The 118,940-nt window shown below is 42.6% G+C and overlaps 5 protein-coding genes and 3 long non-coding RNA genes across 18 annotated transcripts; 3 read left to right on the top strand and 5 right to left on the bottom strand.

The window, feature by feature from the left end:
- The first annotated feature begins 268 nt into the window (after positions 1 to 268).
- On the top strand, positions 269 to 4,566 carry LOC143181744 (uncharacterized). 2 transcript variants are annotated; one of them, XM_076382320.1, is made up of 3 exons: positions 269 to 386; positions 456 to 4,069; positions 4,356 to 4,566. In XM_076382320.1, the coding sequence occupies exons 2-3, from the start codon at positions 490 to 492 to the stop codon at positions 4,379 to 4,381; spliced, it is 3,606 nt and encodes a 1,201-aa protein (XP_076238435.1). In that variant the 5' UTR covers positions 269 to 386; positions 456 to 489; the 3' UTR covers positions 4,382 to 4,566. The 2 variants fall into 2 exon arrangements, with proteins under 2 accessions (XP_076238435.1, XP_076238434.1); XM_076382319.1 differs by having other exon boundaries at positions 456 to 4,566.
- Positions 4,567 to 6,421: 1,855 nt separating this feature from the next.
- Positions 6,422 to 20,827, top strand: Acsl (Acyl-CoA synthetase long-chain). 3 transcript variants are annotated; one of them, XM_076382054.1, is made up of 9 exons: positions 6,422 to 6,562; positions 13,069 to 13,167; positions 17,734 to 18,088; positions 18,172 to 18,540; positions 18,750 to 19,145; positions 19,292 to 19,604; positions 19,674 to 19,937; positions 20,013 to 20,288; positions 20,537 to 20,827. In XM_076382054.1, exons 2-9 carry the CDS (start codon positions 13,148 to 13,150, stop codon positions 20,689 to 20,691), a joined length of 2,148 nt encoding a protein of 715 aa, XP_076238169.1. In that variant the 5' UTR covers positions 6,422 to 6,562; positions 13,069 to 13,147; the 3' UTR covers positions 20,692 to 20,827. The 3 variants fall into 3 exon arrangements, with proteins under 3 accessions (XP_076238169.1, XP_076238170.1, XP_076238171.1); XM_076382055.1 differs by lacking the exon at positions 6,422 to 6,562 and adding an exon at positions 7,155 to 7,291; XM_076382056.1 differs by lacking the exon at positions 6,422 to 6,562 and having other exon boundaries at positions 13,011 to 13,167.
- On the bottom strand, positions 8,924 to 9,668 carry LOC143181810 (uncharacterized). Its single transcript, XR_013002344.1, has 2 exons — positions 9,438 to 9,668; positions 8,924 to 9,321 (listed from the first exon to the last, which is right to left on the bottom strand). It is a non-coding gene; the product is annotated as an uncharacterized LOC143181810 (long non-coding RNA).
- LOC143181560 (uncharacterized) lies at positions 14,675 to 15,758 on the bottom strand. The gene is made up of 2 exons (XR_013002297.1): positions 15,384 to 15,758; positions 14,675 to 14,784 (listed from the first exon to the last, which is right to left on the bottom strand). It is a non-coding gene; the product is annotated as an uncharacterized LOC143181560 (long non-coding RNA).
- Positions 20,828 to 36,547: 15,720 nt separating the features above from the next.
- LOC143181482 (uncharacterized) lies at positions 36,548 to 51,240 on the bottom strand. 8 transcript variants are annotated; one of them, XR_013002283.1, is made up of 4 exons: positions 42,523 to 42,636; positions 42,212 to 42,457; positions 39,819 to 39,905; positions 36,815 to 36,941 (listed from the first exon to the last, which is right to left on the bottom strand). XR_013002283.1 is itself a non-coding variant. In XM_076381887.1 (3 exons), the coding sequence occupies exons 2-3, from the start codon at positions 39,874 to 39,876 to the stop codon at positions 36,802 to 36,804; spliced, it is 204 nt and encodes a 67-aa protein (XP_076238002.1). In that variant the 5' UTR covers positions 39,877 to 39,905; positions 51,116 to 51,240; the 3' UTR covers positions 36,667 to 36,801. The 8 variants fall into 8 exon arrangements, 6 of the variants coding, with proteins under 6 accessions (XP_076237998.1, XP_076237999.1, XP_076238002.1 ...); XR_013002282.1 differs by having other exon boundaries at positions 36,817 to 36,947; XM_076381887.1 differs by lacking the exons at positions 42,212 to 42,457; positions 42,523 to 42,636 and adding an exon at positions 51,116 to 51,240 and having other exon boundaries at positions 36,667 to 36,947.
- A 16,795-nt stretch (positions 51,241 to 68,035) lies between these two features.
- On the bottom strand, positions 68,036 to 68,376 carry LOC143181423 (uncharacterized). The gene is made up of 2 exons (XR_013002277.1): positions 68,271 to 68,376; positions 68,036 to 68,146 (listed from the first exon to the last, which is right to left on the bottom strand). It is a non-coding gene; the product is annotated as an uncharacterized LOC143181423 (long non-coding RNA).
- Positions 68,377 to 72,417: 4,041 nt separating this feature from the next.
- Positions 72,418 to 118,462, top strand: LOC143181685 (uncharacterized). The gene is made up of 4 exons (XM_076382221.1): positions 72,418 to 72,551; positions 113,417 to 113,572; positions 116,020 to 116,373; positions 118,203 to 118,462. The coding sequence occupies exons 2-4, from the start codon at positions 113,527 to 113,529 to the stop codon at positions 118,331 to 118,333; spliced, it is 531 nt and encodes a 176-aa protein (XP_076238336.1). The 5' UTR covers positions 72,418 to 72,551; positions 113,417 to 113,526; the 3' UTR covers positions 118,334 to 118,462.
- LOC143181422 (uncharacterized) lies at positions 103,191 to 112,826 on the bottom strand. The gene is made up of 7 exons (XM_076381805.1): positions 112,612 to 112,826; positions 111,366 to 111,580; positions 106,019 to 109,674; positions 105,601 to 105,665; positions 104,586 to 105,264; positions 104,003 to 104,120; positions 103,191 to 103,606 (listed from the first exon to the last, which is right to left on the bottom strand). Exons 1-7 carry the CDS (start codon positions 112,689 to 112,691, stop codon positions 103,404 to 103,406), a joined length of 5,016 nt encoding a protein of 1,671 aa, XP_076237920.1. The 5' UTR covers positions 112,692 to 112,826; the 3' UTR covers positions 103,191 to 103,403.
- Positions 118,463 to 118,940: the final 478 nt, after the last annotated feature.

Below are 118,940 nucleotides of genomic sequence, written 5' to 3'. Positions count from 1 at the left end.
CACACTGCGCTCGTTATACTGACCTCAGCTCATCGCCTCGCACCTCTGAATCGCCGCCTGCGTGAATGATCGTGGCTGACGTGCGTGAGTCATGTAGAATTTTTGGCAAATGGACAGAGAATTCGCCCTTCGAGGATTACATCTTTCTGAACCACACAGCTGAACGTCTGTTATGGAGGTTAGTGTACAGTAGCATTCTATTTATATACATGTGTGCATCTAATAACATGAGATTGTAACGAAGGGTCTTTTTTCAAGGTGTTTGCTGTGTAAACATACCAGTTGATATGGAATCTCTGAATGCGTTTTGAGTTAGCTATAATCTAGAGCGTACTTCTGCGATACACTTTTATATATTTTCTGCATTTATTCGTAGCCACATCTTTGTAAGTAACGCTGCATACCTGTGTAACATGAGATGTGATACAGTGAATAATGACTTTGGGTGTTTCTAGGTATTTTAATATTTATATAGATAAATTATTCGTAATGGAGAAGCGAAGTATCACTGGGAAAGATATCCTGAGGATGGATGGTCTGCTACCACCTACACGGCGTCTGCCTGTCTGTGATGCTGTTACTTCATCGGATAAGAAGAAGGATAAGAAGTGGTCCCTTGGTGGAATTTTGAAACGAATATCTGCCATACGGGATTATGACAGCTCTTCTAATGATGAGGAAATGGTATACTGCACGAGGCAGCCAGGAGGTCGTACAGTGTTCAACAAAAAATCTCATGTTGTTCTTCGTCCTGTGGAGAAAGATTCAAATCAACACTTGAATAGAAATAGCTTGAGCACTGATATTACTACAAACTCCGTAGATACACCAAGTTTGCAGAGAGATTCTGCTCATTCACGTAGCAGTGATGGATCCCTGGATGGATTAAGTAAGAAGACACGGAAAAGTAAATTGAAAGCTCAAGTAGAGGCAAAAAGAGACCAAATTTGTGGGGATAGTAGCTCAGATGAAGAGTCTCGTAAATCCTGTAATTCACTGGCGAGATATCAGACTGAAAACGCCATGCAGAAAAATAGTTCCTGTAATAGAAAAAGTCGTGCTGCGCGTACAGAGCGTTACATAAAACGTTTGTCAGACAGTCACAGATTCCCAGAAGATCTGAACAGTATATCCAACAAACGCAACAGTCTCGATTTCATGCGCGGGAATCATTCAATGGATGCAAATGAATTATTTCGGCCTGCATCGCAGTCACAGTCTAATAGCAACACTTTTCCAGTGCAGAGGTCTGCCGAAAATTTACGACAGATTCCAGCGCAAGCACAATCATCTACTGATCTTACAAAGCATTCTACGAAGCGATATATCACAGATTTAAATCAGAATAACACGTATGCAAAGCCGCATATTCCGAGAGGGAAGAACTATAAGAATGAAGAAGATAATTACTTTTCAAATTCATCTCTCATAAATAGTGATTATGCAAAGCCTTATGATCACGTAAGGAATGGACAGTCGGTACATCAAAGTTCCTCTCCACCAAAGCCGCCGCCTAGAGATCCACGCTGCAAAGTGTACGCTTACAATTATAATTCGTTCCCATTTAATGGGAAGCATCGAGCGACAAAATACGACGACCAGGCGCGTAGGCAAGTGGATAACATTTACGATGCATCGAACAATCGTTCGAGTAGCCTGAAGTCCTACGATTCTAATAATGAAATCAGCTGGTGTGGATTTTCTAAGCGCTATCCACAACGTCCTCTGTCCTTAACAACGCCTCCTCAGTCGTGCAGCTTATCAGAATGCACGAACAATAGACATAACTCGACTGGTAAGCACGTGGACGAACCTGTATTCCATGAAACAGAAGCAATGAGATGCCAGAGAAGAAACAATCGCAATGACCAATTGAACTCGTGTTTCAACAATTATGATGTCAAAATACGGGAGAAGAAGCCATCGAGTTCCATGCAGAATATATACAAGTCGTCTATTTGTAACAGAACATTAGACCCTCCTTGGGAAAAATCAGCTGCTAGACAGACCACTCAGTCTCCAAAGAACATAAGAGCAGAGAAGGAGGAAAGGGAAACAAAAACACCTGAGCAGGAGGCACTGGAGAGGAGAAGGAGCTCGAAGAACCTTGAAGAAGCTTTGTCAGAGTTAGAAGCTATATACAATAGCTTACGTCTAGGAGACGAAGATCTCCTGGACCGAGCAGAACGACGCAGCATGGAGGAGTTCAGCCTACGTCGAGCCAAGACTGACGAGGCTGTTCCTCCACCAGTAGATTCTCCAGACAGGTCCAAAGACGACATGGCCTACAGAAGAATGCACCCCAAGGAAAGACCCACATCTTTCTCAGAGGTGACAGGACAATCAGCTCTCTCTAACATCAGCTACCTGATGGCTTCACCTATCTTGTCTCGCAAAGACGCGACTGAGGATTATTTCTTTACCTCGAATTACCCAGTGCGTCGCGACGAACCCGACGTCACGAGGGATGACGTCGTTTATAGGAGCATCCATCACGCCAACAACACGTTAAAAGTGGCCGACCCTCAGCCACCATTCGGAATACCTCTGGGGCCAGTGGCTACCGCCACAGAAAGTGACTATCTGCACACAACGCCGAACAAGCCAGAGCATCCTCGCTCGCCGTACATACCGCAGTGCGAGCCCGACATTGTTACAGATGACTTGGCCTACAGAACCCTTCGGAAGGATGCCAACACGGGGCGGAATTCCGCTGAGAGCAAAGACGTTGCGACAGATCAGGAAACAGGGTTTGGGAAGAAGAAACGAGCGGTCAGGTCTCTGTCTGCCAACCTGTATGGGTTAATAAACCATGATAGGATCCATCTTCGAAGGGAGCCTAGCCTTCAGAACATCAAGGACGAGATCAACGAAGCTGTGGTCGATGTTAAGTCCCTGCCTGTGCGGGCAGACTGCTTCAGACGCGTCGTCAGCGATGGCGAGCTGTCTGACTATGACACTCGATGGCGCGGCGAGGGCTCGAAGAACGGGAAAACGGATATCAATGGCAACCATCAGGTGTCCAACGTTCACAGGAAGAAGCTCCGCGTGTATATTTCACCGTCGACGAAGGTGCAGAGAGTTGAGAAGGAAACGCAGGACTCCACGCCACAGAATGATATCCTGTCCCAAGCTCTGAGCAACGAGTTCTGGCAGGACTGTCTGCAGCCGAAGCCCAGCCAGTCGAATAAGGACACAGAATCGGATTTCATGGCTTATAGCCGTTTGTGCCAAGATTTAGTTAATTTGATAGAAGGGCAAAACGATGCGGAAGCGAAGCCGATCGAGGAGGCGAGCGATGTTAATTTAGAGGCAACTGTAAAAATAGACAGGCAGGAGGACAATAACGCTGAGGATCCATCGGTTTTGCGGATACAGACGCTGGGGAGCCAGTATTCGAGGCATTATAAAGAGGATGAGCGCAAGGAGGATAAGGACGCGAGACTGACAGAGCCTAAGGAGGATCCCCAGACTGACGACAGCGCGTTCGACTTCTATCTGCGTGTGGCTGACGAAAATGTGAAACTAATTGCGGAGGCGTTCAGCAGCGTGGCGGATCGCTTACGCGATAGTCGTTTAAGCCAGAAGAATTCGCTGACGTCGCGGTCTGAAATAGAAACCGATAGCACGGCGCCCAACACCAGCACTCGCAGCTCCCTCGCTTACAGTCAAGACGACCTGAACGATGATCTGTCCAGCTCGTCGAAGACCACTGACATATTAGACCCAGTTCCTAAGGAAGACGCAGCCCCAGCAGGGGAACTGGAGGCGATCGAACTGGAAGAGGTGCAGAACACCGATCCAGAGCTCGATCTCTCCAAGGCTGTGCATGATTTACAGTTAGCTGCGGCTAGGTTATGCGAACATGAAAAAGAAATCGAGGAGTTGGAGGCGCTGCTAAGGAGAGACGCGAGCGATGCTCCTTGCGCTACTAACGTCCCAGAGGCTGTAATCGCTGATGAAAGTTCCATACTGAAGCTTGAAACGGAAGAGGCTGAAATAGAGAAGGAAACTGTAATATCGACTGATGTTAAGCTGCGGTCGGATGAAGATGACCCAGATCGCGAAGGTGAGAGTACAGAATGCAAGAGTATTTGCAAGCCGAGAATCGAGAGCATCGCTCATTCGACTGGAATGCGTTTTTCGTATGTCACTAACCTCATTACCGTAATGATAACTACATATTCCATGGTTTTGCTGGCTTGTTTCATTGCACTGCTTCTAGCGACCGTAGCAGCATTATGATCGGCCCATTAACGGCAGATTACCATGCATTTTGTGACTAGGTTTGACACGATGAACACGTTACCACGAGGCTATTATTATTATTTGAATCATTATTACTAATGTCCTAGGTCCCCCGGCTCTCGATCATTCGTGATGCTCGCCATTCTATACGAGTGCATAATTAACCAATATGCAGCGTCGTTGAGCGACATGTACAGGGCAGGACAGTTGAGTTTCTGTAAGACCGAGTTTCTATGGACTGTTTAAGAAGGAATGATTTGTTCTTGTTGTTCTTGTTAATGTTGTTGGTTTTAATAAAGTTTAAATATTGAATAGGCACACGTATTCTTTCCTTGCGATTCGATCACCGTCAGATGAAGTATGGTTATTGGATTATTTGCAATAGTGGAGCTTTTTTCAAAATTTGAAATTAAGTTGTACTTTATAAAACACCAGTGGCGGATTATAAATAAGGCGCGAGTGCGGCCTCTTTGACAAAAGATGTATTTCTTGCTGACACAGCTGACTATTTGGATTATAAAAGGTTATTCATTTTGCAAATAAAATTTTGTGATTGTAACAGCTTTTTTGTTTTAAAATAAAACCTTTTTAATAATATCTCTCTTTCTTTTTGTAGGCCTTGGGGCCCCAGTATATCTTAATCCGCCACTGTATACCGTATATTCAGAATAAACATTAACCTCAACTTTGATCATTATATGAATATTCAAAACTAGATTCATTAAAAGTTCATACCTGCGAATAATGTAAACTGCTTAATTATGAAACCAATTAGCTGTTCTGATAATGAAGTGCATCGCGGTAAATTCGATTCATAATTTGTCTTACAATCAATCCAAATTAACTGAATGAAAAACTGATCGATTATAAATCATTCAATTAAGCTCGTTGGTACCACTGGAAACATTTGATTGATTTCAATTCAATATTCCAAGAGGTTAAAAAAATAAGTTTCGAGGATTATGAAGTTTTCGAAACCTAGGTACTTGGCAAAAAAGTATCAAAATGTAAAGAAATTACCAAAGAAATCCTCAAATCTTCGAAGACCTTGAATTTTTTTCTTGACACAGAATTCTAGAAACGTAGATCCAGAAAATAAAAAATTCAATAATTATATACAGTTGGTATCAGCCACTCTATAGTCCCAAAAACCAAACTCTTACAAAAACCATTCAGTCGATAAAATAGTTCTCGTCTCCCATCGGTAATAAGACAGCTTCTATTTACGTCTCATAAAAAACCCAATGACATTCTTCTCAAGACAATAGCATTATTCTTCCACCTTGACATTTTTATTAACTCATCGGATTAATTCCTCAGACCCTGGTAATGCTTCCCTATATTGTGACATCTGTCGCATTAAACCAAGCATCGATCCTGCACCACAATAACGGGTTAGGGGTTTAGTAAACGTCGAGTACTTATCGATTGCGGGCCACCGTGACGTCATCACGGATCACGCCACATCCCCGCCCATTGAAACTCGCCCTCCCATTGGCTCACGTGCAGGCCGGCTGTCTATATCTAGAAGCATGACCGTTGCGCTTTGCAGGTCATATCCTCGAGTCCTTACATGCGCATCCAAATCGATTTATCTAATTATCTCTCCTTATTTGCGTACCCATAATCTGAAAACAACAATATTCGCTAAATTTAAGCGGAATCAACCAAAACTACAAGCCCACGAAGGGCAAAACTATGACTTATTCGATGTCAACAAGGTCGACCCAATGGCGGGAAGTTTAAAATGAAAGTTGAGGTGGGAGGGAAATTGTCTGGATTTTGAGGTTGGGCTGAGAAGCAATTGGATTGATATTGAAGAGAAAGGAATTGTGAGGTTATGAGGATAATATTCTACTGTTTTAGAGGTTTAGTTTGAGGTTATTTTGGAGTTGAAGGGGTTTTTAGATTGTCGCCCATGAGCAAGATGGCCGCCCCTAGATCGAGCATGTATAGAGCAGTCGGTGTTGAGCGCTGGCGTTAGTGCGTGTTCGAGCACGGCACGTTCAGTTTCGCTGAAGTATACGCGGTGTCTGTCAGCGGTTTTGCGTGTCCTAGGTTAACCCTGTTTGACATGTGTACCAGTACGAGTGTTCCTTTCGAGAAAGTTACGCTGTTCTCGGCTCATCCGCGGGAATATTGAGCCCTCGAGTGCGCATCGAGGAGCCCAAAGCATCTTCAGTTCTAAGTTCGGAATACAAAAGCACGTGGTGTCGTTAAGCCCTTTCTGGTTGATCTTATCAGCTGACGAACCGTCGGAGCAGCTACGAGGGATCCAACTCGCGGCTCGATCCTCGCGATCGATAACCACGACGTAAGGAAAGTCGACGATGCATGCCGAACACATTCGCTGCCCATCTGAGTCGATGTTCCATGTCCAAACTGCCAGCCTCCCGGAACATCTCAGGTATCTCACGCGAAGGCGCGTGAGCGGCTGTTTACGAATACTCCTCATCAATGCTACAGCGCGTGGCTGCAGCGAACGCGTTGAGTCTTCTGTGTTCACACGTTCGCTGCTCCCCTGAAACGATGCATCTTTAAACTGCTGGCTATATAGAGTACTATAGAAGTCTAACGCGATGTTGTGTGAGCAGCAGCCTGAGGAAAGCAGCCTCGTCACGCGTCGTCGCGTGATCGGCAGCGAGCGTGTTGTTCAGACCTGTCAGGGTCGGAAGATCTCCGATCTCGTTCTCGGCGTAGATAGCAGAGATAACAGCTGTCTTACTATCCCCGCGGATCTCGTCTTGGATCAAAGGTCAAAGATCGCGGAGGAATCTCGTGGCGCGTTACCCGCGACACGGATTCAGTCGTTCGACGACCGCTAACAGAGCACGTCACGCTCTGGTCGGCTGTCCCTAGCGTCCTTCCCTCGTCCTCGTGCATGTGCTCGTGTACACACACGAGTCCTACACGCGTGGAACACACTCACACTATTCTTGACCCTTGGATCACGCGGTTATAATTTCCTCTGCTGTTCGCGGTGGGAAAAGCTACCGAGAGACAAGAGAATCATCGAGTTTCGGTTTTGGAACAGGAAAAGAAGGTAAGCGCAATGGCCTTGGCTTAATTCCTGTTGATGATACTGTAGGGGCGATATTGGGTCACCTGGAAAGCGGGAAATTTGAACGTCAGTTGGAATTCTGTGGACATGGCGAATGTGAGAGAGAGTTAATAGATTGTGGATGTCTCTGTAGGTTTCTGCTTTTTGATAGAGACAAATAGAGAAATGGAAGCTTACTGAATTGTTCAGACACCAGTGATTAACTCTACTTTATGAATTTCCATTTTTACACACTTCAGTTTTCTGTAAAGGCAGAAAAGTCTATTAATTCCTATCTATTAATATATTAATGATATTAAAGAAGGTCTACTACTTCTTAATTATTATCCACAGTCTATTAATCCTCATTGGAAGCTAATGCTGTCTGAAAACTGGGCCTCCGTAGCATTTTTAAAATTTTTGGATACTAAAAAATCCTCAAAAAATTCTTGAATACTCTTCCAAGTTCCTAGAACATCATCCACTAATTTTCATTGCTACATTTTACCTCAATTTTTAAGAATAAGGCAGAAAAGAAAGGTTATGGGTCTCAAATGACCCAGGTTGCAGACAGAGGGTTAATGACAATTGTAGCTGTGCAGCTGATTCGCAGAACGACTGTGAATCGAGAGCGATTCGAACTTCCGGGACTCGCTAGGTGCAGCTCTGATGTTCTCTTCCTTCGCTTTGTTTCAAGAGCGTGGGCCTTATTGTTCATGCATACATTTTTCCCACTGTTGGATTCACGGCCAATTTATGCGTTGATTGAGCCTGTTATCGATGAATGAAGCGATTATGCAAGCGCTACCTATGCGCGTACGCACCTCGGCTCGTTTTAAATATTTGAAACAGAATTACTTATTTGTATTTGTCGCGTATAAACAGATGCCAAGCGCCACCGAGTATCAGGATTAAGAATAGGAGAAGAAATCTAGTCTTCGAGCTGCAAGTGCATCCTTGCGCATGACTTTTTTTAAGCTACATTCAGTGTCACCGTATTTTTAGTTGAGAGTCTCTCGGTGTTATGTAAGAAAGTGGAATGCAGAGCATAAAAACTGACGATTGAGGCAGGAAGTTTTTCATGTGCATCTCTTGAAAAGATATTTGTAGCTAGACTGCAGATTTGTATGCATTTATGAGAGACTTCAGTATGCAAATACGAACAGAATCCATGTACACAGTTTGCAGAAATACACGGAGAATTTAATACACTTTAGAGTATTCTAATTAGTCTCTGTTTCATGAGAACAAGATTTTTGCATAAATTACCACAGTCTACTCAGTAATTCGCTCTACTCATTAATTATTCCATCTCTTTTTCTGATTGACAAGACGTGTGTCATGTTGTAGAAGTATGTTTAGGTGCCAGAGAGTTTTTATGCTCGTCATGCTGGCATCGCGTGTAGCTATCAATGACAACGAAATCGCCGCAGTTCCTACTGGGTATTTAACCTAAAGTCTCCTCCACACTAGCCAACTCGGATCACTTGGAATCGAGAGATGTAAAACCACTTTGCTAAAGAAGACCCTTTATTTACTTTACTTGGAAGAGATCCAGTGAAGCGAACAGAGGGATCTCATTGACAAAATAGTTTCAAGTTACACACTCGAATGAAAGCGACTCGAGTGGTTTGACTAGCGTGAATCAGGCTTAAAGCCACAAACCTGTGTACACAGTACTTTGCTGAGACAATAGTAACGCGATACGATGGTAGTAGAGCAGACGAAAAGAATCGGTGCACGCTGGTTCCACGCTGGCTGATGCAGTCGATTAATAATGAGAACGTAGCACGAAATCTCTCACCCCTCTTCTCTCCTCTGGATCGATGCTTCCTTCTGGTCGCGCTCTTTCATTTACAGGCCTTCCGCCTGTGCAAATTCACGCGTCCCACGGAGCTTCCGTGATCGCTTCTGCTGCTCTCCAATTAATGTGCCAGGAATTCGACAATTCCAGCCTGTGATTTCCTGGATTCTTGATAGCACTTTTCCTTGGTTTCCAAGTCTTCTCAGAAATTGCCTCCACATCTCTTTTCCTATGAAATTAGCGTCTCTCTTGAGTCACAGAATGTAGACAACTTTCCTTTCCTCACTCCTGAGAGCATGAGTCGCAGAAAATAAAGAGCAACCACATAGCGTTGCATAACATTACCTTTCGAAATTTTTGGCACTGCCAAAACTGACCACGCTTTCCTCTTCATCAGGCTGAGTGGATTCTGTTGCCTTAAACAATCAAATAATTTTCTTTCGCAATTCCATTGAGCTAGCCTTCCCAAGCTACAAGACTATCCACAGATTTCCTTTCCACAAATCTCAGAGTTCCCATTACAACATAAGCTTGGACTTCAGAAGCGCAGAATTTTCTTGGTTATCTAATATTTAACAAGTTCCACGAACTCTGAATGTTTTCCTATTTGTTTCGACAGGCTGTGCAGCAGGTAAACAGAGCAGCGACGGTGGTTTGCATATATAGGTTGAACGTACACGCAGAGCTCGCGTTCACCTTGGCACAACTTAAGCGTAACGCGAGTTGTGCCGGGGTCCGATGTTCAATGTCGTAAAACTCGTTATCTCCGTGCTCCTCGGAGCCGTGCACGCGCTCTGCTTTTTACGCACACCCACGCCAGCGTGGTTGCATCCATGGGATTGATTCTTGGCGTCGCGTGACCCTAGACAGCAATTTTTCTTAACCTATCTTTCAGAGTCCTCCAGTTCTAAGCTCGAGGACGTCTAAACAGTCCTCTAAACAGGAAGATTCAAGCAAATTAGAAATTAGAGTTCCATAAGATGGGAATAATTGAGTTCTAGCTAGCAAGTGCTTGTCTCCCACGCCAAGTATTCACTGTAATTGATTTATATTACCATTATGGTTGGTTTTGAACGCTCGGGAGGCTCTTTCGCGGGAAATTCGATGTTGCTGCGAGGCTAATTGAGTCGATGTCGCATCCCTATTCTCCTTCTTCCGCTGGCCAATAAAAGGAACTCGGTTACGTGGCAGAAAGCGGAAGTGGTGCATCAGTGGAGCTGGAAAGTTTCTTTGAATTAGGAGACGCCAAATTTTTAGCGCGCTTAGAGTCCATGTTTTAATATTTTAAATTATTAAAAATAATTCACTGATATTCTATGCAAGAAATATTATAGTATAGATCTTGCGATTCTATTGTATCAATCAAAGGTTAATGATTTCCCATTTTTGGCTCTCTAATATGCCTAGAGAACCTCTACAGGAATTAGTTCAGGGTCAGCAGGCAAAATCCGCAGGTGATGAGTGCTGTAAATGGGGTTGTGACCCGTTGCACAGTATCACACTTCAGTGGTCAGACCATAGCCTTGACGTAAACGGCTCAGAAGCCTTGCAGTATCATGCAGCACAGAAAACAGAAACTTAAACGCGCTGAGAGACCAGTAGATACACTCTAATGCTATTATTATGCTAATTTTCGTGTACCTCGGACTGCGAAATATATTTCCCTCTCCCTCCCTTCGTGTCCACCTGCGTCAAAGTTGTGCGTCACTTAGGAGAAAAAAAGGGGTCTTCTAGAAATTACTTTCCTGTGAATCGAAAGTGTCTACACCTTCCTAGAGGCACAAGAGAATACTTTTACTTGACACGCTGAATCATGGCTTCCTAGTATCTCTTATCGAGTGTTTTTGGAATTATGAATAATTTTTAGTGATAGAACATTTACGTGGCATTTACGAGAAATCTTTAAAGTTGCAATCTATAAATACCTCTTTTTTTTGCAGTTTGATACGAGTTCTACAACGTTTACAGAAAAAATGTGGAACAATTATCGTCCGATAGATATCTCCTCGCATGAAGTTCCAAGATAGGATAAGAAATCTCGGTTATTTTTGCTTTTTATCTCTGCCACGGATTCACCGTTGCTTACAACACTAAAAGAGAGTAAAACAGTGATCACGTGGTGTCAGCGTGATCTGCTCTGTTAAGAGACCTTGATCCACTAAGGTCACACACAATCTCTGAAGTATCTAAAAACCGAAATGATGCATGACTCAACATTTCTGAAACGATTGCTCAATATTGAGATAAAAAGTGTTTTGGTCTCAAAGGCAAGGTGGCTTTCAAATTTTCAGCGATTCAAAATTCGTCTTTGTTTTTTGTGTTGGACTGTTCGGTTATAATTTGCACACCCTGTATATGCTTGTGTGTACATACATCGCTCACTGACCCCGTTGTCTATTTTCAAAGAGGACAGGGTTTCGCGAGTGGCCCTCTCAATGCTTGCTGATTCTTTTCGCCTTTGGTATCGCTGTAGGTGTGCTGACATAAGCAATTCTTTGTTAAGTATCGATTTGATTTTGGTATGGCTTTCACCCAATTACTGTTCCAGTTCTTCATTCCACGACTTCATCCTCTATCCTCCACACGGCCTGTGGCATTAATGAAGTGATCGTACTTCGCGTTTCGCGTTTGTTTTCAAGCGTTGAATCACCTCATGTCTGAGGATCATCGATTACAGTATCTGTCACTGATTCATTTCGTAATTGATGCTTGAGAGAAACGAGGAAGTGATTGTTTATTCCCAAGGTCAACTTTAATGCGACTAATTAAGTCCCGTAGTTTCCTCCAATTGATCGTAAAAACAGGTTATTATCCGTGCAATAGTATGCACAGGGTATATGCGTAAGGTCATGAAAAACTTGTCAATCTGTAATTTATCATGCTTTTGACTATCGTGTTATTCATAGACTTTTTTATGCATCTATGGAAATTTGAAAGGTATAAAAACTGGCAGAATGTGTAAAATGTTCAGGAACATAGAAAATATAAAAAATAGAGTGCAAATTATAGTATGTAAAAGATAAAGCATACTTTTATTTAAGCTCTACTTCTTTAACTGTGTTTATGAAAATGTGAAACTGCATACAAATCCACAGTATACACACTGTGGACTCTTATGTATTTTTGGAGAATGTAGATGAATGGTAAAATAGATAACGGAGTTCATCATGTAAAGATATGTGAAAGTACAGATTATAATATTAAAAATATGAAACAGGTTCTTATCTAGCTTCCAATTCTTTAACTGGGTTCACGAAAATATCAATTTGCATGAACTTTAGCAGCTCAAGGATCAGTAGATTGGGTGTTCAAGTATTTATAGAAGTGCTAAATGGATAAAAAAGTAGATACTGCACTTTACACATAAAAATATGTTAAAGTACGTGTCATCATTTTAAAAGCGATAAAACAAGTTACTACTTAGGTTTCATTCCTTTAGTTGAGTTCTTGAAAATGATTCCACAGAAATACAAAGTCGAAAGGATAAACTGGAAGTACACAAAAAGTGGGTTCACTGAAGACTGGACTATAGACAGTCCAAAAGCCAGTGGCCACTTAAGAGAACTTTCGCTGCTGCACCTCCTCCTCCTCTGTGACAATGACTCAGCTCGAAGTGATCCACAATTCCAAGTTCTGTTGACCTTTACCCCTGGATGAGCCGATAATCACAAACAGACTCAATGAAATCTGCAATTAACATTTTTCCTGAAGATAAGGCAGTCAAAGTGCTGCACAGGCGATAACACTGTGCCTGACAAGCCAGCGTTTATTCTCCAATGTTTGACACCCGATCACTTATATATAGAATCCGATACCACGGTCTGACGATCCAAGGTCGCGGCAAAATTACTCTCGCGATCGAAGCCTGGAGGATTTGGCGTCCACGTCGAGAACGATTTCAGTTTCGATGACAGGAAGCATGCACCTGAAACAGCGTTGACTCACATCGATTTTCTGGCAATGATTTTTCTTGCAGCGTCATAAACCTGCGTGACAGCAGTTAGAGTACAGGACGTACTATAAGTCTTGGATAAGGGCTACCAGATATTGCCATCATGATCGTGGAGGAGAAACAGTGAGTCGTGATAAAGAAAAGACGCTAACTTTTCCTTTCTATGCTCCACCCACGCTCTGTGCACGTAGTGAGTTGTGTATGCTTACACTCAAGCCTTTCGCATGTGTTACAGTAGTTGTAAGTCATAACTGCCTGAGAATTATTTTCCAGATAACAGTCGAGCAACATTAAACGGATTAGTTATCATAGATGAGGTATAAGATAGATTTACGGTGTTAATGAGCGATTCCGAAGTTCACGAGCTTTGTTTTTTTATTGGCACAAAGTGGAGTGCGATCATGAGGAGGATTAAAGTTCAGTAGTTGCGTCTACAGAGATCTTTTCATTACACTCTGTGTCTTGTACCTCATCAGAGCTAGCTTCTATAATATTTGCTAATATTTTTCTACTAATATAGTTCTAGTTACCTCAAGCTTTTCTTCACTTTTTTACATAGGTTATTTTTTACATGAATTTTCTATTCTTTTGTGAGTTTGAGAACCTAAACCCTACAGAAAATTTGAATTTGATCCTTCGCGAGGATCTCAAATATTTGTACTTCAACAATAATCAGAGAGAAAGTAATTGATTTGGCTTAGATCTTGCGTGAAGTTTCCATTGTCTTGAAGAAGGAAAGAAGCTCATGAATTTCCTCCTTCAGGCTGCCATCTTAGGACTTCTTCCCTTAAAACCAATGACTCAGCCAACAAAGACTAAAGAATTTCCCCATTAACTTCTCAGTTACGACTCTGCTAGGTGAATTCGCGGCAAAGAGTCAATCTCTACCAAACGAACCGTGTAATTGAACGTCTTTCAATAGTTCAAAGGCTATCGCGTTTTATAATGTTCCCCTTGGTCTTGAGTCTAGCCTTGGTCTTGAGATAGTCGTATTCTGTGCGTTTACTTCCTTCCTTTCAGACTGTTCCACACAGGAAGAACGCCCTTCACAGGCGCAGATGTCGGGGAGACCACGCACTAGTCTCGTCTCGTGCGCTGCTAGCTCGATTATCGCGTCTGTTAGGAGTTAATCATGTTCAAAGTCCACAAAGATACTCAAATCCCATGCGCTTGTTGCGCCAGACAGATACCACGACACGTTTCCCATTCGTTTGCGTGTATTCGTCGGTATTGTACACTGGTGCTCCGAAGAAAGGTTAAATTTGATATTTTCACACAGGTGTATAAATAGCCTGGTATTTGTATACACAAGTAGTCGTGGTAATAGCGTAGGATTGGCTCGGGAATCCCCTCACGCCATGCCATGTATAATAAATAAGGATGTGCTTTCCTATAGTCAAACTTCTCATTTCCTTTCGAGTTTCGCACGCAGCTTGTTTATGCATCTAATTAATTTTGATTTTGATTGAAGAGCTTATAACAAAAACGATCATTGTTCATTTTAAGATTTTTTGTAGAATGGAGACAAAAAATATTGTAGAATGTGTTTTAATTTAAAAAAGAAAAATGGAAAGTTTTATGAAGGGTATTTTTGTTATAATCTCTTCAATTTTATTTAGTTTTTCTTAGGCTCCTATGTGCATTGTACCATGAGAAGGAATGAAGAGAAGCTCTGTCCTGTCCTTGGGAGTTGCTATAAAGTGGTCCTTGATGAATTTTGATCTCCTTCAGAACAGAATCCTGAAAAACAGAAGAATTCATTGACTCTAACCTCGAAATGCAATAGGAAACATGAGGGTACACAAAAGATCCATCATCCATTGACAGAACAAGTACACGTCTCCAATAATGCTAGAGATAAAAACCGAGCATTGCGCAAGACCATCCATCTAGCTGACGAAATTGAAAAATAATACAAATATAGACACATGTTCAATCAGAGAGTATCATAGTTTCATTGAAAACCGACCTTCGAACATCTAGAATTAATGCCTCAAGGAAGATGTACTCTTTCTATTTGCGCAATTGATACTTAACCCCGAGACCGACTTCCAAGGAAAAATGCCTAGAATTCATGAACTCGTGTTAAGAAGAAGACCTAAAAATCTTAGAACATAATCTGTTTGCTAATACAGAGCAGAAGAAAAGTTTCTAAAAATCTAGCCTTCTTCTTAAAAACAGAAATTTCTTATACAGTTGAAGGAACTTGAGGTCTGGTCTCAAGATCTCAAAAAATAAAATTGCAAACTTTTCCTAGAAGCTTTTACAAGATCACTCTTTAGTTCAGAGCAGCGTTTCTCAATCAGATCTGCTTCAAAAGCGCTAGTTTATAGAGTCACCAAAGTGTTCTCAGTTTTCTGTCCCACCCAGTATATCCAGGCTCCTCAGTGCAGCTGTAATTCAGGTTCCTCTTCACGCCTGTTGATGTATGTAACAGATTGAGACGCGCAAGATACACTTCTTTCTCTTTCTCTTTTTCACGCCTTCTCTTTGCACGTTCGCCCGCACGTGGTCCCCATTCGATCGGCGCTCGCATGCGATTCATTCAGCGTCAAAGTGGGCAGCGACAACGCGCGCGCATCGAGAGGATGTGCCTGCTAATGCACGCTATTACTTGGCACTATCGAATCTGACGATTACGAAATCGCGTGATCGTGGAACCATCCCACACTATTTTTGCACGATGCATGCCTGAAGTCTTTAGCCTTAGTCGATCTTCGAGGCTGATTCGGCCATTGCAAGGATAAGCGAGCCTGCAATGGAGGGAAGAAGCTGGAATTTATGAAAGAAACGGTGAATTTTATCCCCTTCTGAAACAGTTTTCTAGAAGGCTGAAGGTCCTTATATAGAATTAGTTGGGAAGAAAATTATGGTTTCATTTGAGATAAATCTGAAGAAAAGTGGGATAAATAGTTCTTGGATAGAGTAGAGAGGAGTTCTAAGGCTCCTTAACTTTCTATAGAAATGCATATATGGATTGCATCTTGGAACCAGGGTCGTCTGTGAACCCTGGAAGTATGGGGAAGAAAGTTTTCTAATCTCTCAAAATTTGATGGCGTTGAAGGCTTGTGATTATGAGCTGTATTCTCTTGGAAACAGTGTTAGGAACTCAGCAATTTAATTCGACCTCTATGTTAATATTATATACTATTGGCACTGCTACTGCTGTCTAATGCTGATACTAACAATATACAATACTTATACTAATGCATTAGTAATACACTTCAGAGCAAAATTAAAGGATCACTACCTTTGGGTTGAAAAATTGTCGATCTTTGAACTGCTGTAACTTCGTAAAGAAAAATCGCAGGGAGGTGAGCCTGGTCTCATTTTAAAGGGCAAAGCCTCTACTTTAACACCCCTGCATTGAATTTGTCCGAAAAAAATTCTCCAGTCCACGACCCGCCGAGAAAGAGGAGGTGGTTTCTCCCAGAATCTTTTTCCGACACAGACGGCTCTCAGGAACTTGATAAATTTTTTTAGTGATCTTTTTGCAGGTGATATTAAAGCTGAAAGCCTTTCCTTTACTATAGGCCCTTAAAAATTGACCTACGATTTTTTCTTGCCGATTTATCGCATTTTGAATGAAGTGGACTGCTGGCGCTAGAATAACTAAAGACACACATTTCATTCAAAGTACTATAATTCGGCGAAAAAAAATCGTAGATCAATTTTTAAGGTCTCGTTGGAAAGGAGAGACTTCATACTTAAAACCTACTGCAAAATTAGTCGTTAAAAAAATTTATCGAGTTCCTGAGAGCTATCTGTGTCGGAAAAAGATTCTGGGAAAAACCATCTCCTCATTCTCGGCGTGTCAGGGAGTGGAGAATTTTTTTTGGAAAAATTCAACTCAGGGGTGAGAAAGTAGAGGCTTTACCCTTTAAAATGAGACCAGGCTCACCTCGCCGCGATTTTTTTTCGCAAAGTTACAGTAACTCAAAAATTGGCAACTTTTTGCTTCTCTGGATCACTGGGTGATTCTGAGGTCGATGGCTCACTTTTCGTTCAGAGCGCGATAACTCAGCGAAAAAAAATCGTAGAGCACTTGGGAAGGTCTCATTCGACGGGGAAGGGTTCAATCTTCAATCTCCCGCCAAAAAATATCCCCAAAAAAATTCATCAAGTTCTTGTCAGTTGTAGAAAATTGAGGAACATTCGGGGAAAAACCACCCTCTCTTTCTCGGCGGATCATGGACTGGAGAATTTTTTTCGGACAAATTCAGTGCAGGGGTGTTGAAGTAGAGGCTTTGCCCTTTAAAATGAGACCAGGCTCACTTTCCTGCGATTTTTTTTCGCAATGTCACAGCAGCTCAAAGATCGACAATTTCTCGCCCCGAAATTAGAGATCCTTTAATTTTGCTGCGCAGTGTATTATTCTCAATAGATAATTCGCTGCTTAAACATTGGTACTGTGTACTGTTCTCATAGTGCACACAATAGACAATAGTTTGCCTACACTAGTGTACCCAGTTTGCCCACATTTCTTACTCCATTAACAAAGAAACTGTACCAGTATCAATGTCACTAGCACGCCCTCACAGAGCGGCGGAAACCTTTTCCAAGAGGACAAGCGCTTAGCCTCGGAAGCCTTGAATGCTATTAACGCCAAGAATCTTCAACCGTGGAAAAGAACCAAGGATCCAGACCTCAGAAAGGTCAGGTTCTCTCAACCTTGTTTCTTCTTCCCAGGGAAATGGAAGGCTTCTGGATTACCGGGGCGATCCACGCGATCAAGGCGCTGTCCTACGTGTACGACCTGCTGACGTTCCCTGTATACCTCATCCTCCAGCGGCCCTGGGAGAAGAGGAAGGCGTCGAGGAGGATCAAGGCTCGGCCTGTCGCGAAGGATGAGCATAGCATCACCTACAGGAGCGTCGACCCGCCGAGGGCGATGCACATCACTCTGGAGCGTGAAAAGATCGACACGATGGAGAAGATGTTGTCTTGGGTCGCCGCGGTTCACAGAGACAAGCGCTGCTTGGGTACCAGAGAGATTCTTGCTGAGGAAGACGAGGTCCAGCCTAATGGTAGAGTATTTAAAAAGGTAATTAATCCTCTGTTGTATCCTCTTGTGCTATAACTGCGCAGTCAGCCTGGAATTAAGTGACTAATTAAACACCTTTGCAGTACAAAATGGGGGACTATAAATGGAAAACTTACTTGGACGTGGACAGGCTCACGACCTCCTTCAGTCGTGGCATGAGGGAACTGGGTCTCACGGCGCACAAGAACATTGTGATATTCGCTGAGACCAGGGCTGAGTGGATGATAGCAGCCTATGGATGCTTTAAACAAAATCTAACTGTGGTGACTATTTATGCAACCCTTGGCGATGACGCTGTTGTTCATGGTATTAATGAAACAGAGGTGGAGACTGTTATCACTAGCCATGACTTGCTGCCAAAGTTCAAGAGAATGCTGGAAGAAATGAGCACCGTCAAGACCATCATTTACATGGAGGATCAGCTGAACAGTACTGACACAACTGGTTATAAGGTAAGTCAGTGTTAGAGTGACTTAATTAATGGGTTTCACACTTGTGAATGATGTAAGATAGGTTATGAATATGTAGATATGCTACTGCAATGAATATTAAGAGGGTACATATTTTTTATTGCGTTCATGTTAATTGAATGCTTGTGTTTCATTAGAGATCAGTTGTAAACTGCAGGAATATTGATATGTGCTAATGTTTTTGTTTCTAGGATGGAGTGAGACTGATACCATTTTCTGAAGTGATCCAAAAAGGCAACACTTCAACTGCGCCCATGTCACCACCACAGGCCAGCGATACTGCGATCATTATGTACACTTCTGGCTCCACTGGCGTACCAAAAGGCGTGCTGCTGTCCCATTCAAACATGATCTCCACACTGAAGGCTTTCTGTGACGCTGTGGAGATCAAGTCAGACGATGTTTTCCTTGGATTTCTACCCTTGGCCCATGTGTTTGAGCTTCTCGCTGAGAGTGTCTGCCTTCTGACTGGCGTCCCCATTGGCTACAGCTCACCACTGACGATGATCGACTCCAGCAGCAAGATCCAGAGAGGCTCCAAGGGCGATGCGTCTGTTTTACATCCGACCTGCTTGACTGCTGTGCCCGTGAGTCTTCTGAGTCCACAAGAATCCTCAGATTCAATTACCAATCTCTATTTCTGCTCCAGCTTAACCTGGATCTCCACAAAGTCCATGTATTAACTAAAGAAACCTTCAGAAGATCCAAAGACCAATGTCTGTTTCTGTTCCAGCTTATCCTGGATCGTATATCCAAAGGCATCAACGAGAAGGTAAAGAAATCAGGCGCCTTCAGCCAAGCGATCTTCAAATTTGCTTATGAGTACAAACTGAAGTGGACAAAACGTGGTTATGACACTCCATTCTTCGACAAACTGATCTTTGGAGCTGCGAGACAAGTTCTGGGTGGAAAAGTCAGGCTCATACTCTGTGGAGGGGCTCCTCTGTCCCCAGACACACATACACAGGTCAAAATTTGCCTCTGTGTCACCGTGACCCAGGGATATGGACTCACAGAGACGACCTCCTGCGCCACTGTCATGGATCGTACGTATCTGCTATCAGAGTCTCCCTTTTTCAGTGGATCTTCAATCACAAGGAACATTTCTCTTCCAGAATATGACAGAAGCACTGGAAGAGTAGGTGCACCGACCACAGTCTGTGACATTCGACTGGAAAATTGGGAAGAGGGTGGCTACAGGGTCACCGACGTCCCACACCCCAGGGGAGAGATCCTCATTGGCGGTGGAAATGTTTCAGCTGGTTACTACAAGCTGCCTGATAAGACGCAAGAAGATTTCTTCCAGGAAGATGGAAGACAGTGGTTCAGGACAGGAGACATTGGCGAGTGTCATCCTGATGGCTGCATAAAGATCATTGGTAGGACATTTTCATTCACTTAACCTCTTAAGTTCTCAGGGAGATATTACAAGGAGGATCTTGTTATTTCTGCAGACCGAAAGAAGGACTTGGTGAAACTGCAGCTGGGTGAATACGTGTCTCTGGGCAAAGTGGAGGCAGAGTTGAAGACATGTCCTGTTGTAGAGAATATCTGTGTCTATGGGGACGCACACAGGTCTTACACGGTAGCGTTAGTGGTGCCTAATCACTATTACCTAGAGGAGATTGCCAAGAATATAGGAATATCTGGGAAGAGTTTCGAAGAACTTTGCAACGACCCACGAGTTGAGAGGGCAGTATTGCAGGAGTTGGTCGAACAAGCAAAGAAATGTGAGTATCTAAAGATTATTCAGATGTTGCTCTAAATTTGATTCTTTATTTCCCTTTTATTGGCTATGGAGCTGTCCATATTTTTGGATAACTTCTTTCTCATCTAAGTCTTGAAAGTCTCGAATCCTGAAGAAAGTGCAAAGTTTCGAGTCCTCGAAGCTCGAAACTGTTTGGATTTCAAGAGGTTTCGAGGTTTCTAGGTCCTGGAAAGTTCAAGTAATAAGTTTTCTTTTTTCTGCGCCGTCTAGGCAAGCTCCAAAGATTCGAGATACCAGGTGCTGTGAAACTCTGTACGGAACAGTGGACGCCTGACATGGGACTAGTGACAGCTGCCTTCAAGTTGAAAAGGAAAGCCGTGCAAGAGCGATACCAACACGAAATCAACAGGATGTACGCTTCGTGATGTCGCGAAAACTCGTTCCAGAAGTGTGACAGTTGAAGTGACCCAGAAATTAGAACGAAATGAGCACCTCGACGACCATTATCTACCAGTTCGTGAACCGAGGTCGTATATGTCAAACTCGTCTTGTTTCCGCGATCACCAGCGCCTAGTGTCGCACCAAAAGACCAAAAAGTCCCATTCGGCAATGCAAACCGCTAGACACGGTCTAAACACGATGTATCAATCATTAAAAAGACTCTATTAGGGGATATCTTGTTACTCAATTCGGCTTCTCGTTCGACACGAAAGCAGCTCGATTCTGAGCGTGTTGTAACATAGTTGTCGCGGTACGATGCGAGGTGTGAGCAAGAGCAAAGCCAAAATGACGCAAGGCGACTGTCCCTCGCGGAAGTTGTCTTCGAAATTGATGTACACGTCTTAACAATGCACTCATTCCTTCAGCGATTTCCCGACGCAACACCGACCTGGGAAAATCGATTAGTTAGTTCTCAACCTTATTAATTTCGTAAGTTCACAACTCGTACGGTGTACTTACTTCAAATGTTATTCGAAATCGTCGAGTTCCATTTTCGTGGCGAGAGCTCTGTGTATGTACATACAGGAAATCGATTGAGTCAGCTTTTACTTATTACTGTAAAGGCGTCATGCCTCTAGATTTACTCGACTACGTATAATTATGCTTTCGTACCGAAATTATCCTTTATAGAATGTTGGGTAGCGATTGTATAAATACTTGTCAATACGTCCGTGCCTACTTTTATCGAAGCATCACAGAAATCTTCTCTCTTCTGCTTCCGCAGCAGAAACGGTATTTTTACCTTGCGCGTGATGCGAGTGTGTTCATGTTCGTATGAGTGTCCGTTTTTTCATTGTGCGTATGCTTGCATGCATATACAGTGCTCGAAAAGAATGATGGCATGGACAAATTTTGAGCGAAAATTGTCTAACTTTGACTGACGATAACTCAGCGAAAAATCATCGTAGGATCACGATCTTTTTTTTATATTATAGCCTGAGGTCTCTACTTTAAGACCTTGTATCTCAATTTTAAGTTTAATTTACTCCTACTACTGTAGCCTCTTAAATCTGAAGGCATGTTTGTCATACTAAAAATTGCAAAGTTTGACGAGATGCACAGACTCCATAAAATTTTTTTTAGGAATATCGTTTGCAGTGGCATAAAGTATGAATCTTCTTCTTTAATTTAAAAAAAAGATCAAGTCCCTGCGATTTTTTTTCACGGAGTTACAGCCCTTTAAAGTAGACCTTGCATTTTACAGCTTATTGGATAGTGCCAATAGGTGACAAAAATGCAGGGTTTGCTTTAAAGTGCTGTAACTGTGCGAAAAAAAATCGCAGAGACTTGATCTTTTTTTTAAATTAAAGGGGAAGGTTCGTACTTTACGCCACTGCAAACTGCATCCTTGAAAAAAATTTTCTCAAGTCACTATGTCTCGTCAAACTTTGCAATTTTTAATACATCAAACATACCCTTAGACTTAAGGGGCTACAGTAGTACCAATCCATTAAACTTAAATTTATGATACAGTGTCTTAAAATTAAGACTTCAAGCTTCAATTTGAAGAAAAGATCATGATCCTATCACGATTTTTCTTGCAGCTATGATCAATCAAAGTTGACCAATTTTTACTTAAAATTTCCCTGTGCCATAATTTTTTTTAAGCAGTATATTAATATATATACCCGTTAATAAAGAGGACTAGTAAAGTATGCGTGGTGTGAATACGATGAAAATGTTCTTGTTCAGTTTTTTAGTCTTCCCGTAATTCATCTATGCGTGATTGATTTCTTAGCGTTCCAATTTCTTGAGCATCACAGTGAATTCAACACAGCGAAAACCGTGTAGCATAATTTAAGGAATATTTACTGAATTTCTTTCCCGAATATCACGTTCTTTCGCACGTAATTATAATTCGTAAAGTAGTCTTCCTCGATGTTAAAGACCGATGTTACGTTCAATAGTATCAATGATATACAGTCTGCAAATGCTTTTGGTCAGGATGCATTGTCCTGACGAGACCTGAACGAAATTTAAGTTCTGTGATGGTCGAAAGAGGGTTTAAAAGGCGAAAAGTGGAGAAAAGAATAGCTTTACAGGAGTTAATGAGAAGTTGTATCTGTATCTGCGAGTGGTAAAAGTCAGGGGAAACCCTGGCAGGCCAGTGTTACCAATCTGATCATCAAAAGTGTAATATTTAAGTATAGAAAGTTTTTAAATTTTCTTTCGATCGCCACTGTAAATATCTTATTTATTATATTATTAAAGTTCATGGAGAAATGGTACAATGGACTTGGGATTGATGTATCATACGGTACCCATTGTGCATTATGATGCTTAGTATCTAAGTATTGATATTCGATGCGCAAGTAAAACGATTGAATTGTTTAATATTATCCTTCTATATTTCATGGCTTGTTGAATAGTGATCGAGGGGAGAGCAAACGAGGAAGAGGCAGGAAACGAGGGGACGTCGTTTTCTCCTTTTCCCATCGCGTTGAGAGTTCCTGCGCTAATTATTGAATCATGTGTTACGAGTTGTTGCGGGTCCGTTATTGATTTCAAATAAATTATTAGCAACTGTATCATATTAGATAGGAAATTGCCAATTGTCATTCGTATGTAATCATATCATCGATACCTATTGTTATTATTATAATTATCATTTTGAAATTATGGCAGACAAAAATAAATGTACAGATATATAATACATGCAGTTAGTATCATTATTAGTATTCTTGTTGTCTCAGTTCTTATTAGGTTGCTATAGTTTCTTGGATACTTTGTTGACTATATTATTTATAAATGGTGTATATTGACTTTATAATTTCTATGAGAATGAATAGAACCTATCTAGAGGGAATAAACTTGATAAGAACTCCTACTTTAGCATTTCAGTTCTTCAATTATTCTACCTATAATGTGATACAAGTCACTTGAATTTTAATAACTGAAGAAGAGTTATGACAAAGCTTGTTTTTACTTTATCAACATTGCTTTCTATTTTAGTGCATTTTAAAGAACATTAAATATAAAATATTCTTTTAAAGTTAAAAAAGAGACTTGCAATTTCCATGTAAATTAAATATACAATAAAGAAACAAATAGTGATAAGTTTCTTGTACAAGAAAACTAAATAAATGATGTTTCTTGTACAAGAAAACTAAACAAATAATAAACTTCTTGTACAAAAAATAATGAAATACAATATAGTTTTGTTCATTTAATTAATGAAATATTTTAAATATGGTATAAAAAATATGGAAATAGGTTAGTTAAAAGTATGACAAGATTTATGTAAAAAACATATGAAGAGAGCAGAGATTTACGAATTAGTGATGAAAATTGAATAGAATATTTCTATTTTGACATAAATTTTACTTACCTCTGGATGAATTTTCACTGCTAATTAATTTTGCCGCGCTTCACACATCCTCATTTTATTTGTGTGTGTAGAATTCAGCATGCATGTATATCCAGTAAGTCCAACACAATCACAAAATAATCAGTCTCATTTGTTTTCATTGTTTCAGCGAACTTAGAGGATGTGTCTTCGAAAATTGCAACTCGAGGTTTCTATTTATACATAAAAGTCAGAAATTAGAATCCACGCGATATAGTAATAAGGTTTAGCTGTGAAAAAGTGAAGTGAAAATTCGAAGAACAGCTACGATGGAAATAATTTACTATCGCGTTGTCTCTTAACTTACTTTCTCGAAAGACAAAATCACACGTGCTATTTTAAGTAATTAACGCTACAATTTTCAATATTACCGATTAAAATTGAAGATATTTTACCTGGTTTGACGAGGAATCCAAATTCCTGCAAGAAACCGTGTGGCGTGCTTCAACACGTGACCCTGCTTCCCAAGCGAACAGATGCCACGTTCAAATTTCGTGCGCGAATTCGATTCGTGGACTGCTCGTGCTTACAATAAAACTTGTGAGTGATTTGTCGATTTTAAACTGTGGATTTTTATGCAATTTCATATTTTTATAAATACAGTGCAAAAGATTGAACCAAAATCCGTAATTCAGTGATTCATAAATTTTATCGAAAGTAATTGTGGCGCTCCTTATGGTGAGAATTGGAACTTACGCATAGCAACTGCGCAGCCATATTGAAAATTCGAATTGCGCGCGGTGTCACTCCGCTTATGGACGCCTTGGAGGTCGGACGCGTGCCCCTTCGTCCTATTAAAAACATTTAATCCTGTTCCTGGCGATTCCTGATCACTTTAAATGGTATAATTCTTTAATACTAACACATTTTCATTCATCTCTTGTGAAATTGATCATAATCTCAATAGTTTTCATGCTTAATTCTTGCTTGAAAATTTCGAACCTCTCAGGCTTCGCTTTTGCGAGTATACGAGATACATTTTGTACAATATCTCTTCTTATTTAATTAATTCTACTTTAGACATCGCGAATTTCGAATGCTTTTTTAATTTTTACGTGTGTATGTAGTAAAATCTTGTTGAGGATCTGATCATTTTCTTAAATTTCGCGTTTTTTATATTTCTTAAAAATGGGGGGGAGGTACGCTAATAGAAGACCCTAAGGGAGAGTAAGCATAATGGCGATACCTTCAAATAACGGTTTTAACATTTTTTTTAGACATTAGTAGGACTTATCAACTGTGAGAAACATTTTATACAGTAAAATCTGATTTTTGTGGCTTTTGTAGTGATGTATAAGTAGTGTTTGATATGTTTTATTAACTTTTATTGTATTTTTGTGTTCTATATAATAGTTTGGCGAAAATTCAAACGGCATTCTTTCGATTCTTGAAAATTCATTCGCCATTCTATCGAGTCTCGAAGTTGCGCGCGCAATCCTCTTTGAACGGAATGGCGTCGGAGTGCAAAGCTCATCGAAAGGTGAGTTTATTAAAACTTTCTTTATTAATGTCTCATATTTTATGTGTTTTGGGAATAAAAACGACACTTTAGTGACTTTAGTCAGCAAGAACATAGATATTTCTCGGTGAAGGTTATAATTAAAAGCGCCTTCTATGAAAAATAATTTTTATTTGAGAAATTTACTAAAATTTTGACTATAGTCACGTGACAAATTCTGCGCATGTACGCAGTGACGTGTTGCTTCTGCGCACGCTCATAGCCACATAATTGCTACTGCGCAGTCACTACCGCGCTTTTCGCCATTTTCTTCCCGTCTAATTCAGTCATCGAAATCGTCTCTCAATTTTTATTCAAATTTCCTTGGGGAAAAACAATAAATTTTTTGTACTCAACTGAGTTTCGATTTCAATGGAATCAGTATTTTAATTATATGTTTTTTTGTGTGAATATTTCCCTTGCTGTACGATCATGAAGCTGTAAAAGTAGGTGAGTGGTGATTATAGTTCTTTTGCATTGAGAATTTCTCAAACATATTTTCGTATTTTATATATGTTTCTGTATTCAAGTTCATTATTATCGTCAAATATAGTTTTATATATTAATATATAGCTATATTATTCTAATATTTCGTTTTGTGTGGAATAATTCGAAAATAATATGACTAACATATATACTGTGTAATATAGTTATTAGAATTTTCATAAGAATACTATTTACAGCTCGAGCTGACGTTCTACCACTCAAAGACACTTTCCTGAGTCATCTAACAAAGATAATGGATTGTTATATATTTACTTTTGTGGATGGTGAGGAGATAATACATGCTTACATCTCTACAAGGTTAATGTAAGTCTTTTAATTACTACTAGAACTTTTATATTTGCTCTTTATTATGTATTGTGTATTTCTATTTAATGTTGTTATGTTTATTATTACGAATTTATGTGATGTTTTAAGAATGTTTTCATATGCTTTTATGCCTTGTATAAAACAAGTTTTAAGATGCACTGGTTCTTAGCTTTTCCTGCACAGGTACTTTCTGAGAAAGTACCATGTACTTTATTCCACATTTACACAGCAATTAAAAATTAATTGTTTTGCAAATGTGTTTGAACAGCGCACTTGAAACATATTTTTAATATAGAAAGAGCGATTTATCGATTAATAATTTAGTACTAAACTGAGTAAGCAATACTTTTCCCTTTCGCGTTTTAGGGGTTTAAAAACCCCATTACCATTTCTGTGTCACACTCGACGTTAGCTGCAAAATTTATTTCCATTTATAACTATCTTATATCTAGTGACAATTCGCAGCCATTAGCTCGGTCAAAACCGATTGCCCGGGTCTCACCACGTGGAGGTTGCTGCGAGTAGAGACCCACAGAGAGATCGATGAAATCAAAGTTCCATCGATCTCCCTTTACAAAAATTTTAAACTAACAAGCCAAAAGCATAAATGGAAGTCAAGTTCCATCTATACCTTTAGCTTGGACCTTAAAGTAGAGAAGTGCCAAGTAATCATTGAGAAAAGATTGGGAATAGTTAAAGTCTACCGCGTAAGGCAACCATGAAATAGACAATCGGTGGTGCGAGTCCTTCCACCTTGAAGGCGGGTACTAGGAGAAGGCGACTGGCACCTCACAGCACAATCAGTTGCCTGATTGAACTGTGGGGTTTCCACCTGCAAGTGTGTCATACCACACACCATTCGGTGTCCACATCGTCTCTCGCTAGTACAAACCCCCAAGGGAAGAAGAACAAGCTCCATCGACCGCCGATTCCACAGTTGAACATTTGCTTCTACTAAGAGAAGCAGATGAGCTCCTCACAGAAGGTGAGGAGCTAATGATCGAGCAAAAATGGCTAAGTAGTGACTACTCGGCAGTGTTACAAATATTTTACAATAGAATCTTAAAAGTAGAATCTTAAAAATATTCTAAGCGATTGCGACTTATATACTAGAAGTGGTGCATCCCTCGGCGGATGCGACGTCTTCATTCACACGAATAATAAAGAGTAAAGACAGAACTTTACGAACCAAAAGTGCTGAATCCCTCGGCGGATGAGATGTCTTCCGTATTCTTAAGGATACGATCTTAAGTTAAAATCTTATAGTCTATGGTTTGCACTAGTAAGCCAAAGACATGGATGGAAATCAAGTTCCATCCATATCTTTAGCTTGGACCTTAAACTAGAGAAGTGCCAAGTAATCATTGAGAAAAGATTGGGAATAGTTAAAGTCTACCGCGAAAGGCAACCATGAAATAGACAATCGGTGGTGCAAGTCCTTCCACCTTGAAGGCGGGTACTAGGAGAAGGCGACTGGCACCTCACAGCCCAATCAGTTGCCTGATTGAACTGTGGGGTTTCCACCTGCAAGTGTGTCATACCACACACCATTCGGTGTCCACATCGTCTCTCGCTAGTACAAACCCCCAAGGGAAGAAGAACAAGCTCCATCGACCGCCGATTCCACAGTTGAACATTTGCTTCTACCAAGAGAAGCAGATGAGCTCCTCACAGAAGGTGAGGAGCTAATGATCGAGCAAAAATGGCTAAGTAGTGACTACTCGGCAGTGTTACAAATATTTTACAATAGAATCTTAAAGTAGGATCTTAAAAATATTCTAAGTGATTAAGACTTATACACTAAGAACGATGAATCCCTCGGCGGATGCGACGTCTTCGTTCTTCAATCTTCAACTAAAAAGTAAGAAGGGAACCAGTGATGAAAGGAGAGAGTATGAAGTGAAATGTATAAAAGACTGGGGCAGCCGCCCCAACAACAGGAGCAAAACGAGAGATATGGAAAAATACATGAATAGATGGAGAAGCCTCCCCAAGAGCAAGAGGAAAACCATAGACGTTCGAGAAAATGAAGCTCAAGATAAATCCTAGAAAATGTTATAATTAAGGAATTGAAAAGGAGTTAAATATTAGGAATAGCAACGAATGTTAGAGGACCTTCTATAGAATGATAGAGGATCGCTAGAACGATTCGCAGCCTTGGAAGAGAATGAAACATTCCTCAGTCAGTAGAAATAGGAGCAAATGTAATAAAATGATCGACAGAATCTCTCGTAGAAGGTCACAGAAATGAAAAAGGATTGATGCGACAATCCATACCTCGAATCAAGACGGAACATAATTAAACAAAGGAAGAAATTGAATGAGATCTACATATGATTGAATTCTTCTCTAAATACTTTCACTCGATGGTTACCTAAATCCTGCAAGCGTAGAAATAAAAAATGTTAATAACATCCCTCGAGGGATTGACGTCTTCATTAAATGAGTGATATTCGCGCAAAGAGTAAAGAGACAACCAGCGAAGGAAGAGTATAAAGAGGATTGTATCAATAATTGGGGGAGTCTCCCCAAGAATACCCCAACGATGGCACAGCCATTGGCACGGACAGAGCCGCCCCAGGTCTCACCACGAGGAGGTTGCTGTGCAGGAGACCCACAGGGAAATAGATGGAATCAAAGTTCCATCGATCTCCCTTTACAAAAATGTTAAACTAACAAGCCAAAGACATGAATGGAAGCCAAGTTCCATGCATGCCTTTAACTTGGACCTTAAAATAGGAAATTGTCGAGTTATCATCAGGAAGGATTTGATTAAATTAGACTCTACCGCTAATGCAACCGTGAAATAGACGAGCGATGGTGCGAGCTCTACAACTTGAAGGCCGGTAGGTCGGAGAGGCGTATGGCACTACACGATTCAGTCAATTGACCATTGCTCCCTGCTGCCACATAGGAGCTACCGAAGTAGACCTAATTCCGACAGGCTGGTAAAGAGAATGTGCAAAAGGCGGAAACGTGTAGTTTCCACAGTCGAGTGTGTCTTTCCACACACCCTACTGTGTCTATGGCGTCACTCCTAGTACAGACCCCCAAGAGGAGAACACGCTCCACCGACCGACGATTCCACGGTTGGTCACATGCTTCTACCAAGAGAAGCAGAGGTGACTTCCTCACCAAAGATGAGGAACAAGTATCAAAAAAAGAAGTTAAGAAATGACAACTCGACAATTGTACAGTGCATATAAACTAGAAAGGCAAAGACATGGATGGAAGCCACGTTCCATCCACGCCTTTTCCTTGGACCTCAAAGTAGAGAAGTGCCAAGTAATCATTGAGTGGAGATTGAGAATATTTAGAGTCTACCGCGTAAGGCAACCATGAAATAGACAATCGGTGGTGCGAGTCCTTCCACCTTGAAGGCGGGTACTAGGAGAAGGCGACTGGCACCTCACAGCCCAATCAGTTGCCTGATTGAACTGTGGGGTTTCCACCTGCAAGTGTGTCATACCACACACCATTCGGTGTCCACATCGTCTCTCGTTAGTACAAACCCCCAAGGGAAGAAGAAAAAGCTCCATCGACCACCGATTCCACAGTTGAACATTTGCTTCTACTAAGAGAAGCAGATGAGCTCCTCACAGAAGGTGAGGAGCTAATGATCGAGCAAAAATGGCTAAGTAGTGACTACTCGGCAGTGTTACAAATATTTTACAATAGAATCTTAAAAGTAGGGTCTTAAAAATATTCTAAGCGATTAAGACTTATACACTAATAACGATGAATCCCTCGGCGGATGAGTCGTCTTCTTTCTTCAGTCTTCTAGTTAAGAGAAAAGAGCGAACCAGCAAAGGAAGAGTATGACGAGGAGTGTATCAATGATTGGGGGAGCCTCCCCAAAAATACCCCAACGATGGCACAGCCATTGGCCCGGACAGAACCGGCCCGGGTCTCACCACGAGGAGGTTGCTGTGCAGGAGACCCATAGGGAGATAGATGTAATCAATGTTACATCGATCTCCCTTTACAAAAATCTTAAATTCTAAATCTTAAATTCTAAATCTTAAAGTCTAAATCTTAAAAGAGACTTTAAAAAAAGGAGCGATGGAATCCCTCGGTGGATGCTATGTCTTCGTTTGATGTATATATGATGTTCACTTAAATCGTAGAAAATACTAAAATTGAAACAATGGATGCTGAAGAGCGCTTTACAGAATGATAGAGAATCGATCAAAAGATTCATAACCATCGAAGAGAATGAAAAATCTTTTTACAAGAAATAGGAGGAAATACAACTGAATGACCGACTGAATCTTCTTAGGAATATCATAGAAATGAGAAAGCATGGACAGAACAATCCGATATCCGAATCAAGAGAGAACATATTTAAATACAAAACAGAATTGAACAACGTTGGCATTTGATTGAATTCTTCTTTTAATACTTACATTTGATGTCTATGTATTGAAGAATTAAAAATTAGAAATCGAGTTGAAATCCCTCGGGGGATATGATATGTCTGAAATCCCTCGGGGGATATGATATGTCTGAAATCCCTCGGGGGATATAGTGTCTGAAATCCCACGGGGGATATGATGTCTTCGTTCGATGAATGTTCTTCCTGCGAATGAAATAGGAATGATAATGGTAAGCAGCGATAAAATTCACAAGAGAATAGAGGGACTTGCAGCAATGAAAGAAGGAACGAATAGCAGAAGCATATTAATGATCGTGAAAACAAGAGCAAGGAATCAAGTGTAACGTATAAATGATTGAAGTAGTCTCTTCTATCTTCTTTTACAAAAATCTTAAAGTCTAAACTTAAAACTAGTAAACTAAAGTTATGAATAGAAAACAAATGTAAGAATTCGAAATATTAATCGAATTCGTTTCTTAACATATTGATTCGATGGTTATTTAAACCATGTGTGGTTTTAAAATAATAGTTAAATATTGAATCGTAAAGGTTGTTATTATCGGTAGATAATAATGCAGAGCAGGGAACATAAATAAAATAGGGGAAAGTAGAAGAGAAGGCCTTAGTACACGCAAAATGGGAGAAGCAGAAGAAAGGGGGCAACATATATGCAAAATAAGGCCAACAGAAAAAATAAATTCAAAATTTGTGCAAAAACTTACTGGGCAGCCAACTTGACCACTGGTCAGGGATGTCCAGGATGTCCAGGATGTCCAGGGAGGTCCAGGGAGGTCCAGGATGACCCAGGATGACCCAGGAGGCCCTGGGAGGTCCTTTCCCGCCGGAGGACCCGCGGGGACTGAGGAACTCCTGCTCCTGCAGGAGTATTTATATTACCTCCAAGCAAGTGGGGAACCAATCAGAGAAATTCATCAGTTAGTTATAATTTCCAGATTGATCTAACAAACAATATTTTGCGAAAGATTGATATTTTCCATAAAATAATCATCTTAGCAACAATTTCAGGTGCACATATTGTTAATAACAATCGCACACAGTGTGCACTTGTGTAAATAATTGATATTTATAATTGTTAGTTAACGTTTGCTGAAATTATTAACTTTTCGTACATTATTCTTCGTTCGATTAATCTCGAAATACTTGAAAATTTCTTAATATTTCTTCAACTAACAATTATAAATTTTAATAACATGCATGAGTCACTGCTTGCAATTGTTACTAACAATATGTATAACAGCAATTGTTGTTGAAGCGATTATTTAATGGAAAATATTAATTCTTTCGCGATTATTTTTCGTTCGATTAATCTCGAAATTCTTGAAAATTTCTTAATATTTCTTTAACTAACAATTATAAATAACTTGTACCAGTTTTAAATTAATAATTTGTACCAGTGATTACGTGCAATTGTTATTAATAATCTGTATAGGAGAAATTGTTATTGCAATGTCTGTTCAATGGAAAATATTAATTTTCTGGAAATATTCTTCGTTCGATTAATCTCGCAATTCAGTAATTGGTTGTTCTCCTTTTGGTCATTCGCTCTGGAGCCTGCAGCGAGTGTGGATCGTTCTGGGGATCCTCTGAAGGAACTCCCTGGACTATCTTGGACTTTCCTGAGCTACCTTGAATCACTCTGACCAATGGACAGCTTGACCATTGGTCAGTTGTCTTTAGCTCATTAATTTATACTTTGAATTTTAAGATTTTAAGATTTTTCTTTTTGGTTTTTTAATTTTTGTGGTGTGTATTACACAGTGGTGTGCACTATCTACCCTCAACATTTTCAGTTATTTTTTTTACCATCTTTATTAAACCATCCGTATTCATCGCGAGAATTTATTATTTATTATCTATGTATTTGTTGGTATTTGTTACTAATTTATGTTTTAGACTTCAACATTTTTATGAAACGTATTATCATTTTTTACCATTTTTACTATGTGATTCGTATTCATTATTTGAATTGATTATTTGTGTGTTTGTTGGTATTTGCTACATTGTATATTACTCCATATATTATATATTGTATATTACTCCACAAAATTTAGCCATAAAAAATTGGGCATCTCATTTAGAATTAATTTTGTCACTTTGGTATAACTTCTTGCAGCAATATATCTTTCATAAATAGCATTTTCCCTTATTACTTAAAACTATAGGGACGAATATAGAGGATACTTTATTTAGTGGACCTTGTACATAGAATGGTATGGGAGGAATATTTTCTCTAGTAGAATTACCAACCTCAGTGACGAAAACACAATGTGCTTTCAACATCCACCACTCGAAAATGGCAGAGGCGCTCGAAAGCTAGTGGTTTTCCAGCAGTCGGTATTCCAGGAGTGAGAGTCTACCTGCACAGTCGTCTGCGAGTGAAACGTGGTATAAAAGGTAATTTTTAAATAATAAATAAATATATTCTATAAAATTAAGTTTCCATTATCCACAAATTTGGTTCAGCTTGCAATTGAAATTTTTTATGTAAACTTGTTTCATTTTTCCTGGGTTGGATCACCTTCTCTGCTTTCGTTTTTATTCATATTGTTGTTATTCAAGCCAGGGGAAAAAGAAACACTTGCAAGACAGCTTCAATTGTTTATTCGTTACAAATGCACCAGAAGAAATAATTAATATATATATACATACGTCGTAGTACATAGAGCGATCTATTAAGTTGGTCATTGCAATTTCATTCGCAATATCGAACCGCGTTCTCGTGAAACCGATAAACTCTTTTGTCGTATGTAAAACAGCAGCTACTTTCAATAGGAAATACGAGTGTATCTCGCTAAGCGGCCACTTGTCGCGAGCACTTTGCGTTAACATTCTTAAAATCTAAAATCTGTCGCCCTCTCGCGACCTGATCTCTTCTGGTAAAAAAACGTCTCTAAATTTCACGCAGCGTGCAATTTGCATGCGTGAGGAACATCAACGCTTTTTTCACAAGCCTCCAAGTTGTTTCAGATTGATAAAAATTCGAAGATAAAATAGGCTTACAGTTCTTCACTATTTCTTACACTATTTATTTTATATTTATTGTGAGATAAGTCTTTGGCAGATAAAAATAGGGAATAATAAAATAATATTTTTTGTTGCTATCTGAACATCCCTGGTTTTCTATTTCTCGTGGTTATTGGGTCCAGAAAAAATTCATTTATTATCGAATCAACCTGGAGGCTTGTGGAGTCCTATATCGGTCCATATCGTACAATTCCTATGGAATAAATTTTATCCACGTCTCAACAATGTATAATTCTCTAATAATTAGTACTCGTTAGCCTACAGTCTCTCTACACTCTACAGACCATATAGTCAGATCGAGACCCTGGTATAATCTCAGTTCAGAAGTATATACTAAAGTTTGGTCAATGTTCTTACGTTGTACAAGTTAATTGTTACATTGAGACCCTTTTGTACGCTTAACGCTTGACAATCAAGTCGAAAAGTCTCTTCCAGAACGTGTACGTTTAAAACTCGCCTTGAGGGAGGTCTTTGCTTCAGCTGAACGATTTCCAAGGTGTTGAAGGTTCCTTCATTTCGCTTACAAACATTCAGAAATATTCAGAAGCCCTTCTGCTACCTATTCGAAGGAAAATTGCAACAACAATTCACATTATAGTGTCACATCATTTACGTCGAGTATACTAGACTATTTTATTTCACTTGGGTCAGTATATTCCGAAAAATAACTATCTAGTTATATATACTTTCGTTTGTAATGGTGGATCATATAATGTGGACTGCAATTGCATTCTATTTATTAGAAACAAAATATATTAATATTTGACATATAAAATAAGTATGAAAATGAATAAGAAATGGGTAGTTTATATTTCTCAGAAAATGATTATAGAATTTTTAGAGTTATCGAATCTCTGATCCCCAGCTTCAACATTTTGGAAATCGTTGTCTACGATGGGAAATAAAACAGTCATTGAATACATCCAGATCCATGAAAGACGAATAGTCAGTTGCAGTTTCATTGCAACTCGCATATATTTATGTACAGAGAGTCAGGGCCGAACGAATTGGCCATTTAAAGCCACCCCCATTCCACGATCTCAGTTCGAGCGTGGTCCTTAAGGGACCACCCCTCCGTGTGACTATCATTAATACTGACACTGACATTAGTACCGACACTACGTTAGAAATATCTCCTGTAGAGCGATCAAAATTAGCATTCGTTGGCGTCGTTTCTATGTGTTCCCAAATACATTATGTTTCGCTTGTCTCTTAGGGGGTAACAACATACGAAATCGCGCGTAAAGTCTCGTTCAGGCTGGCCAAGTCTTGAATTGAAGCCACTTGTATTCGACGAACGCGAACTTGATCTGCTTGAATACGAGTGGCTGGAATTCAAGTAACTCGACGAGTCTGAAGAAGGCTTAAATGTCTCGAGGTGGGCAAAGAAAGAGCATTTTTCCTCGAGCTCCTGGCTCGAGAAATCCTCGAGGTGAACTGATATTCGTGTTTCGGAATGATCGCCAAGAGCTTCGCGGAATTGACCAGTCGAGCAAAACGGAGGCGACGAGATCTTGAGGTAAAAGCTCGAAAAGCCCAGGAGCTGGGAGAATATCGTTTGGCAGCGAAGCTCGGTCGTAAATCCGAGCGTCGCGACGCTTGCCAAAAGGAGCACGTTTGTTTAAAAATCCAGACGCAGTCTAGGAACCGTCTGCAGTCGTACAAATCTTTAATTCACTCGCAACTGTCCTTGATCTTCGCTAGTGGCATTTAGAAGATTCATCCAGATGATGGATGTCGTGAACGTGTACTAGGATGATTGATCGCGAGTTCCTGAGAATGAGATTACTTTAGGATCGCAGGTTCCAACATTACGAGTACTGTCACTAGTTCTTTCTTCCTTTGAGATCCATTTTTCGCAAACGAGGTAACATTTACTTATGCTTGAGATTCAGGCTAAAGGGTGCTTCCAAAAGGGGTGGAAAATTTATGAGGAATTTTAAGATGGGTTACTAAACCCTGTTGAACTTTGATGAGTTCTTTCCAGCATTTAGAATAATTGTATTAAAGATGAAAATGTTTCTGAAATACTGCTTATATGAAATTCTTAATGGTGATAGTAGAACTTTAGCCTGGTCTTCTATTCTTTCTTTAACTCGTTCTTTGTTGGTGTGAGTAACAAGTGAATGATAGGTTCGATCGATCGAAGTGTCGTTTCGCTTTGAGGGTATTATCTTGGACACAATTGAGTACCCAGGGATTTTGGTAGAATGAATTTTCGCCTTCAGTATTGCTGGCTTTACAGTCCATAAATTATACGGGTAGTTCTTCTCTGTGGAAACTCGAATATTCGGAAATTGAGATACCCGAGGAATCAAAGTACTTTCTAATTGAATTATTTTGGAACTGAAAATTCTGAAAATCTAAGTATCAAACTACCCAGGCATAAACTCGAAACACAGAGGTACTAAAACCTCTCAACGCAATCGGTCGAAGTCCCTCCCAAAAGCCAATCCAGAAAAAAGAAAACAATTGCAATCACCGCTGAAACAACTCCCCGCGGTCTCGTTGGCGCCTCTCGTCGAAGTCCACTAATTAAACGGGAGCAAATCCACAAACAAACGCAACCAGATATCCCTCCATTGTCCTCGATCGATCGAACCCCGAAGTTCGTGGACGCTGTCACGTTTCTCTGGTTAAATATTGACACGGGACGATAAATCAACCGCTGAGTAACGCCGAAGACGCAAGCCCCGACGCGAGATAGCTCTCGGAGGCGTCCCGAGGGGCTGGCGATCCCAGAGAAGCGGAAACGGGCGTCGGTCGATTTTTCGTTCGCCGCGGCTGTGTCAGGTCGGCTGCTGCGAAACGGGGTCGTTAGTCACGGCGGGATTTGAGCGTTAGACGGTGATGTAGTAGGCCCTCGGCTTCCCCCTCGACGTGGTCGGGCTGAAGAAGACGCCTGGCGTCGCGGGGCTGAACGACCAGGACGCCCACGAGGGCGGGGGCAGGGTGCGTCAGGAGGCGTAGTAGCCCTCGTGGCGCTTTCGGCACTTCTCGCGGGCGATGTAGCACAGGGCGATGGTGATCAACACGGCGATCGTGATACCCATGCCGATACTGATCCATATGATCTCCTCGTTTATACCACTGTAGCCTTTCCCTGAAAGCATGCTGGATTTATCTTGTAATCGCGACCTTGCACGGGGGGTCTGGCAGCGGGAACGACCCTGGGGCAATCCTGGGACAACCTTGGGGCAGCCTGGATTAATGGGACCTAGTGAATTCAGGGGACACTCTGGGGTAAGGCTGGGGTAACCCTGGGGCAACTTTGGGACAACTTTGGGATACTTTGGATTAATGGGGTGTCCTAGATTACTGGGGCACCCTGGATTAGTGGGGTACCTTGGATTAATGGGACACTCTGGAGTAATGGGACACTCTTGGATAAGACTGGGGCCACCCTGGGACAACCTTGGGGCACCCTGGATTAATGGGACCTAGTGAATTAAGGGGACACTCTGGGATAAGGCTGGGGTAACCCTGGGGCAACTTTGGGACAACTTTGGGATACTCTGGATTAATGGGGCGTCCTAGATTACTGGGGCACCTTGGATTAATGGGACGTAGTGAATTAATGGGACACTCTGGGATCAGACTGGGGCCACCCTGGGACAACCTTGGGACAGCCGTGGGACGCTGGATTAATGGGACACCCTAGGGCAGCCCTAGGCTCTAGGGCAACCCTGGGACAACTTGGATTAATGGAGCACTCGTTTTCGCTTTGGGGATCTGGTATTGATCTGCACATGGGTTCTACGGTGGCAGTCGTAGGCTGGTTCAGATATTCCATTTTGCTTTTCAAGTATTCCAACTCTGAACTTTCAAGTCTAATCTTTATAATTTTGAAGTCTCTGAAGTCTTTGTGTAGGCTTATTCCAATTCCTAGCTCTGTATTTGATTCTCTAATAATGCCTCGATAGCTTGCAGATGAGAGAATTATGTGAATAGGAAAATGAAGCCTGGGAAATTCGCTTCAGCTCAAAGACATGTTAATCAAAAAGTTTCCCCTTATCTCAGGAGTTTAGGGCACTGTAATTATAATAATTATCTTGCACTTGGAGCTTTTTAATTCTTTGCTGGACCAGGTCTCTTCTCTTCTCTCTCATTTCCAAAGGTCACATTATGCTGACTTGATAAAGTCTCTTTTTATATCTACCATGGGCTTCATTAGAGTGCTTTGTGGGAGTTTGTAGTTAATTAACAGGGTTCTGTTTTAGACAGTACATGCTGCAAGGTGGTGAAACAAAGACGACGTATGTTAGTTGCAGAGTGAAACTGAAATTTCCTCTTCTGCCCGTATTTACTTCTGTATAATGTGTCTATTTCAATTAAACAAGCACATTGCTAATTAGGAAAAGAAAGTTCCTCCACTGATGGAATATTTCATTTTATTTAACGGAGTACTTGATTTAAAATAATACAATATTCAACAGGCGTCCATGATTGGGCAAACCTTGATAGTTTCTCGATATCTCATCAATTTGCAATAATTGAGGTTCTATTGCAAGCTTCGGACAAATATTACCAATCAATTGTTTCACCATTGTGCACATATGTATGTACATACTATATAGAATCATTTAAATTAGGAACGTCGCAATTTCCAATTTCAGTGGCATGTGTAATCTATAGAGAATCATAATCATAATGGTGGGGCGAAGGTTAATGGGGAAGGGACCAAGGAGATTGCAAGTAGATAAAGCGTTTCTGAGCACCTTGGGAAGCAAAGATATGATCGTAAGTAGAACTTCTGTTTCAGAGCTTATGAATATTAAAGAAACTAAAATTAGACTAGAGTAATAGAATGAACCTTGACTTGCTGGTGGGTAGCACAGTGGATATTAAAAACAATATATTTTCTTTCATTTGTTAGTTTTATTATCAGTGATACTCATGAGAAATATTGGGTTCCCGTGTCTTGAAAGCTCTCTAAAATCTTGCGAGCTCCTTCAAATCTTGAAAGCTCGTTCAAGACAAGCCTTGAAGGCTTCTTCAACTCTTGAAAGGTCCTACAAGTCTTGAAAGCACTTCCAAGACAAGTCTTGAAAGCTCATATAAGTCAACTCTTGAAAGATTCCCAAGTCGAGTCAAGTCTTGGAAGCTCCCCAAGTCGAGTCAAGTCTTGAAAGCTCCCCAAGTCGAGTCAAGCCTTGAAAGCTTCTCAAATCAAGTCAAGCCTTGACAGCTCCCCAAGTCGCGTCAAGTCTTGCAAGCTCTCCAAGTCAAGTCAAGTCAAGTCAAGCAAAGTCTTGAAAGCTCTCCAAGTCAAGTCAAGTCAAGTCTTGAAAGCTCCCCAAGTCAAGTCGAGTCTTGAAAGCTCCCCAAGTCAAGACAAGTCTTGAAAGCTCCCCAAGTCGAGTCAAGCCTTGAAAGCTCCCCAAGCCGAGTCAAGCCTTCAAAGCTCTCCAAGTCAAGTCAAGTCAAGTCAAGTCAAGTCTTGAAAGCTCCCCAAGCCGAGTCAAGTTTTGAAAGCTCCCAAAGTCGAGCCAAGTCAAGTCTTGAAAGCTCTCCAAGTCAAGTCAAGCCAAGTCAAGTCAACTCTTGAAAGCTCCCCAAGTCGAGTCAAGTCTTAAAAGCTCCCCGAGTCGAGTCAAGTTTCGAAAGCTCCCCAAGTAAAATCAAGTCAATTCTCGAAAGCTCCCCAAGTAAAATCACGTGGTTCTGAAAGCTCTCCAAGTAAAGTCAAATCAAGTCTCGAAAGCTCCCCAGGTCTCGAAGCAGAATCTTAATTACATTTTCCAGGAGTATCACCGAAACGTCACGAATAGCAATATCTGATTATTAAAATTCACTTGGTATCTTCAGTGTATCCACACAAACACACGCACACACACACAGTCTGATCCCGTCCCCAGGGCCACACTGCCAGCTGTCGTACACGTAACATTTAACGCTCAGCGAAGCTACATAAGCGTACGTTCGTTTCTGCATTCGCGCGGCAGTAAAATAATAGTATCCCTGTTTACATTACCATTATAATGGGAGCTGTAAATCCCAACCTTCCCAGCCACCCGTCCGCCCACTGGCATTTCTGTCCTTTCACGTCGCGCCTTGCAACCTGGAAAAGTGCAACTTTATTTTACCTTCCAGTTTTGTTTCCTTCCCGAATCGGTGACAAAAAATAATCGCGATAAATTGAGTCGGTCGTGTCGGTCGTTCGCAGAAACGTGCACGATTCGACGTAGTCCTGCTCGAAATAACTCAGCTGTAACGAGGCACTTGTTCTCTCCGCTTCCATTTTCGCTTTCGGAAAGAGAAATATGGAAGGGTAACAAAAAGGTACAATAATCGTTTTAAATTGATCAACAGAGGAGGTTTTACAGGCTGTTGCTAAATTGTGGGACAGAAGAATTAGAGCATGCTGGATTTATTGGTAATTCTTAAGCTTGTATTAGGGGAAAGTACAAAATTTCTGAAGATTTCAAGCTAGGAAATTCCTCCACTAGTGAATTTTTTAAATTAGCAGGATTTTTGTAGGCCTAAATATTTTATTAAAAAGAACAAAGCACAGTCTTGTCATCTATTTTTCATTCAGGATATTGGAGAGACCAAAAGCGTTGAATTTTTAAGAAAAAGTAGTCGATATCAACTGAATTTAGTTCACTTTATATAAAACGTGTCCTAGGATATCCGAAATCAGTCGATTTAAATTCTTCACAGTACCACATCAGCGATAAGGGGTGTTGTTCCATTAATGCTATTCTTGACTTTCTTCCAACGACGCGCTGGCGTAGGAGGCCCATCGTGCAAAATTCTCGTTGGCCAGAACGCGAATTCATTCCGCGACTAAGCCATTTAATTCAAAGTTTAATTCGGAGCGTTAACGCGAACCAATTTCCCGCACAAAGGCGGAGATAAAGCGAACGTATGCCGAGCACGAGTCGATTCAACCCCCTCCTCACCCCCGCGGGTTTATCCGTTCTTTACAGCGTGTTTGAGCCACAGCACTCTGCGAACACAATTCCCTTGTACAATGTTACTCCCATAATTGGTCCAGCTGGAATCCACGGAATTCGAATTCCACTGGAGTTCGATTCCACGTAAGCAACCCGCGACGCGAAGAAATTATTCGAGCAAAAGTTGCGTCCTATGAAACTATACAGGACCTTTCACGTAAAGTGTTCTTCTTAAAAATTGGTAGAATTATTGAGGAAATATTTCTGTGAATTTTATGGGCGTTGTGGATCAGTGATTGAATATAAATTTGCAAGAAGAGGGAGTATAGTAGGAATAAAATGTGGTGGTCCATCTGAGTTTTTATTTTTGATAGGGATAAATGATTGAAGATTGTTATTTATGAGCATGTAAATAGCTTCATGTTTTTTGAGGACAAGTTTTTAGGTTTTTCTTATTGATAAAAATTTGGTATTGATAATTGATGGCCCATATCGAAGATTGACAAATCAGACGTATTTGATTTTCGTCGTGAAAAGCACGTGGCAGGTGGAACCGGTATGAAAGGAGTAATGGGTTTTGGGGTTCATGCATTTTCATTGGCTGTTCCGTGAACGCAATCGATGCTCTGGTCGAGATTTATTGGTACTGGCCGTGATATTTGTGAGCTTACATTGGTACGTAGTATCGGGTCATCTTATGAGTAATGTCGCGCTCGAGGCTGTATTTTATTCGAAAGATATCGATGCTTTCCATTATCTAGCATCCACGAGAAACACATCAGGCCAAGCCATCGTTGCGCCAAGATTTCCTCTCCGATTTTCGAAACTCGTCTCTTTATTTCCTCCTGAGGATAATTTTCGAAGAATTTCATCTCTCTGTGATTTCATACTCTCCTTCCAACATCTTGATTAAAGATCTCTGGAAGCGTTACAGTTCTCTTCGAGGGGAAATTAAAATTCCTTTTCAGATTGATACAGATAAGATATTCTTGGAAATTCGTTTGACTGATAAATAATTTTGTGCGCTCGAGACACTCAGGACTATCTTTTTTCACTGTTTTATGTGTATAACATGATCCTTTTCATAATCAATTTGTTGAGGAGTCAGAGAAGCCTTAAGAAGTCCTGGAAAATGTTGAAGAATTTTGAGAAGCCTTGGACAATTAAAGAAAATCTGAGAGAACCTAGGGAAGTCTTGGACAATTAAAGAAAATCTGAGAGAACCTAGGGAAGTCTTGGACAATTAAAGAAAATCTGAGAGAACCTAGGGAAGTCTTTGAAAATTGTAGGAAGCCTTGGAAACTTTGAGAAATTTCAGGGAAACCTAGGAAAGTCTTAGGAAGCCTCGTAAAACATTGAAAATTTGTTGAAAATTCTAGAAAATCTAGGAAAACCAAGGAAAGTCCTAGGAAATTTCTGTAAGCCTAGAAAAATTTTTCCAACTCTTCCTACAAACCCTGCATCCTACCTATCCATCCACCCCTCAATACACTCTGTTGAACACGTCTGAAATTCCAGTCCCAAAGTCCAGCCACGCCAAGTCCCCCACGAAATCCTCACTATATTCACCACGTTCTGACTATCTGAAGCCTCTTTGGCTACACAATCCCTCGACATCACGCTCCTCCCCTCGCCATCCAATCAGCCCTTAATCGAGTTTCCCTCTGTTTTTTGCCATCTGAGAAGAAGGAGGTGTCTCGACTTAGGCGATCCTCTGCTGGAACAAACGAGCCCCTGTCATCGGGCTGTCTTCGACTAGACAGAGACGCAACAAGTTACCTTCGTCCCATTCTTCCCAGCTGGACGCTGGTTGCGCCCTGGTTCGGCCATCCTCCCTTGTCTGTCGTGCAATTGCGCGACTCGTTCGCGGCCACTTGTTCCCATCGCGTCCAGAGCCCTTTGTTCCCTTGCTCGTCCCTCGTTCCACGTGACACCTCCTATTGTGGCGGCCCAAAGGAGCCGTGTCGATATCGTTGCCTCCTCGCGCGACGGACGTCGCTCGCGCTGTCAGCGCCGTCGAATGGGGAATCGATAACGAAGGCGTTTAATAGGAACGGTTTAGTCGATTGAAAGTAAGTGTGACCTCGGCACAAATGAACGACTCAACGCGTGCCTGGCTTCTGTTGGAGCGGAAACTCGCTGAAATCGAGTGCGTTTTGGGCAGTGGTGGGAGGGTGGGAGGAGATTGGTGGGGTAGGAGTGCTGTGATAAGGAAAATGGCTGGGGTGGACGTTTGGAGATGTGTTTTTGGGTAATTGGGTGGTGTAGGTTTGGGAATTTTTTGGGGAGTGCTACGTGGGAGTGGAATGTCCTGGGGGAATTGAGGAAAAGCGAGGGGAAATGTAGGAGAATCTTGGAAAATGCGAGAGAAGCTTTGGAAAATTCTAGGATCTAGAGGACTCTTGGAAAATGTGGGAAATTTTCAGGAAAAATCTTGGGGAAGTCAGGGGAATTGTGAGAAAATCATGAAAGATTCTGCGAAAGTCAGGAAAAATAAGGAAAATTCTAGGAAGAGCAGGAAAATTTTGAAGAAATCTTAGGAAATATGAGAAAAGCTTTGTAAAATCCTAGGATCTCGAGGACTCTTGGAAAATCTGGAAAAGTTTCAGGAAAATTCCAGGAAAATCTTGGGGAAGTCAGGGGAATTGTGAGAAAATCATGAAAGATTCTGTGAAAGTCAGGAAAAAATAGGAAAATTCTGGGAAGGGCAGGAAAATTTTAAATAAATCTTAGAAAATGCGAGAAAGGCTTTGGAAAATGGTAGGATTTCAAGGACTCTTGGAAAATCTGGGAAATTTTCAGGAAAATTCTGGGAAACCCGGGAAAATCAAGGGAATTATGAGAAAATCATGAAAGATTCTGTGAAAGTCAGGAAAAATTAGGAAAATTCTGGGAAGAGCAGGAAAATTTTGAAAAAATCTTGGAAAATGTGAGAAAAGCTTTGGAAAATCCTAGGATCTCAAGGACTCTTGGAAAATTTGGGAAATTTTCAGGAAAAGTCTGGGAAACCCAGGAAAATCATAAAAGATTCTGTGAAAGTCAGGAAAAATTAGGAAAATTCTGGGAAGAGCAGGAAAATTTTGGAAAAATCTTGGCAAATCTGCCAAAAACCTGTATAATCATTGAGAGTTTCACGAAAACTTTATACCTTATGAAAAATCGTGTCAAATTTTAATGACCCTATTCTCTCCAAAATTGAATTCTCTGTATTCCATCTAGAACCCCTATGAAATAATAGGTTTCCTCTATTCCGTCAGGTTCGCTTATGTATTCTCATTTACCACAGCAGCTGAGCGTTCTCGTAACAGATATTGGAAGGACTTCAACTCGTATCACAGCCTAACTTGCAAAAGCACCTTGATCTGGAAAATTCGAAGCAACAGAGCCTCAAGTTTTTAACGAGTATTCTCATAAATATTCAAAGCAAACTTTTGAATTCCCTTGGCCACAATATCTGTGCATTCCACTTTAACTGATTTCTCTCTCGCGCTTAATCATCTGGTGTCTAATTAAAACAGAAATTTCCCTCGAATTTCTCGCATTCTATGTACATCATAGAACGAAGAAGCAGCAACGTTATTACAATACTTTTTTAATTATCCTTTTCTTACTAGTTATCAGTAATCAAGTTCTAGCTCTCACGATCGATCAAAAAGTATTTTAATTTCCATACCACCGAACCAGCCGCGGAGGATTTTCTTTAATTAATATTGAGGCGACCTAGGAATGTAACAGAGAATTTTATTTTTCCCTGGAAGCGTAGCTGTGAGAAATGTCAGCAGAGATGCAGGATGCACTTAACGAAAAGGCGCTTCCTTTTGATAGGAAGTCTTTAACTGAGAAAGTATAATGAGAAAACGGTGCGTCCAGGAGGTCGCGTTCGTAATTCCCTCTTTCCTGTCGCAGACTACGGATTAAAGACTCTGTTCCTTCCGTTTTATTTCAGTTCTAATTACCATTGTCCTTCGCCATCGCATCAGTCCTGATAACAGCGCAGTAGAACACTTTTCCAGTTACTTTCCATTTAGAAAAATATTCCTTTTAAAGTAACCTTTATTGCAGAAAAAAATTCCTCAGAAATCTCGTCCTTTTCACTACGTTTTACGTTATTTTAATGAACGTGGATGCTTAATTTTCAGGCCTTGTCGCGCTCGATGAAGCAACAAATTTGTACCTGAACTTCTAATTGATTCAACTAGTTACTCCAGGGAATTTTAAATGACGTGTTGTTTCACAGTTTTGCATCAAAGGCAGCAGCCTCGCATGCAAACGAATTGTGCATTGATATTTACCAGACACTGGGATTAATTGGTTTACAAGGATGCTTAATCAATGAGAATGTAACGCAAATATGCGTGAAAGTGGCACCTACTTAATTAGTGAGTACTGTTTGAATATTGTATCGTGCCGCGTATAGCAGTGGTCGACCACATTGCGGTATCGTTTCGATCTGCCCATTCACTGTAACATTTGCGTTGCGTACTCGAAGAGAATTTTAACTGCTCAATCCTAACAATTTAGTCGCGTAACTGGTTACTAATTATGGGCTATCTAGTCCTTTGGCAGATTCATTCTATTTTCAGTTTGTGCAGGTTTGACGATTGATTAATTGCTGGATAGTTGACACGTTGGTTTGAGTTATATTTGGAATTGGAAGGACAAGTTTTGAGGGGGGAGCTTTTTAAGATAGCAATTTTTTAACTTGAGCAGTTCTTAATTTTGGCAATTCTTAACTTGGCATTCTCAGCTTATAATTCTTCGAAGCAAATCCATTCTGCAACAATCAGCTGAAGAACTGGCCTCACAAGAAAATGGAATCGCAGGAAACAAATGCAGTTCACTTGACATAAAACTTTTACAGAACCATAAAGATTCCAAAATAATCAGCTCTCCAGCGTCGCTAAAAAATGACACTACAGCATTCGAATAAGCGACGCTCGAGAAGACTATTTCCCGCGAGTGAAGTCGCAAAGAACTTTGTGCGCGTAACTGGAGCCCATAACTTTCGTCGTTTCCGTAAAGAGAAGCTATGAGAAAGTTCCCCTCAGATTTTTCGCGCGTTAACGCTAACATCTCTGCTTTGGAAAGCTCAGGATCGCCAGTCTGTATTTATGCGTCAGTTTCGCAGCAGTGGGCAATCGTTCTTCCAATATCATGGATAACAGTGGGATCGTCTCTCTCCCTCGACATTTGGCGTATACGCCAATTAAAAGTTTTTCCAATACAGCGTTCAATGTGTATGGGATGATTCAGAGAATAAAGTTTGGGAATTTTGGGATTGGTCTGGGCGATAGAAAAATGGGAATGGGAAGGGGTTGAGGTTTGCTGGTTTCAGTCCAAGAAAATGGGCGAATAGATACTTAATCTTTGTGGCGAAGGGGGCAGGATTGGTGTAACTTTTATGCAAGAAAAGTAAGTCTGATTTTTTTCTTCAGATTCTCTTGGAATTCTCTTCTACCATTGGATGTTTAGTTAACGTGGACTCACTTTTCATAAAGTTTTACTTAGCTTCTTCGTCGAGAGATTCATTTAACGCAGGTATAATAACTCTTCTTCGATCTACATTTACTTCCCTTTTGTATAAAATTTTAATACAAATGTTCTCGTTTTCTCCCAGGGCTGTCCGTCGAGGGAAGTGCAATAATGCTTGATTTAACTTTAATATTGCTTTCGCTGAGTTATTTATGGAAGTCGAACTACACTCAGCGGAATCGTAATTAATTTCGCGTATGGAGGAGGAGACTCGATTCGCCAGTGAACTCGAAACAAAGTTGATTCCTTGTTAAGAAACCAGTCTGGGGGAATAAAGTTTCATCGTATTGGTACACGCTTCCCAGGAAACTGGCTTCAAAAGTGCCTGCGGTTGTGTCTCGTCGATTTTGATGAAAGTTTGCAGGTATCCCCAGTGGCTAAAAATAAGGGACATTGTAGTCACTTGACTTTCACGAGGGAATCTGTGTTGCGAGCCCTTCTACTTTGTAGTGGGTGACGCTGTTCAGATTAGAAAATTTTCTGCTATTAAAGATATCGATTTTTTATAGTATTCAATCCTTGGGATATTAAATTCTGGGGATATTTAATTTTTGAGATGTTCAATTTTTGGAGTATTCCACTCTTTAGGTACTCAATTCTTAGGATATTTAGTCTTTAAGATATTTAATTCTTTTTTTAGTTCCTAGGGTATTTAGGCCTCAAGATATTCAATTCTTGGAATATTCAATTCTTGGGGTATTTTACTCTTGGGGTATTCAATTCTTAGGATATTTAGGCTTCTGGATATTCAATTCTTTGGATACTCAATTTTTTAGATATTCAATTCCTAGGATATTCAGTCCTCAAGGTATTCAATTCTTTGGATATTTAGTCCTTAAGATATTTAATTCTTTTTTCAATTCCTGGGACATTTAGGCCTCAAGATATTCAATTCTTGGAATATTCAACTGTTGGGATATTCAATTCTTGGGGTATTTAATTCTTAGGATATTTAGGCTTCTGGATATTCAATTCTTTGAATACTCAATTTTTTGGATATTCAATTCTTAGGATATTCAGTCCTCTAGGTATTCAATTCTTTGGATATTCAGTCCTCAAGATATTCAACTCTTTCGACATTCAATTCTTTGGATATTCAATTCCTCGAATATTCAATTCCTCGAATATTCAATTCTCTGTGTGACTGCTACTTAGTATATTCAATTCTCCAATTCTTGAATTTTTCAATTATTCAATTTTTCACGCCTCTCTTTCAATCTTCATCTCTCCAAGCCTAATCCAGTCTTAAAGTGCATTTCTACGACCAGTTCCAAGCAGCGTAACCATAACCGAGTGGCCCGGTAGCAAAAGCTTGCTGCGCAGAGCTGCTAATACCTCAACACGGATCCGTCAGTGTTCCCAGTTACCACAGATCTGCAAAGTTTCGTGGAAGTCGAGCGAAGGCGCTTTGCTGCGGTCTCGAGCGCGGGCACAAGAGGGCCTGTCGCGTTTCCAATTGCACTGAGGATCAATCAGCTCGATCGGGCAATTTGAATGGCTCGTATTTTCGAAAATCGCCGCATTTCCGCTCGGCCACGCCCTCTCGCCTCGACGATCGGCCAGCTGCCTCGAGGTTTTATCCCCCGAGCCAAAAACCATTGAACTAGATTCCAGAGGTCCCGTAACGAGGGCATTTTGAGAGCAATTAAACGACTAGAAGCGTATAGACTCGTCCCACGATCAATGGCCGCTCGCGAGGGAAGCGTGTCTCCAGACAGACGGACGACTGATTGGGATTCGGTTTCACTCGCTTTCTACCCCTCTTCGACAAAGCCTCCCCTCGAGCGAGCCTCTCTGTCTCGTGCTTTGTCCCTTGATCGCACCTTCCCTTTACTTTCTTCTACGAGGATCACCCTCTGATTTATGCACGCCTTGATCCTCGAACTCACCCCCAACTGGAACACTGTGCCTTGGCTGTTTAATTATCCCCCTCTCTGGTACCTTGTTCCCCCCCTCCCTTCGTATATTCGCTCGATTTTTATCTAACTTTCCTGTGGTTTTCTGTCCCTTGTTGTATCAGCTTCGCGTAATTTCCAGGCGATGTTTTTATTCCCTTTTTTATATTCCTCTCGTATAGCTTCTCGTGGGTCCACCTTCTCTGCTGTGATTCTTTTTTGGTTTATTTTTATGAGCCCCGCTGTCCTGCTTTATTTTCTTTTCCTTCTATTCTGCACGCGCTATTTTTCCTGTCTTCGTTTCGTTCCTGTTCCCTGGTTTGCCTGCTGGTGGTTCCTTCTGTCTGTGGTCGCTGGTGGGCGGATAGGGGTTCGTTTCGTGGAGCTCGAGTCGCATCGTTTCCAGTGGCAGCGAGTCAGTCGGGATGGAAGCGCGGCGGAAATGCGATTAGTTCCGATTAATCATTTGCTACGCCGCTTCATTACGACGTTACGTGGCCAACAGCTTGCGAAAATGTGGGCTGCTTGCTGTACGTGGCTGAGGGTTGGCGGAGGGAAGGGCTCTGTGGTTTTTAACGAGGTGAGGTCCTTTTTGGGTGAACTAGGGTAAATCTTCCGACGAATTTTCTGCTCACGGTTGAACCCAAATTGAGGGCTTCTTTTGGAACACTTCTCTGGCGAAATCCCGCCGAGGTATTCATAGCTGAAGCGTTCCTTGGAGGGAACGCTCGCGAGAGATTTGTGCAATTAATGTTGAATTTGGAATAAAATTGGAGTCGGAGGGTTTTGTGTTTGAATTTTGGTGAAAAATGATTCTGTAATTGTAGAAGGTCTGAATTTGCATGAGCACCCTCTGCCTAGTGGTACAAGGGAATATTTGAATTCTAAATAGTTGCTGCAGGTCTACCGGAAGGAATTCGATTTACATATCTGCGAATTACACCTAACGAATTTACACAAAAATAATCCCTGCTCGAAATTAAGACACGTCTGTGCAGATAATTTCCTCGATTAAAAACAGGGTTTCCAGGAGGGAAGTTTTACATTTCCTCTCGAAAAATTCTATTGCTTTAATTAAATATCTGAAGAGCTGTCTTAAAATTCTGCACTTGGGCATAAGTAATATCCACATAAAAATCGAAATTAAATTCCTACTGAAACATCCCTCTTGTAATTTAATCCACTTCAAAAGCTCAATCGACTGTGCCTCAGTCCAAAACATCGATACTCTTTAATTCCTCCAGCTAAATTGTTTCAGTTCGCTGCTGTGCGTTGGAGATTGTAATTAAGTAGATTTGCCCAGTCTTTGATCAGCCGCGAGGCGAGTGGTCCAGCCTCGCGCTGGTCAGATAAAGCTCCCAGCCAGCGTCGTGGTGCGTTTGCTCTGCCTAACGAACCGTGTGGCGAGCCATTCGAACGAGTTTTATGCTGCATCACCCGAGGGCCAACGAGAAGGCTTTAATTAATTTATGCTGCCCTCTCGATCGAACGAGTGCCGTTCGATCGGTTGGCTAAAAACGAAACTCTCGTAACGTCGGCGCAGCTGAATCGTGCGCTGTCACCCGACGGGAAGCACTCTTCAGGTCTATGCAGACGATTGGATCAGCTCGAAATCGAATCAGCAGAGAGTAAGGGCATTGAGGAATGATGCTGCGATTCGATGGAAGAGGATCAAGTTTTCGATGATGATGGGTTTAAGGTGATTTGGATTTCGTCTGTGGAGATGTGAGGGAGGAGAAGAAGGAAGCTAGGGCATGAGTTGCGATGGAGACCCTTTTTTCAGCGAGATTTTAGTGGGTTTTGTTTAAATTACGAGAATTTATGACTATATTTCTTACTTGGATAATTGGAATCTTGATTAGAATTGGGACTTGTTGAATTTGGTAATAGGTAGCTTTTGATATTACTGAGTTTGTGCCTTGGGAATTTTGTCCAATTTTCAGCAATTGCTCCTCAAAATGGCCCTTTTAGGAAATGGTTTTTATTCTGAGGACAGACATGATTGTTTATCGCCATTTACAGCGTTTGAATTGTTTCTGTGGGAGGTTTATGGAATTACTGTGCAGTCAATTTATTTAGTGCTGTCAATTGAGTATTCAATGAAATTTTAATTAAAATCGTTTCAGTGGTAGCAATGAAAATGACTCGTGAAACTCGTTAATTTCATTCATAGAGCTCTGCCTTGGGTTCTTTGAAGAGGAATGTACATTAAGTGTTCATTAATGCATTTACATTATTTGGTATTATATTTTCTGCGGCGTGCAATTAGCGTAAAGTAAATACAGTCACTGCATATAGCAGAATGAGGAATGGGAGCAACATTTGAAATACTTGTACGATTTAATTAACTCCTGGCACAGCGAAGTTCTTTCTAGTTCAACAAAAATTCCCCATAGAATTGCGTACAATCTTCCACAGATTGCCCCAGAATCTAAAATTCAACAAAACCCACTCGATGCCAGCTTAAATCACAATCGATTCAACCCAAAAGACACAAAACCCCGGCAATCAGAGCTCGCAAGAACCCAACGAGCTTTCGATAGCACTCCTAACGACAACCATCATTAGAAGCTCGTGTATCCGTCAATCAAAGCACACTTACGATCACTGCTTGCAACCAGCACACTAAAACACCCCTTCCTCCCACCCCGAACCTCACATTACCAGAAAACCTCCTGTCAGACACGTCCAAAGCCTCCCACACGTATCCAAACCTTGAAGTCACCACACTCACCTGAAATCTCCCCTCAGAATTTGCTCCAACTTGCCATCCAGACCATCCACGCCTCCCCTACGTCCCCCACACTGTCACAGCCCCCTACCCCCGAAACAAGCTACCATAACTACGAGCAGACCTCAGATCCTCGTCCCCCAGGACCCCATCAGCCACGAGACTGCTTCGAGTCCAGCCCAAGGGCCACGCAGCCCCCCTGTCTAGTACACACCTCGTCGCTGTGAGAGCGGCTGCTCGTCGCCAGGTGTTGCCCTCGCTTCGCAGGGCTGGCCAGGGGCTCGAGGTTCGGCTGTGGTCCTCGCCTGGTCCGACGCGAACGCTTTTGGGTGGGTTTCGAGCTGGAGGAGTCGTCGGCGCGAGGCACGGCGAGGCGTACGCGGGTGGGACGCGGTGCCGACTGAACGTCCCCGGCGTCGGAGTGTTGCCGCTCGTCTGACAGCGGCGGGCTGCGCGTTGCCACGGCCCGCGACGGAGGAGCGCGCGAAAGACGGGGAAACCCGGGGGGAATGCACGCGGGATCGAGCGAGAGCGGCAGGAGGGGGGGCTGGCGAGTGCGTGGAGCCCGCGGGGAGGCCGAGGGAAGGAGGGTCGCGACGCCCAGCAGCGCGTGCGAGGGACAGAAAGGGGCTGGAGGGCGAAAGCGATGGGAAAAATGGGGAGGGGTGGTCCATGGGGAGACCGAAGACGGGAGGCTGGGGAAAGAGAGGGACTGGGTGGTCGATCGGGGGAGAGGGGTTTCTGAGGGGGATGAAGGTTCGAGGGGACTTTGGGGGACTTGAATATTGTGGGGATTTTGAGATGCTGAGAGCTGAGGGGAGAGAGTGCTGGGGGTCAGGTGTGGCGGGCTGCTGTTTGGTTTGTGGGGTGAGGGGTGGGTTATGGACATGTAGAAATGTAGGGGAAAGATGGGTAGCAATGTTCGGCCCTGTTTAGAGTACCTAATGAAGATCTTGCTCTGGAACATCCTTAGTCTGAAACGCTCTAATTCTAGAATACCCTAACCCCAGGATGTTCTAAGTTGTAACCACCACAGCTCTGAAATGTTTTGTCGAGAAATTCCCTAACCCAGACCAGTCGTAGCTTTCAAGTGCTCTAGCTCTGAAATGTCTTGGCTCTGAAATATCCTAATTTCGAAGTATCGTAACTCTGAAACTGTCCAACTCTGAAACACCCCAACTCTAAACCAACCCATTTCTGAGTCAGCAAAACTCTAGAACACCCTAACCCCCTGACTTATATTTGTATTTGTACCACCCATACACTCTGAAGCAAGCAAACACCTCGCTCTCCCTCTGGAATTGGCAACTTATAGCTCCATACCATTCTCATACCACAGAAGCCATCGATTATCCCTGAGTTCTCCAGAGATCAAGGTCCTGCCATAGAAATATTATTCTACTCGAGCGGGGAACGGCCAAGGAACAGGAAGATCCACATTGATCCTCTCAAATTTATATGGGCAGTCGGTGAGTTGGTGCACGAGGGAGGCAGAGGGATAAATTTGGATGAGAGCGAAGATCTCGAGAAGCGATGGATCCCCGAAGTCACGGAGAAGAAACGAGGTGTGAAGGGGTTGGAGGAGCGGAGCAGGGGTGGAGGGTGGGTCTGGAAAGGAAACAGTGGTTCGTTGGGATGAAACGGAAAGCTGCAGAGTAAAACCGAGAAAGGAAGCTGGCTGGTAAACTGACGCTGACTGGGGCTGGACAAGGATAGTCTGGATGAGAGAGGGAGACATGGTGTGGAGGTGTAGGGGGATGAAGGGGCGAGGAGAATGGACAGGGTGGAGACTGCTGGCGGAAGCGAGACGGATCGAGGATTGGTAAGGCGATATCGAGGTGGACGCGCGAGGGAGAGGGTTGGATGTGAAGGGTAGGCCGTGGGAGAGAAAGGGATGGGAGTGTCATGGACCTGGCGAAAATAAAGAACGACAGAGACAGACAAATTACGGGAGCAAAGCGGCGTGACGAAGGCGAAAATACAGAGGATGCGACGGTGGAATAACAACGCGAGTATCGAAAGAAGGTATGGAGATAAATGGTCGCGAAGGGTGAAAGGGATGGTTGGGGAGGGCGAGGTCACAGATAGGGCTGGAAATGTGAACGGAAGCTCGAACCGCGTGGGCACACGTATGGAAAGGAAAAAATCGAGCCGAGGTAGGGGAGGTATGTGAAAAATTGCCGCAGTGGGAATAGAGGGAACTGAGCAAAACGATATAAATGAGGACTGAGAGGACAGGCGCGTGTAAACACCTATGGCGACATGGAGAATGTCTTGAACCTTATTTCCACTCAGATATTTAGGTACTGAGATGGCAGATACAGGTACCCAAGGACTCAGTAACTAAGGTACTCAGGTATCCAAGAGTTCTTTGACTCAGGTACACAAGGGCTCAGAAATTCAGGTACCCAAGTACATAAGGTCTCAGGTACTTGGATACTCAGATACAAGGATACTCAAGGCCTCGATAACTCAGGTACCCAAGGGCTCAGCAACTCAGGTACACAAGCGTCCAATTGCTCAGTAGCTCAGGTACCCAAGAGTTTTTCGACTCAGGTACTCAAGGGCTCAGAAATCCAGGTGCCCAAATACGTAAGGACTCAGGTACTTGGGTACCCAATTACAAAGGTACCCAAGGCCTCAGTAACTCCGATACCTAGATATATCGATATCTAGGGACTCAGACATTCAGGTACTCAAGTACATAAGGACTCAGGTACTTGAGTACCCAAATACAAAGGTATCCAAGGCCTCAGTAACTCAGGTACCCAGATATATCAGTATCTAGGAGCTCAGACATTCAGGTACTCAAGTACATAAGGACTCAGGTACCTGGGTACCCAAATATGAAGGTACCCAAGGCGTCAGTGACTCAGGTACCCAGATATATCGATATCTAGGGACTCAGGCATTCAGGTACTCGAGTACATAGGAACTCATGTACTTGGGTACCCACATTGAAAGGTACCCAAGGCCTCAGTAACTCAGATACCCAGATATATGGGTATCCAGGGACTCAGCCATTCAGGTACTACCAGATGGAAAATTCAGGTTCCTCCAATCGAAGACTTCAGGTACCCTCAAGTGAAAATTTCAAGCATGGAAAAAAATTCAGGTACTCTCAAGAAAAATTTGTGCCCTCTCAGAGCGTTCAGGTATCCATATAGCATCGTCAAAAGTGTCTCTCCTGTTTATCCTCCTCAGAAATAAATGTAGAAAACCGACTCGATTCACCTTCCTTGGCACATTCCACTCACGTGGAAACGAGGTTGAAGGCGCCTCGGTCCCCTCTCGGGCCAAACCGTACGAGGTGATAAAAGGAGAAAAAGCGTGGCTGGGGAACGAAGGAGCCGACAATATCCCAGCGCAGGTCTCAGAAAAAGTAAACGAGAAAAGGTGGCGAGAGGAAGCGGGACCAAACAGAGGGCAAGGTAGCGGAAACTCGAGCACTGATGATCGCGAGACGCGTCTGCCTTGGAATAACGAAGGGCAGCGAGCCGAAGGAAGACGAGGGAGTACAATAACGAACAGACGGATGAGGATCGAGAAGGAGTCGGTGTCACCTCTCGACTCGTCCGATTATGGATTTTCCCAAGCCCAGGCACTTTTTAAACGAGCCCTCCGCTCTCCCTACCAGCGGTCCGTCACGAGTGACGTCACACTCGCCAAGTCATACCGAGCGAAACACACTGTTTATAAATGTTCCGCGAGATTTTCATGAAATTCGCCTCCCCTTCGTCCTCATTTTTCGGTTCGCGGATATTTCAACCGAGGTGGCCTCTCTCTCCAACCTCGGCGCAAGCTTTTACCTCGTCAGAGGCACCGAGGATTTCGAATGCTCCCGATGCTTTTATTTTGCACGCTTTCACGGAGATACGGCGCATTCGAAGCTCACAGTTCATGGATACTCGTTATCGGGAATTACTAGAGAACTTCATCCCTCGGCGAATTTTAATATTTATCGCTGCACCTTTTGTACAGCGCCACGCCAATTTGCAGCTGCGCCTGTGCTCGCTAGGCGATTACGCACGCCGACTTTGAGAATATGCAGCGCTGGATTTTTCGGGGAAATAATTCGGTAAAAAGGGGGAATTTTGAGAAAAAACATTGGGGCGAGTGTCAAAATATTAAAGCACGAGAGAAACATTTTCAGACTGTCGAGTACTTTTTTTCTTCCCCATCAAGGCTAGAAAATTGTGTTTCATATTTTTTGATCGACTTTATTAAATGGGAAGAGAACTTTTTGGGAAGTTTTTCTCGGAGGAAATCGATTTGAAAATTATGCCCGAGGCGCAGTTGATTAAAAGCAAGCTTAAAGGATCTCTCCACAGATGGCAGCCGCGCTTCTACGCAGTCCATGCAAATTTTGCTAAGATAGTTGAAATTAGAGGAAGAATGTACGATGTAAGGTATTCGATCCCTTCATAAAAGGAAAATTATTTCATAAATGGAGAAAAATATTGTAAGAGACACTTTAATCTTGGATACAGTCATAAATCTTTGAGTGGCTCAGCAGTCGAGCCGAAAAGAAATAATTCAATTTTATTGAAAGTTATCAGATTCCTGCTCCCGCTACTTTCGTATCGATTCGTCCACGCGCGCGCAATTTCCCAGATATCAGATCCGTTTGAAACTTCTCAGACGCACCAGGACTTAGTCGGTCGATTGCTCTCGAATACAGCCTTTGAGGAGCTTTATGAAATTCAGACAGGAATTTCTATATTAGGCTGCCACCGCGAGCAGAATAGCAAGTGTATGATAAATCTTGGTTCACGTGGCAAAACAGACAGGGATGGTCCAAAGAACTTTCCTGATATCTGTATCTGATCTTCCTTTCCTTCCTCGTACCCTTGGAGACACACAGTGTACTTGAGTTAAAGAAGTTTTAGTATTTGGATACCTTTTTTATGTTACGTTTATGCAAATCCATGTGGAGGTAGTCGCAGAGGATTTATAGGGTAGTTACAGGGGCTGTAGTAATTGCTAGAGCTGCAATCCCTAATGCAGTTAGCGAATAGATCACTAGGCTCCCCAGAGTAACAATTAGAGCTCACTGCTTCATTAAATCGAACGACAACTTGATCTCCTGCCTTCATGGTAATCACCACTCGCGTGGGAAGTCACAAGGCTTCTCATTTATTTATTGCACGAAAGGCGCTTCCCCTATTTTTTAAATACCACTGAGAAGAATTCGTAAAGGTAGACCAGAAAATATCTCAATTCAGTGAATTCTCGATTCTCAGAAAATAACTAGATTCCAACTAAAAAATGACTTTTATTCTCGAAATGTATCGATTAAAAAATCCCTCACAAAATGAGTAATAGAATGACTTCTCCTCAGGTAAACTTCTCCAATCATTCTCAGAAACAGCCAGCCAGGAGGCAGTACTGCAAAGAACGGAACCACAATTACCCTACTAAAATAATTCCCCAGAGTCGTGGCCCATGATTCGAGCGTCTTCGAACCACCAATCAGCAGTGCTTGCAAGTTCCCCGCAGTTCCGCGGAAAGAGAAATTGACTGGAGCGAGCGGAGTGCACAGTCGAAGCGCTTAATGTCACGAAATAAGAGAAACTTCTGAGGGAACGATCCCGAGAGCTTCTTCGCCCGCAGCGAGATTCCCGCCGCAGGGCGGCGCAATAAAAATCCTTAAGTACACCCACACGCAGACAGGGTGGCTCTGCAGCTCGCTAGCGAGCCAGCGGCGAGACAGCGAAAAAATCGGACCCGCCGCTGCTTTATACTTCGAACTTGGCGGCGATCAAGCGCGCAATAAATCCTCTGGAGGGAAAGTTCTCGAGGCTGTGCGCCGATTCCATTACTTCCGCCGCGCGAGCAGACCGCGCCCCTTCAACTTTTTGACACCCCTAATGCCCGCGGCGGAGGGCAAGAAATTGAATCGCGTCGCAAGGGTGCACGCTTGGTGCAGCTTCTTTAGACAGCGAGGAGTAGGGTAATCGAGGATGATGTTTTTCTGTCACTGTGTGGTTTGGGCGTTTGATGAATGGGCGCGAGATGAATTATACAGGGGATGCAGGGTGGTTTTAGAGGGATGTTGAACAGTGTGTCGGGATTTTATGATGGGTCGTCGGTGCAGGCTCTGAGGGGTGAGGAAGATAATTGAGGTTGAGTTTATGCAGATTCTGAGGGAGAGGAGGATGCTTGAGGTTGAGTTTGATGCTGCTGGCAAGGTCAAGTTTAGTTTGAGTGGGTGTCAAGTTGGGTTCAAGTCTGATTCACGTTGGATTCAAGTTGTTTTTATGTTAGATTTGTATTGGATCAAAATTGGTTTAAATTGGGTTCAAGTTGGGTTCAAGTCGAGCTTGATTTGAGTGGGGGTCAAGTTGGGTTCAAGTTGATTTTATGTTGGATTTGTATTGGATCAAAATTGGTTCAAATTGGGTTCAAGTTGGGTTCAAGTTGGGTTCAAGTCGAGCTTGATTTAGTGGGGGCCAAGTTGGGTTCAAGTTTGATTCAAGTTTGATTCAAGTTGTTTTATGTTAGATTTGTATTGGATCAAACATGGTTTAAGTTGGGTTCAAGTTGGGTTCAAGTCGAGCTTAAGTTGAGTTCAAGTTGACTTCAAATTGCGTTCAAATTCCTTTTAACTTATATTTAACTTGAATTTGCACTTGTTTCTCATTCATCTCAATCAGTGCTTGCTTGACACACCTCTAATCTACACATCTACACAGTAATTTGCCTACGTAAAATTTTATTCGAGTAATACACATGTGTTTATATTCCACAATGAAGTGCGTTCTGCGCAACAGCTAGTCCTAAATTCACGCAGGTGCATGGCCTCCACACGCGTGTCTCATATGCATGTAATCAAATTTTGACGGTTAATTAGTGAGTTAAATGCATAGGAAGCCCTTCTTGGTCTGGGTTAATTAATGCAGCATAATGAGATTAAATCAGCTCTCCTATTCATGCTAGTACTTTGTGCAGACACTCTCTGCGTTTCAGAGTTACAAAATACAGAAGCAAGGATTATATTCTTCCTCAAAGCATAAACGCTGCAACAGACTCTTTCACTAATTCCTGCAGTCATAATTTTAGGTGCTCTTCAACAAAAGATAAAAAATAATTAGGAAAGTACAGAAATGATTATTATAACATAAAGGGGCGTGGTTTTCAAGGACCACCAGATTTTATCTCAACTATACCTCCTCATATAATCAAATTTCCTCAAAATCACAGAAATGTTTGTTTCTAAACAACTCAATGATACTTTCCAGTAACAAACACATGTCAAAAAAGATTAAAACTAGTGGATCACAAAACTGATAATAAGCTGTCCTGTAGGTGCATACAAGTTCCACAGCTTCAGTTGAGAAGCTCCCCAGCGATATCTTTCTATTAGGTTTCGCCAAGATTCCCAGATAGAATTATATTACCAGGAACGTTCACCGAGTTCAAGCCTTTAATTGACCCGTACGGGATTAAATTAGACGAGTACGAAGACGAAAGGTAAAGGTTACATCGATGACCCCGATCCCTCCCCCCAGGGTTTGACATTAATCGTGGAACTTGCTGGCGTTATACCTGTCAGATTCCCTAACTTTATTTGCCTCAGCCACCGAATGGGTTCACAAATCGATATACGCCTCTGAATAATACATTCGATACTCCCTTACGAACTCCCACCCTCTGTAACCCTACCTCTGCTACACCTGTTCCCAGGTGTTTATCTAATTTGGCCCACCATGAAATCTGCCTCGGAACTTTGCACTAGTATCGAGTCAGGAATCGTCATAATTTATGAGCTGCCTTTAAGCAACTTCTGGGAGATAGTAGGATGGGATGGGGTGACCCTGAGAATTAATTATCCTGGTGGGCTGGTGTGAAGTTAGGATCCTCTAATAAGAGTCACGGTCCAATTTTGATTGGTGTAATCTTGTTTGATCTGAAGTGGATAGTGGGGTATCTGGCAGTAAATAGAATTCAGTTTTGCATATGCAAAACTGAACAAGTATCTGTCGAAATCCATTGGTGTCAGGGATTCCAATGTGATTTTGGTTGAGCCTGTCGAGGGACAAGTTTCCACAGTGATTCGTTACTATGTTTATGGGACCAGTCGTCTCTCTTCATCCCCCACCATGACCTCTGTCATCAACTTCGCGAAGAATAACTGAGTTCGCTGGCTTTACGAGCAGGATGGATGTGTCGATGGTTCTTAGTACTTGTAGAATGTATCGCGCGACGTACGCAATAAAAATTTTGTTGCGTTCGCCCACTGAGAACGTGCCAAAGGGAATGGGGGCCTCGTAAAACAACGATTTGAGAAGTTCTAACTACGCGGAGCACTTCCGCCGCTGATCGCTATAAAACAGTGTGTGCCACGTCGCAACAGAGATCAGTAGTAAAATGAAATCAATTCTGGAGTCTGGAGTGAGGAAATTGACTAATAAATGTGGGGGAGGAATCGCTACCAAAATTCGTGAAACAATGCTGCCTTAACTCGTAAAACTACTATCCCTCTTTCGGCATGTCGGGAAGTGGAGAATTTTTTTGGCTAGGAATAACTCAGGGGTGTGAAAGGGGAGGCTTTACCCTTTAGAATGAGACCAGGCTCACCCTCCTGCGATTTTTTTTGACGGAGATACAGCAGCTCAAAGATTGGTTATTTTTTGAGGCTCTGAATCGCTGCGGGATTTCAAGGCTAGAAGCTCACTTTTCATTCAGACCTCCATATCTCGGCGAAAAAAAATCGCAGAGCACTCACCATGGTCTCATTCTACAGGGGAGGGTTCAAACTTCAACCTACCCTTGAAAAATATCCCCAAAAAAATTTATCAAGTTCCCGACAGTCGTCTGAAGTTGGAAAACATTTGAGGAAAAATCACCCTCCCTCTCTCGGTAGGTCGTGGACTGGAGAATTTTTTTCCAGCAAGTTCAGCTCAGGGACGTTAAAGTGGAGGCTTTACCCTTTAGAATGAGACCAGGCTCACCCCCCTGCGATTTTTTTTGACGGTGCTACTGCAACTCAAAAATTGTCCACTTTTTGGGCCTCTGGATCACTGTGTGATTCAGCGGCTTCAGGTTCACTTTTCATTCAGACCTCGATATCTCGGCGAAAAAAAATCGCAGATCACTCACCATGGTCTCATTCGACAGGAGAAAGTTCAAACATCAATCTTCTCTTGAAAAATATCCCCAAAAAAATTTATCAAGTTCCCGACAATCCTTTGAAGTTGGAAAACATTTCAGGAAAAACCACCCTCCATCTCTCGGTAGGTCGTGGACTGGAGAATTTTTTCGAGCAAGTTCAACTCAGGGACGTTAAAGTGGAGGCTTTACCCTTTAGAATGAGACCAGGCTCACCCTCCTGCGATTTTTTTTGACGAAGCTATAGCAGCTCAAAAATTGCCCACGTTTTGGGCCTCTGGATCGCTGGGTGATTCCAAGGCTGGAGGCTCACTTTTCATTCAGACTTCGATATCTCATCGAAAAAAAATCGCAGAGCACTCACCATGGTCTCATTCGACAGGGGAGGGTTCAAACTTCAACCTACCCTTGAAAAATATCCCCCAAAAAATTTATCAAGTTCTCGACAGTCGTCTGAAGTTGGAAAACGTTCGAGGAAAATCCACCCTCCCTCTCTCGGTAGGTCGTCAACTGGAGAATTTTTTTCGGCAAGTTCAACTCAGGAACGTTAAAGTGGAGGCTTTACCCTTTAGAATGAGACCAGGCTCAGCCTCCTGCGATTTTTTTTGACGATGCTACAGCAGCTCAAAGATTGCCCACTTTTTGAGTCTCTGGATCACGGCGTGATTCAGCGGCTTCAGGCTCACTTTTCATTCAGACTTCGATATCTCAGCGAAAAAAAGTCGCAGAGCACTCACCATGGTCTCATTTGCAAGGAGAGGGTTCCAGCTTTACATACCCCGAAGAATAGATCCCAGAAAAAATTTATTAACCTCTGTACAGTGGTCTAAATTTTCAAAATATTCAGTAAAAAACCACACTCTCTCACCCCCACAACCGAGTACAGTCAACTAACCGAGAGACAAATCTGCTGAGTGTGGGCTGTGTCCATGTCAGAGTGAATTCCAAAAACGGCGGAAGCGCGCAGGAAGGAAACGAAGCTCGCGAGCGGAAGGATGAACGCAGGAAACAGGGGATGGTGGATGAAATAATCGTCGACTGGCGGCGAAGGTCGTGTTATTGATTCTGAAACGAAGAAATCGATAACCCTAACGTAATTGTACGCCAGCCAATCAACCGATTAACATTGCTCGCGGGATCGTTCTCTCGAACGAGGTTGCTGCGCACATATCGATTTTATATTCGATAAAAGTCGCCCCGAAGTCTTGTCCAGGAATTAACGACTTCAACGACGTTAATTAAATAATCCAGATAATATTCCTCCACGCTGCCCACTTTCATCGTATCATAATCTCTCGTCGAAGCTACAGATAGACTTCGAAATTCATTTTCCACTGTGTACTTTGGCCCGAACCATGCCAGTGATTTTCTCAAATTACTGGCGAAATTGATTTCTGGTACTTACCTCTAGTGGAAGTTAGCAGTTTTTGCTTCATATTAATTGGAGCACTTTGCAGGAAGCAGGAATCCACAGGGAAACGAGGGAAGTTAATTTTTCAAATTTATTTCATGGGGGAATCGAGCTTTTTGGCGATCCTCGATCCAGAATTGCTTTCTTGGGTAATGGAAATTGAGGATATTCTGTTAATGTATTTCTGAAACTAGTTTTTCTTGGGAATTGAATTCTCCTGTAATTTAGAAAATCGAAGACGAGCCAGTGATAGATTGTTCCTTGCATCAATGCCTTAGGTATCATCGTCGAACAATTACTCAGTGTGGCGAGCATCTGTAAACAGCTGTAGTGCCATTTCCACGAGTGCTGCTCGAAACTGGACACAGCGTTTGCGCACATTAGCAGATGCAGCTAATTTATCAATGACGAAATAAACTCGTGAGCTCAAACAACAGAAAATATGCACAAGTCCACAAATTCCTGAAGCTTAATTACAAAATATATCTGTACACTTACATGAAACTCTGAAAACACATTTATCAACTTGTCAATTTCCCATGAAATATTCTATTTAAAAAAAATAACGAAATTGCAGGCATCTAAAAATAGATTTATACCTTTTTCATAAATTTATACAAATAGTGGCTTGAAAGGTTCTAAGGTGTCTCATGTTTAACAGAAATTCGAAGTTTTCGATATTAGTTTCTCTCCAAAATGGCGTAACAGATCGTAACCATCCCCAAAGTAAATTTTCGTTCCGCAGGGAGCAATTAGGATCAGAACTATCCGCGCTGGCGAATAATTACTGTGCACAGGGGTGAACGACGCCCGAGTATAATCCGACCTCTCACCCTTATTGGGCGATCCTGATAGACGCTCCTCGATACCACGATATTCCGTTTCCCTTGGTGACGTGCTCGTACAATTCTCTGCTCTGCTGTTTACTTATTCCAAAACGGGTGTACGAACGTGCAGAGAGTCGCGCGTGCCAAACGTTTGCGCAGCGTCCTTGTCGCCTCTACGTGACAGTGTATCGGAAACATTCTTGAACGCCTTTCGATGTTTACGTGGCGAGAATAAGAGGAAAACGTCGTCGCGCAGAATCTTTCGACGATAAAATGATGGGCCTCGAGAATACTTAATGGGCAACGTCGCTGGAAAATTGAGAGGTGGAGGAATTTTGGGGCGAAGAATTTTGGGGTTGGTGAATTTTAGACGTGGGGTGCTGAGGAGATGGAGAATTTTCTGAAGGTGGGGAATTCAGACGGAGAACTGAGGGTGGGGAAATGAGGGAAGTGGAGTATTGAGGGGATGGGAAATTTTGGATGGGGGGAATTTTGGAGAGGGGTGATTGAGGGGGTGAAGAATTGAGAGAGTGGGGAATTTTTTATGTAGGGAATTGAAAGTTGGGGATTTTGCAGAGGGTAATTTAGAAGGTGGTGAATTTTCATTCTCTTCATAATTTTTTTAAATTATAACTATTATTATGGCTATTATTTAATTTTCAACTACGTTTTCACTCCACCCCACTACTCGAAAATTAGACTTCCTTAGAAGAGAAGTCGAGTGAAAATAAAAGCTTGATATTGGAAAGAAAATATAGAATCCCATGTAATGGGAGTCGCAAGATCGATAGGGGTTGTTTCACCCTGCTGGCTTTTATTTAATGTAACTTACCATACGCGTACAGCGATATATGTAGGAACTCGAGGCTCGCATATTTCATGGGCTTGCTACAGATTTCCTGTCAATTCTGCAGGGTCCCCTCTCCTTTGCTCAGCGCAGAATCGATAGCTGTACGAATGGAATATTTGATAATTTAGCGGAGAGCCCGCAGCTAAGACCAATTGTTTGATTAGCAGCATTGAAGTGAATCGCAAACAGACCGACCACCGATCGCAAGCTGTTCATTTGCAACCACGATAACTCGGTGTTTGCCAATCGGTTCATCTGATAGGAGATCACGAGGGTGGCCTGAAATTCTACCCATTTCTCAGGTACGCAAAATTCAAATATAGAAGCTCCACTCGAGCTTCTCGTTCTTTATTCTTACTATTATTTATTGGCCACCCTGTGCATCACTTTATCGGCTCTCGAATCATCTTCGTTTATTTCTCAGCAGGCACGAGAGCTATTTACAATTCTCCCCATCCCCCAGCTCACTCATTTACCCCATTATTCAGCGCCCTCGATCGGGGGAGTTGAAATAATTGGACAAAGTACTTTATCGAAAATCGTAACCAACTTTGCCTCCATTAATGGGGGACGGTATACAGTAAATGACCAATAGAAACTTGCAGGAGTTGCGGTGTAGTAAAGCTTGATGTCCTGATATTACTCTTGAAAAAATAAAACACGGAGGCGTAGGACAGGCAAAATGTCGAGGGATGAAGGTCGTCTATGGAAAGGTTGTAGTCGACTGTTCTCATAATTAGATAAAGCATGTTACACGCGCAGCGTGCACGTGGCTACTCCATCCTCGCCGCTTAATGGAAGCTGAGAGATGCTATTACTTCAGCAGTATCACGGGCTCGTGTTATCACTGCAGTGTTTGGAACTGGACGTTTATCTTGCACTCGTAATTCCTTATCTGTGGCCACCCCTCTGTGTCCCTCATATTTTCAAAGAGAAGCTCCTGAGTTTACTCTGAATATAATTCTGGAAATGTAAACCAGGAACAGTATTTCAACCCCTTCCAATAGAGTTTTCTTTAATTCTCAATTTTTATGTATTTTATGTATTTATTTGTTCCACGAGGGTAAGCTAGGAGAAAAATATTTTTATTATTTCATGTTTCTTGAGAATTCGATGAAAGGGACTTTGAATTTCGCGGGCTTGAGAAGAGAGTGTAGTGTCGAGGATAGAGAGGCGTGGTGTGGGCAACGACCTCGAGAATCCATTTGACTCGATTCCAGCTCCTATAATTGCAGCGAGGTTTATGAGATCCAGTATTTCGGGGTTTCTTAGATTTCTGAAGTCTCCTGCGAGTCCATTTCCGCGGTCGCGCAATTAACGTCACTTTAATGAGTCCTAAAAAGGTTCCATTAAACTTCTTTATAAATTGAGACCACCGTCCGCGGTGTCCCAGGCAAGTGCTCGGTTAGATCTCCTTCTTTATCCGCGATTTGAAAGGGAGACGAGAGATGGCAAGTTGTTTTTACGACTCGCGTAATCAAAGCTGATTTATTGTGTCTCTGACGTATTCAGTGGATCCGTTTCTAACGCAAAGAATAAAAGTCGCCTGGGCTTTTATGCCGTCTTCGCCTAACGAAGAGAAGCTTCACGTCCCATTAAAGCGTGTTTCAGGGAATTGCGCTTTATGGCTGGGCAGAAAAATCCTACTTGAATTTATCATTTTTAATATATTCAGGCTGCAGAGTTAGCGAGACACGGCTAAGCTCCTCCCTGGGAGGCCACTGTTATGTAATTCTTCGTTCTGAGGTGCCCCTTTGCATCCCCCCGATTCTAGTCACTCGAGCCTTTTAAGCGTGTCCCAGCCAGGTTTTACGAACTAATAGAATAGGTTTAAGGGAATGATCGCTCTTTGTGACGCGCTGCTTGGCTCCCAGAGATAAAGCCAGGGGGATTATTTCATGAAAAGTTGCCTTGTGATTCAATTATTCTGCATAAGAACCTGTTACGTTATCTTGACAATTTGTAGCTTATCACAGTATCTAAAAATATCTAAGAGTAACTGTATACTTAGTCAAACATTAGAGGAAAATTTGTGTTTTATTCGTGTCCAGTAAGTAGTATAACTTTATGCTTAGTCAGACGCGAGAGGAAAATTGTTTTCTATTCATGTGTCTAGCAAGTAGTATAACTCTATACTTAGTCAGACATAGGAGGAAAAGTTCTGTTCAGGTATCCAGTGAGTAATGCAACTTTATATTCGGTCAGACATAAAAGGAAAATTTGCACTTCATCCAAACATCCAGTAAGTAATATAACTCTACGTTAATCCAGACGTCAGAGTTCGTCCCCAGTAGCATAACCCCATGAGTGGCGAGACACGCGTTAAACAGAGAATATTACTGTACACGCTGGAGGATGCAATTTCCTTTCCTATCCCCTTTATTCGACTCAAGCCATATCCCAGTAGTAACCCCAGCAAGTAGAATATCCCAGCGCCCGATCAGACGAGCCATCACAGAATCTTCGTCTCTTCTTACTGTTATCTCCCCCTTCAGCAGCTCTCTCTCTCTCTCCACACCAGCACCCATTCTGTCTCTCATTTAGATTCAGATTTCATCTCCTTTAATCCAATTGAACCCCACGCTAATCCCTGGCCAGTTCCCCGAGCAAAACGTGTACGAACAGCAGCGTTCAGAATTCATCAGCGAATGGAGGAATTCCCTTTTCCCAGCCAGCAACAATGTCTCGGGCATTGCATTATTCACCGAACTGGATCTCAGCAGCCTTCGTTCCCTTGTGGAGGCACTTGCTGCTTCGATATCGCGTGATCTTTAATGGGAACGCCGCTTCACTGCTGCTCGCTGCGACAGTGCCATGGGCTGGCTATGGGCTGGTCGAGGGAGAGATCTACTTCAGTGGAAGAGGCACGATTTATGCAGCCAGTAGTCCATGCTCGCGATATTTTCACGGGGATAGTCTGGATTTGCTGTAATCGTCGAAGATTCAGAACACTCTCGCAAAATGCTCGCGAAAATGACGCGCTCCACGCGCGTGTTCGCGTTAATCCTCGCCCAGGATTTTCCCGCGCTGGTTGGGCGACCGTTTCCATGGAATTTCGCGCACCTGCATCGACGACCATTTTTCCACTCGAACTTCAAAGCCCGCTGACAAAATATCTGCGAGGGCTTACACGCTTCCTCGAAGCGAATTATCGATCTCGACAAATAAATTGGGGCGAGTTTCCCTTTCGAGGGCTCGTCGATAATGATTTTACCCAATGAAATAAATTTTAATTAGCGGTTCGAGCATTCTGAGAGTGATAAAGTTTCGGGTGAACTGGGTAGGCGTGTTTTTTTTTTTAATATCTTTGTGGAGCAGAATTCTGCAATTCTGTGAATTTATATTTCGCGGAAATTCCGTGGATTCATCGTCGACCATGTTTGCGTGGCTGCAATGAACTCATTTGCTGTTAATTAGGTACAGTAATTTCGATTATGCTCTGATGTAGTAATGGTGTCGATTACATGATTGAAGTTTCGCTTTATGGCTGTTAGGAGGGAGGAACAGTCTGCATAATGATCCTCCTTGATGGGAATTTTGAGGAAATAGTTTACCTTCGTTGATTTATTAGCGTTTATTTGTGGATCGTAAAACAAGAGGTACAGGGTTTAAATTTCCCGCGGTATTTTAGGGGCTATCAATTTCTGGGAATATTATCGTTTATTTTCTGTTCCTGAAGTTTCAAATGTAGGAAAATTCCTGCATTCTGCGCACGCCTGATTGCTCCTGTTAGATATTCTTATTACGAACATGTTGCAAGATAAATTGGACCTCCAAATGCTTCCCTTCCTGTTGCATTCCACGCCCCAGGGATATTCATCTTCTTGCATTGCGAGTCGCGCATATGGCAAAGAGCGTTTCCTCTGTCGCGTGATATATTGATGATTTACATGAAACTCAGCGAAGAAAGCACTCGAATAATGTGGGAATCGATACCCGGAAGCATCAATCATAAGTGCAAGCTCGTTGTCGAGAGAAGAACGTGGCCGAAGAAAAATGAAGATGCTGAGTGGTCGAAACTTATCGATTGCAGCGCTACTGCACAGTGTATCGTGGAAGACCCAATAGAATGAAGAATCGCGGCTGAGGTTCGTGGAGTCGTTGCCAGGTGGCTTTACATGTGGTCCTTTTCTTCGTTTGTCTCATTTTTGTACTGTACAGGTCGCTTCAAAAGCATGGGCCCCTTAATAGAATTTGAATTTTTATTAAAATTAGAGTTCTTAGGAGTGGGAAGGTGTAGGACCACAGAGAATTGAGAAATTTCAATTTTAAAAGTGGTGGTCGGCCCTTGATGGGTCCCTCGCTCTAGAGGTCGCTTCAAAAGTAGAGGTCCCTGAAAAGAAACTTGAATTTTTATTAAAATATCCATTATCACATATTTCTACATAAACAGAGAGTCAGAGGACCCCAAGAAATAAAGAAATCAGAAACTTTTCGTCTTCAAAAGTGGTGGTCGGCCCTTGATGGGTCCCTCTTCTAGAGGTCGCTTCAAAAGTGGAGGTTCCGTGAAAATTAACTTCAATTTTTATTAAAATATCCATTATCACGTATTTCTACATAAACAGAGAGTCAGAGGACCTCAAGAAGTAAAGAAATCAAAAACTCTTCGTCTTCAAAAGTGGTGGTCGGCCCTTGATGGGTCCCTCCTTCTAGAGGTCGCTTCAAAAGTGGAGGTCCCGTGAAAATTAACTTCAATTTTTATTAAAATATCCATTATCACGTATTTCTACATAAACAGAGAGTCAGAGGACCCCAAGAAATAAATAAATCAGAAAACCTTCACCTTCAAAAGTGGTGGCCCAGCTACTTGCCACCTCAATTTCAATTTCCCCTCGTTTCTCCATCTCTCACCGCGGTCGCATAATTACAAGCACTCCTAAACCAGAAATCCTGGCCCGATTTACGTCTGTTATGTTTCCCGCAACGCCTCCAGATTTATGCTCCATGCTGCACGCATCCGCCCTCCGTGGCGGCGAATTTAATTACGGTTATTAAGGCTTCTCTCGCTTCATAGACACAGGACGTACAGGGCTTAAAGTGTTGTGCCTGGAATTTATAGCTTTTATTATTTCTACATCCTTTGAATACGCGTCAGACCACGAGCAAAGTCTCCCAATTACATGAACCACCCCATGGAACACTTTTCTCAACAGCAGCCCACTCACACCACCTTGCATCTCTGCCTTAGTAATCTCCAACATTCATCTGCCCGATAAATTCTTGTCGTTAAACATAAACGAAATATCCCCATCTCATCCAAATGTCATGCAACCCTGCAACACTACACCCATTGTTCCAGCCCTTGTGAAGCAGCATTCGAGACCGCGCTGGTATAATAAAATTACACGCATGGCCAGCTGGCTAATCCTCTTTTTATCGCGGCGCCAGGAAACTTTATAAACAGCAAAAGGAACAGCGCGCCGCTGCGGCGCACGCCTACACCCTTGCCCAGAATTTTCATACGCCCCCTGTCACCCCTCCGTGTGGGATGCACGAGCAAAAGGTAAGGGTGTTGTTCTGCCCCGCCTGTCCGTGGTTTCACACCTCGTCTGGTCGGCGCCATAAATATGACTAAGTGGACAGAAGTTAAAGGTGAGCGCTTTACGTCAATGGGGCTGTGAAAATTCCATAAGTATCGGTGCTTCCCACATCTGTGAACAGTTCAATTCCTGCAGGATCGATATCTCCTCAGTTTGTTGCTTTTTAAATGTCCATTACTCCGGGCAATATTAATAAACTTTAATATAAACGTTGCTGGTATTTAAAGCTCGTAGTTTTTCAAGCACTTGTTCTTTTTTTAATTTAATATCAAAGGGGTGCAGAAGCTTCTCCAAACTTTTTTATTTCGAGTACTCTAGACACAGAGGGGATCTCTATGACTGATGAAATTTGGGATTATACAGAGAATAGTTAAAATCGTTACGGACGATGAAAGGGGGTTGACTGATTGCGGCTTCGTTAGCGCGGGGGATGAAGGTGGGATTGAATATCAAGAATCCAAAGGAAGGTGGAGAGCAAAAAAGCGTCGCTGAGATCGAACCGCGGCGAATAAACGAAACGTGATCTGGGGAGGGTTGACCAAGAGGGGGATGAAACTCATCAAATCGTTTTATCTAAGGACACCCTCTAATTTCTGTGAAAATGCAGTGTCGTACTAATCCCAGCGGTAAGGAGCTTGTACGAGTATGCTCGCGACGCTGGAATTCCTTTTTTCGTGAAACTTCATGTATATAAGGGAAAATTGCGAAGTTTTCTCGACTGTTTAACTGCAGCTACGACTCGAGCATTTTGAATAGAATTCTTGATGAATTTGTGCCCCTTAAGCGCTTTGGTTTTCTAGAATTAGTACTTTCGTCTTGTTAATGAATTGCTTAAGTCGATTGCAATTCCTTGCACAGAACGATGCGTTTCAGGGAATGTCGGAGACATGATTGACTCGTCCTATCGAAGCTAGAGGAACCGCTCTAAGTAGATGAGGCACGTATGTGGTCAGACGCAGATCGGAATCGATAGAAGGAAAATCGGGGCAATGGGGATTCAAATGCACAGTTTTGCAGGAATTTTATTTGCAGTCATTATATTAGTGTAATAAAATTTGCAGAATGCATGCACTCCGCTTTCCATGGAATATATCGCCTGTAGGAATTTAGTAAATACAATATAAGTTAGAAGACCACACAAATGCTTGGATTGTTTAATCTCTTAAGAGTAAACAGGGTAGGGGTGGAGGGGACCAAGGACAGAGAAAACAGACGAGAATAAAGGGGGTGCACTATGCGGAAGTAGAACAAACCGTAACTGATCAGGCCTTTGGAGAATATAAGAAAGGTAAACAAGAGTAAAAGCAGCAGTAAAAGAAACTTGGCTGTGGAAAGCTATTCTTTGTGTTGGGGGTGTACAATAACTGACCCTAGAAATTTTAAATAATTTTTTCCCCGGGTTAAAAGCAATTTGGTGGCACTTGAAGAGGAGAATATTGTTCAAATAATGTTCAAGAATGAACAAAATGTTCCCACAACCTCTCAGCTCAGATAGCACATGACTTTCCAAATACTCCTTTAAAACACCCCAAAGATATACTGATCTATGACTTCAGAGTTCTCAAAAATGTCTTTTAGACATTCTCAGGACTTCACTGTACGTCTTCAGGACACTCTTAAGACGTCTCTGTGCCATACAAAAATACTCTTCACCCCTATCCAGCTCCCCTCAGGTGCTCCTGGACCAGGCAACTTCCAAATAAAGGAGCACCTGTTCGATCTGCGTCAGGGGTAGTCCGAGGGAGGCTGAGTAGGGTAACGCAGGGGCAGCAGCGAGCTGGCGAGGTAGTCGCACGCAGGGGATGGTAAAACAGGAGAAACAGCTGCTTATACATGCAGGTCAGCAGGGTTAGGCAGGGAAGGCCGAGCGGCAGGGGTAGGGCGAGGTGTTGGGGGTAGCAGGGTAGCGTCGAAAGAGGGAGAGCCACAGGCGGAGGGGGCTGGCCAGCAGGAAGGAGGAGGACGGAGAGGGGCGCCTGCGCGTCGACTGTTCAGAGCTCGCTCTCATCCGAGATCCAGGATCCCAGTCGCGAGCGCGCCGCCGACAGAAAGCATTCGGAGGACACAGGACTCGGTCGCTGACCTGCCACCCGTCGAGAGGCGCAGTTCGCCCTCTTCCGCGCTCCCTCTCCGTCTCGCTCGCTCTCCCTCGCTTACCAGTCGCTCGCGCCCGCTCGCGCCCGCTCGCGCCAACCGAGCCACAAGTTTGGATCCACGAGGAGAACCGGCCGGCCGGCGAGCGAGCTCTCTTCGACACTCCGCGTCGGGGTTCAACCTGGGCCTCCAGGGGACGAGACGCTGACCTGCCCAGGCGATTAGCGGAGGACGCTCTTGGGATTTTTCAGATACCGCGTCGCGTGAAACCTGACCCTGTGCACCTGGGAACAGGTGCAGGGAGAGTTCGGTGAGTGAGGGTGACAGTGGAGCAGGTGGGAGCTGCCGAGTGCGTCTGGGATGCGTTTTGTGGTGTCTTGTGGTGTTCAGGAGGACGAGACCGTAGTTTGAGTTGAGAGTCTTTCGGTAGTGAGCTCCTATAGCTTCATGATTGGGCTTTGATTAGGCCTGGGTTAGATCTGGGTGAGTGTTGAGATAGTGTTAACGAGGAAGGGACCGTAGTTTGAGTTGAGAATCTTTCGGTAGTGAGCTTGTATAATTTCCTGACTGGGATTTGATTTGGCCTGTGTTAGATGTGGGTCAGGATTATCGTATGTGTGGGACCGTAGATTGAGTTGAGAATCTTTCGGTAGCCAGCTCCTGTAATTTCTTAGACTGGGCTTCGATAAGTTCGGGATTAATATTGAATAGTGTTAAGGAGTACGAGACCGTAGTTTGAGTTGAGAGTCTTTCGACAAAAAGCTTTTATAATTCTCTGATTGGACTTTCATCAGACCTAGCCTTCAATTTTACTGTGTCTAATCGGAAGTTGGAGAAGGGAGCTTATAAAATTTTATTAATGAGTTCCTTGGAGCAACTCATCAGCTTCTAACGTAGAGTTCATGGGGTCACTGTAACCCAGTCACGAGCTTCTTATTGCTCTCTCAGAGTAGACGAATCGCAAGTTTCCTGTAAACCACCCAAACGTATCTTCCCTTTTTCCACCCCCTCTGGGCGAGAGTTGAGAGTTCGTCAACAGTTCAGGGAGGTTTGTTTTCGACCAGAACGTCGCTTTTCATTCACTACTTGGAAGCGTGTTCTATGGGTGCCTTTGATCCTTCCCTTGTTAATTACAGGAGATTTTAATCGAATTACAGTCTCTGCTCACTGTTAGCTCGTCATCACTTCCACTGCTTCTCAGAACCATTCTCCCATTTTTTTTCAAACATTGCATTATACAGTCTCAACTAGAATCTCTTTACTACCTTTCTAAATTTTTACTCATCACCAATATTAACTGTATCGAGTGAATTTCACTGAACTAAAAATATTCTACATTTTTCATTCAAACTTGTTAGAGTCTCTACCGTAATATTTGCATTACCTTTCTCCATCGCTACCCTTCACGAGTCTACATCGAGTAGTGACTCCATAAAGTGTATCACAATGTACTAAAAATTTCCCATTATTTTTTGAACTCGTTTTCACTATCTACTATAATTTCTCCATTATTATTACCCACTATCTACTCCTCACGAGTCTATATCGAGTGTCGCTTATATCAAGTGTATTTCAATCAACCAAAAAGAATTCCTGAAGAGCCTGACGTTTTCCAAACACTCGACTGGTCTGCTTGCAGAGCTTGCATGCCATTGTGGAGGAAGTTGGTGACCCAGGATCTTCGACAGAGACGCCACGGGGTCCACCTGGAAACGTGCGTAGTACGAGGCGCTGGGCGTCGTAGCGGAAACCAATCCCCGATCCCTGGTGCACGTGTCGACGATACGAATATACGGCTGGCGAGCACCGATGCACAGGTAGGTGGTGGTAGTTGCAAGAGGGTGATTAAAAGCGTCGAATCGTGATCGTATATTACTGGATGCGACCGCTGTTTCCGATGCTCGCTCGATCGTACAGCAGGGGCATTTTTTAAGGGACGCTTGTCGTTCGATTACTTGGAACACCCCAACAGGGTGGAAGGGGGTGAGTTATCGGTGGGTTTTATGAGAGGCTAAATTATTTACAGAAAGAATTCTGGAAAGTCATAAAAGTCGTAAGAGGATTTTTATGAGGAATCGCGGCCTCTCGGTCTTGTGATACTTTGTTGAGAATTGTTGGGATGAATTATTGATGCGCTGCGTAAAAATTGCGCGAGATGTTGAATTATTCAGGGGAGTAATTTTTTATAGAACTTGAGGGATTTTTCTGAAGAACTGCAATTTTTTGAATTTCTATTCAGTACAGAGAATAACCTCATTTCTTTCAATTCTTTTTCAACATTTTTCTGTATTCCACGAGACTCGTATCTTCACAACCTTTTTCATCGTTATCAGTTTTTGAACCGAAAATTCGCCACTTCCACTTCTCGCTATTTCTCGCTCATACAATGAAAAATAATTAATCGTATCGACAGTAATCGAACTCGAATAGTCGTGAAGCCACTGGAGCCAGTAGTAGCAGTAAATCACTTTCGACAACGTCGCACAAAGCACGAGCAGCTTTCAAATTTTGGCGCGTTCGACCGCGACAAATTATACGACGTCACTGTTTATAGAAAATATTAATCCTAGCGGTGAATGCTAATTAATGCTCGGCGTACAATCGTTTAAACGTCAGGCCAGATCCTGAATGGTTCCGTTTATCGTTCAGAGGGATTCTATATTCATGGTAATCCAGCGGAACGTGGGGCTAACGAGTTAACGCAGATTCGGTGGAATACGCATTCAACGAGATACTCGGAGATATTCGGATTTATTTATTTAAGTGGTCGCGCGTCGAACGCCCACGCTCTGTTCCTGAAACAAAGGATTTACTAGACTGAAAATGTGGGTATTACGTGCAGGGCTGCAGTCAGCGCGAAAATATTGAACCCTACTACTCTGAATGCACCATTTATTCTCTCGAAGTCTCTGTTTATAGAAACGAAAATGTGCAGAAATTAGTAGACTCTTCTCGAGTTCCACTATTCTAAAAAAAATGAAAAATTAATTTCTTGGGAAGGCAGTACTGGAACTACCAGAACAGAATTGTAGAAAAATTGTTTTACAGTGTTTGCAAAAGTATATCATTTTTTATCTGGATACAACGTAATTATTACTTTCTCTGTTATGTGTTTTAAAGGAAAAAATGCGTTCTTTTGTTCCTTTTTTTCTTTTTTTAAAGATATCTATACAGTCTGATTAATTGTTTGCTCCTCTACTATCAAAGTGTTCCGCCTAGGTTAGAGATTCTCTCCCTGGCACAGAAATTCGTTTAACCGTGGATTAAGTTTTGCTCGCGCCGAGTTGATTGGCTAGCTATAGCCTTTGCCTTTCCTCATCGATTATGGCTATTATCCATTGATCCGCTGCGCCCGTGCAAACATTGAGGAGAATTTTTCATCCCACGTTTCGCGCTGCTCGAGGGTCTGCTGTTGATTTTCGGTGTTTTTACAACAAACCCTGAAATATGGTGAAACATTAAACACTGAGGGGATAGTAGAATTTTTCCAAAAGGGAGCATGCAAAATTTACAACCCTCGCTGTAACAGTTTGCAACCTTAAAGAGCTCTGATTGTATAAAAAATATCAATATTTTGAAATGATTTTTCTCTGTAATTTGCAGTCCTCTCAACCCTTTCACTGCGCGATGGCTCTCGGCCCAATATTTAGAAATGCTTAATGATGGAATCCCTCGATGAAATGTCAATAATGCAGCGTGTGGACTGCGTGGGTGGTGTCGACAGATTTCCATCATTTAGACGTTTCGATCTTGTCGAAATTGGAGGCTGTGTTTTGTAATTCTGAGGTATTTGGCATGGGTATTGATGAAAAGATGCAGGTGTGCTTTAATGCAGAAGGTTCGAGGTGTTAATTAGTGACAGTCGAGATGATAATTAGAAGCGTTAGGGTAGCGTCAAATACTGTGCAGTTTGCTTTGCCTATCCAGGGTCGCGTGTATGCTCACCCTTTGAAAGTCCCACGGCGCTGTGTAAGATCATTTGAGCGTGTCAGACAGTGCCACGAGGTCAGTGGCCACGTGGGGGTCAGGGACAGTGAAAGGGTTAAGGGGACACCTTTAAAGGGATTCCTTTCGCCTCTCGTTTCGTCAGAGAATTCGAGACCTGTGGCTTTCAGAAGAATTTCTGGGACGATTCTTTAAGTGGCAATTCTGGGCACTCGTGTTAATCTTTGAGGGGTGAAAATATCTTTTACATTTAATATCTTTTCACTGCTTCTCGACTTATTTATGATGATAATCATAGATTTGTATGTACATTAATAGGTCTTTTACTCGTACAATAATTAAGTATGCTGCAATCGCTGATAATAGTTCGTCTGTCCTGGGTCAGAGGTCATGTTGAAAAAATTCCAAAGCTCCGCAGCATCTCGAAACTTTCTGTGGACCAACTCCTCAAGACCCTCGAGAATCCTGATGAATCCTCCCCTCTCAGCGCCGATAGATCTCGGATTAGTAGCTCGAAGCTGTACATACGTGTGCCAAGAATGTACCCCAGGAAACTCATCAAAACTTTCATTAAATCCTCCACGCTGAATAATTTCTAAAATTTCGGAGCAACTAAGTGGATCACGTTAACAGTATCAAAACACTGAATATTCAGGAACTATCGACATGCTTTCGCGTCTAAAAAATCCTGTAGAGTTGCCTCAGAGAAGTGAGTACAGGATCCTCTCGATATAAGCTCAGTGGCACAGTAGTTTTGTCACTTCTTGAATACTATTTTAATGCAAAACAAGAAAATGAAAAAAAGGACTTCATTTTTCAAGTTTCTACATCATTTCCAGACTCGAGCTTGTATCGAGGCTGTAATAGGCCTTGGTTCCCAGAGAGGGGAGAGTTGCTAATGAGGGAAAGGTCGAAAGGGCGGTCGAGTAGCATTAATTTCTCCACTTTTTGAAAACCTATTTTACTGCAAAATAAAATACGAAAAATGGGACTTTGTTTTATAAGTCTCTGATTTAAAGACTCGAGCTTGTATCGAGGCTGTAATAGGCCTGGGTTCACAGAGGGGGGAGGGTCGCTAATGGGCGAAAGGTCGAAAGGGTGGTCGAGTAGCATTAATTTCTCCACTTTTTGAAAACCCATTTTACTGCAAAATAAAATACGAAAAATGGGACTTTGTTTTATAAGTCTCTGATTTAAAGACTCGAGCTTGTATCGAGGCTGTAATAGGCCTTGGTACCCAGAGAGGGGAGAGTTGCTAATGAGGGAAAGGTCGAAAGGGCGGTCGAGTAGCATTAATTTCTCCACTTTTTGAAAACCCATTTTACTGGAAACTAAAGTACGAAAAATGGGACTTTGTTTTATAAGTCTCTGATTTAAAGACTCGAGCTTGTATCGAGGCTGTAATAGGCCTGGGTTCACAGAGGGGGGAGGGTCGCTAATGGGCGAAAGGTCGAAAGGGCAGGAAGAAGGGCGGTCGAGTAGCTTTCGCCCTTGTCGGCTTTGTTCTCGCTGAGGTGGGAAAAAGAAAACGGCGAGAGTATCCTTCGCTTAACGCAGAGTCAACTCGTCGCCGTTGTGCGGCTTCTTAACGAGAAAGCGCCTCGAGAGAAGCAGCCGAGCCGGTCTATTCACTGAGTCGCGCCACTCAGCTCGCATCCAGTTGGCTGATATTAAAGGGCTCTGTTGGCGGGGCCGATCCCCCATCTGGCCACGATCCTGGAATTGTTGTGAACTGATTGAAGCCTGATCTGAACGATGCACAGATCAGCGAGACTGGAAATTAAAATGACTGTGTTTAGATAAACAGACTGTGGATCTTTATGCAAATTGCTGATTTCATATATAATATCAGAGACATGGAACCTGACTCAAGAGTTCTTTTTTCGAGGAAAATCAGTAGAATAATCCTTGAGTCAGACGTAGAAAAATTAAGTAGAATAAGTCATTGATCAGACACAAAGAAGTTAGGAAACGATATTAAAAAGATGGAAAATTTAGTAGAATAAATACTTTGCCCAGGTACAGAAAAATTCAGTAGAATAAGTCACTAGCCAGGCACAGAAAAATCAGTAGAATGAGCCTTGAGCCTGGCACAGACAAATCAGTAGAATAAGTCTCAAGTCAGACACATTTCACTGATATTCCAAATTGTCTATCTGCATAAGTATCCACAGTCTAGTTTATTAATAATAGCTTCTTTATCTTTGAAATCCGAAAAAATAAGTTCCTCATGGGAAACTTGAGAAGCAGTTCTTTATTCTAACTTTGTTACAGTGCATATTTTCTGCAGTTGAATTTAATTTTTCTTAATGTACCTGCGGCTGCCTTGCAATTGCAAACGTAAAATTCCAATTATCATTATCTCGCTACTTATATCCTACTTTGCAACTGAAAGCTCCCCATGAGTTACAAGAACAAACGTTTTTACGTCGTGACTTCTGCTTGACTTTTTGCTCCCACGTTATCTTTTAATCTCTTTGAGCCTCTGCCGCGTGCTGTCCAACAAATCCTCCCGTCGAGTTAGCTTAAAATCGCGTCTGCAATGGCTGTACTTCTCAGAAACTTCTGGCAAGCTTCAAAACGCCACGATTTCGCAATTTAACTTATTGCTAGAATCCTGGGTTCGCCGAGGTCACGAATTCAAGCCACAAAATTCAGCTACGAGACGAGATTCAAAAATTAGAAGATCCACGAATCAAAAAGGCATTTTCCATCCTTTTAACATTTCTCACGTTTCTCGAGAAAAACACGCCTGTCTCGAACACAGTCAAGCCTCGAGTTCCCTCGTGCATTTCCTGATGCCGAATGTTCTCCAAGAAGCGGCGAACACCTCGCGATAAGGCAGAAACGATTGGCGACGGAAGCGAGAAAAAAGTAGGCCAGCGCTCGGAGAAACTCACATCGCCTCTGCTCGCTTCGAAACACCACATAGGGATCCATAAAGACTAATTAGCGGGAGGCACAGAAAACCTTGAACCTTTGTCGATTATCTAGCGCCATTATTATTTATAAAATATTTCCTCGCGTATTCGTTATTCCCTGTTTGCTCACAGTTCGGTATTAGAATCTCACATATCAATTATCCAAGGCCATTTTTTACGCCTAGCTCGAAACCATAGAGGCCATTAACGAGGAGAGCAGCTGGCAATTAAGGCCTCCTGGCTATTCAGGAAATGAAATCATTGGGAGGAGTTAAAGCCTTTTGACATTACGTGGATATGGCTTTGGTCATTATTAGGCCTTTCAAAGCCTCTGAGAAACGATAGCAGGAATAATTCATTCAAGTTTAAAAGTGGACACGTATTGGGGCAGCCGCAGAAGGGGGCGTGTCCCCTGGGGGCGTGGCAATTTAACGAACCCTGTAACCCAGTTTGTGACGAAACTGATACCGAGGATAAGCGTTCAGAGCCACGGGGCACGTGGGCTGCGGTAGAGGGGATTTTGAAAAGCTATAAAGGGGAAAAGTTTAAGAGGCGATATTCTAAAGCCCTCCACCTTGTCGAAAGATGACGCTACCGAGTGAATAGCGCTGGGTTTCAGATTAATGCCCAGTAAGAAGCTTTTAGGAGAAGATCCTGACTGTCACATGTGGCGATATTTTTTTGGGCTTCGCTCTGAATCGCGGATTTGTAGCGGCGAGAAGGCTGAATGAGTTTCGTGCTTTATGTCCCCCTACAGGGCGACTCAAAAGAAGGGCCACCAGCTTTCCGCCAGTCTTACGCTTTATTGCTTCTCTTTCAATACTCCCACTTCCCTGTTGCCAACTTCCATTAAGCAAAATCCCCTGCAAAGAGCCAAGGAGCCACTTCTGGCCCAGGGAAAAGTTCATATTTAATCAGGACCGTTTTTCCCTCATGGCAACACTTTTTGTGCAGTGGATTCTGGGGAGAGAGCCATAAATTGCTGGCGCTCCGCGAGGAGTCGATATTGCAGGATAACTTAAGATACCTCTTGCTCCAGTGACGGTCAATAGCGAGTAAACCGCCTGGCGATAGGCCCCTGGGGTTGTGGGAGGGGGTGGAATTCTGTCTATTGTTTTTCCTCGAGCTGTTATCAATATAGGACACGTGATTCTCTCTTTTATCCGACTGTCAGTGAGCCTTAACGAGCGGAGAAGGAAATCCTGGTAGCGGAGCGCGGCTCAGGGCGAAGATTTCGCAATCTGCACCGACGAATTAAGCCATTAGGGGAAGGAGGGATTCTCGAGCCTGCTCGCGCCTCGGTCTACTCGACGATTACCTGGCGGAAGCGTTGAGCACGTTAATTCGCGGACAGCGGTTTTCTTCCAGGCCTCTTTTTCATTGGGCTCCCCTTGTGTGAGCATAGAAATAATATAAGGGTACTTGTAAATGCAGTAAACTGTCATTTAGATAGTTAGGTAATTTGGAACAAAGGTTTGAAGAATGCAGCTGAGTTCGCTTCACAAGTATCGGAGGTATTCTTTTGCCAGTTTGAGAGATTCTCAAGTAGAAGACTATGGTACATGTGATTGTATCTTTAAATGCAGTAGAGTTGTAATTTAGATGGGTGGGTAATTTAAAATCGAAGTTTAAAGAATACTGCTGCATTCTGTTGCTCAAGTAACATAGTTATTTTTTCTATTGTGAGAGATTTTCAAGTAGAAGACTACGGTCTACACAAAGGTATTCATAAATGCAGGAGAATATCACATAAATGTCTAGGTACTGTAGAATCGAAGTTTGAAGAGTGCAGCTGCATTCTACTTCCCAATTAGCGCACGTATTGTTTTGCCACTTCGAGAGATTCTCAAGTAGAAGACTACGGTCCACAAAAATATACCTATAACAGCAGTAGAATATAATCGAAGTTTCTAGGTAATACAAAGTCAAAATTTAAAGGGTGTAACTGCATTCTTCTATTACTTCGAAAGATTCTCGAACAGAAACCTACGGTCAGACGCACCGTACTTAACATCGCTCCATCGCTCAGCAAAGGCCTCCCCGAACCTCCAGAAAGAAAACCCTCTATTCCCTAATGTCTTGAGCAACCTCTTCCCACATTCTACCTGGGAAATGCTTCGCCTCTGCTGTTCAAAGTCTCCACTCGCGATCCATCAGTTTATTTATCCTTTCATTCGTTGCGACGTATTGTCCCACCGCCAACGACCGATACCCCGCCCTGTAATCAGCACGGTTGAAGCTGCCTGCGACGGAACAATGCTCTTGCGTACGTATTCCAGTACTCACCCTCTCGCTTTCCTTCTTTTTTATCAACGAACCAGCCCTACATCCGTCGGGACTGGACCTCGTTCGCGCGACGATCCCGTTTAATCATTGAAATTGGAGCTCCTAGAAAGACTTTCCATCCCTGTGCCTACGCCCTCACACGACACGAACAAAAACGCGGAGGTCTTCGCTTTGGAAGGCTGACCAAGGACAGACACGATGCGTGTTTAGATCGATAGACAGTGGGCCTTTATGCAAATGCACAGTTTTATACGTTGTATCGGAGAAATGAAACCTGATGCAAGAGTTGTTTTTGTAAGGAAGATCAGTAGAATCAGAAAAATTCGGCGGAATAAGTCACTAGTTTGACACAGAAAAAATTAGTAGAATCAGTCACTAGTCAGACACAGGACAAATCAATAGAATCAATTACTAGTCAGATACAGAAAATTCAATAGAATAAGTCAGTAGTCAGACACAGAAAATTGAGTAGAATAAGTACCTAGTCAGACACAGAAAATTCAGTAGAATAAGTAACTAGTCAGACACAAAAAATTCAGTAGAATAAGTAACTAGTCAGACACAGAAAATTCAGTAGAATAAGTCAGTAGTCAGTCACAGAAAACTCATTAAAATAAGCCACTAAATACAGAAAAATTCAATAGAATAAGTCATTCGTCCAGGCATAAGGAAAATTCAGTAGAATAAATCACAAGTAAGATACAGAAAATTGAAGTCTTCGTCTTGGAAGAGTGAGTGCTCTCATTGAGTTTCGAGGCTCGTCGAATGGGGATCCTTATGATATACGCGTTGGCGCTTATGAGTTGTTGCCTTGTTTCGAATTTCGATGCCTTCGATATTGCTCGAATTTCGCCAACTTCGGGTGTAATTGAATGTGGAACGTGTGACGTGTAACATTTGTTCGATTCGCTGAGATAATTGAGGGGGTGGCCACCCTCCCACAGCCGATACAAAAGTTTTCTCGCCACTTCCAGAGTCCCCCGAGTCGAAGAAGTTGGAACGAGATTAAGTAGAATCAATCTTTCGATGGAATAATAATAGGAATAAGATCTGAGGAAAGGCGTTCGCCAGGGGACTCTCTGTTGATGGCTTCGAATGGCCATTCGGTTTTATCTTCATGGGACATCTGCCTATTAAAAATCTTATCGCTGACAGGAACTCTGTAAAATCGTGAGCCTCGTATCCAGATTAAATTTCGTTTCAATACGAGAATCGTTTTTCCCTCAGCTTGGGATCGATACTACCAGCTTAGCCCATCGGCATGCAATATGGGAAACACGTTAACAGAGATATTCGCGGTGAATTTCGAGAAGCTAGTAAACTTCTACTTAGGGAAATGCTTTTTCGCCGAGGGAACTTATATTGCCATGGGATCAGAAGATACTGAGATGCTTCTAGAGAAAGGTATCAAAGAAATACTGAAAGAAGTTGTAGTCACTGTCTCTCACAAGGGGAACACTATCACGAGCCGCTGAAGAGAAATCTCTAAGCTCGATTTAAAGTTGGACTCTCGTTAATGCGATTCCTGGGCGTGCTCGATGGACGAGGCTTCCTGTTTGTCATAAACTTTTAAGAACGCTTCGCGGTTCTGTCGCCGAGGGTCCACAGCTCTCCTCGAATTGATACGTTCTCCAGAGATTCCTGTCGACGCTGCAACTTTCGATCGCGCTTTTCGCCGATGCATTCTCTCTCGACACGCCGTGACGCCAACGTCACGGAAATAGATCTACGTCGATAGGTATTTATAAAGTCGAGAACAAGTTTAGCGAGCTGGAATGCCATGAGCTGCAGCTGTCATATTGTAGAATGCATTTGGATCATTTCTATATTTTCTATTTTATTCTGGATGCTCGACACGAAGGTGTTAGGAATTTCAAGTGCTAGTAATTTCATATGTCAAAATAGGAAGGAAGTTGAAAATGACAAAATTTCAAAAATGTTGAAACAGTACAACATGTTCCAACTTAGTCACAGAAGAAGCAGTAGAATAAGCCTATAGTTGGACGTAGAAAAGTCAGTAGAATAGGCCTAGTGTTAACACAACAGACTCAGTCGAAAAAGCAGTAGAATAAGCCTAGAGTCAGACACAGAAAAAGTAGTAGTATCAGCCTAGAGTCAGACGCAGGCGATTCAGTAGAATAAGCCTCGAGTCAAACACACAAAAATAAGTAGAACACCCTCGCTAAACTTACACCAAAGGTATTTTAAAAATCCCAAGATTATCAATTTTAAAAGACTATACTACTATCACAAATTAAGTAGAAAGAATGACAGATTTCCAGCTCGTTAAAAGCAGCGAAAAATCAGCCCTTAAGTAGCTGAAGCAATTTTCACTCAGTCCCTCGGAAATGTCCACATTTTAATTATTCTAATCGCAGAGAGGGGACGAGACTGAAGGCAGGTGAAGGGGATGAAGAGATCGGAAGTTTCGTTTTCCAGGGAAACTGCCTTTTCAAACGGACCGCGAAAGGTTAAATTCTACTTCACAGATTACTCTTGAAGAGACAAAAGTCGCGCGGACAAAACCCTCCCGCTGGGTATGCATGGGCCCTGGCCTCGAAGGCTGAATTACATTCGTCACACGAGCATCCACGTGGAGACATTCAACTGTCAGCGTGTAGCTTCGCTCTTTCCCTGCGACAGAACGTGAACCGCGCGCGAGCGTGCACACACGTGTAGGGACGTCACTCGTTTGTCTCCTGGCGAGAACAGTTGCCATTTCGTGATTACCAAAAAAAACCGACGCTTCTGGTTCCTGTTAGAAACGATACGTGGATTCTTTTCGAGGTTCTGCGAACGTATGAATGATTCTTTTTTTTTAATTTACTTGGGAGAACATTCTGACAACATGGCCTCTTCATCTTGAGGAAATTTCTGTGCCCTTTGGCTCGAGGAGGTTTTAGGAAAATGGGGTGGCGCGCTGGTGAACTTTTGGGGTTGACATTGCTGGTCTGTTATAGGTGGGGAAGTTTAAGAATGTATGAAGTGGAAGAAATGTGAGGGTGAAATATTTGGATGTTTCAGAGTTTCGGAATGGGAGTTCTTTATTTTTATCAGTGATAAAGGAGAGCCAATGGAAGAAGAGAAGAGAAGCAGAAAAAAAGGGGAACTGTTTTAGGTTCAGGTCAATGAGTTAAATAACTTTATTTCGAGATTGATTTTCAAGATAGTTTTTAATATTGTAATTTTCACATTTTTAATATTTAAAATTGTGAATATTGCAACCTAGAAACTGTTGTGTTTTAAATTCTCCTAGTTCTCAGACTGTAATTATTTAATTACTGTCAAATATCTGATGATAAATAGCCATACATTTTTAGTCAGACTCCTACCTCAGAGGAGTCACATACAGCCAACTTTCAAAGTTGTAGCACTCACAATTTTTAATACAAAAAAATGCTTGAATTTGAATATTTGAACACCTCTGGGACAGAAACAAAGCAACGCATAAAAGTCTTATTCAAGACATCCCAGTAAATTCCCAGCGTCCATTATTCAAATGAAGAGCTATCAAGCGTAGGCCAGCGATGCCAACAAAGCTCGCAGCCCAGCATTAAAATAATTCCATCTAACATTCTCCGATGCAGTTACTAAACGACTCAGTGCTGTCTGAAATACCTCGCGATAACATTTCGCCTCGTTCTGCTCTCCAATAAATTATTTATTTATTTATAAACAGTAACTTTTCATTAATGTGCAGAAAGTTAATTAAACGAGTAATACAGAATAAGATACACACACAAGAAAAAGAGAAGGGTACTGGTATGGAAAAAAGAATTCCATCCTTGGAACTTGGTTCCACCATTCCTTCCAATTTTTCACGCTGCTCGATGCTCCACGAACCCACGGCAACCGGAAGTGGATGCATGGACGCAGGAAACGGCGCGTCCGCGTATGGTTTCGCAATTTGACGAAGGCTATAAAAATGCAGGGAGCCACAGCCATTTGGTCCTGCCTCGTGTGTTATCCTGGAATGCAATCCGGAAATTTGTCGACCCGCGTTTCCGTTTCCACAATCTTTTTCACCGCGGCGATTCGTCAAAGTGAGCCTTGCCCCAGCGAGGTGGCGAAAGGAAACACGGAATCCAGCGAACGATTCCAACTTCGCCTGAAGCTGTCCTGGCTCGTCGATCTCGAAGCGATTTTTCCGCATGTTTACCTCGATTACGTTCGACACGACTCTTCCTCGTATTTCTGGGGAAGTGTAAGCTTTCTCGAAGAATGGGGGAGCCAATCTGATTGAATCTGAATGAATGGGTGAATAAGCTTGGAGTCAGGCACGGTAAAATCAGGATAATAAGGGTAGAAGTAGACACGGAGAGAGACAGTGGAAAAAGTAGTAGAATCAGTCTAGAGTCAGACACGGAAAATCAGTAGAATAAGCCTAGAATTGGACACAGAAAAATCAGTAGAAAAGACCAAAAGTCAGACACAGAAATATGAGTAGAAAAAGCCTACAGTCACAGACAGAAAATCAGTAGAAGAAAGTAGTAGACTATGTCAAGAATCAGACAGAGAAAAATCAGTAGAAAAAGTAGTCGAATCAGTCTAGAGTCAGACATAGAAAATTAGTAGAAAAAGTGGTAGAATAAGCCCATAGTCAGACACATAGAAATCAGTAAAATAAGCCTAGAATAAGAGGCATAAAATCAGTAGAAAAATCATATAATCAGTTTATGGTCAGACATAGAATACCATTAGAGTAAATCTACAGTAAGACACAGAATGATCAGTACAACAAGTTTATAATCAGACAATGAAGAATCTTTTTTATCGCGGCAATTCGTCAAAGTGAGCCCTGCCCCCTCTCCACCAGGAGGCGAAAGGAAATACAGATTCCAGCAAAGGAATCCAACTTCGCCTGCAGCTGTCCTGGCTTGTCGTCTCGAAACTATTTTTCCGCATGTTTAACTCGATTATGTTCCACGTGACTCTTCCTTGTATTTCTGGGGAAGTGTAAGGATGCCCAAAGAATGGGTGAATGAATCTGACGGGCGGTGGAAGAGGGTTCAGCAGGGATTTACCAGTGAATGGAGAACGCAGTTGGTCTTGGAAAACGAAGAAATGTGTCTCTTAAGGAAATTTGAGATATAGGAATTTTTTTGAGATTAGAAATTATAGGAAAATTCTTCTATTTAACATCTTTTTAATAGAAAAACTGTAGTGGGAGGAATTTTAATGAAATTCGAATGTGTAGGAAGTTTGTTTATTTTCAATTTTTTTCTTCATCCACAAAATCACTATAAAATTCAGTATCTCGCTGTGAGTAGTCTGTGGTGAAGGGCTCAGCGGAATCTTGTTTGCTTTTCATTATTGCAAATCGTGTTTCATGACGTATTTGTGCATAATTTGTACCCCAAAGGAAGTTAAGCTCGTCTAACCGTATTCGAAGACAGCATTTCACGCTCGTCGGTGGAAGTACGCGAGCACAGCGCAAGCGTGTCGATGAATCCGCTACGCTGTTCGCTACGATCTCCACAATCGCGTATATCAGTGTCATTTGCATTCTCCCGTGGCCTCTCGGGCTTGGAACTGAGTCAAAGTTCGTGCACGAAATGTTCGCGCCTTGCTTTGTTGTTCCCGATCGCCCTCTGCTTCGGGGCTTTTCATCAATCGTTTTTAATTACGAGGCGTGGCGTTAGACACGCGGATCGATAGGATCGTTCTTGTACGTGCGTTCAAACTTGGATGATTGTTCAATCCATTAGGGCCCAAATTTGCGTAAACACAATCTCAATATCTTTTCGTTAGCATAATACTTGCTGATCTATGTTGCAGGATGTTTTAAACATTTATAAAATTGAAGTAGAATAAGCTTAGATTCAGATAGAGAAAAATTAGTGGAATCAGCTTAGAGTTACAGACAGAAAATCAGGAGAAAAAGTAGTAAAATCAGTCTATAGTCAGACACAGGAAGATTAGTAGAAGTAGTAGAATAAGCCCATAGTCAGGCATAGAAGAATTAGTAGAAAAAGTAGTAAAATAAGCGCATAGTCAGACACAGAAGAATCAGTAGAAAAAGTAGTAGAATAAGCCCATGGTCAGACATAGAAGAATCAGTAGAAAACGTAGTAAAGTAAGCGCATAGTCAGACACCGAAGAATTAGTAGAAACAGTAGTAGAATAACCCCATAGTCAGGCATAGAAGAATCAGTAGAAAAAGTAGTAAAATAAGCGCATAGTCAGACACGGAAAAATCAGTAGAATAATCCTAGAGTCAGACACACAAAAATCAGTAGAACAGGCACAGCGAACTCTCATCTTACACCAAGTAGTATCACCTCTTAAAATCTCCGACACCTGTTATCAATCACCCACATATGCTTCGATAACCCACTTTAATTCACTCACAAAACCTCGACTGTGTTTAACTCCTAAAGAATAGAATGAAGAAGGCCTGGCTATAATTCTAAAAAAAGCTACCTCTATACAAACGAGTTTACATCGAGTACAGACCCCATATACATCGATAACCCACTTTATCTCTCACAAGCTCTCAACAAAGACCACAAGAGTAATTCCAAGAACCGATGCAGGCATTGACGAGCTCATACCGAGAAAATACAGCATCCTGAACACTGAAAGGCCTGGTAACAAAAGAATTGTATTTAGAGCTTCCAAGAAACATTTTCTTTCCAGCATCAGCCTGAAGCATAAAACCGCGTCGTTCCGCGATAAACGCTTATTGAAAATTTGACGAGAACATTTCTGACACTGTGCCCGCGCGCGTCGATGGGAGCGCGGCGTCCCCGCCTGAATAGGCCTTTGTGCTCGCGTTTGTAAATTATTACGTGACCGAAGGGAACGCGATCCGCTTCGCCTACCGCGATCCGCCTCTAATATTTAATCGAGCTCTCGCGAGTTCTCGATAGCCCTGGTACACGCGCTGAGCCACCCCCGTGATTCCCCAAACGGAAGTGCTGCAATCGATAGACTATTCGAGATCCATACCTGGGCTCACGTCTAGAGAATTCTGCTCTCGGCAACTTCGAACAGAAGAAACATGTCCCGAACTCTGCCTTGGAAACGATATGCACGACTACTTGATTTATTAAGGGCCAGAATTATTGGATAATTTGGAAGCACCTGATTTTGCAGGGGTAGAAAAAAATTGTGAGGTTTTTGGGTATATTCTTATATTGCTGAGTCAAACACAGTTGCTCTGAAGACTAATCTTTCGAAACCCTGTCAGTACACTTTACAAGCTCATTGCAAGCTTACACGGGATTAAAATCAAAATCCAAGCTTCTAATCATCGAATACTAAAAAATCTGAAATTTTCAAGCACTTCCATTCCCCTGTGACGAACCCCAAAAATGCCACCCTGTGCACCCTCATCCCCTATCGCAGTTAAAAACTAATCCCTCAGCCATAGAAGTATCTGTCTCCCCATTTCGAGGGGTAAAATGGCTGGCGTGAAACAAACAGCGGAATAAAAAAAGCATCAGCCACCCTCTGTCGCCGAGTCGCGCGCGATAGCATCGCGTTTAATTCGTCGATCCATCGTAATTTATCTCCTCGACAGCGATGTCGCGTCGACAAAAACCGCGAAAATTCCCGTGGGCTCGATGATCCGCCCTTCGTCTAGGCGCGGGATCAAACAGATCGCCTCGAAACGATCAGTTCTGTGATCCAGGCGCTTCTGACGATAAGAGGATTAATTCCGAAATTTGTGGCGATTAAAAGTTGGCCGTGAGTCGACTCGAATCCCCGCGGCCGCGGAATTTTATTTCCTCGCGACTTGGGGGTGTGGAGGGGGCGAACGAGGGGCTGGCGGCATGCGTCATTTCGAAGGTGGACAATTTTCCTCGGGCTCGTCTCAGGGAGAGAAGGTGGAAATGCTCGCCTCGGGAAACGCAATTCCATTTTCGCGGACGAACGACGTTCCAGGAGTGAAACACGCGGCTTAATATGCGGCCATTTCTTATTTGTGTATTTGTTTACTTATTTATGCGGGGTAAGGAAGCATCTGGTGTGAGTAGCATCTTGGGAATTTATTCTAGAGTCAATTTAAAATTTATGAGGTAGAAAAAGAATTTATAGCACAATACAGCTTATTTATTATTTATTGTTAGGAAACCGAGAATGCAGAATCTTTCAGTGGACTTTATTCTAGGGTGATTTCTTTTCATTTAAGGTCATTTAAAGGTTATGGTATTGCTGTATCACAGTTTATTGAATTTGCCTTGGTGTGCAGAGTACTACTGCATCATAAAATGCACATATTTATGCACGTTAAAGTGCAGAAAATTAGCGAAGATTTTCAGAACTCGAAAAATATTACCTTAAGGGAAAAAACCATGCATTATAATATTCTTGGCTTTAAACCCAGAAAATTTATCCCTACGTATTTTTTCGTCCCAGGAAAAATAACGAAAAATTATAATGTGCAAGATAAAAGAAATACCCTGTAGATAAAGTCAAGTATCTCAGAGGCAGAGCATGAAATTTTCATAACACGTTCAGCAAAGATTGTAAGAGAATATACTCCCAAGATCAGGAATATTTGTTACAGGATTCTTGTCTGAAGAGGCACTGTACAGAGCTGGCAAGCTTGAATAAGAAAAAAATGTGAATTTCTATAATTACAGTAGGTAAGAATATTATTAATACTTGTAACTAGGAATAATATTAATTAAATCGACGTATCTCCCACACACAAAAAATTACTACTATGTTAACATCTGTCTCGAGTTCAACCTTACCAGTTCTGCTCAGTAATCGCCTGCTCCATACTGCCTTCGAGAACGTTAACCATCCTCTGCTCTGGATCGATCCATGGTCTCTGTTTTCTTGTCGCGGATGGCTCTGCCCTTCGTTTTTGCGACGATCCTTCGTGGGTCATGCCTAACAGGAAATTGGGAGGATATTGGCGAGTTTACATCGAGGAAACAGTGTAGAGAGAAATTGTATGCTCGCTGGGGGTGGTAGTGCGGTTGTCATACATTCGTGAAGCAAAAAGACAAGTGTTCCTTCGAAAAAGAATGTCGAGTAGCTTTTGAGGGTATTCGAAAAATGTGTTGCAAGCGTTCAAGGGGAATTAACATCGAAATGCACGCCGCCCAGGGGCTCGATTTGCATTCGGTTCGAGTGTCGAATTTTAATAAAGAGAAAATTTCGCGGCAGCGACGAGATAAAGGCGAGTTTTCACGATCCTATCACTGCCAATTAATACGCCAAACATTGGGGCATGTAAATTCCCCGAATTTCGAGTGTTCGATTCCATTTGCGACGAATCGGTGGAAAGTAACGTGGTAACAGCCTCGTGGCGAGGATGGTGCTCATTAAAATACAAACAGCGTCCTCGAAATGAATTTCATTTGCCACGTATAATAACGTTCCTTTTAATCCGTACACATTACGCTAAGGTACGACTGGATTATCATTAAAATGCTATGGAAACAATCATTCTGCGTTAATGCAGCGAAATTGGGGCTCGTTACGGGGAATAATTTAAGTTCTGCATTTATCGCTTCGAGCAAATTTCGTGGAACATTGAGGAAGAAGAGGGTAAAAGGAGGAAATGGAATTCTGCGCTTAAAAGAATCACTGTCTAAGGAGAATGCTGTGGGGGGATTGGTTGGGTATTGGGAAAGGTAGGGAAATCTATGAAAATATTGGGAAATGTTGGAAAGTGCTGGGAAATGTTGGAAAATATTGGGAAATCTGGGAAAATATTGGGAAATCTGGGAAAATATTGGGAAATGTTGGAAAATATTGGGAAATCTGGGAAAGTATTGGGAAATCTGAGAAAATATTGGGAAATCTGGGAAAATATTGGAAAATCTGAGAAAATATTGGAAAATGTTGGAAAAATATTTCGGGCAATCTTGGAAAATCCAGGGAAATTGTGAAAAACATAGGAAAATTTTGGTAGACACTCGATAATCTTGAAAAATGATATTGATATGTTGGAAAATCATGGAAAATTTAGAAAAAACTTCTCAAAATCAATTTCCCCAAATCTAAATAAGAACAAAAAACATTTCCCTATATCTTTCACATATAAGCTCGCTTAATTTTCAATCTACATAATCTTCAACTCACTAGTCAGTACTTTATGAACCCAGCTCAATTGACGGCGTCAATATACAAGCTCTCCATCAGTCATGGAAAGTGTATAGTCAGGAAGGATTTCCCTTGTCAGCGGGAAATTAATTTTCCCAGCCATAAATCGTGCCTCGTCGCGTTTCAGGGAGCAACGTATCGCATACCGATCGAGCTTTTAAAAGTTCCACTGACAAGTTCCTCCTTCTCACCGTGACAATTGGAGTCGGGGTGAAATTACACACCACCCTGTCGTGAGGGGTGGCTACGCTTTGGGTGTGGCAGGCGGTTTCTTCCGTCTGTGCCCGACGAGATTACCCTATTTCCCATCAAAGACGTCTTTTTCATTGAGCTTGCGAGAGAGATAGAATTGTCGGGGGCAATTACTGTGTTCAAATTGTGTTGGAGCTTGAAACGAAAGATTTTAGTGATATCTCACTGTGATTTTATTTATTCAAAAAAATTGTCTGTATTAAAATACCAGAGTGGTGTGTTCTGTGGCTTTCGTACACTGGGTTTTATATTATATAGGGTGTTTATATTGTGCAAGCTGAAACAGGCCATTTAAATACCTCTTATCTTTTAAAACACTTTGTAAAAAAATGATTTTTTTTGCGAGATATTTTTTCATATTACGTCGTGGACGATTTTCGTGGTCCAGAAAAGAGAGGAGATATTTAGCTGACCTGCCAGTGTGGCTTGTATTTCAAGTTGAAAGTGAGAGAATTTTAATACAACAGGCTTCGCTATACGTCTGACTTATGGCGACTAATTCTACTTGTCTCTGTAATTCCAAGGCATAATTATTCTGTGTTTTCTCGAAGGAGATCACTGAAAAAGTCGTGAAAAATTGACTGATCTCTCAATAGATAAAATATATTTTCTCACACGTCTGAGAAGAGGGTCTCGAGCACGCAGGTCGACGATAAAAGCTGTCCACAGAAAAGGCATCGTCAGGTGCTCCTTCCTCGATGATGCTCGCCTGACGACGATCCTCTTGGAAAAGCTGAGGGGTCCAGGCGTCGAAGTGTTCTCACAGACAAATCTCTCGGGCTGAAAGGCAGATGGAATTACACGGGCGCTGCTCAAAGCGACGTGGCTCCCAGAGGGAGGGCTGCATCCTCCTCTTCTCGAACAATTTGCAAAATCTCATACACGATTGCCCTTCGTTCTGCTGTCCCCCAGCAATAATTCAGAGGCGCAGAAGAATTCGAAAGGATTTAAACTGGCCTCAGGTCTTGTCGAAGGTAGGGAGAGTGAAATCCCTCAATCAATCTCTGCTGATTCACAAATATTTTCCACATCCCACTTAAGAATAATCTCCACACACCCACTACGATGGGCCACCAAAAATGGACCACCCTATACAACACACAGTCACTTCATCTCAGTTTCTTCTTATCACTCAGTCTTCTGCAAAATAAAATCTTCTTCCTTCAATTTTCCAAGCTGCTCTAAATACAGTGCCCTCAAAAAGTGGTGGTCGACATTTCATCGCTTCTCTCCTCTTCTACCTCAAAGATATACTTCCTAAGCCATAAAAATGTCCAGCATTAATGCAATAAGTGCCTTCGTGGCCACTCACGAGGTATTCCTCAATTCCCTGGAAAATATCTCCGTCTGGCTGGAGATTATTCAAGCGATATCAGCGCAACGAGATAATCTTTCGATGGACCAATTTAGAAGCGGGTCGCGAATCACGAGCCCTCGTGCTCGCTCGCTTCGCAGGAAATTCATAATCCCAATTTCGCCGAGTTCCAAAAGTTTGAAAAGTGCTCGAACGCGTTTGTATGGCTCCCGCGAAATTACTTGGCTGCTCTTCCCTCCCGCCAGCCGCGAACACGGGTTAACGTCAATGTTTTCGAAACGCTGAGCTTCCAACGCTCTGCCAGAACGTTTTCAAAATATGTATTTTAATTTAAATGAACGTCCAGTCCCTCGATTCAGAGACAGGAAATTATTGCGCGGTTTCGTGGCCCCAGAACAGCTACCTTTTGTGTCACTGACATTTTCGCGAATGTGGAGCTCCTTCCTCTTTGACGAGAAATTTAGTAGAAATGTGAAATTCATTTATTAGGTATTTTTATTAGAACATGGCTACGTACAATTCTCATGAAATTAAAATTCACATTTTTGCAGGCTCTCACATGACTTGTCACTGCTTTGATTTTTTCCTGTGAAATTACTGTTCTAGAGAACTGTTCTGTGGAGTTTGAAATAGTATTGAAGAATGTGGGGATGTGTTTGGGATTGATTTTTATGTAGCTGTTGAGGGACAATATGAAATCTTTTTATCGAGGATCCACAACCCTTTTGATGGTCAAAGTCGACGAAGTTTGATGGTGTTATCTGTGACCCTTTGCAACGTGACTCGGCAGTCTACGTATGTGTCTCAGAATCGACGTGAGTCGCATTTTAGATACATTGAATACCATTCCTGCAATTCCAGTTGAATAGAGTGGAGAATTGTTTCGGGATAGGGCACACAGGAGATTGTTTGATGCTCTGTTAAATCTGGCGAAAGTTGGAGCAAGTGAAAACTCTACACTGTTTTCTATCGTTACCCACTCGAAAGATTGATTCTTGTGTATACTTCGCTAACTCTTCGAAAACTAGTCCTTGCAACCATAAAGGAAGGATAATACATTAAATCGAGTCTCTAAAGATTTTAAACAAACACGAAAATTTGCAGATTAAAATCCAGGTCAATTAAGCTCGCGAAAAGTGTAGCACATAAATTGACTATTTTTCAGTTTCATAGTGAAGGCACTAAAATACGGTAGGCAGTAGAATAAACACTAAAATTGTGATAGTCTAACGAATATTAAATCCAGCAGAGTGTGTACATGAAATCAGGCAGAACGTGGCGGAAAGAATTGATTGGCGGTTTAATGAATAATATTTCAATTGGGCTCGATTCAAGTGTCTACATAGCGAAATTGAATTCTTCGTATCGGTGGCGTTTCAAGTTACGCGTTTGATTTTCAATTTGACGCGGTGCTCGACTTGTCTGAACAGATCAAAAAAAAAAGAAAGAGAAAATGGGAGTGGAGGTGGTTAGGGGCGGTAAAATTTAAACTGCTACAGTTGGCAAGCGGATAGCCACGGGTCAGTGGTTTATAGTTTAACGCAGAATTGCCTAACTTATTCGTGGCTTGCGACCAACTGCTCACAGAGCGCTACGGTAAACTTTATTATTTATTTTACTGCAGGCACTGAACCCTTCGAGTATCCACTCCTGCTTGAGGGTGAAACAAATAGAGAACACACTGATATTTCCTCCCCGTATAATATCAAACAATACTGAAATCCTGCTTAAATAAGTGAGAGCCTACTTGGAGGGACTTAAGGGAAACGAATGGGAAATGTAACTCCATGGATGGTTGTAAACTAGCGTACATATACCCTGAGAGAGAAGAATAGCAGGATGAGTCTGTGTATGAGGAGAGGCACTGCAAATAATATAGGTTAATGTAGAATGGAAAAGAAATTCTAAGTAGTGTAGATCTGTATGTTGCCAGACAGGTGGCGAGTAGTACAACCCTATGCATAATCAGACATGTTCAGCGTAGTACAACTCTGTATATAGTCAGACACAAAACAAGTAGTATACTCCTGTGTATAATCAGACATGCGAATAGTAGTGTAACCTTATATTTAGTCAGACATCTTGAGAGTAGTATAACGTTGTATATGATCAGGCAAGCAGCAAGTAGTACAGTTCTGAGGGAAATCAGTCATCCCACGAGTAGTATAGACCCGTGCTTCGTCAGACATTCGCTTTTTGGATCTCTGAATTCACTAATACGTTTTAAAAGCAAAATACGAATTTTTGGTCGCCTCAGAAAATAGCTGTAAAGGAAACCTGAATATTTAACACTATTTATTAACGTTGAAATTTATTTAGCTCTGCTTTATGGGTCGTTAATTTTTTCCTGGAGCCCAGGGTGGTCCTAATAATAACCGAAGCGAGAGAAACGTTAAAAAATTCCATTTGGGATCCTCCGCTGCACAGAAGCCTGAAAATTAGTCACCTTAAGCGAGCATTCTTCAAACGTGAGGACATATTCTTCCGTCGGGAACAATGAGAACAATTCGCGAGACTGCAGATAGCAAAGTATACATCGTCTCATTTGCACGACTTCCCTCCTCTGTTCTTCTTTTTCTCCCTTCTTCCTTCTGTGTCTCCTTCAGTTAATTGTCCATACACAGCGCGATCTGGGATCGTCTTTCGCCCACCGTGTCACTTCCTTTCTCTCCGCGGTGATTAACGAGGAGTCGATAACAGTTCAGTCCTCGGACAAGGGAAAAAGACAGAGGAATTGGATAAAGATTTTCAATGATTTCACCAGGGACTAGAATATTCATCATGCTGACAGAGGAGGAATTACAAGCTAACTTTATTGATCTTAGCTGGCTTCTAAAATCGTGTCTCTAATTCCATGAATAGAAAATTACCACGATTTTTTATTAGATAAAGAGAAAATTACTCAGATTTTCCAGCTTTAGAAATAGAAAATTCCTAAGACTTCTCAGCTCTATAAATAGAAAGTTACTAGGATTTTTCAGTAGCATAAATTGAAAATCACTCTGCCCAGAGATGTTCAGGGTCTAATCTTTTTTCAGAGCCCAGTAGTACAGCCTTAAAATGGCCAGACTGTTGAAAAATTAAGCCAGCCCCTGCGTCAGGATTAGACTCGAAGCGACAGCCTTCCCTTAATTGATACTAATGAATGCGTCGAGACGAAGGAGACAACGAATCGCAATCACCGCCATGGAAATGGTCTGGTTTCCATTTCCACTGTTCCTCGCCTCGCCGCTCGTTTCTCTGATCCCTTTCCCGCGACCCCGTCATTTCCTTCGCGCTTTTTCCCCTCGTTCATTCGACGCCGCGTATCCCTCTTCCAGGACATCCACTCGCTTTCCCTCTATTTCAATTTTTTCCGAGCCTCCACGGTTCTCCACCTCGGTTTTTGCGTTCGACCGCCCCCGTCGCTCGTTTCTCATCGATGCACCCCCGCGACCATTGTTTCCTTATCGCAACCCCGCCCACGACTCGGCTGCCAATTAACAATAGCAAACGCTGAGAGCAGCCTCACCCCTACCCCTTGGTCCACTAATTTGCCCTGGATTTAACTGCTGCACTTTAAAACGCGAGGGCACCCCGCACCCTCGCTTTGTCCCCTTTTTCTTCACGGTCTTTCGCTGGGCTCTGAGGCTGCTAAGTGGCTGGCGGGGACCCCACGTGCACGCTTATGCGTCGTACGTGCTGCACTGTTTTTCGTTTTTCTGTGCAGCGGGATGGAATGCACGTAGGCTGTTTGAGGCTCGAGGGGTGGGTCTTGAGAGTGATTTGTCTTGATAGTGGCTTTCTGGCGATTTGTCTTAATTCTGACTTCTTGGTGATTTGTCTTAATAGCGATTTCTTGGTGATTTGTCTTAATACTGATTTCTTGCTCCACAGTTTTGCTATTCGTGTACCTATGCTACTGAGCTATGAAAAAGAGAAGCTTCATAGTTGGGCAGAATCGGGGCGCTTCGAATGTGGTCCAATGGACCAGCAGCAACCTCGAACCTGTACCTGTTAGTTAGCATTCAGGAGTCCTTTTTCATGCTTCGATGGACTGTTTGTGCCAAGAATATTCCTTCTTTTGTGCCCGCTAGATTGGAAGTCGGGAACGAGGAAAGACTTTGACGATCGCCAGGCAATGAGAGGATCCTCTCGCGAGAGTATTTGAGGTACGAAGGTGGGGATGGCTCAGGTTTCGATCGCAAGGCGAAAGGAGCTTGTTTCTCTTTAAGATAGCGATGATTGTCGAAACAGTCGAGCCTCGTTTCCCATTAATTGCGAGCTGCTTCGCTATCTCGTCTGTTCTCGGCGCTTTGTTGCCCCTTGCCTCGCCTGTACGCGCTGTTCTAGACGATGTTATTGTTCTGGGTCGAAAGATTCACTAGGGAACGGGGCTTTTCCATTCGATATGAAGCTAGCCTTTTATTGTGCTCCTCTGTAGTTGATTGTGGACGACGATTTTAGAAGATTTTACTCAGAAGGGCGTTGAAATAGGAAGGACATTGGGAAGTGAAAGGAAGAGGTGATCAAAAGAGGAACTAAGGAGTGTAAGAAAAAATGGAATTTAGAAAGATACTGGGGACTGACAATAAATGAATCAGGAAAGGAGATAGAAACCAGGAATACTAGAACTACTAAGAATATTAGTTTAAAAAGAAAATAATTTTTCAGAAAAAAAAGCAACTAAATGGAGAAGGAATTCGCTGAGACCAGCAGGACGAAGTACTGAAATAAGCAACAAGGAACTAAACAAAAATGTTAGAACTCAGGAAAAAGGAATAGAGAGATGTCACCAAATTCAGAATAGAGAAAAGGAGGAATCGCCTCTAAGCAATGCAGTCCATTATGCAGCGCCACGATTGCAGCCTCCCCTCTAAAATAATTAGCAAAGGAAACGGTTCATTAGCCAGGCCATCATGCGATAAATCCTTCAAATCCGCCGCTAATTGCGATATTTACAAGGGAGTTACGACAGGAGGCGAAACACGAGGGCTTCCCAGAAGCGAGGCGCTTCTCGTCTATTAATCGAGAAGTGGCAAAAGGATCTTCGTTGAATCTGCATGCCAGAATACCGCCGACTCGGCTGAAAGAGGTTCGACGGATCGTTTTGCTCTGTTGACTAACTGAAATTTAATTGAAAGGACCGCGTCGCATAACGACCGCTGGAAATCGTATTTCCGCGTCATTCCCCGCTTATTCGTGTCAAGCATCCCCCTTAAGGTTTCATGCTTTTGTGCCCTGATGCTCGTTCAAACAGACAGAGCCTGGCTTTCTGGCGAACGTTTTTGGGGCGGACGCACGACTGAAATGAAAAATTATTTCCCGCGGTCCGAGGTTTCGGGCAACAGAATTTACATTCGAACAGATCCTCGTCATGAGCTACTGAAAGTCATTTTTCCTGGGATTCACCCATGACGCGCGACGATAATTCTCAGGATCGTGTTGCAGTTCGAGAGCGCAGAGCACGGTTGATATAGGAAAAATAGAAAAGGAAATAAAGGGGGAAGCATGCTTCCCAATTTCCATTTCCCATTTCGCCGCGCGATTTTTCCACAATGCGTGCACTCGACCGTTGCTCCAAATTAATTGAAACGAGGTAATAAAACAAGAGGCGATGTTCGCGACGGTGCTTAAAATCGATCCCTGTTAACAGTCGACCACGGCCAAATAACAACGCGATGTTTCGTCGCTATTTTTCCAACAGTCAAATAAAAAGAATAGTCGAATTACTGGGGTTTGTCGTTCTATAGCGACAGGCAGATAGAATTTGTGGGAGACTGGGATGAATCTCCCTGGATTTCCCTTCGCTAAGGTAGTCGAATTTTTCGGAATATTAGTGAGCATATAGCGATGATAATCCCAGTATATTGCTCGATCAATTTAATTGAAAAGAGGGGAAAAATAGGATCCCTTTTAATTTTCTGTTTTTAATTAATCTCCGTCGTTACGACGCAGTTACCCAGGAGGATCCCCTTTCTTTTTCCCCGTGCATTTTCTCGGCCCGTTCATTATCCGATCGTTTGCATGCTAGTCGGAAGACGAGGCGGAAACCGTTTTAGGAGACTTCATTATTTAATCGAGGCCGTTAATTACAGGCTTACAAGCCTTGGTATTAATCACCGCGTTACTTTTAACCCCGTTAACCCCGATTACCGTAGCCGTTCGTTATTTTCGGGGCAATTTTCCTGATATTAGTTATCACCCCGAAGGAAACGCTCATTTAATGTCATGAATGGAAGGAGCCCACTTTACCATCGATTTCAAAATAATTTTAATTAAAAAATGTTTTTTGGTAAATTTGGGAAAATGCAGGAAAAAAATTTCAGACTGGGTTGGGGCAGATGTTAGAAATTTTAGGGATGTTCAGGGAAATATAGGGAGTTTGGAGGGGATTCTAGGGAATTTTGGGGGAAATGCAGAGAAGTTTAGGTCTGGATTAGGAAATATGGGGAAATTTGGGAAAATGCAGAAAAATTTAAGACTAGGTTGGGATAGATATTAGAAATTCTAGGGATGTTCAGGGAAATATATGGAGCTTGGAGGGGATTCTAGGGAATTTGGGGGGAAATGCAGAGAATTTTAGGTTTGGGTTAGGAAATATGGGGAAATTGGGAAAATGTATGAAAATTTAAGACTAGGTTGGGATAGATATTAGGGATGTTCAGGGAAATATAGGGAGTTTGGAGGGGATTCTAGGGAATTTGGGGGGAAATGCAGAGAAGTTTAGGTCTGGGTTAGGAAATATGGGGAAATTTGGGAAAATTCAGGAAAATTTAAGACTAGGTTGGGATAGATATTAAAAATTTTAGGGATGCTCAGGAAAATATAGGGAGTTTGGAGGGGAATCTAAGGAATTTTGGGGGAATAGCAGAGAAGTTTAGGTCTGGGTTAAATTAAAAATCAGAAATTCTGGGAAAATGCAGGGGATTTAGGAGAAATACAGGGAAATCTAGGAAAATTTAGCGGAATGTAGGGAAATCTTGAAGAATTAATTATTATTCCATTAGAAAAGTTTCAAAGTACGTACTAGAACATCGACACCTATGCACAAAGGCTGTTAAATGAAGGAATTAATTCTGCATCCCGTTTATATCTCATCAATAGTTGATTTCAAATTATTCCACCCTCGATAGTCTCTTCGCCCCCTAATTATCTCAGCAATCTCTTCCTTCTCGCTGATCCCACTTTTCATCCCCCAAACGTACCCGCTGATCGTATTCCATCCGCAGAGTTTCACACGACTTGGAGGATCTAGACGCCCATAAACGCCTAACAGCGCGATCCCTTGGTTTAGCACTCGTAATCGCGAAACGTTCACTTGGAAAGCGTCGTGGATCCAGACACGATGCAGCTCCTCGACGACACGGTGAACATAATGATCGTATGCTAACCGTAATCGTCGTCGAATCGTAATTTATAAGCGACACTTCCCTCGATAAGAGGCACACAGGACGTTAAGGTGCGTATCCACTTGTTGCGTATCCGCGTATCGCGTCGCTGTTGCGTGTCGTTCTGGATGGACAGGCGTTGCATCGAGGCGTGTCTCCATTCACGTTGGATCGCAACTTATGTCATGGCCAGCATGTGTGGGCTAGGGAATATTCGAAAGCGGAACGACGACGATGGTTGGCTGTTCATTTTTATAGGCCACGCGATCCTGCACCTGATCCTTCCACCCCAGAAAATACAGTGGGGCTTCCTTCAGAGTTATTTCTAACATTTTCTTGGAGGAATATCAATAAAAATCAGTGATCGCTAAAAAGAATTTTCCAAAAATGTGACGTGTAAGAAATGTTCATTTTTAGATATTCTGGATGGAAATAGTTACTTTGAGCGACTCAATTTTTGGGGTATTTTTGACTGTGAAAATAGTACAGATAAGATAGACTCATATGGAGCGAAAAAGAGTGTAAGTGGTATAGCTCAGTATGCGGTCAGACGTGGAGCCAGTAGTATAACTTCGGGAAAGATCAGGCACGCCATCAGTAGTATGACCTCTGAGATAATCAAACTCGCCACCAGTAGTATATCTCTGTATATAGTCAGACACGTGAAGAGTAGTATAACCTCTGAGTTAATCAGACACGTCGCCAGTAGTAAAACTCTGTGAGTAATCAGACACGTGAAGAGTCGTATAATATCCGGGATAATCAGACACGTAGGTAACAAGTAGTGAGGTCCAGTGCCTAGTCAGACATCGCCTAAAACAGAGAAACTTGTATTTGTTAGGTCTCTGAATTAACTCTGTCGTTGACTATTTTTATTGAGATCATAAATGTCAGAAATCGTCTGAAAAAGAATATAAATTCTTGTGCTAGAATTTTTTTATTCAGATTATAGCACCCATAGTGTCCACTCTTCCTCGCTACTTTTATTACCCTCGACGAGCACTCGTCGAATACGATCCACGAGCCAATTTCACGATTTCACCATACGACGTTAAATATTAACGGGTGCATGCAAACGCACTGCTTGGGGTAATTAGAGTAGCTGCTGGGAATTGGGAAAATTGGGTGCAGGATGCGTTATCGAACTCGTTAAGGATCGATTTATCGCGAGCCATTAGGTTTTCGTTGGGAGAATCATTTTTCTTGATCGTAACTTGCAACTCCATTCCACTGGAAAGCCCTTTATGGCTTTTAATAAAGATAATCCAGTTATTGAGTTATTTTACGTGCAGTAATTTACAACAATTCAGGAATTAAATAGAGAATTTGAAAACAAAATACGCGGAAGCAAAATATGCAGCCAGAGTTGTTTTCGCAATGTTTGTAATTAAGTAATATTCTGAGTAAGCGTGCCTCATATTTTTTAGTCTGTTTAGTTTGAATTCAATTACAGAGACTGTCAGTCTAATTATATCCCCTTTAGAAAGAAGCAGGGGCAAAAGAATATCCCACCAATTAAAAACAGCCACCCTGTATGCAGAGACTCACTGTCTATGTTGTTCCTTTTCGCACAACTTTTTCGTGGCACGCGTTTGCTCTCACAGACTCCAACAAAAGCCAGGGAAACTCGGTGCACTGTTTATTCAAGAATCGCTTACACGATTTTGCACTCGGACCACGTTAATTGCCCCCATTCGCATCAGCACGCGCATTTTCCCTGCCTCAACTGTTTCACCTCGCGAGCTTACTTCCCGAACACCTTTCCCTCGTTATAAGCTCGCTGGGTCTCATCTTGAAATTGCCTGGAGCGATGCAGTGCAACAGTTTTCGAAAAGAAAGTGAAGCTCGAGGAAGTAAATTGAGTTCAAGAGAAATGGTACACGCTGTAAGCTCGAAGTCAGTGATTCTATATCGAGAGTAGCCTGTAATCCCGAGGGCTCAGTGATATTGCGTGTCGCGTTACCACTGATCAGCGTTTTACCCTGATCCAGGGTGGGATTAAACAGGCGAACATTTTCGAGGCTAATCGACTGGATTATGACGCGCATTGATCAACATGTCACGCGTCATTATCGTGATGCACTCGCTGCACGAGCATCCCCGACTACTAACCGCTGTTCTAACAAAGGGATAAATTCTTCATGACAGCGGATTTCGATTCGTCGTGGTGCATGAAAGAACGAATTGCCTCCGATTCAGGAAGCGGAAATGGCTGGTAATTGGGTTTCCAAATTGGGAAGGGATTCTTGGAAATGTTAGAAAACATTACTGCCTGGCTCGACCTGCCTGTTAAATGAGATTTTTCGAGGTCAGGTCAGGCTCCGCCAGACACGAGATCGAGTGGGATAGGAAATAACTGTCAAGCAAGAAACTCAATAGAATCCACTTCGAGGGAGTAGGACTTTGCATTTTAAAAGACGGAACTGTTGACGCTTACAGATGTATCAAGATTGTACTCCATGGAATATAAATGGACGGGATTCGTATACTATGCCGTACACGCTAGAGAACGCACAATAGGGGCTTTCGATACTGTGCACAATTGAGGGGGATCCGTGAGCGGCGATGCCACGAGGGAAACTAGAATAGCAGCCACAGATATGGCGAATAATTCGGCAATAATGGTACTGTTCACTATTATAGTAAATAAAGTTAGTGGTGGCTGGCATACAAACTCGAAAACGTACAGACGAAGAATTGTGGTATTTAAATGATATCGGGAGCTGCCATTCGAATTTATGTAGATGGGGCAAGAATGTAGAGTAGGAACAAAATTCAGTGGCCATATGAGGTAACTCACGAGTTCGGGTATAGAGAGGGGTGTGGTTTTAGGCAGAAAGGCGTGGTCTGAGAGAGAGGGCGTGGTCCAAGGGAAGGGGCGGATCCCAGAAGTGGGCGTGGCTCAATGGGAATTGGCACAGAAGTGAGCGGGGCCCAGTGGGGAGGGGCGTGGGCCCCAGAAGTAGGCGTGATCCAATGAAAAGGAGGCGGGGCCACAAATGGGCGTGGTTCCAGGAAAGGCGTGGTCACAATGCAAGCAACATCAAGAAAAAAAGTCAAGTATTAATTTCCCAAATTGCAATTTATTAACATTCTATCTCCAACAAAGAAGTCACGGACCAGAGTTCAAATAAGCAAAGCTGTCCCTACAGAAACAGCATAGTTATACTATATTTTAAATCGTCGTACAAAACATACAGAAAACAAACAATTATATGATTTCAATGGTACAAGATATTAGCCTTCAGATGCTCTCTCCTGTACAAAACAAACATTTCACCTAATGATCATACCTGGTCCGATCGATTACAAAATATACGAGGTACCAGACAATTGTTCATCAACAATTAAGTCGCGTACGCATAAGGCACTTATCGCGCGGGTGGGGGGGCACGACAGTGATTATTTCTCCTCAGTTGCTGGCAATTGGACGAGATTCATAACCGTCCCCTGTCTGGCGTGTGCGAGGGTGGAGGAGGGAGTTGGCTACAGGTGGTCCCGGGCAAATCAATATTGTTCCTCTGTCTCGGTGAATATGTGAACCCGCCTCGGTGTCCCTCGCAACACGCAGCCTCTGATCCCACCCATGACGATGATATTGCACGGTGTAAGCACCATCTCGTCCTACATACCGTATCCGACCGGATTCCCGTGTCTGCTCCTCGCAATTAAAAAAATTCGAACAGTAATCCAGCTGGATTTCCAAAGCGAGACGAAAAGGGGCGCAAACGTGGAAGCGTAACGACTCTGAAAACTAGCTTGTCGGTCCTGGCTTTTCCCTATTGGAACTAAAAGAAGATAGGGAAACTTCCAACGCAAAATCGAATTAGAAAATAGCTTTGCCCTGGGTACTTCTTTTTGTACGAGTTGTCAACATTTGGAACGCCCTGTATCGAAGTTATACCATGAAGAAAATATAGTTAATTTAACATGTAGGGATATTAAATATATGTATGTACAGATATTACAGTGAAACATGGAATATTAAATATATTATGTATTGTGTACAGGGTGTTTCAGATGGTTTCTCCTACTTTCAGTATTTTATTGAGGCCTAAAGGATCGTTCCTCTGAGGGGTTCAATGGCCTGTAGACTGAGGTCACTGAAGGTCACTAGTAATGTTTTCAAATTGTACATCCATCGTCAAAGACTTACAGAAAAAAATTCGTAGAAAAATACTTTGATTATAAAAATACTCCTAACAAAGCTACATAAGACTACAGAAAACTTTAATTAAGAATACTAAACGTAGGCGAAATCCTTCATAAAATAGAGTTGTCTGGAGCACCCTGTACATCATTTCGCAGAAACAAATATACTCTTTGTTAACGAACTTAAATAATACTTTAAAACCATTTAAGTATACACACGTTTGCCAGCTTAAATTACGAATAGGTACACTTTGTTCAACAATGTGTCTAATTGGTTGAGCCTGGGTAATCTCAGGGAAGTAGAGGGACAATTTCCTCCGCGGCAAATTGCGCTAGAGGCGACCTATCTCGCCTCGGGTGTCATGTCGACACGTCGCACATGCTACTGGAGTCCTCGTCAAGGTCCTCCTCGAAAAGGAATTCTGGGAAGCCGAGCTCGCGGACGTCCTGTTGCGACAGCTCCTGCAGGTACCGATAGAACGATATCAGTTTGTACTGACTGATACATTCGAGCACCCACTCGTAGATAATCGGCACAGCACGAGCCTTTCTATACCACCCTACTACAAGCAAAACGTTTCAACTGTTAGACTGGACTGTTTGAATGCAACCTGTGTGAAAAAGTAAGATAAACGGCTGGAATTGTATTTTTTGATCGAGTGTTTGTATTCTAGAATACTCCTCTCACACAGAAGAGCAGTAGAAAAATGTTATTCTACTCGTTTCGTTTATTTTCTTAAAGCAGAATCACTTTGGGACACTGGGTAATTTCTTGAGATCTACTTTGCTTCTATTTCAGGAGAAGTGAATCTTTTTAAAGAGGTAAAAGATTTGAAAAAAGGGGGAGTATTTTTTTGAGAATTATTCTAAGGCTATTAGGAAACATTCCAACTTGCAATGCATTACATTTTTTAAGCAGCCTCTTATACATGCAATTATAAAGACAGTAATGTACTCACTGATAATTTCGTCCTTGTAAACTTCCGCCTGAATTACAATAATCTTGAACCTCTGTCTCTCGACCATCAGGGCTTCCAGCGAATGGACCACAATGGCACCAGTAGCACGTAGCAACTCCTGAAACAGAACATATCCTTAAGCAGTAGAACTTGGCAGTGGTTCAATCTTCAATAGCCTAGCAGTATTGGATAGCCAAGGAAACGTAAATAAAATCCTTCCACCCTTCTGGTAACATATACACTAGCAGATTTTCATTATAGACTACTCAACTGTTGGCTTCCAGCATGTCTGCTCGAGCTATTGTGAGGATCAGAGATAAGCACTGGCCAATGCAGAAATTTCTTTATTAGTCAGGCGGCTATTTCTCTTTGATCCCTATAGTTAGCCTAGTCTCTCCTCTTCATCTTTTTCACTTTGGAAATTAATAGATCAACCCTTCGAGGAGCTCTAGGCACCCATTTTTGTGGATTCATGCTTTCAGTAGCCCTAAACAGGTGTACACTGTCTAACATAGGGAAAACCAGCGCTATACTTCTGTTCCCTCTGAAGACTCCCCAATTCCAAGTGTCCCTGAATCCTCACCTGGAACTGATCAACAGAGACATCCACGTAAGGCCCCAGGCAGAAGAACACGAATCCCTCGAACAGTCCCCTCTGCCTGAGCCGCGAGTTTCGAGGTCCAGCCTCGAGAGTCCTGCAGTCCACAGCTTCATAGGGTTCCTCAGCCACCAGCCCATTCTCCTTCAGCGAATCGATCACCCACTGATAGCCCACTATCCACTTCCTATGAGCCACCCCCTGCAGGTACTTGAGCGTCTTGTTGGCGCTATTGTTCTCCTCGTTCACCTTGACGATGACGTGCGTCACTCGATCGTCGAACTGCGCCAGGTACTCCGCGTTCACCAGCTGGGCCAGCCTCCTGACGCTCTGGATCTGCGAGGGCAGGAGGCCGCTGCAGACGAAGCAGAGCCTCTGCGCGCTCCTCCCAGCCACGCCCTTCGTTTGTTTGTCGGAAGACTCGTTCGCACTCGTCGCGAGATCGGGACTCTTCTCGAATGGGCACGTGGCTCCGTAATTACTCTTCGCCAGGGCTCGCGCCTTCGGCGTGCTTTGATGCAGCGGGTGCAGGTCCCTCTTGCGCGTTGGAGAGGCGGTGCTCGAGACGGCCACTGACGAAGGAGTCGTGGCCTGCTGCTTGATGTTTGACGCGAGGGATATCGCTGGGGAGCTCTTCTTCGAAGCTAGGCTGTTCGATTGAGCACTGTGAAGACAAACAGATGAGATGAGGATACGTGAAGCATTTTTGGAGGGTCTTGCTTGGGAAGCAGAGATGTTTGGGTAGCTGAAATTTCGGATGGTCGAGGACCTAGAGTTCATAATGCTTGGGAGCCTGAAGTTTAGGGGTACTCTAACATTGCAAACTTCTGGTCCTGGACCTGTCTACCAAAAGGTGTCCTACTTAACCGAAATTTCGGGTACCTGCTCAGCTTTACTTGGAAGCAAGGTAGTGACTCGAATCCTATACTTAATTCAGGGAATAATTACGTGTGCTTGAAAATAGGAGAAAGAAAAGTTAGCAGGGACTCGTGTTACTTACCTTCTCGTCTTTGCGTCGGGAGTGTTCTCGACAATGTCATCTTCCTCGCCCGAGTGTTCGGCGTCCTGGATATTTCAAAGTAGAGTGAGTCTTTGTGAATGCAGGGGGAAAAAGAGGTCTTGTTTATCTCGTAAGTAGCGGAATGGATAGTAACGATGAATAATAAAAGCTGGCTGGGTTAAACATCGCGTTTAACGTGGATTTATACCTTTCAACTAGCGATGCTATTATTGTATTTCTTTTCATAAAGGCCTACAGGATGTTCTACTTTCGACTGTGCATGAATATATTATGGGGCGAAAGAAGACGCATGGAACGCCAGGCGCAACTTAAAGACTCTCAGGACATTCTCAGAAGTCCCCTAACTGTGATATATTCATATGCAGAAAATGGAACATCCTAGTTGTAGTGGACTGACCTCTTCACGCAGATTCGAGCCTCCCTTGGCACTCTTCAGCTTCTGCGGCGTGCGCTCCACCGCATTGGAGCTCGATGGTTTCCCGAACAGGTCCTCCTCGAACTGTTTGATCATCAAATAGTGCTGCGTGATGTTCAGCAGAGAGTCTTGATCATAGCAAGTGTCGTCCTTTAAAGTGTCTTTCCCAGCATCCAGTTTATCCTTATCGGACACCGCTGGCTTCAGCACAGTGCCTTTTATTGACTTGAGAGGCCTTGATCGTAGTTTATCACTCTGAGAGACATCCTTCCTCCCATTCTCCACGTGCTCCGTCAAAGTGTCCTCGTCGTCGCTTTTAAACTCGTACGTCTCTTCAAGAGTTTTGTACCTGTTCTCCTTATCAGAACTGTTTGACTGAGCCATTATGTTCTTGCTGGATGATTGAAGACAGGGGACTCTCTCTTCGCAAGACTTCTTAGCCTTTTTCTGAGTATAATCCTCGAGCGCCTCTGTGTCAACATTGGCGATGACGTCGTCGAAGTTGTCCTGGATCAAGCAGTAATTCACAATCCTCTTATTGGAGTCCCTCTCAGAGGTCTTCTGGATGTCCCTGATCCTGTCTATGGTAGCACCAAAGTCTGGCGAGTCGTCGTCGAACACGTCTCTGCTCAGAATCTCTCGCTTGTTCTGGGAGTTCTGTTTCTCAGAGTTGGAGGCGACACCGAGATCAGACAGGTGCCTGCGTTGCAGAGCAGACACCTTATTGGACCCAGAGAAGCTAGCCTTGGGGGCCTGCAACAGGTCATTCTTCTTCTCCAGCCCATGAGGCTCCACTTTCCCTTTTTTCAAACCCCTATCGTTCGTGTCCTCGTACCAACTCTTAACGATGACGTTCACGTCTGTCTCATCCGAGTCTGAGGACACAGTTCGTTTCCTCTTGGACGTCGGCGAGGCTGGTGGATCAGCAGCTTCGTTCTTTTTATCGCAATTCAACCAGACGTAGTCAGGGGAGTCTGTATCAGAACTGAGCAGAGGTATAACTCTTCTGTAAGTCTTCTTCTGCATCTGTATAGTGTCCACGCTGTCTGGGTCAGTGTCAGAACTAACGATCACAGTTTCCTTGCAAGGTTCAGCTTCGACAGTATTGCCATCCTTGCTGCTACTGTCGTCTGTCTTTGCAGGAACCGCTTCAGTGGCGGATGTGCCTTGGTTTATGACGTACGTAACTTTAGAGGAAGCACTTCCAGAGTCAGACTCGTTGCCCATGCCACCCTCCTCCTGCCTCGATTTCCTCTTCAGCCTTTGGTCCAGCTTCTCCCTGCTGCTCGATCTTTTTCGTTTCTTCTCTGGCGGGGAGGACGACCTGGACTCCGAGGCCTCAGAAGCTTGCTGCGATTTGCGTATGAGGGCCCTGGAATGCGCGCCTCTGATATCAGAGAAGTTGTTGTTCTTGCTACTGTCTTCTCTGCCAGGTCCTTTTTGATCAACTCCCGCGCTGCTCGTCGTGGGCGAGTCTAAGGTGAGAAACTTCAGCTGAGAATCCTTTTTTGGAGACAGCATTCTGACGGTGTCTTTGGACGCTGTATTCCGAGAGGCAGAGGATTTCGAGTGGCTCTTGGCACTCTCCATAGGGAGTGCCTTCTCATTATCGTGCAAGGACACTAGGACCAGGTCGTCCGATCCGTCTGACTTGCTAGCAATTGTGATCGGTTGCATGGGCGTGCTTTCTTTATACAGGTCGATGCGTTTGGTGCTAGCTGCTGGCCTAATTGATGGTCCAGGTTTGATAGACTCAGGTTGTCCCTGTGGCACTGATAAATCATCCTCCACTGGCTCATTCAGTGCGACCTTTGCACCACTATTAGAACTTTTCTCAGAGGAACTGGACTTCAGAGCTCGAAGCTCCTCCACATCCATAGGGTTACATGGCTTCGTCACTTTCTTTATGAGATAGCTTCTGTTGTAGGTGGGTCTGCGCAAGGTTGACCCTAAGTACAGAAAGGTAACGAGCTTCCTGCGGTGCTTGAAGACCTTGCCCAGTTTTCTGAAGGCAACTAAGTGCCCCTCTTGCCCTTTCCCCTGTTTGTCTTTTATTTTGTCTGGGGAAACTGTTATGTCCTCTTTGCCATTTTCCTTAGGTTTGTCTCTCGTTTCAGCTAATCTCTCCACGCTACCCTCCTCTCCATTCTGATCCATTTGTCGGTTCAGGTCACGTCTCACGGTAAGCAATCGCGGAGCAGTGTCCAAGCCAGGGGGTTCATTCGATTTAGAGTCGGTGCTTCGCTTCCTCAGGGACAACCTATTACGACTCGGCGTTTGACTGGTCACAGGCGACTGAAATCTGAGCGCGAATCCATCCATCCTTTCCGTGTCTATCAGAGGAGTGCTCTTGTCTAATGGAACAGGGACAGTCTCGCTGGTTTTGGGAGGCGAGGCTTCCATGACACTTTTAGTTGGGGTCGCTTGCAAAGGACTCCCAGCTAACCCACTTTGCTTTGGAGACAATGCACTCCTCCTGGGAGCGTCACTGCCCTCTACACCTTCGATCCTTAGTGCCTCTTGATTCTCAGAGCAGTCTATCCCGATGATGTTGTTCATCTGATGACTATTCAGGCTTCTTATGTGCACAGGCTCGCCCTCCTCCAGGGTGATGAAGGAGGACTCCTTGGCAGGCTGGTCTGACATTGAGACGTCCATTTCCTTCGCAGGAGGAGAGTCCTCTGTCACCCTCTGAACACTCTTCACATTTGGCAGCCTCTCCAGTTGCTTATCGACATTCGTGACGCTCTCAGACAGATTACCTCTGCTTCGTCTTCTTTTGACACTCGTGTTAATTACTGTCGAGGCTTCCTCTTTGGCAGACTCGTCGTTAGATCGGGATTTATTTGTGTTCTCAATGCTGACATTTAGAGACTTCAGCTTCTTCCTCTTACGTCGCATCTCCTTGCCGAATTGGACGACGTTGGACCAGTTCTTCTTCGTGGTTGACAGTATATCACTAGGTGGCGTTCGATGAGTATCGTTTGAAGCCTGTTCCATTTTCTCCTTATTGTCTTCTCTTGATCTGTATAAGCCAGAGGTACTTGGCTGCTGGTCATCACAGGCTGTGACTACTTGCTGAGGCTTGCTGCACCTTTCACTCGACTTGGAGTCGTGACTCCTGGTTTCTGAGGACCTCTGACGTGCTGTGGCTTCTCTGGATAAGAGCCTTTGCTCCTGCAGCTTGGTTTCGCCCTTGTCCAGCTTGTCAATCTTCTCCTCCCTGTTTTGGGAGATCGAGCAGAGCAGAGTGTCGTCAAGGTTGTTCTCCACAGGCACTGTTGCAGTGTTGGGATCATCGAGTGCCTGGTCGTCAGGCAAAGTCTCTAGCCAACTTTGCACTCTCTTCGTCGAGTCGTCTTGGCAAGTAGGAAGCTCGTCAGGTGGCAGAGGCTCGATGCCAGAAAAGGCATTCTTGTTTAAGTATTTTGTTATGTCGCTGTCTTTCCTATCTCTACTCTTCCTTGCTGTGTTTTTGCTCTTCTGCGATTTGGAGTTGGATCCAGAGCGTCTCTTAGCGTTCTTTTTGATGTTAGAGCCACTTGGGCCAGGAAGACCTAGTTTCTGTTTGGAGTTTTCCATTGGCCCTGACGAGTTGCTTTCGCAGGTGCTGCGTGGTCTGGACACTTGGTACAATACTGCAACATCGCATTGGGTAGCTAAAAAGGTTGCTGTGATTGATTATTCAAAGGGTCCAGGCTAGTCGCGTCCACTCAACGAATAACGAATGGAGCTTTTTAAACTTTCATCTGGCAGAAAAGTATTGCACTGGAAAAAGTATCTCCATGCAGGCTCCACGAGAGTAACTCCAAGAACAGACTTGTTTTCAAGGTAATAAAACATACAGCTAGTACTTCTGGACAGACCACATCTGTGAGCAATCACTCAGACAGTGGCTGCAGCTGGTGGAACTGCCTGGGGCTTGCTGAAGTTGTTTGCTGGACGTTGGACGTCTTTGTCACTTATTGCAGTGATAATTTGATGAGGTCTACTTTGCACTCAGGACCTACAAGTCCTGACATCAGAAAGGTTCCTGGACTACTAATTCCTGGGGAAAGGGACCTAGGAGTACTAATTCAAGAAGGGTTCCTAGACTACTAAATTATGGGAAAGGGATCTACATGTAGAAATAAAGAAAGGTGATTAGAACTACTTCTGCAGCCACCTTATTCAGTAGCTCATAGTGACCCCCAGCAAGTGTGTTTAATTTCAATACTGTAGTAGAATTTTCTCGTTTAACTCTGATATCAGGAAACCTTGATAGAAGATATCTGTTATCACAGAAAGTATGAATCAGATATGCTACACTGAAAAGATAAGAGGTATCTAACAGAACTGGGGAGGACATAATTCAGAGTATCTATGGAGCTATTCTTTGCTCTATCCTTGGGCCATATAACCACAGATTCTCTGTCAAGGTCTCCATTCAAGCTATTGCCATAAAACAAAGTGAAGGAAAGTGAAATGGCACTTGCCTCCCATCCGACTAACAAAGTAGCTATTCCTTATTCGTTGAGTGAGACATGTAGAGTAATATTCAGGACCTGTATCAACTGTATCTTCATTATCCTCTACTTAAAGCATGCATAAGTGAATACATTCCCAGACTATGTATAACAATTTTGCATAAAAGGTTATAAATCCCTCAGAAATGTGGTTTTCTCTACTTTTCACTGTACATGTAACGCTGGTCCTGAGGGAGAGTACCGTGGACAATTAAAATTGCAAGCAAACGACCCGTTAAATGCTCGCTGGAAGAATTTAGGCGGTGCTCGAACGCGACACAACGTAAACGTTAGGACCTCGTGAAACATTGATGGTCTAGGTGCATGCAGGGTGCATAGGGATCCCAGTGAACACTGGGACGTTAATTTTTCAAGCTTCCCTGTGCTCTGAGAAACAGATAGCTGACCTGAGTGAACATGATATCGCAGCACGTGCATCGACTGCGCCCTAAGCCTCGACTTTTATTTTTAACAAAGCTAAAGAACGTTCCGCCGCAGAGAAATATTGGGACTTTAAACATTTACCGATTTACGACCGAAACTTCAGCAACTTGATGAGAATCGTCTTTCATACTTAATGCAAATATCAAAGCGCATTACGGTCCCTCGTTACTTCAACTTATTTTTACCACGCCGAGCCTGGCGAGTTTTCAGGCAGCCTACTTTACAGATACTGGCCATCAGATTGTAACTTCTCAGGGAAAATAATATTTTCAGTTGGAAAAGTATTTCAGTAGCTTTTATTGTGGATGCTTGTCGGTGATAAATATTAATACTGCGATGCTGGCGAGGGAAAAAGAGTATTATTGAGTGGAGGCACTCACTGTCGATGCCCGAGTCGATCTGAATTGCTTGGATCAGCTTTTCCAGTCTGTCGATGTACATCTCCATATGCTCGTCTTTGGAGATGGAGCGACGGTGGAGAGCAGATTTGCACAAAGGGCATGTTGCATTTGTGTCTTGCAGCAGAGTCTGAATGCACTCGCGGCAGAATCGATGCCCGCAGCGAGTTTTTACAGGTGCAGTTATTGTGTGCAAGCTGAAACAAAAAGAAAGAAATTGACCACATGTATATTTCTAGCTGCAAGTCATTGAGAAATTAGTTGTGAGATTCTTGGGAAGATTTAATTATTGCTAATGGAATTAGGAGTCTTCGAGAAATAGTGTAATTAAAAAGTAGATACTGAATACTAAATACACTAATAGATACTAAATACACTTATTGAGAACTTAAAAAAAAGATTTAAGAGCTGTACAACTCTCAATTCATTTTATTCTTATGTTTATTATTTATTTTACAATTAATAAATATCAGTAGCACTCTATAGAATTTATTGAGGTATTTGTATCATCTACTCTACATTTAACACAGGATGTACATACATTATTATTACACTATCTTATCACACGTGTCTACATTCACATATTGTCTTTTGAATAAATGTGTAATACATCCTGAATTCATACAAATACTCACAGAGAGATAAAAATTATCTGAAGATATAGATTTACCAATATGCATCACTATAAATTTCCATAGAGTACCACTGCTTGAGGGAAGTAATTTTGCTCAAACTAAATTTGCACGTACAACTAGGAAACAAAAAAGAGTCACAAAGATATACGAGAAGAATAGAATTCCTCATTAAAAGTTTCATTAAAATCTGTTTGAAATTACAAATACATTCAGCCTCTCGTACAATCAGTAACACTTGACTAAAGATAAATATTTCATTTTCAACTAACAGAATATTATTTCATAATAACTCGGGGCACTCCTGAATTTCATACAATAGCTATTCGTCAACCAAAAATAAAGCAAAACTAATTTACAGAATTGAAAAGTTAATACATTTTCTGCAAGTGGATGTTTTGACTAAAAGAAGGATTAATCAATGAACGTAAACAACGTCACTGAAGTGAACCCAAACATAACCTATACCACCACACAAAAATCATAAAAGAGAGGTATATCAGTAGATTCTGACAAAGTGCATGTTCTAAAAAATTGCTTTCGATTTATATTTCATCGCTTAATTCATGATCTCCGCGTATCATTCAGAAACTCACCAAATCGTGCACTGTAAACATTTCTGCATGTCCCGAATCACTTCTGACAGTTTGTCAGCAGTGGCGAACACCTGCTCCATCGTTCTTTATCTCTTATATTTTCCCACTGTCACATGGCGAAAGTCTTGTCCAACTATATTAATCACTTGTTGAATGCGCAATTACGAGAATTAGCTTAACTTTCGCGCTAACGTTCCATTGTCACGGAATATTCGCATGGTTGACAGCGTGACACTTGTCAACAAGTAGAAATCGTTATTTAATCACTTAGCGAAGGGTGGCGCTGCGATCTACTGTCGACACTTAATTCTAACCTTCAAACATTCTCCATTACAAAAAAAAAACTTCAGAAAAATAGAAAAATAATCAATATTAATACTGTAAATAATATAATAGAGGCTAAAGATAATAATAATTAAAAAATCTGTGCTGAAGTGGATAGTTTAGGATGACCCACTCTTAAGAGGATTCAAATTTCGACTGGCTATCGATAGATCGATACTGTTTCCCGCTCTCGCCACCAGAGCGCGCATGGCAAAGCGTCTCTGGCGATGGCGGGAAGCTGCAGAGCAAGAAGTTTCATAATCCACCTGAATCGTCGCGGTGAGCAGTCGAAATGGTTTCAAAGAGCGTCCCTGGTTTGAATTACTTTCTGAGGATTAAGCATCTTCGAGGATTATGTTGGATCCGAGTTTCTACTCGTGTTGAGGTTTGAGCAAAGTTTGTCCAGCAGACGCGGTGTACTAAGAGGACGAATGGCACGATTTTGTAAGACTAACAGGGTGAATTTGTTTTTGGTTTGCAGAAGTTCCCTCGGCGATGATTAATTCGGCGTCGTCGAGATTGGAGAGTGGACAAGAAGGACGATAGTAAGGCAGAACATGACTCTCGACGAAACGACCTGTTGATGACGTTATGGGGTGGATCTTCCTTGCGAATATTTTGCTACTCTCCTTATGCGGTAAGTCTGCACCGTACTAAGCATGAATATTTGATGTGTCATTTATGTGGGAGGAGAAATGAGATGTTTGAGGCAGTGGCGTAACTGGGATTGTGGAAACAGATAATTTGAATGTTCAATGAAAATTCAAAGTTTGTTTGCGCTTGAGCTCTCACAGTTACGCCATTGCGCATGACGCGGGAAAATTGGGATTTTTGAATATGAATTGATGAGGAGCCACTACTAATTTTTTTATTGAATATTCGATTTTAAATTATGGAGTTATAATGGACGCATCGAAGTTTTGAAATTTAATATATTTCGTAACTTTGTGGGTGCTAATTTATAGAACATAACTAATTGAAGTATCAAAGTTTCTTAATTTTTATTCTTTTTAACTTTCTTATATGTTTCAAATGAAAGTATTTTAAAGTTACAAAAAGATACTTCTTGAACTTCATCATTCTGAAACTTTTAATTTTCATCGAGAGAATTGTAGCTCATTTTTCTCAGAGATATGTTCATTAAAAAAAATTTAATTAAAAGAAGACAGTGTCTCTAGAGCAGTTAAAGTTTGTTCCTCTGGGATCAGTAACGTATATTCTTCGCTGCGTCCATGTGATAAGAAAGTTAAGGGATGTAATGGCCATTAGAAATTGAAGAAGCCATTACAATTTGTGAATAAACGAAGTGGCTCTGAAAAAGATAGAAATAATAATTACTCAAATTTATTTGATGTGCTTTATATTCATTAATAATGTTTGTTGAAATTTGTGCATAATGGTACTAATGAAATTATGTGTAATGTGATATATGTATAATGTATTTTAAATTCTGGGTTTCGAATTACGTAAAACGAGAAAATGTGAGATAAAATATAATTTGAGAGAATGCATACAGCGTAATTCCATTAAGTTGCTGTGCAAAGAATTTGTCAAAAGCACACTTGAAACCTTGAGTTAAGAGAATTTTTCAGTGTATATTCGCGAATAACTTTTTTAAATGCGACGCGCAGATTTCTGTTTGATATATTCTTTTTGGACTATTATATCATACAAATTTTCGTTTAAAATTTTTTTTACAAGGAAATTGTATTTGGTTTACTACCCAATTAATCGGTTCACATTTTTATTAGAGGTGCGCAGAGGTTTTTCGTTTTTCTCTGATATGATAAGATTAATATTTTTATGTGACCATCAACAGGTATACAATTAAAGGTGCTGTGAAAATTTCAGTGACAATGTGCAATATTCCTGGTGAAATTAATTTCATATCTATAACACTGCAAAATACTTTATTTACCTTCTTAGCGGTTCTGCATGCGACTGAACTGGCACTGAGAGATTTCATTCCCGGTAAATTTATTCGGAAATTATGCTTATCGGTAAAGCAAACGCGGCATAACAGCCTCTCCGTATGGAAATTTGAATCGAGCTCGTAAGAAATCTTCCTCCGTCGAATAAATTTACCACAAAAAAGTACACTGCATCTGCAGTGATTAAAAAAGCACTGTAATCCCCCACAAGCTCCTTTTGCCAACACGACCCATAATTTTGTACACACCTGTGATATGGATGCAAAAAAGATCAATTCTTTTTTACTGATTTTAATTAATTATTGGATAATTAAATGGTTCTACTGAAAAAGACTGTTAATTAAAGACTCAAGCATGAATTTTGTGGACAATTTTATCAAAAAATAAGCAACTATAGTGGGAGCAAAATTAAGTGGCCCCTTGAGGCCTTGCATGGGCTCACTTTTCCCAACTGATGCTTCAAGAAATAATCTTCTAGAGAAGAAGGCCTGCTTCTTGAATCGTCAGGTGTGTGCAGCTTTGTCGTGGGCCCGTTTGGGCCCCCGTTCCCCTTTTACTGCCCCTAATTCTACATATACAATATCTATAAAACTGTAAACTATGCAGCACACTATAGTCAGGGCAAAAGATTACGGCCAGAGGTTCCAAAAATCGTCTCAGGATCCTCCAAGACCATCCAATCCTCCACAACCAAGGTTGCACACTCCCTTCCTCTCTCAAGCTTCAGCTCTCAGTCTCCACTCAAGTCCCAAAATGGGCCCCTAATCTCGAGCTCTCCACTCGTTCCAAAAGCCAACTTCAGATCACATGTACTTCCTCACTACCACCCCCAAGAAATCCAAGAAGTCAAAGAGTACGTATCCACTAAAGAATAAAACTATCGCGAGTAGCTCTCGAGGGTACTCTCAGATACTGTATTCATTTTGGGTCAGTTCCCCTCAGTCACTCTAAGCACAGTGTCTTACAGTAAATATACCATCTGAGAGCACTCTCGAGAGCTTCTCGCGATAGTTTCTCTCTGAAGTGAAGTACTCTAAAAGCTGGATTGGGCCCGGTCCCAATCTCTTGCCCCGGTTATAGCGTCAGGCCCAGAATACTAACTTGACCGCTGTCTGTTGCTTTTTCACGCTGCTCTGGACTGTGACGCGAACAGCGGCAGGACTGCCGTTGCCACAGGGCGGTGGTGGGGGCCATGGACAGCCGCAGGCTGGCTCGCCGAGCACCCCGGGCCCCGGCGGTGGCACGGCTGGCAGTGGCGCGAGCAGCACTCTCGGCGCCGCTGGCGGCGGTGCTTCTGGCTCTGGCACCGGCGCCGCCGGTGGTGGCGGCGGGGTCACGGGCCCAGGGATCCCTGGGGGAAGTACCGGCGGTGGGGCCGGTGGCGGTGCCGCCGGTGGTGGCACGAATTGGTCCACGGGCCCGGCGCGTCGGGGCCGAGGGTGGCGCGACTGGCGCCGCGGCGACCCCACCCTTATCAAGGGACTGTGGAAGTCCAAGGGACCTCTAGGTAAATCTTTCGTCTTTAGACCAACGCTGTTTTAGCGCACGCTGCTCCCGTAGTGGGCCCTACGAGCAGGCCCCGCTGTTGTGATTGTGGGATGTTTGGGGGACGTTGTTCGTTTGTGGAATTTTGGAGTTTGGGCCTGATTGGGACTCATTTAAGAGCAGGGGGATAATAACTTGGGTGATGGTGTTCCATTTTGGGCCCAAAAATTTTGAAACTTTAAAGTATTCAATTAGTCAATTATTCCAATATTCAGATATTCAGATATTCAATTATTTAAGTATTCAGATATTCAATTATTCGATTATTCAATTATTCAATTATTCAATTATTCAATTATTCAATTATTCAATTATTCAATGGTTCAATTATTCAATTATTCGATTGTTCGATTGTTCGATTGTTCAATTATTCAATTATTCAATTTTTTATTATTCAATTATTCAGTTATTGAAGTATTCCAAGTATTGTAAATTAGTGTTCTTGAGTTTTGAACCATATCACCCTCAAAAATGTATATTTTCACACCTGGTATGACAACTTCCACAAACTAGCAAAGTCTCATTAAGCACTGAGCATTACTCTTGAGTTTCTCTTCTCATCCATACTTGTCAGCCTCATTCTCTTACGTTTTCGCACTTCCACTAAGCACTATATGCTCTCGTAACAACCCTCTTATTCTTTATTGGCTTTTATCCATTCTTATTTTCGATTTTAAGATCCCATTATCCTCGGCTGTTACTGTATCCAATTGTCCAATCGCTATTTCCACGAGTTTATTCCCTGCAATAAGAAATATCTTGAAACTTCGATGTTGCTTACATTCCTCCGTTATCACCGAGCGTTTCCCGACGTGTCCCGGTAGAAACTCCTCGGGTTTATGGCCTTACTTTAGAACCAGCTGTCAGACAATCTTATATCGTGTCACCGACCCGTGAACTATTCCGCTGGGTGATTCAATTTTGCCGAAAATAGTTTTGCCCCGCGCTGTGAACGCGTTGGTGTTAGATAGCGCGCTAAAATGGGAAAAATTTGCTCGTATAAACCAATTACCTCTCGTTATTCCCCCCCTTTAGAAGTTTCCATTAACGTTCCTGTATTAACATCGACGAGAAGCGACAGGAATTTCGATGGGGGCCAGAATTCAATCGATTGCTTGACTCCAAGTCGCTTTTCCCATCGAATCCACGTCAACTTGCCCGTAAATCGAAAATAATATGGTGAGAGACGTGAAAAATTCATGAACCGAATGAACAGTACGTGTCTATTCCCTCTTGCTGCCTCGAGATTCTAATTTAACTTTCAAATCCCGACGTAGATCCATGCACAGTAGATTTCGACACTGAAGGCGATATTTCATTAAGGCGGCAGTCTGCTAGGTGACAATGGGAGACAAAAGACTGTATTTGAGACACTGCTAGATAATTTCGTCTGGATAAAACACTGTACTCTAGAATTTATAGAAGTGGGAATTTGATAGACTAGACTAGACTCGACAAAAAAAGATAAAAATTACTTAAAACAAAAATTGATTCAGTTCCAAAGAATTTTCCTCTTATTTATTCTTCCTCTTTCCCAAATTTCGCCTCTTAAATTAATCTCGCTCTCCAACTCACCCCAGAGACCCCTTTTTATACCCCCAACCCCAGCTCCAAAACCCTGTAACGCCTCAACGCAAAACAGGAGCCCCTAAATCTCCCGAAATTTTTCTCACCCCAGCTTAGTCGTTCCACCCCCGCAGCCACATTTCATCCTGATCGTCCCTTGCACGTGCATGCTACTACTGTTGAGACTCGATGCAAAAAAACGAGGGAAACTCGCTGTTCCCCTAGATTCCCTAGGCAACGCAGAAGCATACATCTTCCTAGCGCTGCTGATCGGTTTCGTGACAGTGGTGGTGGGCTGCTGGCTCTCAGACAACTGCTGGTCACCTGAGCCCGAAGGAGTGGTCACCCTAGCATAGCCTAGTGCTGACTTCCGTTCGTCCAGGCGATAACAACTAGTCCGTCGGCCCTCCTACAGGAGCTTCCGGGACGTCGGCCAGCCCGAGGAAGGCAACACGACTGGCAACCAGCGGCTGTTGCTCGACATCAACGACAACCACACGCTCCAGTCCCTCTGATCCAGCTGGGTCAGGACTCGGGCCAGCGTCAGAGGCGAGCAGCCGCGCGGCGGAGATATCGACCTATCGAATTCGAGCCTTTTTGCGCCGCTGTGCATCGCTTTAATGCGTCGCGAGCGACCAGTCCACACGGGAATGTAATTAGCGAAATTGCAGGGCCAGTGGCTCCAGCTCCAGGCCCCTGTGATGAGATTAGCGTTTGATCTCGGTTCGCCCCCGCTCGCGACGATATTACGCGATGATCGCCGACAGTGTTCCCCAGCCAGCTGCTAATCCGCTGGAGCAGCGCGGAATGTTGAAAGCAGGGGAGCCTGCACACTCGAAGTGGGTCAATAATTTCGTTTCGAGCCCTGAGAGGCTTTCGATAGTCGCTGGTTGAGGTCCAGTATCCGCGCTGATCCGGATTCCCATCCATCAGTTCTTCTTCGTTCCTCGCCGACCTCGCTGC

The sequence above is a fragment of the Calliopsis andreniformis genome, chromosome 7 (genome assembly GCF_051401765.1).
Source record: "Calliopsis andreniformis isolate RMS-2024a chromosome 7, iyCalAndr_principal, whole genome shotgun sequence".
Classification (NCBI taxonomy): domain Eukaryota; kingdom Metazoa; phylum Arthropoda; class Insecta; order Hymenoptera; family Andrenidae; genus Calliopsis; species Calliopsis andreniformis.
The sequence above is the reverse complement of the archived record's forward strand: the minus strand, read 5'-3'. Positions and strand labels throughout refer to the sequence as shown.

Excerpts from the sequence above, each read along its gene's own strand:
- LOC143181482 (XM_076381883.1), bottom strand. The coding sequence starts at position 36,913 with ATGGATCAGTATCGGCATGGGTATCACGATCGCCGTGTTGATCACCAT.
- LOC143181744 (XM_076382319.1), top strand. The coding sequence starts at position 490 with ATGGAGAAGCGAAGTATCACTGGGAAAGATATCCTGAGGATGGATGGT.
- LOC143181422 (XM_076381805.1), bottom strand. The coding sequence starts at position 112,691 with ATGGAGCAGGTGTTCGCCACTGCTGACAAACTGTCAGAAGTGATTCGG. Across the intron at positions 111,581-112,611 it reads TGTTTACAGTGCACGATTTG|CTTGCACACAATAACTGCAC; the intron begins GTGAGTTTCTGA and ends TTTTTGTTTCAG. Across the intron at positions 109,675-111,365 it reads GATCGACTCGGGCATCGACA|TATTGTACCAAGTGTCCAGA; the intron begins GTGAGTGCCTCC and ends GCGATGTTGCAG.
- LOC143181685 (XM_076382221.1), top strand. The coding sequence starts at position 113,527 with ATGGGGTGGATCTTCCTTGCGAATATTTTGCTACTCTCCTTATGCG. Across the intron at positions 113,573-116,019 it reads TTTGCTACTCTCCTTATGCG|CGGCAGGACTGCCGTTGCCA; the intron begins GTAAGTCTGCAC and ends TGACGCGAACAG. Across the intron at positions 116,374-118,202 it reads GAAGTCCAAGGGACCTCTAG|ATTCCCTAGGCAACGCAGAA; the intron begins GTAAATCTTTCG and ends CTGTTCCCCTAG.
- Acsl (XM_076382054.1), top strand. The coding sequence starts at position 13,148 with ATGATCGTGGAGGAGAAACA. Across the intron at positions 18,541-18,749 it reads CTGACACAACTGGTTATAAG|GATGGAGTGAGACTGATACC; the intron begins GTAAGTCAGTGT and ends TTTTGTTTCTAG. Across the intron at positions 19,605-19,673 it reads CTGCGCCACTGTCATGGATC|AATATGACAGAAGCACTGGA; the intron begins GTACGTATCTGC and ends TTTCTCTTCCAG.